The 144,179-nt window shown below is 32.2% G+C and overlaps 5 protein-coding genes across 6 annotated transcripts; 1 reads left to right on the top strand and 4 right to left on the bottom strand.

Moving 5' to 3' along the window:
* The first annotated feature begins 58,740 nt into the window (after positions 1-58,740).
* Positions 58,741-73,186, top strand: LOC123205582 (DNA polymerase delta catalytic subunit-like). Of its 2 annotated transcripts, XM_044622569.1 has the most exons (30): positions 58,741-59,095; positions 59,182-59,292; positions 61,127-61,233; positions 61,310-61,469; positions 61,755-61,950; positions 62,085-62,220; positions 62,328-62,465; positions 63,261-63,338; positions 63,543-63,634; positions 64,266-64,332; positions 64,441-64,512; positions 65,926-66,012; positions 66,884-67,003; positions 67,090-67,188; positions 68,097-68,204; positions 68,307-68,402; positions 68,524-68,589; positions 68,730-68,786; positions 68,911-68,998; positions 69,099-69,178; positions 69,958-70,071; positions 71,025-71,139; positions 71,217-71,389; positions 71,483-71,554; positions 71,748-71,822; positions 71,923-72,012; positions 72,083-72,243; positions 72,450-72,517; positions 72,619-72,706; positions 72,941-73,186. In XM_044622569.1, exons 1-30 carry the CDS (start codon positions 58,816-58,818, stop codon positions 73,026-73,028), a joined length of 3,282 nt encoding a protein of 1,093 aa, XP_044478504.1. In that variant the 5' UTR covers positions 58,741-58,815; the 3' UTR covers positions 73,029-73,186. The 2 variants fall into 2 exon arrangements, with proteins under 2 accessions (XP_044478504.1, XP_044478505.1); XM_044622570.1 differs by lacking the exon at positions 68,097-68,204.
* Positions 73,160-78,398, bottom strand: LOC123205583 (E3 ubiquitin-protein ligase RGLG3-like). Its single transcript, XM_044622571.1, has 12 exons — positions 78,233-78,398; positions 77,536-77,862; positions 76,946-77,030; positions 76,725-76,865; positions 76,523-76,636; positions 75,505-75,602; positions 75,330-75,409; positions 75,146-75,251; positions 74,499-74,626; positions 74,280-74,415; positions 74,137-74,193; positions 73,160-73,449 (listed from the first exon to the last, which is right to left on the bottom strand). Exons 2-12 carry the CDS (start codon positions 77,842-77,844, stop codon positions 73,366-73,368), a joined length of 1,338 nt encoding a protein of 445 aa, XP_044478506.1. The 5' UTR covers positions 77,845-77,862; positions 78,233-78,398; the 3' UTR covers positions 73,160-73,365.
* A 35,496-nt stretch (positions 78,399-113,894) lies between these two features.
* On the bottom strand, positions 113,895-117,687 carry LOC123205597. The gene is made up of 3 exons (XM_044622586.1): positions 117,500-117,687; positions 114,831-114,864; positions 113,895-114,717 (listed from the first exon to the last, which is right to left on the bottom strand). The coding sequence occupies exons 1-3, from the start codon at positions 117,522-117,524 to the stop codon at positions 114,459-114,461; spliced, it is 318 nt and encodes a 105-aa protein (XP_044478521.1). The 5' UTR covers positions 117,525-117,687; the 3' UTR covers positions 113,895-114,458.
* Positions 117,688-118,573: 886 nt separating this feature from the next.
* On the bottom strand, positions 118,574-119,681 carry LOC123205594 (nuclear transcription factor Y subunit B-1-like). The gene has a single exon (XM_044622584.1). The coding sequence runs from the start codon at positions 119,508-119,510 to the stop codon at positions 118,866-118,868; it is 645 nt and encodes a 214-aa protein (XP_044478519.1). The 5' UTR covers positions 119,511-119,681; the 3' UTR covers positions 118,574-118,865.
* A 303-nt stretch (positions 119,682-119,984) lies between these two features.
* Positions 119,985-124,913, bottom strand: LOC123205592 (probable methyltransferase PMT26). The gene is made up of 9 exons (XM_044622582.1): positions 124,784-124,913; positions 123,415-124,417; positions 123,180-123,329; positions 122,272-122,542; positions 121,940-122,050; positions 121,677-121,851; positions 121,214-121,486; positions 120,663-120,857; positions 119,985-120,539 (listed from the first exon to the last, which is right to left on the bottom strand). Exons 2-9 carry the CDS (start codon positions 124,384-124,386, stop codon positions 120,311-120,313), a joined length of 2,376 nt encoding a protein of 791 aa, XP_044478517.1. The 5' UTR covers positions 124,387-124,417; positions 124,784-124,913; the 3' UTR covers positions 119,985-120,310.
* Between the last annotated feature and the right edge of the window lie 19,266 nt (positions 124,914-144,179).

The raw sequence follows: 144,179 nt of genomic DNA, 5'->3' as shown, positions 1-144,179 counted from the left end.
AACTCATTCTCTAAAAAGTGCATATTTCTGCTAATTGAAATTCTTTTATCAGTTAAAAAGTAAAAGTAATATCCTAAACAATCTTTAGGATGTCCTATGAATCAAGTGTTTTCAGACTTGATGTCTAGCTCATTGGTTTTAATTAATTTAATATAAACTAGATATTCCCAAATTTTAAGATAATTGACACTGGGAGGCTTACCATACCATATCTCATATGGTGTTTTCTGAACTGATTTGGATGGTGCTCTATTTAGAATATAAGCAGTTGTAAGCAATGCATATTCCTATAATAACACCGGTAGGTTTATAAAACTTACCATGGACTGTACCATATCTAATAAGGTGCGATTCCTTCTTTTTGATATACTATTGTTTTGTGGTGTATATAGAGGAGTCATCTAGGATATGATTCCATTTTCCTTCAAGTAATCTCGAAATTTCATACTCAAATATTTACCTCTATGATATGATCGTAAGGCTTTGATATTCTTTTCAAATTGTTTCTTTACTTCATTCTTAAATTCTCTGAACTTTCTAAAGAATTCATAGTTGTATTTCATTAAATACTCATACCCATACCTTGAATAATCGTCGGTAAAGGTGATGAAGTATTAAAAACCACCTTTTGCCATTTCACCAAATGGTCCGCATACATCAAAATGTATTAGTTCTAATAGTTCTTTAGATCTTTTCACTTTATTTTTAATAGGTAATTTGGTCAATTTTCCTTGACGATAGGATTTACAAGTTGGATAAGGTTTAGAACCTGATGAATTTAAAATTTCACTTGTTTTTAATCTCATTATCTTATTGTCCCTTATATGACCAAAATGATAATGCCAAAGTAACCTTGGATTAATTTCTTCTTGAGATCTTTATTCATGACAAAATTTATAATATTTAGATCATTTAGTTTCAAAACATACAAACCATTTGTATTTATTGCTTTGCTAGCTAGAGAATTTCCAAAATGAATTAGACGCTCATTATATTGAACTGTACATTGTAACCATTTTACATAAGAGAAATATATAAAATATATTTCCAATAGCTTTAGCAAAACACAAAACTCCGTGCAATCTCAAAAGATGATCTGATGAAAGCTTTAGAGAATGATCCCCTATGACTTCAATTGCATCTCTTGCTTCATTAGCTATCTTTAAAAGGATTTCATTCTTAGACAGTGTAGAACTATTCTATAGGTCTTGTAATGACACACATATGTAAGATGCAACTGGTGAATCTAATATCTAAATTTGATTATTTGAATTAACATTTAACTCAATTTTTGTCACAAATGAAGGAAATATACTTGTTTTTTTCTTTCAAACTCTTAAGGTATAAAGGACAATTCCTTTTCCAGTGTTCATCCTTGTTGTAGTGGAAACACTACCCATTTGCCTTAGCCTTGTCTGTATTGGGTTAGTCTTTCTTAAAGTTCTTTTTCTTTGGTCCAACTTTTGGACCTTTCTAAGGTCGTTCATTTTTTTCTTTGCTCTACTTATGGAGGCAATGCCTTTTTCCTTGCTTATAAAATTTGTGAATATCTTTCTTTGTGAGAATTGTGAAAGGTCTAGTCAACTTGGCGAATCCTTTAACAAATAGCTGATAATATCTTACTAATCACAGAAAATTACGAACCTCTTTAACTATCTTTGGCTTCTACTAGTCTATTATTGCTTTGATCTTACTCGAGTTCATTGATATCCCCTCTATTGATACTATATGCCATAAAAAGGTTACTTGATCTAGCCAAAATTCACACTTATTGAATTTAACATACAGTTGTTTCTCTCTTAACCTCTGTTGAGTAAGTCTCAAATGTTGGTCATGTCCTTGTGACTTCTAGAATATACCAAGATGCCATATATAAAGATTATTTTAAACTTATTTAAATCGTCATGGAATACTTTATTCATCAAATCTATAAACACTATAGGAGTATTTGTCAGTTCAAACAACATTATTACAAAACTGAAATGTTCATACCTCATTTGAAAGGTTATTTTGGGAAGATCTTGCTTAGCTATCTTTACTTAGTGGTAGTGGATCTTAAGTCTATCTTTAAGGATACCACTGAATCCCTTAGTTAGTCAAACAAAGTCATCAATTTGAGGCAATGGATACTTGTTCTTAATGTTACCTTGTTAAGCTCTCAGTAGTCGATGCACATTCTTGTATACCTATAATTCTTTTTAACAAATAAAAGGGGAACTTTCCAAGGAGAGTGACTCAATTGAATGAACCTATTCTCTGACAATTAATAGAGTTGTTTCTTTAACTCTTGTAGTTCTTTTGGGGCCATTTTATAAGGTATCTTAGAAATGGGTGTTGTGTCTAATGCTAGTTCAATACTAAATTCAACCTTTTATTCAAGAGCTAGACTAGGTAACTCCTTTAGGAAAATATCTAGGAACTCTCAAACCACTATTGTCCACTCTATACTTGGGCTTGATTTTGCTTTACTAATTACATGCGGTTGAAAGCCTATGCACCCCTTAGTATCTTTCTTGCTTTTGTGGCACTAACTAACAAGCTTTTGACATGTCTTTCACTAAACTTAAATTGATCTCTATTTCTTAGACTAAACCAAACCTTCTTACATTGACAATCTATTTCAGCTTTATTCCTCCTTAAAAAGTCCATCCCAAGAATCATGTCAAAGTCTCACATCTCGAACACTATCAAGTCCATAAGGAGTTTTCTACCTTGGATGTCGATGGTTTACACTAACATCATTTCCTTACTAATTATTATCTCTTCATTTGGTAACTTTATTTTAAACCTTTTAGTTACCTTAACTGGTTGTACTCCTAGTTTGTTTACCAAACTCTTGGCTACGAAACAATATGTAGTACCACAATCAATTAAAATGTAAATAAGAGTATTATAGAAAGAAATCTGACTAGTGACTACTGTTGGGTTAGCTTCTGTTAACCGCGAGGTGATGGTAAAGACTCTAGTAATGGCTTCACCTATTGGCTAATCCACTCAGGGTTGGGCCATTAGACACGATTTAACCATGTGTCTTGGTTGACGGTAGTGATAATAAACTATCTGTCTTGTCAAGCATTCCCTCATATGATGTTTGTCGCACCTCTAACAAGTTGGAATCTTTAGACCTCTCTATTTTTTATTACTTTTCTAGCACTTCTTGTTACCTCTAGCCTAAAAGGGTTATTTCCTTTTTTTCTCTAAGGAAGGTCTATTCTAGATAGAGGCACTACTATTGCTCACCTGTTACATTAGCAGTAGCACTAGAATTAGATATGATGGAGGCACTATCTGTCTAGAACTCTGACTATACATCATCTTGATAAAGATCTCTACCCTCAATACTCTACTTAGAGCCTCACCATATGTCTAGGGTGGCTATGCTCCTACTATGACATATCAGGCTATAACTAGATCAAGCCTATAAATGAATTTCTCTATTCGTCCCCTCTCGGTACTTGCTATATTTGGGTTATACCTCACCAAATGATTAAAATTGGTTGAGTACTCCTTTACTATGTCTATGTCTGGGTCAATGTAAGGAACTCTTGACCTTTAATCTAGGTCATATGTATTCTACCTTAAATCTACTCCTAAACTTAGACCATGACATCTCTAAGGTCTAGGTTGTCTTTCTAATCAGGTTCTTCCAAATCCTAGTACTGGACTTTAGGAAGTAGATGGAATATCTAACCCTCTTTTAATCAGTCATATCTAACAAGGCCATAAAACTCTCTACTAACTCAAGCCACTCCTCAGTTGTGATTGGATATTTGGCATTATCAAATTTATAAGGCTGGTGCATATTGGGCAGGTTAAAAATAGGTTGTAATTGGGTCTTGGATATGGTTACTGTTGTTGGTACTGTTCGTGCTAAAGTCACATTTACTTATCTTTGTGCCTATGATTGGGGCACTAGTGTTGGCTCACTAACTTTGGCTGGAACACCTCATTGTTCCTTAAACATCTTATTAAAGATGTTTCTGACATCTTAAGCATTCAAAACGGGATGAGGAGCTAAAGGTGTTGGCCTCTCACCCTAGCTCCTATAGGGGTTCTCAATCAGTGTATTTTTGGTATTTGTTCGGGTTCTCCTCATTTTCCTGAAAACTTACTTGTTAGTCCCCATAATAACTTAACAGGTATATATATAAACTACACTTACAACTTCGATTATAGGCACAGTCAGCATGACATAAAGGTTTACATTCCTGCTTACTAGACTATACTATTGTTTTAAGAAAATATCATTTAGGGTTCCCAAAATCATGTTTTGATACCAACTTGTAACCCTCGTCCAAAAGTATTGCCCTTAGAATGAAAATGTTACTAAATTGATTACTAGAGCACTTCATTTAAACAAAAACATAGAGTATAATAATAATAATTAGCTAAATAAAATTCTTTTATTAAAATACCAAAATATCCTTGTAAAACCATATCTAGAAGCATTACAAAAAATGTTTATTCACTCGGAACTACTAAAATAAGAAGTCTTTCATAAAACTATAAAAAAAATAAATATGAAATAAAATCTATGAAATGACAAAAATACCCTTTAACTATACACCTTTTAATTACCATTCGTCTTATAATTGTCACGATCACTTATACTTGCATACATAAAAGTGAAGGGATGAATGATAAACACCCAATAAGTAGGAAACTTGACCTTTATGTAAACTTTGAATTCCCTAAAATGTCTTTGATTGTAAACTCTATCATCTGGAGTTGGTATTGAAGTTCTTACTAAACGATGACGAGTCCTGATTTCTAAACTAGGTCTTACATTTTATTTCTGGAACTAATAAGGCTATTTATCTTACTTTCAGGTCAAATTATGTCCTAGCTTGGTCATCAAGGAACCATTCCCCTAGATTCTAATCTGATATGACAATACTAATTATGGTGGAAACATTTGAATCAGATGCTAACCGTAAATGAGTTGATTGGTCTGAATCAATTATAGGAATTCGACACCTTGGCTCTACTATGAGCATTACCCTACTATAGGTTCGACATTGGGAATAATTCCTCATGGTGCCCTCTTGTAATGATCCTACTATAAGCATCGCCCTACTGTAGTGTTTCCAATGTTAGTTTTTGGACTTTCCAATGATGAAAATCTAAGAGCCATCATGTAAAGGTAAGCCAATTATCGTATGAGCAATGGTGGCACGTAAACCATGCTAATGTGACAAACCAACAATAAACCTTGAATTTAATCCTATATCAACAGTTAAACTCAAGAAAATTTTAGGAATAAGCATTTAATAAATTTAACACATATTTATATTGTTCTTGAACTCAACAACAAATCAACTTTACCAATTTTACAATTTTGATTAGTTATCAATTACATGTTATGATATATAAATATAATCAAAACTTGTAGTTATATTTTTATGAAAATATACCTAAACGGTGGCTCTGATACCACTATAGAGTTTTAGGGCACCCTTAACTAGTAGTGCAGGGAAATTAATTTTTTTTTAAATTTATCAAATATCCTAAAACCTATCCAGGATACCCATTTTAATGTATAGATTCATAAACATATTAAACACACATAAGGGTTTAAAATTTTACCTATGTTGTTGACTCCTTCAAGACTTCACATGGCTATGTAAAGATAATTATCCAACCCTCTTGAGGTAACGCCTTGGTATCCATAAAGACTATGAATAGGAGGCGATCCAAAAAGAAGGCTACTAAGACTTCTATCAACTAGATCTTGAAAATTGGATCACGACAAAGTGAGAAGAAGTTCATGACAATAGAAGCTTGCGTCAACAAGGTTTTAGGTGTGAAGATGTGTGTTTAGGATATATGTGTTGGCTTGTTGTTAAATTTTGACTCAAACTAAATACCTTTATTTATAAGGTATGCGTGAATCATAAGTTAGTTAAAATTCTAACTACTTAGGTGATAAGGTGTCCAAGGGTTCTTATTAAATTAAGACTCCTAATTTATTAAAAGTTTTAATACGTAAGAATCTTAATGAAATTATGATTACAATTCAACCTAAACTTTTTATCAAACAAGGACTCTATGAATCTTAGTTTAACTAAAACACCTTACCTATGAGTTAATTCAGCCAATTAACTTGCATTTATCACTTGGCCTTGCTTGGTTGGACCCCTAAGTAGGTCCAACTGAAACCATGCAGTGTATTTACTTGACGCCATGTGCCACCATACAAATAAAATGATTCTGGTCAAAACACCTCAATACATTTCTTTTTTAATGATCCCAATATTGTTATCAAACGATTCTTGCCTCTAGGTTTATATTAACCCCTTAATGTATATGACCTATAAGCTCTCTATCAAATAGATGGTGTTTGAATTTGGGTCAAATTTAGACATAGACTAAAATTGGCCTTTAGCAAAGCATCATAGTCACCCAGACGACATAGTGTTAGTAAATATTTGTATAAGCTTTTACAAATTCATAATTATGTGTAATTCAATGCTTTCTTCAATCGATATCTCTCGAGGCTGAGATATAAAAATATGTCATCTTAGTAGCTCATTGATATGAGCTAATATAGATTAATGACTTACACAGATTAGGTTGCGATCTCTTTCTATTATGGTCATATATCTTGGCAGTCATGAATGTCTTTCAGTATTCACATCTGAGATATTTTCTCCTATGCTTAGGAGTGACGAATCCTTTATTGATTAACTATAGCCTTCATGCAAATCGTGATATGACCAATTACCACCTTTATGATACCCCTATTACAGTGATACGTTAGATAATGTCAAACCATAACGATCTTTACATGAGACAGTCTTGCAACCTTAAGTCAAAAGATCTTATGCACTCGTGGTGTTCAGAGGATTTATTCCATAGACATTAGAGCAACCACCCATATAGTATTCTTTGATAGGGTCAGTTTGGTGAACATGTCTACAACATACACCCATGTGTTACATCAAGCCATCAACAACCAGTTTTGACACGTGAGAACTGTCACCACATTTTAGTAAAGTCACTTAACACTATGATAATCTTATCACCATTACATATGCTCTTGGTCACTGTAGTATCAAGATTATGGATATTTCTAGAATGACCACTTAATGTGTGCATAAGGTTCCCATAATCAGACATCTAATCCCCTCGTCATAGTTCTACCATTCTAAGGGCATGTTATTTGCATAATAGTATAATAGACAAACATATGAACTGAATAATTATAAATCCTTTTATTAATTAATAAGATAAATTACAATTTCAATTGTCAAATTAATTAACTTTAGGGCATCTACTCTAACAGTTATGTCAGCTAGATAAGACAAATGTCATGAAAGATTTGAATTAAGCAATACACGATTGTGTGATATGGACACACATTGGCGTATGGCATTACTTGAATTCAGTTATATTTGACACGTTACTGCATTTTAGAAATCCTTATCCCAAAAGTAAACATACACATTTTTTCTAAAAGAAAAGATAAGGTTTTGAGGCTAAGTGTCAAGTGTGATTTTGGTAGTTCCGATGTGGATTTTATGGCAAAAGTAACTGCAACAATTGTAGAGAGAAGAAGGTCCACTGTTCAAATTTAGCCTTGCAATTTTGAATAAGGTAAGTAGAAATTCTCTTTTTCCCCTTTTAAGCTATTGATAATGGTGGATTAAAGGGTCTGCCTTTGGCTAGATTCTGTGTAAATAAGATTATAATGTTGATGCTTAATGAGATATAAAGTAGTTACTACAAATTTTTATTAGCATGTTTGATAAGTAACATTGATGTTTATTTGGCTGAGGATAAACACATGCCTAAGTTTTGATGGTAAATAAGGGGAATGAATTGATTTCTTATTTATGATTTAACACTTTGAGGTATTAATGTTTGTCATGTTTATGAATCTCTTATTGTACTTCTCTAGGTTTTATTTTGCATTATGTATCAATTAGAAAAGTTTGTGATAAGAATTGGCTAGAAATGAATTTGTAAAAGCCAAATTAGGGTGTGAAATAAGTTGCTTGTTCATTTTTTGGATTTGATACACAGTCGCATTGGTATAGAACACATATCTATGTGTGAAATACCCATAATTCAAGTTGAGTTTTTTGGTGATCTAATAACTGTTGGATGTTGTTTACCACTGCATAGTCAACTAGGAAACAAGGTTCACCTGTGTATGACTTTTGCATTACCGTGTAAAGGGTGAAATGACCAAAATGCCCCTAAGAAGTAGAATAGTCCAGATGAGTTTAAGTTTGGAAATTATGCTAAGTATAGAAAAGAGAACACGCATGCATGTCTAAAGACACAACCCTTCCCTCCTACCCTGTGTATATGTAATTTTATTTACAAGAGGAGAGACTGTGAGGAAATAAGGTCATGTATGATTTATCAAGTTGACACACTCATGTTTAAGAAGCAACACGCTCATGTATATGGTGCAGTAGAGACATGCCTTTGAGGGATAGCCATATCAAATTGACACACTCATGTTTAAGAAGCAAACGCATGTCTAAAGATCCTCAGGTATGTTCTAGACGTATTTATGTCTTTTGGCCTTACTTTGAGACATTTCTAATTGTAAATATATATGTCCAAATGTATGTGGATATATATATGTATATGTAAAACAAAAAAAAAAACAAAAAAAAGAAAAGAAGAAAGCTACAAAAAAAAAAAGAAAAAAAAAAGAAAAAGACTACAAAAAAGGACAAAGGCTAAATCAAATATGTATATAGATATATAAAGGGATAAAAGACAAAAGTTAGGCATTTTCATCTTCTTCTCCTATCCTTTTCAGAAGCTCAGCCTTCTCTATGCTTTTTTCTTTGTTTTTTGAAGAAAAAGAAAGGATTTGAAAGGGTTTCAGAAGACAAGTAAGGAAAGAAAATAAGAGGAAATACTTTGGAAGCCTTGGTAACCAAAAGATCTCTTTCTTTCCCTTTACCTATGTTTATATATATATTGGATGCATGTTATATGAATATTTTAGTGTGTTTTGGTGTTGATTTAAGGTGGTTTTGGTAATAAAAGAAAGTAGACAAAGAAGAGGGAGCCAACTGAGCAAAGATTGGCTTAAAACAAGGTAAGTGGAATCATTTTTGATATGTTTCATGTTTTATGCTTTTGATTCCTTGGCTCTATGTTATAAATGATGATTTTAAAGTTGAGAAATGTTGTTGTGTCATTTGGGGTATCTATGTGTGTAATTTTGTTCACGATAGAGAGTTGGATAATATTTACAATTTTACCACTAATTTTGTCCCGCATTTTGACTACATTATTTGATGAATCATAAGTGCTATTATAGCTTGTTGGAAAGCTCTTTGAATCCTCTTTTCAATGGTATATAGCTTGTTTGAATAGAGACTATTGGACTATTGAATTGTATGAACAAAAAGACTATCTTACCAAATAAACAGTAAATACAATTTTTTGCCATTGATTTTGTCCCATGTTTTGATTGTCTTATCTGATGAATCATGAGTGCTATTATAGCTTTTTAGAAAGCTTTTTGAATCCTCGTTTCAATGATATATAGCTTATAGGAATTAGAGACCGTTTGGACTATTAAATTATAAGAACAAAAAAACTGCCTTATTAAATAAACAGTAAATTCAGTTTTTTGGCACGGATTTCATCCAACATTTTGAGTGCCTTATCTGATGAATCATGAGTGCTATTATGGATTTTTGGAAAGCTCTTTGAATCCTCTTTTCAATGATATATTGTATAAATTAAAGACTATTTGGACTGTTAAATTGCATGAACAAAAAGACTACCCTACTAAATGAACAATCTAATAAACAGTAATTTACAATTTTTGGAAGGAAAGAAAGAAAGAAAAAAAGGAGAAAAAGGAAAGGAAGAAAAGAAAAAAAGCACAGGAAATAAAGGACAGAAAAAGAAAAGCAAGAAAAGGAATTTGGGGCTCAAGATTCAAGGTCATCCTAAGAGTATGATCTACTAGGTTATAAATAGTTTTAGATGAAAGTAAGATTAGTAAGAGATAGCGCACACATGCATGCTACGAACTATGAGGGGGTACTTTACGTTACATCGCCCATAGTAGGGCATATTACAGTAGGACATAGACTCGTAGTAGGACATAGACCCACAATAGGGTCTGCTCGTTATAGAGCATACTCGTAGTATAACACAATTAGGATTTAGAAATGGTGTAGTGCGAGAAAGTAAGAGATCTCGAGTTAGAAAATTGTCAAATCTCTATAGTCAGCTTTCAGAAAGTATCAAATAGACACCAGATGGGACAAAGTGTGACCTAAATAGTAAATGATGAATTAGATTATCCCTTCGATTCCTTGAGGAGGCTATGATGTAAGACTAAGTCCTAAAGGTGATTTAGAACAAGAAATGAGATAGTTTACGTAATTCTTTCCCTTTACTGAGTGTTCTTACCTTTCGCTTCTTTTCTTCCATGATTGTAGGTACGGGTGATCAAGGTAGCTATGAGGCAGGGTTAGGTTAGCGAAGATAGATCCAGGCTAGGGCTGATTACCTATGGTTTTGTTACATGCATATGATATTATTGATTTTTGGCCCTATTCAGATAGTTGTAAAGTTGTATCTAGGGGCATGTATATGATTACTCCATGATCTCAAATGTTTTCATATGAGTTTTCATATAATGCACATACATTTTTTGTTCGCTTCTAGATTTTTAGTTTTCTCAAAATAATTTCAGAACACTTTTAAAGACGAGTTCATTTTAAAATTTGTTTTAAAATAAACACTCTAGATATTAATTTGTAACATTTTTCCTCTAAAAGGTAGCATTTTTGGGGAGGGATGTTACAAAGGATTTCTGCCTATACCCTATATATCTTTCAAAAGAGATATGTTTATTTTCACAATTTGAGAGAGACAAGATAAGTAGGATCTCATATGCCTTAGTTATAGGATCAATCATGTATGTCATGCTTTATACAAGACTTGATGTCTCATACACCTTGAACGTTTACAGTAGATATCAATTTGATCCAAGTGCAAAACATTGGATAGTCGTCAAGAACATCCTAAAGTAACTAAGAAAAAATAATGATGCATTCTTGGTTTATAGAAGGGATTTTGAACTCACTGTTAAAGGCTACAATTAGGCTAGTTTCAAAATTGATCAAAATGACTTTAAATCACAATCTAGGTTTGTGTTTTGTTTGAATAGTATTGTAGTAAGCTAGAAAAGCTCCAAGCAAAGTATAATGGACGATTTTACAACAAAGTCTGAGTATATTACCTTTTCAAAAGCGAAAAAAAGGTTGTACGGATCAAAAAGTTTGTGACAAAACTTGGAATGATATCAAACATTACTAAATCGATTGAGCTCTATTGCAACAACAATGAAGTGATTGCTCAAGCAAATGAGCCATAATCTTATCAAATTTCCAAACACATACTTAGATGATATTACCTGATTCTAGAAATTATTTAGCAAGGTTACATACAGATAAAAAGGATTAATATAGATGACAATTTGGATAACTTATTAACAAAGCCTCAATCACAACAAAAACACGAAAATTTGGCTATAGTGTAAGTGGGAGATTGTTAAGGTAGATGTCTTAAAGCCAATTAATTTGACATTTATAATTGTAATTGTAATTTATCTCATTAATTAATAAAATGATTTATAGTTATTTAGTTCATATGTTTGTCTATTATATGATTGCGCAAATAACATGCCCTTAGAATGGTAGAATTATGACGATGAGATCAGACAACTGATCGTGAAAACCCTATACACATATTACATGACTATTCTAGAAATGTCTATAATCTTGGCGTGACAATGAATAATGCCATATGTAATAGTGATGAGATGATAGTTCTCACATGTTGAAACTGTTTGTTAACGACTTGATGAAACACATAGATGGATATTACAGATGCGTTTATCAGATTGACCTCATCAGAGGATATTCATATGGATGGTTGCTCTAGTGTTTATGGAACAAATCCTTTGTACACTATGGGTGCATATGATCTTTTAACTTAAGATTGTCAGACTATCTCATATAAAGATCAGTGTGGTTTAGCATTAACCAATTTATCGTTGTAATAGCACTATCATAAAGGTAATGAACGACTATATCGTGAGATACATGGAGGCTATCGTTGATCAAATAAGATTTTGTTACTCATGAGTATTAGGGAAGATATCTCATATATGAATACTGAAAGATATTTATGACTACTAAAATCTGTGGCCACAGTGGGATAAGGTTGTCGCATAATCCATGTAAATCATTAATGTGTATTATCTTATATCGAGAAACTAATGAGATAGACATACTTCAATATCTCAATCTCAAAAGATATCGAAAGAAGAAATGATTGAATTGTAGGTAATTATGATGTTGTTAAAGCTTATAAAGATGTTTGTTGACACTCTATCATTTGGGTGGCCATGACACTTTGCTAGACGCCAATCTTGGTTTGTGTGAAAATTCAATCTGAATTTAAACACTACCGACTTGATAGAAGGCTTATAGGTCATACGTATTAAGGAGTTAATACGAACCAAGAGGTAAGAATCGTTTAACAATAATCTCAAATCATGGAAAAAGAGAAACATATAAATGTGTTTTGATTGAAATCATTTAGTGTGCATAATGCTACATGACATTATGTAAATGCACTATATGATTTCGAGTGGACCTACTTAAGAATCCAACAGAGCAAGGCCAAATGATGAATGCGAGTAAACTGGCTGAGTTAACTCGGTGGAAGGATTCTTCAAAGTCTTTGTTTAATAGAAAGTTTTAGTTGAGTTAGAATCCTAAGTTAATTAGGATTCTTATTTATTAAAAGTTTTAATAAATTCAAAGTCCTTATTTGATAGAAAGTCTAAGTTGAGTTGAAATGCTAATTTAATTAGGATTCCTATGCATTAAAACTTTCAATAAATTAAAAGTTTTAATTTAATAAGAACTTTTGGACACCTTATTACCTAAGTAATTAGAGTCCTAAATAACTTAGGATTCATGTACACTTTATTACCTAAGTAATTAGAGTCCTAAATAACTTAGGATTCATGTACACTTTATAAATAAAGGTGTTTAGTTTGGGTTAAGATTTACATAACAATCCTAAACATATATATTCATGTGTAGAATCTTATTGATGTAAGCTTCCATTATCGTGATCTAATTTCCAAGATCCAGTCGATAAATGCCCTAGCAACCTTATTTCTAGATTACCTCCTATTAGTGTTCCATATGGATACCAAGACACCACCTTAAGAGGGTTGGATAACGATCTTTATATAGCCACGTGAAGTCTTGGAAGAGTCAATAGCATAGGTATAATTTCTAAACATCTTATGTGTGTTAAACATGTTCATTAATCTATCTATTAAAACGGGTAATTTTTTAAATTTAACTATGCTGTCAGTTAATAGTGCCTTAAAATCCTACACCAATGTCATCAATATGGGAGTTTAGATGGAAACTTTGAATGATAGAGTTAATACAAGTCAAGCTAAAGGTATTTTGGAAAATAAATAAAAAGTTAACAATAGAATCCCCTACTTACTAGGTGTTTTATTACTTACTCCCTTATTTTTATGTGTATAAGTATAAGTGATCGTGATAGCTATAAGGCGAGCGGTGGTCAGAAGCCATAAAACAGTTGAAGTTATTTTTTTCATTTGTATCAGTTATCAATTCATGTATTCAAACTTGGTTTTATGTATTTGGTTACATATCTTATGACTTTATGTTTATGTCTTCATGTATGGACATCTTTTGCATGCTTTTGCAATTAGTCTAGGTTAATAATGTATGAAGCTTTTGAAATAGGTGTTGTGCCCTACATTAGCTCTATACTAGACTTTATCTCTTACTTAGGATTTAATCTTGGTAACTCTTTTGTGAATACAATACTTGCATTTAGAGGTTTTTTTAGTCTTTGTATGGCAAAATTTTCGCTTTAACCTATGATAGGGAGGTACCTTAGTATCCATATGGAGCACAAATAGAAGGAGGCTAAAAACATGTAAGAACTTCTACTAGAACATGATGCACGAGGAGAATGTGTGATACCTATAGGTATATCTCAAGGGCATAATGGTCATTTCATGTGTATTATTATGTATAAACATGTTTATAGTTAAGTTAAGATAAAAGTATGTTGATGTTAAGTTTTGAATTGATGAATAGACATTCTTCGGGTAAAGATGCCCATTCATGGCATGCCATGTCATTTTGAATGGATAATTGTCATTTCCAAAAATTTTTAAAGGTGAATAGTCATTCATGTGAAGCATGAATGCTCGTTTGTGATGTTATTGTAGGGTTTTAAAGGCGCTGATAACTTGTAAAACATTAGAATTTAAAAATTTTAAAATAGACAGACCTAAAACCTTGACCAGGATACCTATTTTAAAAATACAATCATGTATAAACAAAACACTTATAGGTTGTTTTAGGTTTATACCTGCATTGATTACTCTTTCAAATTCACGGGGCAAGAGAAAGAACATTATCCAACCCTTACAAGGCGATGTCTTGGTATCCATGCAGACCATTATCATGACAGAGAAAATCTAGGTAAAAGGTTATTAAGGCTCTTGAATGGATTTATTGTTTAGGTAGGGAGAGAAAGTAGAATAGACGGCTAGGGTTTTTCTATTTCTACTTATGTATGCATTTTTACTTATATGTTATTACATGAAAAACTATCTTTTATTTATGTACAGGTATCCAAGCATGACTAGAATTTCATGCTCACACAACTCGCATGTAAAATATGTGTGTTGATCAAAATGGCCAAAATTTGGTACGGTCGGCACACATTTGTGTGCCAATTAACATGTTTTGTTGCAAGTTGTTGACCAATATCATCACTTGCATAGCCAACAACTTCAGACTAAATGCATGGTTGGCACTTGGTCAAGACATAATCAAATCGAGTCTCCTCAACCTATTGGGTAAACTAAGTCTATTTACAGTGTCTCTCTCGACTCTAAACACTAGATTGTCAACAAATAATCCACTCTTCTAAGTTTGATTCAATTCTATATATGTGTGCCATAAGCTCTCTATCAAACGGATAGTGTCTAAATTTAGGGTGAATTTAGACATAGACCAAAATTGGCTTTTAGCAAAACATCATGGCCTTCTGATAACAGAATGTCAATGGACATTTCTTAAGCTTTTATAACCTCATAGTTAAATGCAATTCAATTCTTTCATCAACCATTATCTCCTAAGGTTAAGACAAAAAAAATGTGTCTATTTCAGTGAATCCTTAATATGAATTAATACAAATCAAAGAATAACATGGATTAGGTTACAACTTTATCCTACTGTCATAATATGCATGACTAGGCATTTTTTTTGCCTAAGCCATGATTTTTTTTTTGGTGCAAACTGTGTATAGTGGTCTTCCATCTAGCCTTTGTTGTGCCTTTTTAAGATGTTTGCATGCCCTTCGAGATTAGGAATTACTTTTGGTTCGAGTTTTATTGAATTAGAACTAAAACTGAAATTTCCTTAAGTCTTAGGGTTGAATGAGTATTTTCTAAAGTTTTAAGGATAAAAATATAATCTAACACTTGGTTAATTAATAATTAAAATTTAATTTTAATTGGACATGTATGTATAGATGTATGTATGTATAGTGCCCCATATGCAGTCAATGAACCAATATGAATGATTATTTTATTTTATTTGGGTTGTAATTTTTAAATAGGACCTGTGCACCCTACCTTATTCTTTCTTCTTTTATACTAGATTGTTATTTTTTTTTTTAGAATTATATAATTAGGAAACAAAGTTATGTAATTATTGAAGATTAGAGGCAAAAAGGACAAATGCGAGGACTTAGACCCAAAGGCAAAATATTGACCTAAGTTGACCAGTCAGACTTCTTTTGACTCAAGAGGTTGGCATTAGTTATGGGTGTGTACTAACATGTTTTAATTTTACGTTATTGACTGGATGTGAATGGTTATATTTTTCTTATATCACCTAACATGTGATATAAAATCTAATGAGACCAATTAATTAAAAACTCTCAATTTAAATATTAAGTCTAAGATTAAATTGGTGTTTGCTAATATGATGCCTTAATTAAGCCCTTGTTTGTTAGAATCTTGTTCGCCAAAGCGAAGGATAGACTTATACCAAATAGAAAATTAGGAGATGTTTATATTGGATCTGACTTTACTAGTGTACTTTGCTTCTTTGCCAAAACAAAGGTGAAGTATATTTGAAGCATGAGTAAGGAATACATTTATCGATGTATGGTGATATGTAGTATCCACCCTACTAATATCGACTGTCACATTTGAGGATGCATGATTTGTTAGGCCAAAACCTAGCTTGAGATCACAGGCTTTTGATGGTTAATTTGAAATTTACTTATTCGATTATTCAAACTTATTCGCCAAAGCAAAAGGGAGAATTAATGGGATGGTATCTCAGTCCACTAGAAAGTTTATCAGAACTTTCTGAGTATAATAGTGAGGGTTATTGGCTTGAGAAAAAATAGTGAAAGAATTTTAATTAATTAAATCCATAATTAAAATGAATTATGAAGAATTATCTTTATCTATAACTTGTAGATCAAATAATTACCATGTTAAACTCAATGTATCGATCAATTCTCGAAAAAGAAAATAGGCATGATGAAGGCAACCACACTTATTGGTATAAAAATCTTTAGGTCATTTTATGTCAAAAAAAGAGGTTGTATATCCTTGAAAGGTTGTTGCCTAAAGAACCTGTTCCCGATGCCACATAAGTAGGGAAAGAAATTTTTAACAAATATCTTAATGACTCTATAAAAGTTTAGTGCCTCATGATGACTTCTATGATACCTAACTTCAAAAACAACATAAGTAAATGGATGCTTCATTTATACTTGCTTACCTTCAAGAGTTATATGACACAAATACCAGGGTTGAATGATATCATGTGATAAGTGTTTTGTTTGATTGCAAACTCTTTGATGGAGGATAAACTAGCCCTCATGTGGTCAAAATGATTAGCCATATTGAAAGGTTGGCAAGCTTTGGGTTCATCATAGACAATAAGTTCATCAATGACCTAGTGTTGAAATCTCATGTTAAATCGTAAGCTAATTTCATTATGAATTTTAACCTACATAAGAAGGAAAAATCCTTGAAAGAGTTATTATACATGCTCAAGTAGGTTGAACAAGAGTTTAAAACAATAGCTTAACATGCTTATAGTTAAAGTCCAAACACTTAAAACCAAAGCTAAAGTCAAATGTAAGGTCAAGGCTAAAGCTAAACCTAAAGCAAAGAAGCAACCTGATGCTGCTACTAAACCAACAAGGGGTGTGGCAAAGGAAAGGTTATTGCTTCTATTGTGACAAACTAGTTATTAGAGGAGACATTACAAAGCCTTTCTAGAGAACAAAAAGAAAAAGGTAACTAAAGCCTCTACTTTAGGTATGTTTGTCATTAAGATAAACTTTTTTTTTTTGTCCATCTTAGGTTGTAGGCATAGGATATGGTTCTAATATTTTATCTGATATACAAGAACTATGTCATAATAGATTGCTTGTCAAAGAAGAGGTTAACCTACAAGTTGGAAATGGAGTATGCATTATTGTATTTGCCATAGGAATTTATTATCTTAGGTTACCTACTAAGCTTGTTTTAAAATTAAATAATTGCTATTATGTTCCATCTATTTCAAGAAATTTAAATTTTTATGTTTCTTTTAGATAAGGAAGAATATTTATTTTTTATTACTGTTGGTACTATAACTATTATAACTTTAATAATAATCTTTATAAAATGTCTGATTTGCATAATGGTTTGTATTTTCTAAAATTGGATAATGAAATTTTCAATATGTAAAATAATAAACATTTGAAAACAAACAAACTAAATACCACATATCTATGGCATTATAGGCTAGGTCATATAAGACTAAAACGCATATTAAATCTTCTTGAACAAAGAGTCATACAATCATTTAACTTCTAATCTTGTGATGAATACGAATCATGTTTAATGGGTAAGATGGTCAAAACACCCTTCAATGGACACAATGAAAAGGCGATTGAATTGTTAGGGATTATTTAAAGTGATGTGTATATGCCTATGATAGTGTATACTAGATATGGGAAACCTACTTCATCACATTTACTGATGACCTCAATAGATATAACTATGTGTTTTTATTGAAACACAAGTTTGAATGTTTGACAAGTTCAAAAAATTCAAGACCAAAGTAGAAAAACACCTTGGGAAACAAATCAAAATCTTTCAAAATGATATAATAGGTGAATACCTAAGTGTTGAATTCAGAGGATACTTGAAGAAACATAGGATAATCTATTAACTCACTCCTCCTAGTACACCACAACATAGTAGTGTATCTGAACGGAAGAATAAGACCTTAATGGAAATGGTCAGGTCCATAATGAGTTCTACTTATCAATCCATGTCTTTTTGGATACATGCCCTAGAAACTATTGCCTATACACTGAATTGTGTCTCATCTAAATCTGTGGATAAAACTCCATATGAGTTTTGGACTAGGCGAAAACCCAATCTAGATTACTTAAGGATTCAAGGTTGTAAAGTTTATGTTAAGAAATTGATTTTGAACAAGCTGAATGCTAAGTCTGAAAAGTGAATATTTGTGGTGTACCCAAAGGAAACTAAGGGATACTGTGTCTACCACCTAGAAGAGTGAAAAGTCTTTACTACTGGTACTGGCATGTTCCTTGAGAAAGAATTTATTCTTAAGACGACCAATGAGAGGATGGTGGAACTCAATGAAGTTTTTGTATCACAAGATACCATAGATGTTAGATAAGATAATGTGTCGTCACAGATGGTTGACATAAGGAAGTTCCTTAATATTAAGAAATGCAACCTCAAAGCATATAAGAGCTAAGTAGATCTACAAGAGTACATTATGAGCTAGAAAGATTTGGTTTTCTTATAACTCAGCAGAATAACGTATTAGTCATCACTGATGAAGAACCTAAGACTTACAATGATATTATCTCAAGTCCAGATTCTGATAAATGGTTAGATGTCATGAAATCCAAAATAGACTCCATGTGCCAAAACTAAGTATAAACTCTGATGAATACACTTGAAATATAAAACCACTAAGGTGCAAATGGATTTTCAAAAAGAAAACTAACATAGAAGGTAACGTGCATACTTATAAAGCATGATTAATTGCCAAAGGTTTCACACAAAAATATGGCATTGACTATCATGAAACCTTTTTGCCAGTTGTTATGTTTAACTCTATTAGGATTATGCTTGCTATTGTTATATACTATAACTATGAAATCTTTTAGATGGATATCAAAACCGTTTTCCTAAATGGTAACCTTGTAGATTAAGTATATATGGTGTAACCTAATGGTTTCATTCTTGTTGGATAGGCTAATAAAGTATATAAGCTGCAAAAGTTCATTTATGGGCTTAAATAGACTTTTAAAAGTTGAAACATTCATTTTGATGAAATTCTACAAGAGTTTAATTTTGTCAAAAATGAAAAGGAACCATGTATGTATAAGAAGGTTAGTGGGAGCATAGTTACATTTCTAGTATTGTATGTTGATGACATCTTGATTATTAGAAATGACATACCAAACTTGTAATCGATAAAGGCTTGGTTATCCAAATGTTTTTCCATGAAAGATTTAGGAAAAACAGTGTACATTCTTGGGATTAAAATTTACCAACATTTTGGCCTAAGTCAAAACACATATATAGAAAAGGTATTGAAGAGATTTTTTATGGAAGAATCCAAGAAAGGATTTTTGCCCATGTCTCATGGTGTATATCTTTTGAAAAAGTATGTCCATCTTTATAATTTGAGAAAGAAATGATAAGTACGATTTTATATGTCTTGGCTATAAGATCCATCATGTATGCCATATTATGTACAAGGGTTAATTTCTTATATGCCTTGAGTGTTCATTGTAAATATTAATCTGATCCAAGTGAAAGACATTAGATGGTTATCAAGAACATTATAAAGTACTTAAAAAGGACTAAGGATGCACTTTTGGTTTATGGAGGGGATTTTGAACTCACTATTAGAGGCTACAGTGATACCAGTTTTCAAACTCATTAAGATGACTTTAAATCACAATTTGGGTTTGTGTTTTATTTAAATGGTGGTGTAATAAGTTAGAAAAGCTCTAAGCAAAGTATAGTGGTTGATTCTATAACAGAGTCTAAATACATTGCCCTTTTAGAAACGACAAAAAAGGTTGTATGGATGAAGAAGTTTATGATAGAACTTGGAATGGTTCCAAGCATTGTTGAGCCAATTGAGCTTTATTGTGACAATAATGAAGTGATTGCTCAAGCAAAGGAGCCACAGTCTCATAAAAAGTCCAAGCATATACTCAGATGATATCACTTAATCCGAGAGATTATTCGGCGAGATGACATATAAATAAAGAGGATTAATACAGATGGTAACTGGCCTGATCCATTGACAAAGCCTATGTCACAACAAAAGCATGACAGACACATAACAAGATTGAGCATTAGATACATGACTAATTAGCTATAGTGCAAGTGGGAGATTATTAGGATAGATGTCTTAGAGCTAATTTATTTAACATTTGTAATTGTAATTTATCTCATTAATTAATAAAGAGATTTATAGTTATCTAGTTCATATGCTCATCTATTTTATGATTGTGTGAATAATATACCCTTAGAATGGTAAAATTATGACAAAGAGATCAAACGACTAATTACAGGAACCCTATAGACACATTAAGTAGACATTCTTAAAATGTCCATAATCCCGATATTACAATAACCAAAGGCACGTATAATGGTGATTGGATTATCATAATATTAAGCGACCCCATCGAAAGATGGTAACAGTTTTCATATGTTGAAACTATTTGCTAACAGCTTGGTGTCGCAAATAGATGCATATTGTAAATGTGTTCATCAGACTAACCCCACAAGAAGATATCCTTATGGATGGTTGCTCCAGTGTTTATGGAACAAATCCTCTGAACACTACAAGTGCATGTGATCCTTAGACTTAAGGTTGCTAAACCGTTGTGTAAGCATTAGTGTGGTTTGACACTATCCAACATATCACCATAACAAAGGTATCATAAAGGTAATGATTGGTCATATTGTGGATGCATAGATGTTACGGTTGATGAATAAAGGATTTGTCACTCTTGAGCATAAAAGAAGATATCTCATATACGAATATTAAAAGACATTCATGACTTGTTGAATTTGTGCCCACAGTGGGATGAGGTTGTAGCCTAATTCATATTAGTCATTAATGTGTATCAACTCATATCGAAGAACTATTAAGATGACATACTTTTACATCTTAACCTTGAAATATATCAATTGGGAAAATGATTAAATTGCACGTAATTGTGATATTGTAAAAACCTATAGAGATGTTCACTAACACTCTGTCGTTTGAATGACTATGATATTTTGCTAAAGGTCAATCTTGATTTGTGTCTAAATTTAACCTGAATTCAAATACTATTAATTCAATAAAATGTTATAAGTCACACACGTTAAAGGGTTGATATGAACCGAGAGGTAAGGATCGTTTAAAGACAATCTTGGGATTGCAAAAAGAAAGAAAACATATGGATGTGTTTTAACTGGAATCATTTGGTGTGCACAATGCCACATGGCATTGTGTAAATACACTGTATGGTTTTGGTTAAACCTATTTAGGAGTTTAATCAAGTAAGGCCAAATGATGGATATGAGTCAACTGGTTAAGGTAACTTATAGATGAGGTTTTTTAGTTAAATAAAGATTCCTTAGAGTCCTTGTTTGATATAAAGTTTAGGTTGAGTTAGAATCGTAATTTTATTATGATTCATATGCATTCAAACTTTCAATAAATTAACAGTTTTAATTTAATAAGAACTCTTGGACACCTTATCATCTATGTAGTTAGTATCCTAACTAACTTAGGATTCATGTACGCCTTATAAATAAAGGTGATTAGGTTGAGTCAAAATATTTTTACAACAAGCCAACACATACATCCTAAACACACATCATCACACTTAAAACCTTATTAATGCAAGCTTCTATTGTCGTGACTTTCTTCTCACTTTATCGTGATCTAATTTCCAAGATCCAATTGATAAAAACCCTAGTAGCCTTTTTTCTGGATCACCTTCTATTCGTGCTCCACATGGATACCAAGGTGCCACCTCGAGAGGGTTAGATATCAATCCTAACATAGCTACGTGAAGTCTTGGATAAGCCAATAATGTAGGTAGAATTTCTAAACACCCTATGTATGTTTAACATGTTCATGAGTCTATGCATTAAAACGGGTATCCTAGATGAGTTTTAGGATCTTTAATAATTTTGCTGCACTGCTAAGTAACGGTGCCTTAAAACCCTATACCATAAGTGCATACTTCCTACACCTTCTAAAGTAGGGTATGTCCACAGTAGGACATAGTACTCATAGTAAGGTACTTACTTGTACTAGAGCATAATTACAATTACAGTTGAACAATCCAATACTAGTGTAGGTGAGTGGACTACACAACAAGTGCATGTTTGACCAAGATGCTAATTCCCTATATTTGATCTAGTTTGATTGGCCTAATATATAACTTTAGCATATAACTTGCAGATGATAATACTTTCACTAAGAGATTATATGGTCACATTAGTTAAGAGAGTCAGAAGAGTGATTCCTTTGTGACCAAACAAGACAAAGTTGACTTGAGAGACATGTTACGTGGCCTAAAGGTTTCCAAGTTTAGTTATAAGGTATGAGACCCATTATCATCCTAATGAGAATTTAAGGATAAACTTCGGATGACATATATTAATGTAAAAGTAATAGTAGAGTCTTTTACTTATCGAGTGACATTTCATTCACTCCTCTACTTTTAATGTGTATAAGTATAGGTGATCGTGATGATTATGAGATGACTATTGCTGAGTTCCTCACTTGTTAGAAGATTAAAGCCAAGCACAAAAAACCATCAAGATTGCATCAACCTCTAAGTATGCCTAAGTGGAAATAGAATCATATTTTTATAGACTTCATTGTTGGGCTCTTAAGAGTTCAAAGTGGTTTTAATGCACTTTGGGTGATAGTTGATAGATTAACTAAATCAGCACATTTCCTATCTATTAAGGACATTACCTTATTAATTAGTTAAAGAGGTTGTATGTTAGAAAGAAAGACTGTCAGATTACTTGGTGTGTCTAGGATTATAGTATAATATAAGTACACACAATTTGTGTATACTTTCTAAAAGAGTATACACAAATCATTTAGACATTAATTTGGCATTCAGTATAGCTTATCACCAATAGATAAACAACCAGACTGAGATAACCAACTAGGTGTTAGAGGATATGTTAAGAGTATATTATTTGAATTATAGGGTCAATTGGGTAGAGATTTTACCTTTAATAAAGTTCACATATAATAACAGTTTTTTAGTCGATGATTCAGATAGTGCCCTCTGAGACACTCTACAATAGGAGGAGTCATTCTCATTTACACTAAGACAAGTTGGGTGAGAAAGATGCCTTATATAGTCTGTTAGACTTGAGTGGACTCAAAACATGATTGAAGATGTCTGGTTGATCAAATAAAGGATTAGACATGCCTAGGATCGATAAAAGAGCTATACAAATTAGATATTTAGAGTGGATGATAGAGTTTTCATCAAAATAACCCTTTTCAAATAATAGTTTTTAGGTGATCATTCAGATGGTGCCCTTTGAGGCATTCGACAGTATGAGGTGTCATTCTCCTTTATACTAGGATAAGTTAGGTAAAAGGGATGCCTTGGTACAGTCTCTTGGATTTGAATGGACTCAAAATATGATTGAAGATGTCTAGTTGATTAGACAGGCTTAAGATCAACAAAAGAGCTATATAGATTAGAGATATAAAAACTTGGAATTTAGTGTGGGTGATAGAATTTTCATTAGAGTAACCTCTTTCAAGCATATGATGAGGTTTTAGAGAAAGGTTAATTTAGCTCCCAAGTACACTAACTTTTATAAGATAGTAGAGCAAATCAGTAAAGTAGCTTATAGACTTGCGTTACCAGTGAACATAAATCATATTCATGATGTGTTCCATGTTTTGTTATTGTGTAAATATAATGGTGATCCCTCATATGTTTTAAGGACCAAGGAGATTCAATTGTCTGAAGACTTAAGTTATGAGGAGAAACCAATTTAGATCCTAGATAGGAAGGTCAAACAACTAAGGAATCAACAAATTCCTTTGGTTAGGGTACTTAGGAGATGGAACAAGTTATGCTGAGTTATTTTAAGTGAATTCCCAAGATGGAATTCTATTAAGAGGAAGAATTATAACACTCATATGTACATCTTAAGGGCATAATGGTTATTTTGCATTAGTATGTTTGATATATGAATGTTTTATGATGAATTTGAAGTTAAAGTGTGATTTTCGGGTGACACATGACCATGCATGGAAAGGCCACACCTATATGTCACTTTGCCATGTTAGTTGGATAAGGTGAAATCACATAAAATTTAAATTCAATGATACACGACCATGCATGGTAGACATACACCTATGTATGGCGTTACGCAAAATTAATTTATATTTTACATAATAGTTGTGTTTTAGGGATTCTAATTCTTGTCCAAACACATGAATTGACTAAAAAAAAAAGAGAGTTTGAGTATGATCATCTAGCATTCTTGTGACAACTCTGGTAACTGATTTACAATGACGTGGGTATGAGAGAGGTAGAAAGAAAGAGATTGGTAGTCATATTATGTTCTACAATCTTAGAGTAAAAGTAAGTAGAAACTCTTTATCCTCCCTAATGTTTAATATGTGAGATTGTTATGGACTAAAAGGTGTTCTCCTCTACCAAAACCTTGTTTTCATTATATTAGGAATTGATTATAATGATGGAAGAATGACCATATTTGCTTTGTGAAGTAATATAGTGTTTAACCTAGTTTATGTAATATGTAATGCTTCCTTATGTGAAGAAATTGTATACACGTATAATTTTGCATTTGATTTAGCGGTAATTGAGGAGGAAATAGGTCATAATCCAAAGCTGTGTTATAAACTTATGTGTGTTGTGACCATATTTGCTTTGTGAAGTAATATAGTGTTTAACCTAGTTTATGTAATATGTAATGCTTCCTTGTGTGAAGAAATTGTATACACGTATACTTTTGCATCTGATTTAGTGGTAACTGAGAAAGAAATAGGTCATAATCCAAAGCTATGTTATAAACTTATGTGTGTTGTGAATGATTCCTTGTAATTCTAGTGTTAATTCTACATGTTCGAACATTAACCCAAGGTAATTTGATTAAATGAATGGATGAGGAATCATCATGGTTCAAAATTGTATTTTTTTAGTGGTCAAAGTACATTAGAACATTAGCAAGCACACAAAAGCAGCTAGGATACAATTAGGCCTATTTTCCAGAATTTTGGGTTTGACACACGACCATATGGTATAGGATACACACTTGTCTGTACAAATCTTGGATTTCAAATTAAGTATTTCTAGTATTTCAATGACCAATGAATGTCATTAACCCTTGAGCGATCAACTAAGGTATAAAGGTAACTATGTATGACTACCATTTATAGGGTGAAATGACAAAAATACGCTTGAGAATAAGAGTGGTCAGATAAGTTTAAAAATAAAAAGTATGTTAAGTACCAAAAAGGCACACGCCCATGTTGATGAGATGTACCCCCGTGTAGGATGGATGATGCTTACTCAGGGAAACACCACGAGTAGAGTAAGCCATGTATGACTAAGAAGGGATACACACTTATGTGTCTTAAAGAAAATGCCCATGTAAAAAAGGCAAAAGAAAGAAAAGTGAAAAGAAACTAGGCTCAGTATTGAAGGGTCATCCCGAAAATTAGTATAGAGATTTCAGGTACATAATAGTACCCTACATGCATATGAGATGAGATTTAAAGACACACGAGATATGATTATGGTGAAAGCTAAGATGAGCCCGAGATGATCTAAGGCTTAAAATACATCTATTCTAGACATCATAGGATTATTATGAAAGACACTATGGTACACACTCCTTACACTACCTATAGTAAGGTACGTTCATAATAGGATACTTTTCTGCAATAGGGTACTCGCTTATAGTTAGGGATGATAATTTGAACCCGATTTTAGGAGCCCCAACCCTCCTCGACCCTAACGGGGAGGGGATTTCCCGATAAAAACGAGAAAAGGAGAAGGGATGGGGATGAAAAAAATCTTCGTAATCTGGGACAGGTCGAGGACGGGGATACATATATCCCCGCCCCGCCCTACCCCGCCCTGCCCTACCCGGCCCCGCCCCGCCCCTCCCCTCCCCTCCCCTCCCCTAAATCATATATATATTTACTAAAAACTATAACCTTAATAATTTTTATTACAAAATTGTCATCCATCTTTTAACCCTAAATCTAAATCTTCTTTTCCTTCCATTTTTCACTCCACAGCCGCACACTCCCTCTCCCAGCCAAAGCTTCCATTTTTCACTCCACAGCTACACACTCCCTCTCGCAGCCAAAGCTTCTTTGTCTTGTGGGGCACAAGCCTCTCTACCTTTCCTTTTCTTCTAGACGATTTCCATGATACGTTTGTGGAAAATGTTGCTTTGTAATTACTGAAACATATTGTTTCATAGTTCAATTTATGCCTTCAATACATCAAGAAATGCCTTTTCTTGTTTACCTCAGAAGTGTATACTATTATATGTAGAGCTTACATATTGTTTCATAGTTCAATTTATGCCTTTTCTTCAAGAAATGGTTGTTTGTATTATTTACTTTCTCTCTCTGTTCTTTGTAGAGTTTACAGGATTCTAATGATCACTTTATTTTCTTTGTCTTTTGCATCAATTTTGTAATAAAAAATATACATTTTATCCTTTTTTAGCTTATTGGTTATTTTGCTGAGCGAATGATAACACCAAAGACACTACAAAGGAATCATGTTATACAGAAGCGATATGGAAATGATGAGGTTTTCAAATATCTTGAGTCATAAATCATGCGCTAGGATGCCGATGATCTTTATTATCACTATGTGATAAGAAAATATTTATCTCTCAAATTGTTCTTGATATATATTGAGTTTTATGTACAAAATTTTCCCCGTGGGGACGAAGAAGGGAGGGGGAGGGGATTTTTCCCCACCAAGACGGAGAAGGGATGAAGAGGGGATTTTTCTCCGCGGGGACGAGGAGGGGATGGAGAGGAGATTTTCCTTTACGGGGAGGGGATAGAGATTATTTATTATCCCCGTAACGGGGACGGGTCGGGGACGGGGATTGATATCCCCTCCCCGCCCCTCCCCGTTGCCATCCCTACTTATAGTAGAACCCCAATTAAGATTTTGTTTTGGTGTAGTGGAACAAAAGAGATCTCATATGACCAATGTGTCAAATCCCTACATTCGATCTAGTTTATTTAGTATAATATATAACTACATACATAGTTTTCAAATAATGGTGTTTTCACCAATAGATTATATGATCATACTAATGTAGGGAATTTGCAGCCTTTAAACAGTAAATAGCATTAAAAATTTTTAATTAATAAACAAACATACCACAAAAATCCCTTTTAAATTAACCTTGTTAGATAATTAATTTACAAACATGTTATTAACACTTATAGGTTGTTTATATAATATGCTTGTGTAAAGATGGTTACTTTGACTTCCATTGATTGAGATAGATTATGAAGTCACTCTTGGAACCAAGCATAGGTCTGAACTTTGGTATCCACATAGAGCACGAATAAAAAGGGGGTTAAAACCATGGTCAAAGATTTGGTAGAATCATGAGGATGGTATGCGACTTTTATTAAAGGCACGACAACAATAATCCATTAAAAAGGTGCCCAGGCTTCTCGAGGCATATATATGTGCCATGGCTTTTCTTCCATGAGGAAAAACTCATGTGTGAAACATGTGGTGCTACCTTTTATTAACGTGAGAAAGTCATGTCCTAAAAGAATTAATGTGATTAGGGTTTTTTATTAAAATACATAAAATGCATCACTTGCTTCTTTCGCCAGAAAGAAAAACACACAATTATGTTATATTATTAGTCATGAGAAATAATTGTGTATATATATACACTTGTAAGGCCCACCATTTTAATATATTATTAATACATTAGTTAATTTAACCTTTTATTTATTTTTATGCCTACATGAATTTAAAAATTGGGCTTAGATTTATCCAATTAGATCAATCTAATCCAACCTTTTACTTTCTCACATAAAATCCTAACGATTCAAGATTATTTCACTTTAGTCCATAAGTATCATAAAATATACTTTTTCTAAGACACTAAACCTTTAAATTAGAATCCAAATTGGATCTAACGTAAGTTTAACTCGAAATATCTTATGCTTCTAGAGTTCGATTAATTCCTTTTTGTGTGTGACTCATAAACTCTCTACTAAATCGGTAGCGACTGGATTCATATCCGATTCCTAAGCCAACATCCATCTAAACACAAATCATAAGTAGCCTTGAGCAAAACATCATGGCCACCTAATTAGTGGAATGTCAGCATATGAATTCTTAACCTATCAATTATACGGTTACTTATATAATTTGATCTTTTCGTTATATGGTACCTTTTCGAGGCTAAGCTATCGATGAAATGTCTCCTTTAAGGATCTTCTATTAGGGTAGATGTCTTAAAGCCAACTGATTTGACATGTGTAATTGTAATTTATCTTATTAATTAATAAAAGGATTTATAGTTATTCAATTTATATTTTTGTCTATTATATGTTTGTGCGAATAACATACCTTTATAATAGTAAAATTATGATAAAGGGATCAGACGATTGATCTTGGGAATCTTATTCTAAAAATGTTCATAATCCTAACAATATAATGTCCAAGGGCACATGTAATGGTAATGAGATGATCATAGTGTTGAACAATCCCATTGAAAGGTGGCAACAGTTTTCACATTTCGAAGTTGTTTGCTAATAGTTTAGTATAAGATATGGGTACATATTGTATACATGTTCATCAGATTAACCCCACCAGAGGATATCCATATAGATGGTTTCTCTAATGTCTATAAAACAAATCCTTTGAACACCATAGGTGCATGTGATCATTTAACTTGAGGTTGTTAAACCATCTTATGTAAGGATCAATATGGTTTGACACTATTCAGTGTAACATCATAATAGAGGTATTATAAAGGTAGTAAACGAACATATTGTGAGATGCATGAAGGCTATGGTTGGTCAATAAAGAATTCGTCACTTTTAAGTATAAGAGAAGTTATCTCATAAGTGAATGATAAAAAACATTCATAATTGCTAGAATCTATGACCATAATGGGATAAGGTTGTAGCCTAATCCATATAAGTCATTAATGTATATCTACTTATATGAAGGAACTACTAAGATAAACATACTTCTATGTCTTAATCTCAAGCGATATTGATTGACGAAAAGATTAAATTACATGTAACTGTGATGTTATAAAAGTATATAAAGATGTTCGTTGACACTTTGTCATTCGAGTGGCCATAACACTTTGGGAGAGGTCAATCTTAGTCTGTGTTTGAATTAGGATTCCTATACATTAAAACTTTCAATAAATTAAAAGTCTTAATTTAATAAGAACTTTTGGACAGTTTTTTGCTTAAGTAGTTAGCGTCCTAACTAATTTAGGATTCATACACACCTCATAAATAAAAGTGTTTAATTTATGTCAAATTTTACACAACAATCCTAAACACACAACTTCATGCCTAGAATCTTGTTGATAGAAGCTTCTATTATCATGATCTAGTTTCCAAAATCTAGTTGACAGAAGCCCTAGCAGCCTTCTTTCCAGATCACCTCCTATTTATGATCTGTGTAGATACCAACGCACCATCTTAACAAGGTTAAATAACAATATTTAAATATCCACATGAAGTCTTGGAGGAGCTAAAATGCAGGTATAATTTCTAACTTGTTCATAAATCTATGCATTAAAATGGGTATCCTGCATAGGTTTTAGGATCTTTGATCATTTTCAAATTTTTAATTCTATTACACTATTAGTTAACGACGCCTTAAAACTCTACATCCTCAAATTACATAGACTGAGTTCTGTTAACAACCAAATAAATATCAGATTAAAATCAATTTAATTCCAATATGGTCACAAATTTAATTAATTATTGTCATCTATCACAGGGTCTTAACTAAGACATAAGTTCCTATGCTTAAAAGTGACAAATCCTTTATTGATCTACCATAACTTTCATGTAGATTTCGATATGACCAATCACAACCTTTCTGGCAATTCTCTACCTATTTATGTTATGCTGGTATCAAGTCATATCAATTTTTACACAAGATGGTTTGATGACCTCAAGTCTAAAAATCACATATACCTTTGTTCACCAAGAGGATAAATATTCCATCAACCTTGGTAGGTCAATCCAGTGAACACATTTATAATATGTACCAATGTGTTGCACCAAGTTGTTAGCAAAAAACTTTAACATATGAGAATTGTCATCATCTTTCGTTGAGGTCGTTCAACACTATGATAACTCTATCACTATTACTTGTGCTTTTGGTGATGGTAATATCAAAGTTACAAATGTTTTAAGAATAACCACTTAATAGTACATAAGATTCTCACTATTAGGTGTCAAACACTTATCCCTTTATCATGATTCAACCATTCTTAGGACATTTATCTGAGCATATATTAATATGTTTTATAAACAAAGAATGTTACAGTAAATCACAATATGACCTTTATTAATGAACTTGTATTAATATGAGGATTGGCTCTAGGGCACCAACCCTAACAATCTCCCACTTGTATTATTGTCAATCATTCATGCAAATATTATTGGATGACAATATGTGCCCATCATTGTTTCTGTTACAATGAAGCATTCATTGATACACTTTGTTCAAGCATTAAACTTGTATCATCATGACGAAAAAGAATCCTTTCAAATTCTTATTTGCTAAATCCTTCCAACGTTCATTTGTTGTAAACACTTTAACTCAAATTCAATAGTTTTTATAATTAATGACAATAAATTAAGTAAGGATATGGATTACCTAGTTTAAGTTCTTTTATGAAGGATTACTTAGTTATTCAAGTATTATACCAACTGCAAATATGACATTTAATTTCGATACATTTATCGTCGTATAAATATACAATGTCAGAATTGTTATTGTACTCCCATTAGTTTGTATATACAGATTTCGTATTTATCTCAGTAAAACCAAAAGTTTTTATCGTTTTATTCGTATGAATATTTTTAGATTTCGATTATCACATAAGTTCTTAAATAAAACTCATCTACTTGCATACCCGATCAACTTCTTTTTAAGGTTAATACTATTAGTTGTGATATAGTCACAGTTATTTTAGATTTCATCCATTAGAGCTATTCTTGATAATTAATTGTCAAATTTTTAATGGTATGCAACAACTATAAGCACATCAGTTTCACTTGTAGGCCTCAAATTTTAATGTCATAAATGACTAGTGCTTTCGTCAAGAGTTATGAGAATTTTAATTCTTATAAACTCATAAAACACCTCATCTTTCCTATATAATTATATATATTTATACTAATTACTCGTTTCCTTCTAATAATAAGTAATTTTTGTTGTGATGTTCAACCATACTTATTGGCATGTCATTTACTTTATGTTTATCTTTCTTGTGAATTAAAACTTGATTAAGTTCTTTTATTCTCCCACTTGATCTTTTAGAGAATGATGTGTTAGATAATTTTATCTTAATCTCTGGATCAAAATGAATACATACCTGAATGTTAGATGCAAAATGAATAAAACCTTCTAATAATGTAATCCATAACATTTGTTTGCCTTCAATGTGTGTATTTATAATTTTTTAGATATTGAGAAGAAGAAGGAGAAGTAGCCAAAAACCATATACGCGACCCCTCTTATTTTTCTTTTAATGCATATATATTTGGGGCAGTAGTTAGGATTTTAAAATTTAAAATCCCAACTACTGTCAACTACTAGTAATTGTCGCGGGTAATTTAGTCAAATCATCTGTAAGGGTAATTAAGACATTTCAACCCTTAATATAGGTATGGGTTAGGTTAAACCATCATAAGTGGACTAAACTCAATATCTCCCACTCATACATGATAGGTGATCCATACCAAAATTCTTATATAGAAATGTTACAAAATAGAACATTTCCATACTTACAAATGTGTCATGCGACCTTGCAAGCAACTTGTACTTAGAAGTTAATTTACTATGCATCTATTGCAAAAAATATAATTATTTCAACCTGAATAAAATGATAAAATATTAGTCTTGCAGTGCCCCAAACTTACTTGATAACGCTGGCTTTCCTTAATCTCTCATTTATCATTATATTATTTTCTTATATATCAATGATCAAGTCCATTCTCTTATAAGAGTGAGAAGATCGGTTGACCAATGAATGCATGTAATATATAAGTATTCCTCTTCTACTCAAAATTCTCAATTTGAACTTAGCTGTTTTTCTAGTTATGTTTCATATATTGAATCGTGTGTGGTTATAAGTATCAAGCTAAAATAGCAAACACTAAAGTAAACATCAAACAACAGTAAGGAGTCTAAGGATACCAAATAAGGTAATCCTTATAAAGTCTCACACAGTGAGAGAGTAAAGATTCATCATTTCATTACTTCAAATAATCGTTTTACTGATGCACATATGGTATGAATCATGTTATAGTAAGTATAATCCTAATAGATTTAAGCATAACAACTAGTGAAAAGGTTTCATCACAATCAATGCCATGTTTTTGAGTGAAACATTTGACAACTAATCATGCTTTATAGGTATGCACGTTACCTTCTATGTCTATTCTCTTTTTTAAAACCAATTTACATCCTACGGGTTTTACCTCTTCAGGTATATCCATCAAAATCCATAATTGATTTTGGTATAAAGAGTCTATTTCAGATTTCATAACTTTCAACCATTTATCAAAATTTAGACTCAAGACAATGTCATTATAAGTCTTCAACTCATTATTAGAAATAGCCAGTATGTCATTGTGCTGAGTCATAAGAAAACTAAATCTTTCCAACTCATATAGACTTACATAACTCTTATGTGCTCTAATGTTGTTCTTCTCAGGAAAAAGGATCTTCTTCATCATGATCAATCATCTGTGATGACACACGTCTTGTCTAATATCTATGATACTTGTGATATAGGAACTTTATTGTGTTCTACCCTCATCACACTATTTATTTTAAGAATAAATTTATTCTCAAGGAATACACTGATACAAGCAACAAAAACTTTTTGCTCTTCTAGGTGGTAAAAGCAATATCCCTTAGTTACTTTTGGGTAGCCCACAAAGATACACTTTTCAGACTTAGTGCTTAGTTTGTTTGAAGTCAATTTCTTGATATAAGCTTCATAGCCCTAAACCCTCAAGTAATCTAAATTGGGCTTTTGCCCATTTCATAACTCAAAAAAAGTTTATTCATAGATTTAGATGGGATATAGTTTAATTTATAGTTAGCAGTCTCTAGATCAGTAAAACTCATCATGGATGTAACTATTTTTATGAAGGTTTTATTCCTCCATATAGATACACCATTATGTTATGGTGTACTAGAAGGAATGAGTTGAGAAACTATCCCATGTTTCTTTAGATATCCTTTGAATTCAGCACTCAAGTATTCACCTCCATGACCACTGTGAAAGATTTTAATTTGTTTCCCAAGTTGTTTATCTACCTTATTCTTGAATTTTTTGAATTTATGAAAGCATTCAAACTTGTGTTTTATAAAAAATATATAACTATATCTATTAAAGTCATCAGTACATGTGACAAAGTAATAGTTTAATCATTCTTTCTCTATTTACTACGCAACCTATATTTACTATGCACTATAATGGCCCACACATATTGCTATGAATGATCCATAATAGTTTAATCATTCTTTCTCTTTGTCTAGTGAAGAATGTTTTGGCTATCTTACCCAATAGACACAATTTGTATTTATCATAAAACTGGGAATCAAATAATTGTAAGACTTTTTATTCAAAAAGTCTTGATATACATTTTGGTCTTATGTGACCTAGCTTACAATGTCATAGATATGTGGTATTCAATTCATTCGACTTTAATCATTTGTTACTTTGCACATTGAGAATGTCATTATCCAATTTTAGAATATATAAACCATTATGTAATTCAGTTGTTCCATAGAGAATATTATTCAAGCTAATGGTTATAGTACCACTAATAACAAGAAATGAATATTTCTCTCTGTCTAAAACATATACAAAAATTAAGTTTTTAGAAATAGAAGGAATATAATAACAATTAAATAATTCTAAAACTAGCCTAGTGGGCAACCTAAGATAATAAACACTTATAGCTAATGTAGCAACTCGTGCTATATTTTCAACATGTAAGTTAACCTTTCATTTGGCAAGCCATCTACTATGTCACTGTCCCTGTATATCGGAACAAATGTAAAAACCACATCCTGTGTCTATAACCTAAGATGAACATAGAGAATAGTTTATCTCAATGACAAGCATACCTGAAGTAGAGGCTTTAATTACCTTATTCTTCTTATTCTTTAGAAAGGTCTTACAATGTCTCCTCTAGTGATCAACTTTGCTATAATAGCAGTAGACAACTTTTCTCTTCCTTACACCATCTGTTGGTAGAGTAGTACTATATGGTTGTTTCTTCACTTTGGGTTTGGGCTTAGCATTGGCTTTGCCTTTGCAAATAGTCTTAGATCTAAGTGCATTAACTTCAACCATAAACACATCAGACGAAGCTACCTTTCGTACCTCTTGTTCAGCCTGTTTGAGCATATACAACAATTCCTTAACGGATTTCTCCTCTTTGTTTTGGTTAAAGTTCATGATAAAATTAGCATACGATTTAAAGAGGATTTTCAACACCAAATTAATGGCAAGCTCATTGTCTATAATGAAGCCTAAGCTTGCCAACCGCTCAATATAATTAATCATGACCATATAAGGGCTAACTTGTCCTCCTATAGAAAGTTTGCAATCAAACAATGCATTTGACACCTTATATTATTCAACCCTTGCATAAGTGTCATATAACTCTCGAAGGTGTACAAGTATGAATGACGCATCCATTTCCTCATATTGTTTTTAAAGCTCAGGTGTTATGGAACTCAACATAAAGCACTAATCTTACATAGAGTCATTAAGATATTTATTAAAAACATCTTTCTATGCTTATGTGGCATCAAGACCAAGCTCTTTAGGCAACAACCCTTCAAGGACATACATCCTCTTCTCCTAATGCAAAATAATTCAAAGATTTCTATATTAATCAGTGAAGTTGCTTTTAGTGAGCCTATTTTTCTTTTTGAGAATTGATTGATAAGTTGAGTTTGACATAATGATTATGTGATCTACAATTTACAGATAAGAGAATTAGTAATTTTATTCTTAATTAAAATTCATTTTAATTATATAATTAATTAATTAAAATGTTCTTACTATTTTTCTCAAGCCAATAACTCTCACTATTGTACTCAAAACGTTTGGGTGAACTTTCCAGTAGACCGAGATCCTATAACATTAATTCTCTCATTCGTTTTGGCAAACAAGTTCAAATTAATCAAATAGGTAAATTTCAAATTAATCAACAAAAGTCTATAATCTCAACTTAGGTTCTACCCAACAAATTATGCTACCTCAAATGTGACTATCGGTGTCAATAGAGTAGATATTACATATCACTTTGCATTGACAAATGCATTCCCTACTCATGCCTCTAATATACTTCACCTTTGTTTTGACAAACAAGCAAAGTACATTAGTTAAGTCGAACCCAATATAAACATATCCTAATTCTCCACTTGGTAAAAGTGTACCTTTCGCTTTAGCGAATAAGGTTCCAATGAACAAGAACTTAATTAGGGTATTATATAGGAAGACACTAATATAATCTTAGACTTAACATTTAATTCAAGGGTTTTTAATTAATTAGTCTCATCAAATTAAAGCCACATGTTAGGTGATATTTGCAAAAATATAACAATCCGCATACATAAAACAACATAAAAATAAACGTGCCAACACAATCATAACTAATGTCAAATCCCTCGAGCCAAGAAGAGTTTGACTAGTTAACGTAAGTGAATCTTTATCTTTGGGTCTTCACATTTGTCTTTAATAATTATATGGTCTTATTTTCTAGTTACATAATTCTAAAAAAATAAAATAACAATCTAAACTAAAAAAGAAGGGGGATTAAAGCAGGGTGCGGTGCACATGCCCTATTTTAGAATCACAACCTAAAAACAATAAATAAAATAATAAAACAACATTCACATCATTTCTTTGACTATGTACTAGGTACCATGCATAGATACATCTGTACATGTACATACAATTAAAAATTAAAAATTAATTATTATTTAACCAGGTGTAAAATTACATTCTAGTCCCTAAAATTTTGTAAAATTATTATTCAACCCCAAAGATCAAGACAATTTTAATTAGACCCAAATTCGACAAAAAATGACCAAATTGTAATTTTTAACTTTGTCCAACGTGTGGGCCAGACATGTAGTCATGCCTCTAGAATTCAATAAAATTCTAGAAAGATGCACAGCTACAGGGACGATTGGAATCAACGTGGGCGGACTTCACTGTGCATTATATGCACAATCATGCAAAACTCAGGATTGGAGCAATCTTCTTTTAGTCATGATTGCTTTGGTACTTCTGCCTGACACCTCCATGCACAGTTGAGAATATATCGTGCATGGATGGTTTCTAGATGTGTCTTTTAGATTTTCCAGTGATGGGAAATCCAAAAAACTCTTGTTCTCGACAAGCCTCCTTCTGACTAAGGAAATACGATAGGTAAACTATACTCACACTGCTGGCAACAACTTTCAACCAGAATAAAATCTGAACAAATAATAAAACTCAAAAAAAAAAAGTCAAAAATCATGACTTCATAATTTAATACACATTCACATTATTATGAAAGTCTATAAATCATGTGACAATACAATTGCAAATAATTTTTACTAATTTTAATATTTTGATAAATTCAATTAAATGCAACAACAAGTAAAATAATCAAAACAAATAAGTATAATTTTCATGAAAAAATGCCTAAATGATAGCTCTGAAACCACTATAGGGTTTTAGGGCATCGATAATAAACAACATAGTGGAATTAAAAATTTATAAAATCATACAATCCTAAAACGTTTACCAAGATACTCATTTTAAAACATATTTATCATGAACATATAAAACACTTATAGGGTGTTTTAGGGTTTATACCTGTGTTGGTAGCTCCTCTAAGTCTTCACATGGCAAAAAAACAAACGTTATCTAACCCTTATTAGACAGCTCCACCAAGTTTTCTGTTTTTCTCTCCTCTTCCTGTGAACACAAATAATCTAGTAAAGAAGCTTAATAGCCTTTTACTTGGATTACCTCTTATGTGTTCATGCTTTATGTTGATACCAAGGTGTTGCCTCTCGAGGTTGGATAACATTCATTCTCAGACCATGTGAAGATTTAAAGGAACCACTAGCGGAGGTATAAAATCTAAAACACCATATGTGTGTTTTGTATGTTTATGATTATATATCTAAAACGGGTATCCTGTTTACAGTTTTTGAGATTGCATATAATTAAAATTTTTAAATTCTATTGCACTGTCAGTTATCAGTGTCCTAAAAACTATACATACTGATCTCTTCATCACTATTCAACCATTCTTGGGATATTTGTCTGAGCATATATTAATTTGTTTTATAGACAAATAATGTCACAATAAATTACAATATAACCTTTATTAATAAACTTGTATTGTCATAAGGATTGGCTTTGGGGCACCAACCCCAATAGCTAGTTAGGAATTTAAGGAGTGTTTCCTTAGTGATCAAATAAGATGTAGTTGACTTTAGAGTTTATGTGATCATACTAGTTAAGAATCCAAATAGTGGTTCCATAGTGATCGAGTGGGTTATAGTTCGATTCAAGAGTTAAAACATATAATTAGATGTTTTCAAGTTTAGCCTGAGCATAGAGATAAAATATAAGACCCATTGTCATCCAAATGAGAGTGTAATGTCTGACTCCAGATGATAAAGACAGTATGGGTGGAGCTAAATGCATTTTAGGGATTATGTAAAAGTTTATACTAAAGTCTCCTACTTACTTTGTGTTTTATTATTCACTCCCTTACTTTGATGTGTATAAGTACAAGTGATTGTAAAAGCTGCAGGACAAGTAGTGGTCCACAAGCATTGCAGTGGGAAAGGATTTTATGTCATTTTAAGATGTCATTAATTCTTATATTATAGTTTATTTGTATGCATTTGGCTATTCAATTTTTTTATGACCTTATGGTTATGTTTATGTATTATGGACATCTTTTGTGCGCTTCTAAAAGTTTTCATTTTGAAAGGTATTTTTATAGTTTCCTTGAATTTTATAAATAATATTTCCTTTTAAGGAATTTATAAGTTTTTTAAATAAATGCATGCTCAAATGGTTTAATTGGTGACATCTCCCTCCAACGAGTAGTACTTCTGGAAGGAGTGTTACATGCATACATGAAAGTAGGAGAATGAATGATAAAACACTTAGTATGTAGGAGACTTTACTGCTAATTTTTATTTATATCACAAACAACCCTTATCTTGACCCATATTATCTTTATCATCTAAAGTCTGCCACTAAACTCCCATTTAAAGAGTGAGTGATAACTTTTATATGTACTTATACTAACTTTTTGGTTAAATTGTGACTCGCTCAATCATTAATAAACCGTTGCCCATATTCTTAACTAATGTGACCATATCATTTCTAAGATCAGTTGTTTTCTATTCAATCACTAAAAAACCACTTTCAGAATTCCTATTTGTATGATTATATCATTATCGATAAAAGGGTTACCATTTGGAACAATGTCTTATAGTTGTATACTAGGTCAATTAAATTGGATCAAAAACAGGGATTTGACACCTTGGCTTTGTAAGCACTCTTTAATCCACTACACTTGATTATAATCTTAATTAGGCTCTATTGTGAGGAAGTACCCTAATACAAGTATAGTGTCCTACTACAGGCAATATAGGGAATATATACTTATAGTGTCCTTTCGTAATGATCCTAAGACGTTTAGCATGCATGCATCTCGAGTCTTATGTCATTTTTAACTCAACTTAGTTTTCACCCTAACCATATCCCATACCCCTTTAAAGTCTCATCTCTTGGGCATATTAGATACTACTATGCACCTATGATCTGTATATTGTCCCTCGGGACAACCTATAAACCTTTAGCCTATTTCCCTTTTTCCTTTTTTTATTCTACCCTTAATACATGGGCGTGGTGTTTTTTAAACACGAAGATGTTAACTTGGTTAGTCATACACAACCTTCTTTCCTAATAGCTTATCTTCGTGTAAACAAAGTCGTTCACACATGAGTGTGTGTGTTTCTAAAAATGGGCCTGTGTTCTCTTTTATATACTTAGCAAAATTTTCAAACTTAAATTTATCTCAAGCATTTTAGTACTCAAGGATATTTTAGTCATTTCACATAAACATGGTCATGTAAATGTCATACATAAGTTAACTTCAAGCTCTAGTTGACCACATAATAGTTAACAATGTCTAACAATTGTTAGATCATTGGAAAAATTAATCCAAAATTTAGAGTTTGCACACATGGGTGTATGTCCTATACCATCTAGTCATGTGTTAAACCAAGAAAGTAGATTGAGGAACCTAATTTTGCAATTTATTTGATCTCTATACATTCAAGTAGTATTTATTCATACTTTGGCATAAAAATAAGATCAAAACCTTGTCATAATACTAAAGCAAACACATGTCTAAATGGCAATTCAGCAACAACTTCTTTTAAACACAAAGTTCAACTTTGTTAAACCTAAAGGACATAATCGCTTATAGATAACCATACATTTTCCCTTTCAACATAATCCAGTGCCACCACTAAGCAATATATCTAATTAGGGTATCATTCATCAACAAACAATCTCAATAACACTAAATTCATCATAAGAGCAAATCAAAATAACAATGTTATCACATAAACTTTCCTATCATAAAGATCTTATCTTTCTCATCACATAATCACATCACCATAAGTTAGTTTGCAGATCAAGGGTTGGAATTTTATTCTAAGTTGGATTTTTGTTCCTTTGGTGTAAGATGCAGGGGTTACAATGGTGGCATCATATTCTAAAATCCTAATGGTGATAGCTTACAGTTCTGGCTACTATTAGTTTAAACTAGTTAGTTGTTCTATGAAAATTTTGGTTGATTTCTCTAGGCAGGATTATAAGTATTTGAATATAGATTCCTATAAAATGTCTTAAACTTTCTATCAAACAAGGACTCTGAAGAATCCTAGTTTAACTAAAGATACCTTACCTACAAGTTAACTCAGCCAATTGACTTGCATCCATCAATTGACCTTGCTCGGTTGGCCTCTTAAATGGGTTTAGCTGAAACCGTGTAGTGTATTTGCATAATGCCATATGACACCATGTACACCAAATGATTCCAATTGAAAAACATCAATACGTTTCTCTTTTTCCATGATTCTTACTTATTGGTTCGTATCGACCCTTTAATGCTTATGACCTATAAGCTCTTTATAGAACTAACAATGTTTAAATTCAGATTGAGCCATAAGATTAGTCTCTAGCAAAATGTCATGGCCACCCAAACGACAGAGTGTTATTGAACATCTCTATAAACTTTTACAATATCACAATTATATGCAATTTAATCATTTTTACAACCGATATCTCTCGAGGTTGAAACATAGAAATGCGTCATCTTAGTAGTTCCTTGATCTGAGCTGATACACATTAATGACTTACATGGATTAAACTACACCTCATCCTATTGTAGCCACATATTCAAACAGTAATGAATGTCTTTTAACATTTGCATATGAGTTATCCTCCTATGCACAGGAGTGACAAATCCTTTATTGATCAACTATAGACTCCATGCATCTAACGATATGTCTAATCACTATATTTATGATTCCCCTATTATGATGATATGTTAGATAGTGTCAAACCATACCGATCATTACATGAGACGATTTGACAACCTCAAGTCAACTGATCGCATGCATTCATGGTGTTTAGAAGATTTGTTCTATAGACACTAGAGCAACCATCCATATGGATATCCTCTGTTAGGGTCAATTCGATGAACACATCTACAATGTACACCTATGTGTTGCACAAGTCATCAACAATTAGCTTCAACACATAAGAACTGTCTTTACCTTTTGGTAAGGTTACTCAAAATGATAATCTCATCACTATTACATGCGCCCTTAGTTATTGTAATATCATGATTACGGACATTTCTAAAATGACAACTTAATGTGTGCATAGGCTTCCCATAGTTAGTTCTCCGATCCCTTCGTCATTGTTTTACCATTCTAAGGGTATATTTGGCTCTAGGGCATCTACCCTAACACTTTAGCCTTTGTAAAATTTTAATTCAACCTATCTCTCCCTTTTTTAGCATTAATTAAAAAAAATGGAAAAATAAATTAAATTTTAATTTTGCATTTGAATACCAAATCAATGTTAAATAGCAACAATTTAAAAAAAGGTTCACCTTTACTTAATGACCATATGCTCCTTCTTTAACACATTTTAACAAATATATTTGTCAAGTTTTGGTGTTAAAGTAAATTCATTTGATAAGGTTTTGGAAAAAATTTCGCATGGGATCCCCTATATTTTTAGGAAATCTTTTTTTCTAGACAACAATAAATATAAAAAATACACTTCAATATATGCATTTAAAACATCTAAACTTCTTTCCAAACACCAAACTACAATTTCCCTTAAGCAATCAACTCAATTTCAAACTATAATTATAGCACATAAAATGTTATCCAATTAATCAGTTTAACTCCAAAGGCCAAAACCATTCAACATAAAGCATTGAACTATTAAATTTTAAAATCAACCTAAAATGATGCAATTCTCTAATAATATATCCAAGCATATGTGTATGTGTGTATTTCTGAAAACCATTCAATCAGTTCATGATAACTCAATATCCTTCATCATCAAACAACTCAATATAAAAAAAAATATAAAGCATTAAACCGATTTTTATCTTCAAACAAAATGCATTAAAATCAATTGCTCAAGAAGAAATATTATCCATTCAACCTTAAATCCATTCATCAAACATTCAATTCACATAAACATATACTAAAAGGATATCATATATTCAAAGGTCATTCAATCAACCATCATCATCGAATATAAAATATTAAACAAATATATCATCCTATGTCAATGATGTTCAAAGTATATAATCTAAACTCAAAATATCAACAAGATAATCAATAATGATATTCAAGGAAAATATCAAATGCATCATCAATATATTAATTCAACTACGTCAACTAGGTATCTATACATAATTTCAAAATTGATATCTGGTCATCAACATATCATGATAAAAGCAAGGTAATATAAATAAGATAAATATAATACCCAACAAAATAAACATGATATCAAGTTTAAGTACTAAAATAAGCATGTCCCTTAACATTGTTATGATACGCAATATGAGAAAAAATAATGAAATGCATGAGAAAGAGTTTACAGTTAAGGTGGGGGAAAGTCATCTCTCTATTTGGATACCAAATAATTATAGAAATCCTCTCTTAGACTAGTAAGTTGACCCTAAATATTATTGATTATAGAATTCATAGTAAGCCCTAAATATGTTTGTAATTTGGAGCATTTGTTTTGATTAGAATATTTGTTTGCATATGATAGCTCACTTGAAAACTTATTCTCATATTTTTTATATTTTGAGTTAAAATGTAGTTTTTCAAACTTATTGGGTTAAGCCAATTTTTTATCAAAGTTTATTAACTCATTTAAAATGATGAAGTTTTGTGAACTACATTTTCATATTTCAAAGTTGGTTTTGAAAGAATTTGAAAATATGGGTTAAATTGTCACTTTTCAAAGGTTTAAGGGGTAAATTACAAGTTCTCAAAAATTCAAAAGGTAAAATATAATAAAATTTGGTTGACCGAATTTGACCAGCTGAATTCTTCTTTAACAGCTTTCAAATTATCTAAAAACCATGTATTTTGGCTTTCAGAAATTTGGTTGATCGAATTAAATCTAGTCGACTGAATTTTACTTTGAATTTTCTAATGGCTAGTGCCACATAGACTCCACGAAAGTGTCACGTCACATCCATTTGATCGAATTACATCTGATCGATTGAATTTTACATTTTTTGGAAAATCAAAACGACAAGTTTTTAATCACAATGATAACTTTTCTCATTTTGCCCTATATAAACCCAATTAAATTCACTTGTAAAAGACTTTTGCCACCAATAACTTTCATATATTTGAGAGCAAATTGATTTTTGAGCTATTCACTTACAAATTTTCTTCTCTATTCAAAACCCTTCTCATATACTTTGTAATTTCATTTGCATTTGATTGTACTAAGGTTAAACTTTCATATACACTCTTTGAGAAAGATTATATTTCGAATTCATACTAAAATTTGCGATATAAAAGAGTGAGATTCACTCTTGGAGATATTAAAAAATTTTTTAGTAAGAGAAATTGAGCTCTATCATTTGTAAAGGTTAATAGTATCTTGTAAATTATTTTTGTTGTGAAGAAAAATTTGGTTGTGTTTTTATCAACCAAAGATTAGTGGAATACTCTAAGGGAGATAGCTTGGAGGAGTGGACATAGGTCGGATTGTGCCGAACCATTATATATCGCGTATTTGATTTTTTCTTCCCTTAAACTTATACGTTGTGTTATGTTCTTTTGATTGTATTGATTATTTGAAATATTCTTGTCATTCTCATAAATTGCATTAAAAATGGGCAATATTCATTGATTTGAATAAACTGATTTAAATTCTTTAATTTGGTAAAGATTGTTTTAAATTGTCTAATTCACCCCCCTTAGCCCATTCGATCCTTCAATTGGTATCAAAGCAAGGTTGCTCATTTTCGTAAACTTAACCGTTTAGAGCAATGGTCATAAACCTAGGAAAATCTCATACTGTTAGTGAAAGACTTGTTTCTAATAGACCGTCATTATTTGATGACACCGGATATGCCCATTGGAAAAATTATATGTTGATTTTCATTCAAAATGATTATAAATTGTGGGACGTAGTGCAAGATGGACCTTTTGTTCCTATGAAAGAAGTAGATAGAAAACAAATGCCCTAAACTAAGGAAGAAATTACCCCTCAAGATAAGAAAAATATTGTCATTAATGTTAGAGCTATAAATATGTTATATTATGCGTTAAATGAATATAATTTTAATAAAGTACAAGCCTGTACCTCGGCTAAAGAAATTTAGGAATTATTGATGGTGTCAAATGAGGGAACTCCATAAGTCAAAGAGACTAAAATTAGTATGCTCACACATTGATATGAGTTATTTAAAATGAATGAAGATGAGACTATTAGTGACACGTTTGATAGATTTATTACTATTGTGAATGAATTGAAAAATTTTGGTAAAGTTTATACTAACCAAGAAAATGTTAAGAAACTTCTTAGGTGTTTGCCTCCTCTTTGGGATCCTAAAGTAATGGTAATCGAAGAAGCAAAAGATGTCAAGACTTTACCTCTTGAAGAGCTTTTAAGTTCATTTCTCACTTATGAGCTTACTATGAAGCAACGACAAATTGAAAAAGTAGAGAAGAAGAAAAAGAGCATCGCCTTCAAATCATCCATCAAAGAGAGTGAAAAGTTCCTAAAAGAAGAAAAGGAGACGTCAAATAATGAAGATGAAGACATTGCACTCTTGACTAGAAAGATTAGAAAGCTTCTAAGAAATAGAAAACTAAGAAGAAATGGAAACTTCACAAAAAAGAAGGTTACTAAAGGTGAAAGAGGAGAAAGACAAAGGAGAGAACACGTTGTGTGTTATGAATGCAAGAAGTCAGGACACATCAAATATGATTGTTCTCTCCTCAAAATTGGTAGATCGAAAAAGAAAGCAATGAAGGCCACATGAGATGATAGTGATGAAAATGAATCTGAAAAGGAGGATAATAAAGTAGCTAACATGTGTTTCATGGCAATTATAAATAATGAGGTAATTAACTCTAGTTCATCTAATACTTGTGATGATTTAGATAATATAAATGATGAGATAGATGAAAACCCTTTATATGAAGAGTTATATGATACACTTGAAGAGATGAATGTAAAACTTATTTTTTGTATGTCTAAAAATGCAACTCTTAGAAAGAAAAATTTTAACTTGACAAAAGAAAATGAGTCTTTAAAGAAAGAAAATGAAATTCTTAACCAAAAAATCTTTAAGCTTAAAGGAAAGGAAAATGAAGAAAACAAGTATTCCATTTTTTAAAAAGAAAAATAAAAGTTTGAAAATGACCTTTGCATAGCTAAAAAGGAAAAATAAATTATAGAAAGTGAAATTGAAGTTTTAAAAAGGGGAGCAAAGGATTTAAGTGAAATAGTTTTAAAATTTAAAAATAGAAAGGACATTCTTGATAAAATGCTTGGTGTACAAAAAAAAGTTTTAAACAAAAGAGGACTTGGTTATAAACTTTTTATCAAAGCAAAATATTTAAAAAATTATTTTGTTAAAGTCTCAACTTCATGTGAATCATATATAACTTGCAATTATTGTGGAAATAAATGTCATATCTTATCATCTTGCCCAATTCAAAAGAAATATCATATAGGCACTAAGAAAAGTGTGGGTTCCTAAAGGAATAAAAACTAACCCCCAAGGACCCAACGTGATTTGGGTACCTAAGACAAATTCTTGAATATCACACTGTGTTTAGTAACCAAAAAACAAAAGGAAGAAAAGCAAATGGTTCTTCGATAGTGCTTGCTCAAGACACATGACCGAAGATATTTCACAATTCTCGACAATAAGCAAGAAAGATGGAGGACATGCCACCTTTGAAGACAACGCAAAAGGTAAAATTATTGACATTGGAGATATTGGTAACAACTCTCACATTATCATTGAAAATGTTCTTTTGGTGGATAGTTTTAAACATAATCTCCTTAGCGTTAGTCAACTATGTGATGAAGGATTTAAAGTTATTTTTTAGCCAAATACTTGTATTATAGAAAATATGAATGATAGAAAACCAATTTGTGCAGGAAATAGAGATGGAAATGTTTACACTATAAATGTAGAAAATGCATCTCATGAAAATTTATTTTTTTCTGCATTATATGAAAATAGTTGGTTGTGGCATAGAAAATTAGGTCATGCTAGCATGGACTTGATTTCAAAAACCTCCAAAAAAGAGCTTGTCAAGGGTTTTCCTACAATAGATTTTGTTAAAGATAAAATTTATGATGTATGTCAATTTAGCAAACAAACAAAAAACTCATTTAAAAGCAAAACTCATATTTTCACATCCAGACCTTTATAACTTCTTCATATTGATCTTTTTGGTCCTTTAAGAACTGCAAGCCCAAATGGAAACCATTATGCATTTGTTATCGTTAATGATTTTTCAAGATTCACTTGAGTAATTTTTCTTGCATCAAAAGATGAATCCTTTCATGCATTTTCAAAATTTGTCAAGAGAATACAAAAAGAAAAAGAAATGCATATTTCTTGCATTAGGCGTGATCATGGAGGAAAATTTGAAAATCATTTATTTGAAAATTTTTATGGTAAGCATAGTATTCAACATCAATTCTCTTGCCTAGAACTCCTTAACAAAATGGTGTTGTTGAAAAAAAGAATAGGACAATTCAAGAGATGGTTAGAACCATGCTAAATGAAAATGTTTTACCTCAATATTTTTAGGTGGAAGCCATAAACACTGTATGTTATGTTTTAAATTGTGTTTTAATATGACTATCATTGGATAAAACTTCATATGAACTTTGGAAAAGCAGAAAACCCAATATTGGTTATTTTAAAGTTTTTGGATATAAATGTTTTATTTTGAATACAAAAGAAAATTTAGGAAAATTTGATTCAAAATCGGACATTGACATCTTTCTTGGATATTCATCATTTAGCAAAGCATATAGGGTGTTTAACAAAAGAACACTAGTAGTCAAGGAATCAATGCATGTTATTTTTTATGAATCTAATCCTTCAACTAGTATATAAGTTGATATTGATGATAATCAAATTAAGAATAAAGACCAAACGGAAACACATGATTTACCAAATGATGTTAAGGATGAGACAAAACAAGAGCCAAAATATGAAGAAGATAAAGATAAAGATCTTCCTAAGGCTTTGAGGTATGCAAATGCTCATCCTAAAGAATTAATTATTGGTGAGGAAAATCAATGTGTTAAAACTAGATCATCCTTCAATCTTAGTAATAATTTTGCATTTCTTTCATAATTGGAACCAAAAACATTTCGTGCTGCATTAAATGATGAGTTTTGAATGTTAATCATGCAAGAGGAACTAAATCAATTTGAAAGAAATAATGTTTGGGAACTAGTTCGTCGTTCAGATAATTAATCTCTTATTAGTACAAAATGGGTTTTTAGAAACAAAATGGATGAATCCGGAATGGTTATTAGAAATAAAGTTAGATTAGTGGCTTAAGACTACAACCAAGAAGAAGAAATAGATTTTAAAAAAACTTTTGCATGGGTAGCTAGACTAGAATCCATTAGGATGCTTTTGGCATTTGCATGTTCTAAAAATTTTACTTTATATCAAATAGATATCAGGAATGCTTTCTTAAATGGATTTATCATGGAGGAAGTTTATATTGAACAACCTCCCGGGTTTGAAAGTCATGATTTTCCAAACCATGTTTTTAAACTTCAAAAAGCTCTTTATGATTTAAAATAAACACCTCAAGCATGGTATAAACGTTTAAGTAAATTCTTGCTTAAAAAAAAACTTTTGCATTAGAAAAGTAGATATTACATTGTTTATTAAGCGAAAAAAAATAATATACTTTTGGTTCAAATTTATGTTGATGATATCATTTTTGGCTCTACTAATGTCTCTTTGTGTGAAGAATTTTCTAATCTTATGAGTAAAAAATTTGAAATGAGCATGATGGGAGAACTCAAGTATTTTCTCAGACTTAACATCAAGCAAAGCAAAGAGGGTATCTTCATCAACCAACCTTAATACATCAAGGACTTATTAAAAAAGTCTGGCATCGAAAGACTAAAAGCCTCAGGTACACCAATAAGTTCAACTATCAAGCTCACCAAAGATCAAAGTAGGTCAAACGTTGATATTAAGATGTATAGAGGTATGATTGGCTCTCTTTTATATTTAACCACTAGTAAACCCGATATTATTGTTAGTGTATGCTTATGTGCTCGTTTCCATTATTTCTCAAGGAATCTCATTTAAAAGCCCTTAAAAGAATATTCAAATATTTATATAGCACTAGATTTTTAGGCTTGTGGTATCCTAGAGAAACTTCTTTTGACCTAGTGAGCTATTCGGATACCGACTTTGCCAGGAATCAAGTCGATAAAAAAAGTACTAATAGTACTTGTCATTTTCTAGGTCATGCATTAGTTTCATGGTTTTCAAGAAAACAAAACTCTGTAGCTTTATCGACTGCACAAGCGAATATATTGTCGTCAGTAGTTGTTGTGCCCAAGCCTTATGGATGCCACAAACCCTTAGGGATTATGGAGTTAGCCTATCTAAAACTCCAATCTTGTTTGACAACATAAGTGCTATTAGCTTATCCAAAATTCCTATTCAACACTCTTGAACCAAACATATAAAAATTAGATATCATTTTATTCAAGACCACGTTCAAAAGGGTAATATTTGTCTTGACTTTGTATTCACCGAAAATCAACTTGCGGACATTTTTACAAAACCTCTTGGGGAAGAACATTTTTGCAAAATTAGAAGTGAGCTTGAGATCATGAAATCACCATATTAGCATTTGCATTGAAATATTATTGTGATTGTTATGATTTGGTTGAATTGCAAGTTTCCATATATGTTTTATGCATCATTTTATGTTTGATTATATTTGATAACATTTCTTGTATCCATTATTTTTGCATTGTTTTCTAATGCATTTGATTTAATTTTCATCATATTTTGCATCAAATTACTTTGCATTTCATTTTTTTAATCAATAATGCATAATTGAATCATTTGGACCCATTTATGTTCAAATTGAAATAAAACAATGCATAAAAAGATTGACCTAGATTTTGCCAAATTCAGATGCTGAATTGCAAAATTTGATTGACTAAATTTATTGCAAAATTCGGTCGACCAAATTCTATAAAATTCGATCGACTGAATTAGCTGAATACCAGCGTATAAGGGCAGCAAATCATTCATTTTTTTCTTACAAACCTTTAAGCCCTCTTCTATTTTCTCTCAACTGATTGCTTCAAGCTTGCCTTAATCTACTTCAACTCCAAGTTTTTTTGCATTAAGTCAACTAAAACCCTTGTTTCTACTTGTTTTAAGCAAAAACCTTCTTCCAAAAACACCCAATTTTGCCACAAATCCTTCTAAATCTCATTAAACCCTAAACCTTAGCTTTTTAAATTTCATCCAAAATCACCCTAAATTTATTGAATTTTCATCAAATTGACCACAAAATCATCATTCCCAGCATCATTCTTACAAGTTCCAATCATCAATTTTTCAATTTTGGCCTCACACTAAAAACCCCCAAATTATATAACCCATTTTTAGTTTTGTTAGCAAAAATCCTCTGTACAGTTGATTGATTAGCCTTTCGATTATACTACTATCCTTTTTGTCATCATTTTCAATCGAGGTGTGCCTTTTGTTTTCAAATTCATGTTCGTGTGAAATTATGATTCTACCCTTATACGTACATTTGACGTAGCTTTTCATTTCATTGCATTTTGTGTGGTATTTCCTCTTTTGCTCTTTGTTTTATCTTTTAAAAATTTTTAGTTTGTAAGTTGTTAGTATAGTTGTTAAATTTCGTAGTATATTCTTATATTTTTCAATTATGGTTAACACTAATCGTAGTAGTTCTAGGCATGCTTCTAGATCATCTAGAAATGTTAGTACTAGATCTTTAGCACCTATCGATCAAGCCGAGCCTTCAGAGGCTCTCTTTGATCAAACTCTTTTTCATTCCGCCTGAGCCATTGTGACTTATGCTGATCGCTATAATCATTATGCTTTGTGTAAAACTCTTCAAGTTGATTTCAATTTATTAGTGCAATTCAATCTTAAAACTCTTTTTGATAGATTCAAATGGAGTCATTTTGCCACCTTAGATGGTTATGTTTATCCTGCCCTTGTTTGTGAATTTTATGCGAACATGAAGTTTGATCGGCTTTATAACGAGGCCACCTTTTTTGTCTGAGGCCATAATATTTATTTCTCTCCTGCTAGTTATATGTCACCTTGGGTCACCTTGTTTTGATAGATTCAGATGGACTCGTTCTGCCACCTTAGATGGTTATATGTCACCTTGGGTCTTCTCGTTGTTCGTGGCCCTTTTCTTCCCTTTCGTGGGTGGCATTTCACTAATCCATTATATCTTAATGCCCTTCGAGCTATGATGAGTAATCCTAACCATAATGTCGTTATTCATCCACTATATAGATATCTCACTTTATCTGCTCGTCTTCTTCATAACATTATCGATTACACTCTTACTCTAAAATCAGGTCACTCAATGAAGTCAGCACGGTTGACTTCTATCTCCTCTCGCATCTCATCCAAAGGTCTCTTATAGACCTTTGTCATGTCATTTTTGATCTGATGGTCTCTATTCTCTCTCATCGCACCCATCTTTTACTTTATGCACTATCATCATATTAATTTTTTTAGAGGCGAGAGCTTCCTTCCTTGAGGAATCGAATGTTGAACCAGTTGTTGATCCATATACTGCTTCCAACCTCTGTGTTATGGGTTTTTGTTAGCATAATGGTTATAACGTCACATTTCTGAGATAGTACCTGGTAGAGGTGAGGTTGTCAATGATATGGGCTCTGATATTGATATTAAACCCTAAACACCTGATGCTCTAACTGATGTTGTTGACACTGATATTGATAACAATGATGATGAGGCAGATGAGAATTGAGATTCATTTGAGTTACAGGCTCATACTTCTGGCAAGAGATCTAGAATGGTTACTGGAGCGAGTTCATCTGTTGAGTAGACCACTACCTCTACTATTGATCCTATCTCTCTTTTATCTGTTAAGCTTGTTGATCTTTGTGTTGAGGTTCGCTCTGATTTTGCTATTGTTTATGCTAATATTGTTGATCTTCAAGCTGAGCTCAAGAATGGCATAGATGAGCTTCTTCGTCGTTTTCTTCCACCTCCTTCTTAGTTTATCTATGTTTTTCATTATATTTTTACTATGCATGGATTTTCCTTATATACTATTATTTTGCTAATCATCTTTATTTAGACATTGTATTCATGTATTGTACCTTATGCTTATATTTGGTCATTTTGGTACTCATTTCTATACATTGTTCATGCATATTAGTCTTATTTTATCTCATTGATTATATCATTTTTATCCATTGCCTCATTACTTTTTATAATGACAAAGGGGAAGAAAAGTTTGATTGACGATTGATGTTGTGGATACTTTAATGTGTTTATGGAAGATTATGAGGATATATATTTGGTTAAGATTATAGATGCAATATTTTATTGGTGTTGTAGATATTTTAATGAAGATATTTTATTGATATTGTGGACATTTTGATGAGGATATATTTGATTGATGTTGTGGATATTTGCATATATTCAAGGGGAGGAAACTTGATTTTTTAATGTGAACTTTTGCAAAATTTTCTTAAAAATCAAGTGTTTCTTAATTTCAAGGAAATACATTCATCAATATATTTTATAAAATTTCTTGAACTGCATATATGTTTGTCTTCATAAAAAATGGGGAGATTGTTGACTCAAAGAGTCATTATACTCTTATTTTAATGATAACAAACTAATGTATCCCTAAACATATTGACTAATGACTTTACTTTATGTGAGTTTAGATTGCAAGAACTTACCTAATGTACTTGAAGGAGTTTTAAGATAGAAATGAAAGACAAAACTCAAGTGAAGAATTCTTGAAGATTTGAAGTAAAACTTAAGTTTAGGTAGATATGTTTGTAATTTGGAACATTTGTTTTGATTAGAATATTTGTTTACATGTAATAACTCATTTGAAAACTTATTTTCATATCTTTCACATTTTGGGTTAAAATATTGTTTTTCAAACTTATTGGGTTAAACCAATTTTTCATCAAAGTTTATTAACTTATTTAAAATAATAAAGTTTTGTGAACTACATTTTCATATCTCAAAGTTGGTTTGAAAGAATTTTAAAATATAGGTTAAATTATCACTTTTCAAAGGTTTAAGGGGCAAATAAAGTTCTCAAAAATTTAGGAGGTAAAAAAAATAAAATTTGTTGACCGAATTAAATCTAGTCGACCGAATTTTGTTTTGAACTTTTTAACGGCTAGTGCCATGTAGACTCAACGGCAATGCCACATCACATCTGGTTGACCGAATTATATCTAGTCGATTGAATTTTACGTTTTCTAGAAAATTAAAACGTCTAGTTTTTATACACAACAGTAACTTTCCTTGTTTTCCCTTATATAAACCTAATCAAATTCATTTGTAAGGGACTTTTGCCACCAAGAACTTTCATATAATTGAGAGCAAATTAATTTTTGAGCTATTTACTTGCAAATTTTCTTCTCTATTCAAAATCCTTGCTCATATACTTTGTAATTTCATTTGCATTGGGTTGTACTAAGCTTAAACTTTCATATACACTCTTTGAGAAAAATTATATTTCGAATTCATACTAAAATTCGCACTATAAAAGAGTGAAGTTCACTCTTGGAGAGATTAGAAAATTTTTTAGAGAGAGAAATTGAGCTCTAACATTTGTAAAGGTTAATAACACCTTGGAAGCTATTTTTGTTGTGAAGAAAAGCTTGGTTATGTTTTTGTCAACCAAGAATTAGTGGAATACCCCAAGGGAGATAGCTTGGAGGAGTGGACATAGGTCGCGTTATGCCAAACCACTATATATCGCGTGTTTAATTTTCTCTTCCCTTAAACTTATACTTTATGTTATGTTCTTTTGATTGTATTGATTATTTGAAATATTCTTGTAATTCTCATAAATTGCATTAAAAATAGACAACATTTATTGATTTGAATAAATTGGTTTAAATTCTTTAATTTGGTAAAGATTATTTTAAATTACCTAATTCACCCCTTCTTAGGCTATTCGATCTTTCAATGTCCAGCCAAACAGAGTGTTCAAAATATCCTCATTGTCACAATTTAACCATTCAGCAAACTTTCTGGGCTTAACCTCATAATCATCTCCCCTTATTCTAAAGCTTATAGTACATCCAACAATATTTTCATGTTCATCCATAAGAAGTGATAACAAACTATACAACTAATTCTAAATCTTCATAAACATCCAAATGCATAAAGAATAAAGTTTCCCATCTCATCCTCCTAATTATTTCTAATTATTCATGTCCAATACCAATTTCATTCATGATACCCATATCAATACAGTCACCATTAAAAGTACCTTTTAATTGGACTTCCTAAAGCTTGTTCCATTGAGCCATATTTTTTGTTTCAATCTTGAAATTGTTATATGTTCATTATGTGGCCATTTTTTTCCTTGGAGGCATTTCTAATTTTCAGATTCAAGGCAAAATTAAGCACTAGAGGACTAAAAATGACAAGCTGAAGCTTATAGAGCAATTATTGGTGACTGCTAATAGTCATGGCTACTAGAAACTAGAAGGTGGTTTGACTAGAGAGAAGCTTAGGCTGATTTTGAAGACCTGAGATTGTTGAAGGCGATTTTTGGTGGCGGTTGAAGCTCTTGGTGGTTGGAGATGTGACAAAAGGCACTAATTTGGTCGAAAATTTGTTACTTAAGGTGAGAAGAGGCAGAGAGCACAATAGTTAGGGTTTTGTGTGCATTTGAGACGAAATTGAAAAACCTAGGTTTTCATATAAAACTGAGGCATACGAGACATGTGTATTAATACACATGGGCGTGTGTTTGTGGAGATTTAAAATTCAATTTTCCCAAAAGCATACAGTTGTGTGCTCTAATTTGAAAGTTTTTGAGCAAAAAACAACAAGGTTGTACATGTAGAAACTTAAATTTGAGAAACCTTTAACATTTTGCATTAAATGATTGACTAGAAATCATGAATGGGCATGTGTTTCAAAATAAGATTGAGTACCTAAATGTGTTTATTGCAAAATCAAGTTGAATCATGATTTATCTATCAAATCAAAATGCCTCAAGATATAGATCTTGGTTATTTTGACCTATTTTGAAGAGAATTTATGTAAATCAAGTCATGATCAATTTCGAACAAACATTCAGATTGATTCAACTTGATTTTGCAATAAACACGCTTAGTCACTCAAACTTATATCCAATAATCATGATTTATGTATCGAATCAAAATGCCTCAAGATACATATCTGGGTTATTTTAACCTATTTTGAAGAGAATTTATGTAAATCAAGTCATGATCAATTTCAAACAAACATTCAGATTGATTCAACTTGATTTTGCAATAAACACACTTAGTCACTCATACTTATATCCAATATCATGTATTTATATTCCTTTGAAACATGTCAATCATGAAATATGCAAACATGCAAAATATATCCATATCATCACAAATTAATTAAAATGCACAAGAAATCATTCAACTAAACCAAATGCATCATCAAAATATTATCACAATCATGTTGAAATGTCATCATCCAAAAATATATCAAAGAATATTTATTCATACAAACAATTCACGCATATTTGAAATAACCTAATCATATATCAATTTTGGCATTTCCAGAAAATGTCTATGAAACACATTAACAAATATCAAGAGAGTGAATCAAGAATCACACTTAAGAGCAATATCCATTCAAACATTTAATTTCAGTCAATCAACCAACTCAATAATCAAAATCATATGGTTATTGAATTTAAAGAAAAAGTTTAGGTACTTACTTGATATCCCAAGCTTTCAACTTGAAAAAATTTTAGCTTTCAAGGTACCTTAGTGTTCCTATCTTCATTACCCAGATATATGTCTTGCATGGCTATACATTTCAACATTTTGATTCTAATGCTACAAGACACACTTACAAAGAAATTTAAAGATTACTTAGGTACCCAAATGGTTTGGGTCTATCAAGGTTAGTCTTCAATGTTCCTTTAGAAAACCAAACCTTCTTTATTTTGAATGGTTTGTCATTCCCAATTGGACACTTTTCAATATAATAACTAACAAAAGCACAAAATTTGCATTTTAAATGCAATGAATGATAATTCTTTGATGACTTATATGATTTAGTAAAAGGATTACTTCCATTATGGCTTAAGCCTTCGTTGTTTAATGCACATATTTGAGATGCAAGTATCTTGTCTAATTTTTTTGTGTCTATCTTGAATTTTTCCAAAATCTAATTTTAGTTAATCACTTTCACAAGTAATATATCATTTTTACGTCAAAACTTTTCATGCTAAAATCTTTTCATTACTAATTGTTTCAAGTTATTTCTTGATTTTAGCATGTTTATTCATAAGATTTTCATAAGCATTTTTAATGTATGTCAGTTGCTTTCTCAAAGACTTTTTTAACACACATGCATTATATTCATCTATTAGACAATCTAATCTTTCTTGCAATTTATCAAAAGAATAAGAGTTAAAGTTGTTACCCTCTTCCTTCTATTCGTTTATGGCCATGAAGCATAAATTGACTTTTTCATGCTCTAACTTACTTTCTTCACTTGAATTGTCACTTTCACTTCAAGTGGATGCAAACACATTCTTTTTAAACTTTTTTTTCCTTTTTCCTTTTCTTAAGTTGAGGACATTCTTGTCGAATATGACTGGGTTTTTTGCATTCATAACATATTACCTCATTGTCATTATCCTCCTTGTACTTTGCTCTTATGAAGTTCTTGTCTTTACTTCTTGAAAGGAATTTATTGAATTTCCTTGCAGGAAGACTCATTTTCAATCTTCAAAGCAATATTCTTTTTTGGTTTGGCTTCCTTCTCCTTAGGCTTTCTCTTCATCTCAAAAGTCAAAAGACTTCAAATAAGCTCATTCATGCCCATTTTACTCAAATTCTTTGATTCTTCAATAATAGTCACTTTCATGCTTTATGATTTCAACAACAATCAAAGAATCTTTTTCATTAGCTCCATGGTCTCAAAATTTTTCCCAAGTCTTTTAAGATTGTTAATAAAGTTTGAGAGTCTTTTATACATATCGGTTATATTTTCTTTCAACTTTATTTCAAATAACTCATATTCTTGGAAAAGAAGCTCGATTTTAGACTCTTTTACTTGATTGGTTCCTTCATGAATGGTTTGAAGGCTAGTCCATATTTCTTAAGTTGAATCACATGAGGAAACACGATTAAATTCGGTTAAGTCTAAGGCACAAAACAACATATTCATAGCCCTTGTATTTAAACTCATTAATTTTTCATCTTCCTAATCAAAATTTTCTTTATTTTTTGGCAAGTTTGTTCCAGGGCCCCCTAATACAAAGTAATAATTTTCAATGATTTTCCACAACTTATAATCTACCTACTAAATGTGAAGTTTCATCCTAATTCTCTATTGATAGTAGTTTGAATCGTAAAACACTGGTGGTCTAGTAATGTTTTACTAAAAATAGGGGTAATGTACTAATCATTCTAAATTCGATTTTAAACTTTAAAAAATTTTAGATTTTACAACCTAGAGTCTAAGCTCTGATGGCTAATAATCCTAATGGCGGTGAATAAGATTATTTAAAAACTTTAAACCAGACAAATTCTTTCAAACAAATTTCTAATCAACCATAATCTCACAAACAACAATATATCCAAACAATTAAGCACAAACTATATTCAAGAACTTATTAAAACATACAACACATATGTAAAACATAAAGTAAAGGGAGAGGGATATAAATGCTCAAGAGTTTATAGTGGTTTGAAACTCTCTTTTCCAAGTCTTGTATATCCATTTCTTCAAGTAACCTACTTGAAGTTTCACTAAAAAATATAATGTCTCTTTACAATAGCTTTTTAGGATTTTGCCCATGTACATTAGTTTTCAGGGATTGCACCGCCACAATAGTTTTATCTGCGATTTTGTGCAAAAGTTTGAATATAGAAAAAGTGATTGTAAATTGCCTCTATAAGGCTGATACAAAGAATAAGTGCAAGTGTTTCTCTCAAATGAGTGAGTTATAAGCTTTTGGAAAGAAATTTGGAGAAGAAAATAGTATAAGATTTTACATTAATAATCTCTAACCTATTCCACATCAAAGAGTCTTCAATTTATAGTCTTAAATGGTTGAAATGACTTGTATAATCATTGGTTGGGATAATATATCTGTTGAGCTTCGAAAGCAACAATTTCTTCATGAATCTACACAACACATGGGCATGTGCCTGAGATACACAAGCGTGTGTCATTTAAATATCCTTTATTTTTACGCTTGGTCAAATCTTGATCAAAACACACATGGGTATGCATAGTCATTCCATGATGAAGCACAGTGGTTCTACCTTCATATATGATTTTCTCCCAAAATTCCAAAAGCTTGAATGGGAAATCAAACGGGAAAGGAACGACAAGTGAATGACTAAATTTTTGCATATACACAAATGTGTGTTAGAAGCTACACGAGCATATGTCTTGTTGACTTTGCCCAAAATTACACGTAGAGGCTACAAGGTCATTTTTTCCTTGTGTTTGGCATGACACACGGGCATGTAGGCATGGAACATGAGCATGTATGTTCTGTTTTTGCATATTTGAATTTGTGTCTATTTGATAATATTTTTCACACATTCCTTAGACAATGTTAAACATTCAAACTTGTGTTTTTAACATCATTAAAATATTTAAGGGTCCAATGATAGTAAATCAAAATAACCATGTCATAATATAAACTTTCATATCACAAAGATTTTATCTCTCCATGAATGGTCATGTGTCACCCAAAAATTATACTCAAACATGAAATTCACTTTAAATTCATTCATACTTCAATCATACTTATACAAAATGACTACTATACCTTTAAAACGTATTTGTGGGTGTTACAGAAGATGACACACAATCGTTCATCTATCATAGATAGTAGTACATGTGATCTTTATCATATTGCCCAAAATATGCGATTATTTATATTTTCGGATATATTTTGTCTATTTAGCCAAATTTGGCCTAAATCTTGTGATTTGGCCAACATCCCCCTTTGGGCCAAAATTTTTCTTCTTCCCTCCCTGTTCTAATTGAAACTTTGAAGTTCCATTGAATCTATGGGTGCAAGTTTTTTTTTTTTTTTGGGTTGCTTAAATGGGTGCAAGTTCAACATAGAGTTTCACACCTATATTTCGAATCAACTACACCCAAATTCACATAATGACACAATAATCAGGCCTATTATTAGATATTAGCCAAAAATCAATAAAAAAAAATTTGTGTTGAAGAATTTTACACACCTTAGATCCAAAAACACAATTTGATTTCTGACAAATTTGTTAATAATAATAAGAAAGATAAAAAGATATTTCCCATTTATATTAAATTCAAGTCAGGCGCATTTCACGTGACAAAACCTGCCTATAAAAACCTAACTGGCGGGAATTTCACTTCTAACTACACCAAATCCCTCCAAAAAACCAAAACACTCTCGACCTCGGTCCTAACTGAACCATCTATGAACGGCAACAACAACAACCGCCGTAAGCGGCCGCCGTCGACCCCGGCGCCACACCAACCGCCGTCTTCCAAACAGCAAACCGTAACGCCGGCAACGTCAAACGTAGATGAAGAATTTGTCGACGAGGACGTTTTTCTCGACGAAACCCTCCTGCCGGAGGATGAGGAATCTCTCATCCTCCGCGATATCAAGCAGCGCCAGGCCTTTGCTTCTCGGCTTTCCAAATGGGCCCGCCCACCACTTTCCCCTTTCTATGTGTCACAGTCACAAAACATTAGTGAGTCACTGTCAGTTTGATGTTTCTTTATTTGGTACTGATTGTTAGGGTTTCTGGAATATTAAAATTGTTTTTCTTATGTTTAGTTTTTCAGCAATTGGATATTGATTATGTGATTGGTGAAAGTCATAAAGAATTGTTGCCCCATTCATCTGGGCCTGCGGCTATTATACGGATATTTGGAGTAACAAGGGAAGGTTAGTTATTGAAATTTCTATTTCGATTTGAGTGATTTTTATTTAGTAGAATTGTAGTGCGGTTTAGATGGTTTATGCTTTAATGTTGCTGGAAAATTGTTTAGAAATTATGTTTATTGTACTGAATAGTAATGTGGTGGTTTTCTGCGGAAGGAAAGGATTCATTTAGTCTTGGGTTGTTTAAAAATTCCTCACCATTAATTTTCAGCAGTGAACACTAAATAGTTTTGTGATTGAACTTTTAATGGATGATATTGACATAAGGGGAGGTTTGTTATAAAATTTTAATCCTATTTGTTTTATCATATTGATGTGAGTTATTTGTTAAACTTTGGTTTGTATGAAATAATAATAATAATAAAAAAATTAATGATATAAATATTTAAATTAAGATAGTATATTTGATTTAATTATAGGATACTTGGTTTGATTAATTTGAATATTGGATTTAATTGGATATTTATGATAGGATATTTGATTTGATTAGGTTGAATATTAGATTTAATTAGGATAAATATTTGATTTGATTAAGATAATATTTGGATTTGAACTTTAAAATATTGGAATTATAAATATGAGTGATTGACATTGAGGTAGGGGAGAAAAATATTTGTTATTTGGGTATTTAGGCAACCATTGGCTAATTGGGAGGTTATGGAGAGCTGACACCTCTTATTTGTCAATATTATTTATTTAGTATAATTTATCTATTGGGGTTTCTATCAAAGTGGTATTAGAGCAGTATGATTATGAGAATGGGGATAGTTGATATGATGCAAGATGAAAATGGAAGATGGAGGTTTATCTGACAATTGATGCAATTGGAGATCCAAACAATGTGGGTGAATGAAATTTGTCTTTATTGTGAAAGAATAGAAAAACCTAATTACAACTGTGAATGTAAATCATGGGTGGTTCTTATGGTGAAAGAGGACGAATTGGATGAAGATGACATCATAATTGTATTTGATGAGAAGCAAGAAAGAGAAACCCATTTGGTTGAAATGGAAGATTCTGACAAGGAAATTGAGGAAGACAATAAGATTGAAGTTTAATCACCATTGCCACTGTCTAAGGAGGAAGGTGAGGAAGTCATAAAAGAATTTGTTCAACCACCATTGCTGCTATCGGAGGAGGAAGTCATAAAAAATCCTGTGATTGACAACGAAGACAACAAGATTAATGCTGGACTAGGAGTTCTTGTGGTGGATGATATTGAATTTGGCGAGAAAGAGATTCTAAGGTTGGGATTTGAAACATATATGATCATAATTAAGACGGGTAATGTTAACATATATCAAAGTAGTGTTTTTGGCAATGGTAAACAACATGGAGTTGATGTTTCTGACCAATGGCAAAATAGGAGGGGTTTTTTCAAGTTGGGTAGGTAGAAATGTTAGAAAAATAATCTCAAAATAATCCCCACTTTGAGGATAAGGTGGTTTTCAAATGGACGGGTAATGTTAAGATCAAATAAATAATAATAATAATAAAATTAATGATATATATTTAAATTAGGATAGTATATTTGATTTAATTATAAGATATTTATGATAGGATATTTGATTTGATTAGGTTGAATATTAGATTTAATAAGGATAAATATTTGATTTGAACTTTAAAATATTGGAATTATAAATGAGTGATTGACATTGAGGTAGAGGAGGAAAATATTTATTATTTGGTATTTGGGCAACCATTGGTTGATAGAGAGGTTATGGCATTAGGGGAGGAGCTGACATCTCTTATTTATTGTCAGTATTATTTATTTAATATAATATTTCTATTGGGGTCTCTATCAGAAACTAATCATTATACTATTTGTATTTGTTAGGACATAGTGTTTGCTGCAATGTTCATGGATTTGAGCCATATTTCTACATTAGCTGCCCTCTAGGAATGGGCCCAGATGATATCTCCCGTTTCCACAAGACCCTTGAGGTATATGGTTTAACCACATTAATATTTTGATTTATTGTTGGGTTAATGTAATTATTCTTGTTTCGTTGTCCATCAGGAGAGGATGAGGGATGCCAACAAGAACAATAAGGCACCCCAGTTTGTTCGACGCATTGAAATGGTGCAAAAAAGAAGTATTATGTATTACCAACAACAGCAGTCCCAACCTTTTCTCAAGATTGTGGTTGCTCTGCCTACCATGGTTGCGAGTTGTCGTGGTAGAGTATTGAAGTTCTTTTATTTCTTTTTGTATTATTCTTTCATTGTGGTTGGCCATATAATTTCTGTTACCACTGAATTCATTCTGGCTTATTCCCTCATTGAAATCTCAGGCCTTTTAAATGTCTTGACATTGAGTTACATGTAGACATCCATATAAGAATTGATGCACACACAGACATAACTGATCCTTGCACCTTACATGTGTGCTTGTTTTAACTCCTGGTTCACGAATCTTTTCTTATTATTATTTTTAAATACAGTGAATTGTTGAAAATATGTAGGAATTCTTGATAGAGGCATACAAATTGATGGCTTCGGTATGAAGAGCTTCATGACATATGAAAGCAATGTTCTATTTGCCCTTCGTTTCATGGTTGATTGCAACATTGTTGGTGGCAATTGGATTGAAGTGCCTGCTGGAAAATATAAGAAGTCAGCAAAGATTTTCTCCTATTGCCAACTGGAGTTTGATTGCCTGTATCTTTGTGCATGGTGAAATCTATATCTGAGATTCATTATATGCACGCATTTGTGTTGTCTCTCTCTATATATATATATATTTACTTGTTTATATTTCATGTCGTGGTAGTTTTTTCCTTAACTGTTCTTAGATATTCAGAATTAATTAGCCATCGCCCTGAAGGTGAATACTTAAAAATGGCTCCTTTCCGTATATTGAGTTTTGACATTGAATGTGCTGGTCGTAAAGGTCATTTTCCCGAGCCTTCCCATGACCCTGTTATCCAGGTTCTCTATTTAATTTATGGACACCAATTTGATTCATAGAGTATCATCTAACTTTTTTATGATAGTTTTTTTCCCAGTATTTCTGATAAAAAATTATTTGTTTCTAGGTGGCTAATCTAGTTACCTTGCAAGGAGAAAATCAGCCATTTATCCGTAATGTCATGACCCTTAAGTCATGCTCTCCAATTGTTGGTGTAGATGTGATGTCTTTTGATTCTGAAAGAGAAGTTTTACTTTCTTGGAGGGTATTGTCTTTAAAGAATTTTTCTACATGAATCTTATTATCTAAATTTAAAAATATATAATCAAAAAAAAATCCTTAATATTATATCCATGGATTTTTTAGATTGTAAGTACACAGGAGGGAATTTTTGAATCATTGAATTGCATTTCTTCTTCTTTTTTATTAATTGCAATCCTTAATATGAATTTAGATGGAGTCCTTTTATAAAGCTAAAAATTTGAAGAAATTGAAATAATGGAGCATTAGATTCTACTCAATATCATCTTTTTCTCAGTCTTCCTCTTCTTCTTCTTCTTCTTTTTCTGACCAGCAACTATTAGCGGTCCTTCAGTGAGGAAATCTAAAGGATTCATGCTAAGAACACCTACAGACATCCAAACAGATACCTTTAAACACCTTATTCTAGAAAACTAGACCTATATTAACATATACTAGAATATCTTAGGAATCCATGCCTACTAAAATGAATATAAAAGGGAAAAAAATTCATGAAAACCCGTTTGATGCTTAAACCTAAAGGTATGATTAATGGGTACTCTATTCCATAAATAGTGGATGATTTCCTATCTTTTATCTTTAAAAGTCTTAAATGTCTCTCTCTTTTAAACCACCCAAAATATTGCCATAAGAACTCTGTAGATAGGGATTTCAGGAGGCTGGAATAGCTATCATATATTTTAAGTCTTCTTTGAACTATCTGTTTCCAATGCATGAAGAATATAATTCACTGTCATATAGGAATAGCATCACATTTCTATAGGTGTTTCATGGTTTAATGAGAAGGTTTTACTTGCAGGATTTTATCCGTGAAGTGGACCCTGATGTTATAATTGGTTATAATATTTGCAAGTTTGATTTGCCATATCTTATTGAGGTAACTGAAGTATTCCAACCCCGCCCCCCTCCCTCCTCTTTTGAATCCATTAATATCGCTGTAAAACTTTTCCTGTTTTGCTTGTAAAATCTTATATTTACTATTTTCTTCTCTCTTTCCATATCTATATTGGTTATGAGTAGTTTTCTTGCTTGTGGATATATTTCCAAGTGATCCAACTTAATGCACTTTCTGTTCTAATAGAGAGCTCAAACTTTGGGAATAGTTGAGTTTCCTATGCTGGGCCGCATCAGGAACAGCAGAGTCCGTGTTAAAGATACAACTTTTTCTTCACGGTTCGTAATCATAACACATTATTTTTATTCTTATTATGAACAAAATACTTGTAGTAGTAAAATGTAGGATTTTCGAAAGGTGAGCACTCTGTCTGGGAAAAAGAAAATACTTCAGAACTAGAAACTAGCAAAAACAATGTTACCTAACTATGCTAGAGCAAAACTGGACCAAAATCTACACAAGTAACGAAGTAGGCCCTCACAGTTTAAGTTTGAAGAGGAAAGAGTTGCCATGAAACTCTCTTGTTGCTGAAGTTCATAGGGAGCTAGGATACTGACTATCCACGAATTTCCCATTATATAGCGCAAATATTCATCAAATTTGGATGAACATGGCTACATTTCCTCCACTGTGAACCATTTTGACTTCTAGAATGAGGTCCAATATGCTTTGATCAGCATTATCATAAGCTTTCTAAAAATTAATTGTTTGTACTTCTGTTTGCTTGCTGTAAGTTGAATTCATAATGGAGCGATGTTTTCCTCAATGTGATTGGTCCAAATGCTATTCTTCAGATAGGATGTACAATGTTTAATAGGCATATTTATCTCATGATTATTATATGAATGAACTGTCCTGTTGATTTGTTCATTAATTCGTTTGGCTTATCAATGCTTTTTGGTATTACAGACAATTAGGAACAAGGGAAAGTAAAGAAGTTACTGTAGAAGGGAGAGTTCAATTTGATTTGCTTCAGGTTTTTTAAGATTGTGTTTGCTTAAATGATCCTGTACTTTTTCAGTGAGATATAAATGGATCTATCCAAGTGACAGACAATACATTCTGCTTTGCTTTATCGCTGTAGGTAGTGCAACGAGATTATAAACTGAGTTCTTACTCTCTGAATTCTGTTTCAGCTCACTTTCTCTCTGAGCAGGTATGCTTCAGGATTCCTTTTTGACATTGCAAAATATTTGTGTAAACAATAAACAAAGTGAAACACATTGATGCATCCATTGGCTCCAATGATTGTGTTTTTTCTTTTCTCCATAATCTGCATTCACTTCTGCCCCATAGACATTTGTTTGTTTTCTACCTTATGAACACAGCCTGCCTGTTGGTCTTTTCCCTTTTTTTTAAAATTTTTGTTTTAGCCTTTCTAGTCCTTGTTCTCAGCTAGATATTCTGTGTTAGTGTTATATATGTGAGATTGTTGCTGTGAAGGCATGGTCGTTATGGGAAGAAACATATGAATCTAAATTGTTAAGCCCTAAATAGCATGGAAACGGAAACGTCAAAACGCGGAAACTTCGAAACGGAAACATCGAAACGTATTTTTTCAAAAATATAGGAAACGGAAACGTGGAGAAACGTATAAATATTAAAAATATTGGGATTATTTATAAATAAAAAAGTTTTATAACTTTGTATCTAAAAAAAAAACACAACAATTGGACATTTTTCCAACTCTTCCTGGAAGTATTTACAATCCAATACTAATATAATTAAAATCTAAACCAGACAATATTAATTTCTGAATGAATATTTTACTGTTCAGTCTCTTACTTTTTTCCCTCTGCATATTTCAAACTTCTCTCTAGGTTTTTCTCATGTTCTTCTATCCTTCTGATCTTCAAAATTCTGACAAGAAAATGCTTCACATGTTCCTTTAATAACTATCTAAGAAAGTCTTTTTACCAAAGACTAATTTATATCTCTATAGTTTAATTGCCAAATTGAATATTGAAGAGAAATATGAAGATTGCAGAAGAATATGAAGAATAACGTAATAGATTCGCCCGAACTTTGAGCCGCTGGAGACAGTGAGGAGTTGAGATGCCGCACCAGAGTTGGAGTCAGAGACGGTGAGGAGCCGAGACGTATGCCTGGGATGGAGAGATGCTAGGTTACTGGAAATTGAATGAAATTGGGAATAAGGAAGAAGCATATTGCTTTGGGACGTTTCCTATTCTTAGGGATATGTCAAGAAACATGTTTTGTATTTTTGCAAAATAACCGAAACAGCCCCGAAACGTTTCATATCGGTTTTGAGCCGTTTCAGAAATTGAAACGTGTCAAAAATGCAGGAACGCACTGTGCAGTACGTTTCCGTGCTTCCTTGGTTAAGCCCCATTAAGTACATAGTTATGTGATGGGTCTGTGACGGTTTTCACTTTATGTTAATATCCCTTTAGGTCCTTCTCTATCATGAATTTGTCATCAAAGTCACCATACCATAGGTTTATTTGCTTTGTTTAGTTGTTTCTTAGTCTTCTGTTTTTTAATATTCATTTAATCTTGTATGTTGTATTTGTTGTTGATATGCTTGACATCATTTTATGGTATGCAGAAAGAGGATGTCCACCATTCAATAATATCCGACCTTCAGAATGGGAATGCTGAAACAAGGAGGCGGCTTGCTGTTTATTGTTTAAAGGTCTGTTTTTTAACTTCCAGTGTACTTTGGATTGATCTTTTTTCCTACCTTGTTTGTTATTAAGTCTTCTCTTTCTCTAGTAGGAATGACCTACTTAGTGGCATCACCATTATCTTATGTGAAGTCATCACTATTATTATCTTCTTAGCTTTTTATATGCTGCCATTGCCATTATCTCCTCAGCACCCATCAGTGCCACCATCTCATCTCCAGATTTGAACTTATATTTTTAACTAAAATTTTAACACCAATATTTTAGGAATTGACATAAACATAGTTATCTTGAAATCTTTTTCACAAAATCTTTGTATAAAAATGGATCAATAACCAAAGATTTGTTTTTCATGGGCTCTATGTTTTATTATTTTTTATGTTGTTGAAGTGTGTGGGAGGAAGTAATAACTCCTATTTGACAATGAATCTTAAGGATTATATTAGATTTCTTCCAGCATAGACAAGTGATTGAGCATGAGATTTCCATGAAACACTCATTCAAGTTACCAAAATTGTTGGTTTATAATGTGGATTTATTTCAAGATTCCTTTTCTTTATGTAAAATTTATTGAAGTTCTTAATTTAAATTTCTTTGAATCTTTAAATGAAAGAAGAGATTTTTCCTTTACTTGGGGTTTTAAAAGAACCAATTATTCATGATACTAAATTTAGAAAGAGATCTTTTCTTATTAAGACATTCCTGTCACTCTTTCAGCCCTTTTACATGTGAGATCTACGGCGGTCTATACTGTCAACAGTTTTATACAACATTTGTCTTTACCATAAATGCATTATGCATTACTTTAATAAGCTCAATGTAAGGAGTGAATTAGAAATCATACTCAGTTCAATCAAAAATCTTTTTGTTGAGAGGCAGGATGCTTATCTCCCACAGAGACTTTTGGATAAATTGATGTTCATTTTCAACTATGTTGAGATGGCTCGTGTCACAGGTGTTCCTATATCTTTTCTACTTTCCAGAGGGCAAAGCATCAAGGTTACTGTAATGAGTTATTCGGTTAGTTTAGATGTTCTAAGTCATTTGATATGCTAAAGTCTATTATTTTAATCAATTTTCTTCAGGTGCTTTCTCAACTTCTTAGGAAGGCTAAGCAGAAGGATCTTGTGATTCCAAATGTTAAACAGGCAGGATCTGAACAAGGAACATATGAAGGTGCAACCGTAAGTTTGACTCATACCTATGATTGTGGTATATAACAATAGTTGGATTTCATTTAGAAGAAGCACTATTTTATTCAACGGGATTATTCATCACTTGGATATATTATTACTTTCAAAATCAACAGATCGTAAATATTTATGTTGCTCTTAACAAGGTTGAAATTAATATTTGGTTCTATTTTTCATGAATCATTTTTTATAATAAAAATGGTTTATTGCCTTCACGTTTTCTGGCCTAACTAGCTTGGCATATACTAGAAGCTTCCTGGTTAGAATGTATTTTGTGTCATTTTTTTATTAGCATAATTGTTTTGATTGTGTATTTTGATGCCATTGCTCATACTAGCATGTTTTGTTGATCATAAACAAACTTTGGGAAGGAATAGAAACCTATTCCTATGATGGTTAGAAAAAATTCCTAATGCATGCGTAGTTGAAATAGCCAAGTTACTATTTTTGCCCTTATGAAACACCTCATCCACTTATTTTGCCATCTCCATCTGTTTTTTTTTTTTTTTTCATAATTAAGTAGTAACAATGTTATATATGTTGTTTTATTTTACTATTATAAATAAAAATTTAACTTACATTTAATTGTTGAATAATTTATAAGTGAAATGTAAACCTATTTTCTATGTACAAGCCTATGATCTAATTTGCTCCAGACAAGATATTCATAATACAATCCAATCCCATGTATGAAACACATTACAAAGCTATTGTTAAACATTCAATCAGAAGTCTTTTCAGAGTTCTGCTACTAAAAAGAACAAAGGTATGTCAAAGATTGTTTACATGTGACTTCTAATATGTACTGAAGCTCTTTCACTTAACTTTCTTGATGAATTGTATAGGCTACAATTATCATATCGTACATCCTTAGGCATTTTGGGTGTTTCAAAATTTAGGTCTTGGAGGCGAGGGCAGGATTCTACGAGAAGCCAATTGCAACATTAGATTTTGCTTCTTTGTATCCATCAATTATGATGGCTTATAATTTATGTTACAGCACTCTGGTGATTGTCCTGACAACTATATCATGTGCTCTCTTTCTCACATTGGTTTCAACTGAGAAGCTTTTTGTTCTAATTTTTTTATGTATATTAATATCTGTGAAGGTGATGCCTGAAGATGCTCGCAAACTCAATCTTCCACCTGAGTGTGTCAATAAAACTCCCTCTGGTGAAATATTTGTTAAAGCAAATTTGCAAAAGGTCAAATTGTTTGTTTTGCATATTTATTTATTTTTTTACATTCTTTCCCTTACATACATACATACAGATATATATTATAACATGTCCTAATTGGTAACTATATATAACCATATACTTTCAGGGAATACTTCCTGAGATTCTTGAAGAATTATTAGGTGCTCGTAAAAGAGCAAAGGCAGATTTGAAGGTACTTTGTTTTCTTGAGTTTCTCTTGCATTTATTAGATCTGCATTGAGTTGTAATGTATTATAAATCCATTTTCTATTTAATTTACTTTATTACCACTGGCCCCTTTGTTATAGTACATTATTCTGTTATTTGTTTTAGGAAGCAACGGATCCATTTGAGAAGGCTGTTCTAGATGGTCGACAACTGGCTTTGAAGGTAAGTGCCACTGTTATCCTTCACTGTGGTTTTGCTAACTGATCAATAATGTAATTTACGTGGTCTCTCATATGCATTCTTCATCGGGGTGATCTCTGTGATGCATGCTGGTTAATTCTTCCAGATAAGTGCAAATTCTGTATATGGATTTACGGGAGCTACTGTCGGTCAGTTACCATGTATAGAGATATCTTCAAGTGTCACAAGCTATGGTACTATTATTCATGCATCCCCAATGATTGCTTAGTCCATGCTAAAATAAGTTTTCAGCTGTAGTCCCGCATGGTCTAATGAATTGGTTGTCTTGTAAAGGCCGACAAATGATTGAACACACCAAGAAACTTGTGGAGGATAAATTTACGATGCTAGGAGGCTATGAACACAATGCAGAGGTGCGCCATAAAATTTTTATTTGTAATATTTCAGACAGGGAGATGCCAAGAATGGATTATATATTCAGTGGTTATTTGTGGTGTTAACCTTTTGTGTACACATTTTGAGTTTCTATGAAAGGTATCTGAATTGTAAATTTACCTCCAGAAAACGAATGCAATTTTAACTATGACTTTCTTTATTAATCATTTTTCACTAAAATGTATGGTCAATATCTATAATCTGCACAAATTTACAATGCACTTTGGGAACAGATAAATGCAAATATCTTCTAAGTAAATCGAATGTCTACCTCTTTTGACTTCACCTAGTAGTAAGGGTGCCAGACTGACATGTTCTCTTTTCAAAAGAGTATCTGTGTCATACTTGGTTGGTGCAATTAAGAGTCCATAACTTGGCGTAGATGATTGTTGGTGGTATGAAAATGTGAATCAATATTCTTGTAATGCAACTCAAGAAATCTCTCATACTTCTTTTAGAGCGTTATTATTTTTTAAATCTTGAAACATCAATAAATTCAATTTGCCTTAGGTTATATAATTTTTTGAACTTGTAGTTAAATTTTGTGTGTTTGCCTATATGTAAATATAATTTCCGTTGAGTTTTTATTTCTTGTTATATTTTAAATATTTTATATTCTTATATCCTGAAGTACACAATAAGTTGTACAATAGAAAGTATTGGATACAATTGTGTGTACTGTTTTTTCTTTTGTGTTTTGTTATAGGTTGGTAGTGTTGCCTCATGGCTTATGAACTCGATACTTTTATGTGTACAGGTTATATATGGGGATACAGACTCTGTCATGGTACAATTTGGTGTACCTACAGTAGAGGAAGCTATGAATTTAGGGAGAGAAGCTGCTGATTACATCAGTGGAACTTTTCTGAAAGTGAGTGTGTGTATATATTTTTTCTTTTACATAAGTTTCTTAACTTATTTCTCTGAGTACAAGACATTCTAACATTATTTAATATTTGTAGAATTAATTGTTAGGGCTAGTATTTGTGCTCATTGTATTTTTTTCTTTTTTTTTTTTTGACAAAAATAGATACTTTTTGGATGTTAATGTTTTGAGACTTTTTCCATTTGCTTGGTTGTGATTTTGGGGAGAGCTTCTCGAGATAAAAATTTCATTTTTGTCTACTAGTAGAAATTTAAATTTTATGCTTGAAGTGTTATATTATCTAAAATTATAGAAGTGGTTGGCAAACAAATACATAAAACTTTTTTGTTGAGACTGCTTCTTGATCGCTGCCAGTATAACCACTTCCTCTACTTACAAAGCTCTACTTGAAGAAGTGTATCAAACAAGTTAAAATCATAGTTTTTGACAGTATGATAAATAGCTATCAGTTTGAGTTGCCAAATAGGTGAATTTGTTTTGGATTAACTTTTTTTTTTTTTTTTGAAAATTCCAAAGGATGAGGATAAAAGCTTGAGATTGCAGTTTCTGATTTGTCAATTACAATTGTTTTGTCAGAATCCAAACTTCTCTGGGATGCCAAATGACAAATACGTAAATTCTCAGAATTCTGAAGCTAGGCTTACCGATATTTCAAATTATACTGTTCATGATATTATCTCATTTGTAATTTGAAATATATTTACAGAAGATATCATTTACCTTCAGTGTGTTCACTTAAAAAATAGGTGGACCTCAATTGTATCAAATATTTTATAAAACTCCTTTATATTTTGTTAGAAAAATGAAATTATGCAGGTCTACATTTAATTAATCATCCATTTGTGTACGAATCTTCAATATAAGACATTTTTTTCTTTGTAATTAATGTAGGACTAGTTTCTTATTTATTTGTCTTTGTTCTGGGATGTGTGATGAAGCCTATCAAACTAGAGTTTGAGAAGGTTTATTATCCATATCTATTGATTAGCAAGAAGAGATATGCTGGTTTGTTCTGGACAAATCCCAAAAAGTTCGACAAAATGGATACTAAAGGTAAAGAACTGTATTTGTCAACCATTTGAGATTCAGTGCATTTTTAGTCCTGCCTCTCTCATGTTTCTTATGGACAGGCATTGAAACAGTTCGAAGGGACAATTGTTTATTGGTTAAAAACCTTGTAACTGAGTGCCTTCATAAAATACTAATCAACAGAGATGTTCCTGGTGCTGTTCAATATGTCAAGAATACCATTTCAGATCTTCTCATGAACCGCATGGATTTGTCACTTTTGGTGATTACTAAGGTTGGTATATGTTTTGAATATATTCTTTACATGCTTCTTGGGTTAGTTTGTATTTTTTTCATTTGATGAAAGTGGCCTGCACAAATGTAACAGGGTCTGACAAAGACAGGAGATGATTATGAAGTGAAAACAGCTCATGTTGAACTTGCTGAAAGAATGCGTAAGGTCAGTCTGAACCCATAATAGACAAAATATTGCACACGATTATGAGATCATTTTTTTTGTTGTAAGAAGCTTTCAGGCCGTGATTAACTGACGCTACATATTTTATATCTTTGCACATGCCTTGGGTGCTGTTGATAACAATCTTGATTCATAGCATGGAATATAAATAATATTGTTAATTTTTTATTCACAGAGAGATGCTGCCACTGCTCCAAATGTTGGGGATCGTGTACCTTATGTCATTATAAAAGCTGCTAAAGGTGCCAAGGTAATTACTTTTTCCAATTTTTAAAAGTCTTACTATCGCTGAAAAATTATTAGCATTCAGTTTTCTGGTTTATCAAAGTTAATCCTTCAATGATGATCAGGCTTATGAGAGGTCAGAGGATCCCATTTATGTGCTAGAAAATAATATTCCGATAGACACTCAGTATTATCTTGATAATCAGATTGCAAAGGTTGGTCTAATAGTTTGTACTTTTTTATTTCCATTTTACTTGCTTGCTAACAATTTTCTGAAATTAACAGCCAATTTTAAGAATTTTTGAGCCCATTTTGAAGAATGCTAACCAAGAACTTCTCCAAGGAAGTCACACAAGATCTATTTCCATCACTACTCCTGCAAATTGTGGCATAATGAAATTTGCTAAGAAGAAACTAACTTGTATTGGCTGCAAAACACTTATTAGGTATGATTTATCCTCCCTCGCTTTTTTCTTTCATTGCATCCTTTAGATTCCTTTTTCCATTTGTTAGGAATTTAAATACTATTATTGGATTTTCTTATTTAAAATGTTATGTGTTGTGAGGAGTTATGTAAGGTGCCGTCTAAACATACCTTTCGTTGTATTACTTTATTTAAGAATTAACGACAGACTATGTTTGTTTTTGCCAGTGAGGGAACCCTCTGCCCACACTGCAAAGGAAGAGAAGCTGAGCTGTACTGCAAAACTGTTTCTCATGGTAGACATCTGTTTCTGATCTTTCTGGTTTCTCATGTGAAGGAAGTTTAACTTTGACTTGTTAATCAAGTGTTGATTATCTGAAACATTGAATGGTTGCAGTATCTGAATTAGAAGAACTTTTTGGAAGGCTGTGGACGCAGTGTCAAGAATGTCAAGGTTCTCTTCATCTGGATGTGCTCTGCACTAGGTTTGTACCTTTTCCTTACTCTTTAAGTGAGAAGAGTTTGGTTGCAACTGTGAGGGCCCCCCATTTTGATTACTTAATAAGTTGATGAAATTTTTTCTTCCTCTTCGTAATTTGCAGGTTTGTGATGCGATTATTATGGTTATGGAGTGGCAATCACTTTTGTTAGTTGTATTTTTCATATCTGCTTACATGTTTCTTATAGTTCACTTATAATATGATGTGCTTTCTACACAGCCGGGACTGTCCAATATTTTACCGGAGAAAGAAAGCACAGAAAGACATGGCTGAGGCAATGCAGCAGTTGGACAGGTGGAACTTTTAAACAGATGTTGAGTCTTATGTTACTGGAGGGGGTAAAGGTACCAAAATGTGTTGGATTAGTTAAATTTACTAGTATCCCATAATTGATAATATGTAAACCCTATCATTAGTGATCAATAACATAATATTATATAACACTCACAAAAATTTCAAATCAAATTGCACATAAAATAATATGTTCTGAAAATAATACATGCTGCCAAATATTACCTCAATCAGACACGAAAAACCTTGTTAATGTACAATTTTTGCACGTTCCCTCTTCTCTAGATATGCATGACGAATGTAAAATTTGCAATGATACATTAATTTTTTAACATTGGGGAAGTGACTGGCAGTCAAGTAAACAATCTCAAGCGCGTTGTTATTGGTTGCCTGCACATCGGACATGTTGATAATGTTGCACTGCAATCTTTGCAAGTCTTCAACACAAAAACAAATGTTAGTTACTATTTGGTATATTTTGTTTTTGCGGAAAGTCAAGAAAGATTTTCAGAATGAGAATCTTTTACAAATCAGAACAGAAAAGAATTCTATAGATATTTCATATATTCTCACGGCATTTTGATGCTTTCTTTAACTTGTGGATATAACATCTATTGCATTTAGGATAACAGTTTTATTTTTCTCTTCAATCATCTCATCTGTAACCAGATTATATGCATTCTACTTTCCCTTCATGTAAACTCCCAACTAATTTCTACATATTCTAGCCTATGGCATCAGCTCTGTGAACGTTTGTGCTTAGAAATTGTAGGAGAGCTAGTTCATAGCAGCAAGAAATCTACCACGTTAGCAGGACCTTCAGTATATATAGATTCTCACAAGAAGTTTTTATGTTAAATTTCAATAGATTGTTCTATTTGTTCATATCCATTGTAGTTTTCTAACTGTTCCTAGTTTAGGAATTGTGAATGTTTTAAAAGTTTGGTTTGTTTTGCTTTTCATGTAGACTAATGCATGTACACATAACATTTCCAGCAAAGCATGAGGCATGAACTGTAATACAAGAATTTAAAGAGAATTTGATTCAGAACCCACAATAAATATACCAACATGACAACATCTTGATATAAAACCCACAAGAAAAAATGATTGAATGCACTTACCATATGACCACAACCAAAAGCCATGTCCTTCGGGTTTGTCAAGCAAATGGGGCATACCTTGAACAACACAAACTTGTTTCTCAAAACCAAATACTCATTCAAAGTGAGAACTGAAGTAAACAGGTTTTGGGGAAGCAATATACCGGTTCTGCTGGTGCCGTTGGCTCTGCTGTTTCAGGTTTAGGCATGGGAGGAACAAATTTAACTGCATTATTATGATCAATCACTTGAACTGGAGGTGGAAGTGGTGTGGTGCGTCGACCAGTAACAAAATCTTCACTGCAAGGAGGTAAATGGTTTATTTAAAGAGAGTTCATAAACTGAAATTCAAAATTAATTAAAATTGTAGCTCCTAGCCTTACTTGACAGGGGGAAGGCTTAGGGTGGCTTTGTACTGAAGTGGAATTTCCATGAGAGCAGCAAGTGCAAAGGCTGCTTCCTTCTTTGATATGTCCGTGTTCTCTGACATTATTTTTGTGAAGTTGACGAACTAAAAAGGGGAAAGTAGATAATATAAGCTGTCTTAAACATACTTTGATTAACTACATCAAATGAAAAGTAGCATAAAACCATAAAGAGTTAAGATATAAAAGTTGGAATATGTTTTGCAAAGTGCGCAATCAGCTTTTGAAAAATTCTTTTAACTGGTTTATCTTCAAAGAACACTATAACCTATTCACTCAATTACATGGTGCAGCGGATATTTCATTTTTTGATACGTTACGCTATTCACAAATTGCACAGTAGACATCAGGCAAATTACATCACTATCACCAACATGCAATGTGATTTTTCATAACCAAATTACAAGCTAATTTTTAAAAGCTTCACCCAGAAAATCAGTTTGAGTGTGCCACAGAAATTAGTGGCTTCGAAAACCTACAGAGGATAAAGATGTTTCTATATCTACAAGTATCAAAACTCATAGAATATGCAAAGCAATATATCTTAAACCTCATCAAGATGTTAACACATACACCTCAGTGCCTGGCCAGAGATTATAATGTACCTGGAAGTTGTCAAACGAGCGATGAGGAATGTTATCATCAAATTGTTGCATGGAGTCCCATGGTCCGTCTCCCACCCCAACCAAAATGATTGAGAGAGGATGGTGGCTGTTCACAAAAATATTAGTGATCAAGACGACAATAATGACATGATTGTAACTCAAGATTAGAGATGGTATTGCTTACCTGGCAGCAACAATGGAGTCTATGGTTGCTTTTTCCTGTGGACTAAAACTTCCAGGTGGTGTATCAGGATTCCTTGTAACCTATTTGGTCCCATAAACATTCAGCGATGAGAAGGCAATGGTAGAAGCAAAAACTTTAAGATATGAAACCATAGGCAGAAAAGTGTTTTATGAACCTGTCCATCAGCAATAATTACGAGTACATGATACTGCCTGTTGCTTGCCTCCACAATATCAATTGCCGCATCAATAATCGGTGCAAATGAGGTTGGACCTTGAAAAGGAAAAGAAATCATCAGCATCAACTTCAATTTATTCAACTGCAATTTATTCAACCGCAAATGCAATTAACAAGAATTAATGTGTAAAATGCAGTTATGACAACAGAAAAAAGGTAGTTACATGCATCATCCACTAAAATGCAGATAAAAAGATGTTTCCCATGTTCGTAGCAAAGCTTCAATCAGTAAAACCAATTTTAGTAATAAAAATGTCTTATTTATTTAAAAATGGTGATGCTGATAAGATAAACTCAACTACATTTCAAGTAAGATTCGGATCCAGGACTGCTTGCACAGCCACAACAGATCTTACTAACTAAATTAGCTAGTACCATATTTATAGTCATAGATAACCCATAAATAGAAAACTCTAAATTACTAATAGAAACATAACTAATGTAAAATGATTACAACACAAAACAATCATTTTTAAGACAGAGGACCTAATTAAATGACTTCCTAAATTGTTTCATTCTCAAATACAAATCACATCCTAAAATGTCTGAAAATAATTTTGCTTCTTTAGGTCAACTCATGTAAAAATATATAATTTTCTGGTCATCAGTAGTTGTAACCAGAAATTATAATATTAATTCCACTTAAATAATAACCATCAATTTACTACTAGTAATATGATCGCCAAAGCAGGAAAGTGCAACTCCAGAAGCAGGGTAAGGAAGAAAATCTTAGAGTCACAAATTTTCCTAATGATCTATAACATTATTTTTGCCTTACTGTCATGGACACAAGAGCTAATCCATGAAGGAAGAAATTTTCAATTCACAAAATCCAAGTCTAAATAAAAAGCTCATTTGCTAAGGAAGTCAACAGTAGAGGATATGCAAATGAAACACACTTTGGACAGTTTAGAGAGCTAAAGTAAAACAGTAAATAAAGATTAGACATCAAGAACCTGACAACTTCAAATGAGGAACAATCTCTCTATAACGAGCAAGAGCTTCTTCAAAACCATGACAATACTGTTGATTAGGATAAAAGCTGAATACAGACTTGTCATGTGTTGTTGCTGCAAACGAGCACATAATAGTTTAGCAAGTCCAAGAAAACATCCCTAAATAGTTTCTAACAAAAACAACGTTAAAATGGATACTAACCATCACCAAATCCGAAACAGGGAATCAAATTATCTTCATCAAAAGGAGACATTGTACGGCCAATTATAGAGATTGCTTGTTCATATGGATTAGGGGTGTTACTAATGGCGTGAAGGCTTTTCCTGTTAAATGAATACCTGCCTAGAATTGATAGATTGTATTATTTCTCCCCAATTAATGAAACTTTAAAATATATATTATATGATGGAAATAAGAATTACCTGTCCACTCATTGCTCTTTGTGAAGTCAATACCAAGTATTAAATTAGACGACTCAAGACCAGCTTCTCGTAGTGCAGATATAACCTAAAATTACAAGTAACACATGCAGTTTACAATGACAAATAGCATCAAATGTCGTCTTCAAATTGTATTCTCTGATTAAATATGGAAACTTGGTTAATGATTGATTATCATGCAACTGGTTTTAAATGTGCTGTCACCCTTTATATTAGAGTAGTTAATCATTTGTCAATATCTGCTTAGGGCAGACCTAAAGTCTTGCATTTGGGAAGGTCATGGTGTAAAATGCAATTTTCAGGAGCGTAACTGTCACAAATAAAACCAGAAGGCAATGGAAATAATCTCAACTAAGAGTGGTAAAGCACAGTTGATATCCAAGCTAATTCTTTCAGATGAAATCACTGTGTAGTACATTTGTACACAGTCAAGTTATCTAAAACCAGAAAACGTATAATACAGACTTAAGATAGCTTAAAAGGTTTTGAATATCCAAGAATTCATTCTAAAACCTATCCACCTGTAACTCAAACTTGTGTTTTGTTGTTTGGCAAGGTTTGAGTTTCACTACCTGATCCAATGAACTGAAATTGTCAGCTATACGTCTAGGATGCATAAGATGTTGGTACTTATGATCTGTCGAACTTCTCACATATGATGGCAGTGGAGGCCCATGACTTATTGAACTTCCAGTAGACGAATGTGGTTGATGACCAAGATCCATGGAACTTCCCAGGAAAGGATGTGGCTGATGATCATAATCCGTTGAACTTCCAGCATAAGAGTGAGGCTGATGATCATAATCCATTGAACCTCCAGTGTAAGACCGTGGTTGATGTATAGAATCATCTTCATCATATGCTGATTCAGTATTTCCCATGGCTGATAAGCTTTATAACTATATCAAAAATCGCCAATAAGGTACAATCAAAATGGAAGTCTAACAAATTTACTCAATTTCCCATTTGAAAACCCCATTCAAAATCCAAATCCCCGAACAATTAACACAAACCAAGCAAGCTGACAAATATTAATATCAAATAAAACATTCTTCCATTAAATCAATCCTAGGCACATGCTCAATCTCAACTGAACTCAAATAGCCTTCTTTTCAACACAACCCACCAAACCATTTTCAATTGAAGTTACAATTTCAGAAGCATATAAACAAAACCACTAAAATCACACTGAATACGAGATATCCAAAGAACGGAACTTGGATGTAAAAACATAGAATTTTCCAGAGAAAGAGAAAAGGAGTCTGTTACCTGAGAGAAAGAGGAGAGGAGATGAAAGATTCAAAGAGATACTACAGCAGGAGTTTCCAATTGATGAGAATAAAAAGACGCTTTTGTTGACGTTGTCTGGTTTGTCAAGATTTGAAGGCGTGGGTAAACTATCTAATGCGTGTACCTGTTGGAATTTGGAATTTGGAATTTGCTGGAAATCTTAATTTTTTAGTCCCTGTAATAGCAAATTTAGGTACTAGAATTATGCTAAAAGAGATTAAGACATTATTATAATGTTTTATACAATTAAAAGGATTTAAGTAAACTTTAGGGATGAAATTGTCATTATCCCTAAGTTATCTCCACAAGAAATAATATGAAATTCTAATTAGAGAGCAGCCATAAGAACAATCCTGCTCATAAGATTTTGGTATTTGAACATCACTGTATCTTTTAGTTACAATTGTGTGATACATGTGATGACATTGATATTGTGATTGTTTATCTAAAACTAATAAGAAACTAATGCATAGTGATTCTACGTGAATATCGAATTACAAGGTATGATAATATATTAAGATCTTAAGTGTAAGATCTGATATTTAAATGACATATTAAAAAATATGAGTTTTAACTAGTTTATACAATTTTAAATTTTTTAATTTTAATAACTAATTTTTTAATGTGAATTTTCTAATATTCATATAATATTTTTAATACGGTAAACTTAAACTCTAATTAAAATTAACCACTGGTTATGATATATCGTTCTCACAAACTTGAGTTTATTTAATATTTAATCAAAGGACTTGCCGGTTTTTGACCAATCTTATCCACGACTTAATTTTCACGTATGAAATATGATAAAGCAAAAGCTGGTTCCAGAATATAATGCACCGAGTCGGCCGCATTATTTGCGGAGCTGCACACGCAGTGTCATTTGAATGTCTTGTACTTTAAGTTGCAATAATTGTATGGTATCTATCTGATAAGATTTGCCCGTTCAACCTTTTATTAATTACAAATTATAAAGCAGTGGTTTCCGGAGACCTTCTTCAAAGTTGGGAAAAATATTAATCAAAGTCGAACATTTGAAAAAAAAAAAAAAATCTACCCACTTCTCCTCACATTTTTTTTCTTTTCAACCAGCAACTGGAGCAATAAATTCTTGGAATTTAATTTAATTACACCATTCAAATATTAAAATCATTTTTTTATTTTAAATTTGTTCCTTTCCCAACTTTATGATTTTATTATTCATGTGTGCATTGTTTTAATAATTAGTGGTGGTGCATGATAGTGTAATTTGCATTATATTATATTAATAAAGTGAATTTAAAGATGCATTAATGGGGAAAATAATGTAAGTTTGTAAAAAACTTGTGAGTTCCGTACAAAAATATAGAGATTTCACGCTAATACCATTTGGAAAAAAAAAAAAAAAGCTAATAACAAAGCAGGGAAACCTAAAATTTTCTCCCTTGTATGAAAATGATTAGACTTGTTAAGGTTATAAGAAAAGTCTCGATAAAACAACTCATTTATAACTCTAGTTTATACTATTTTTCACACCCATAACTTATAGGTACTTCCACTTTAGCCTCTAAACTTTTGATTTTTCTCAATTAGACCTAACAATTTGTCTTATATTTATTATGAAATATTAAGAAACATTCTTGGATATCTAAATTCACCCTGTTTGGGGAAAACTTAAGGTTATTTACTTTTTGTACATTAACCTGTAACACTCTTTTTTAAGAGCAGACCCTTAACGGTAATTGTTATTATTTTTTCTTAATTAAAAATAATAATATAATTCAATTTAATACTCATGAAGTATCCATATAAAATATTTATTAGAAATCAAGTGCGCCAAAATGTCCTAAAATAACTTCAATAATTATAGATAAAATGACAATCCTGGAATGCATAAATTTCATAAAGTAAATTATTATCATAATAATGAACTAAATAGGAATAAAATAATTTTAGCCGAAAGCATAGCATCAATGTGTTGACTCTCTCGCCTCCCCACTTGCCCTGTTGTTTTTCTTACCTGTAACACCCAAATAAATATATGAGTTTAAACTCAGTAGACTTTTATAATAATTTCGATGTTCCTTATGGGCATTTTCGACGGAGTCTCATTGTCACGCGCGTCCCTAACGCACTTAGCTGGACACCCTTCTCAGGTGTCTTTTACGCAATTGTGTCAGAGGCATCAATCTCAGATACCTCTTACATCTTATTTTTCAATTTTAAACATCCGTCCCAGATGTTGCTGACATCATAACCATATATCTAGTAAATTCTAATTTCTAATTAATTTAAACCAAAACGTCTCATCAATTGGTTCGAACATCCTCAAGACCGGGACATCTCATCCACTGGTCTTCAATTATGAGTTATATTATTTATACCCTTAATGTGATTATTTTAATTCATACACTGTATCGATTAAAAATACGAAAAATGTTCACGTAATTGTTATTTAAGATAATAAGTTAATTCATGCATACAATTACCCAAAATCTCCTAAGAACACATTTTACTCACTTAGCAAACCCAATAATCCATAACTAGTGGCTAAGATTTTGTTTTAAATGATATAGGTGCATTGTAACATGTGTTGATGCATGCACCATATCCTAGCTCCCAAAAGCAAATAAACACATGTCAAAACTTCTTTCTTTTCTCCAAACAGTGACGTAGTTCTTTTTTTTTTTTTCAACCATTATAGACTTTGGCTTTCTGGAGAAAGAAGACAACGACAATTTCGCTCATGACAAGTGAACGCATCACATGGCTTACGTACAAGCAACATAGCTAACCTATTTGGTGCTCGTTTGGCATGCACATGGCACGTCCGTCGTGCACATCGCATGTTGGCAACATAGCACTTGCCAATTAAGACACTATCAACATCTGTGGAGCGAGTCAAACCCTAGCGGTGTTGGATGGTGACCCAACCATGGTTCAGTTAAGACCTTTCAACTCTCAAGTTTTCGAATCGCACCATTATAATATCACCATATACATATAAAAATGTCATGGTTTCAAAATTTTTTCCAGAATCTCATTTTCATGCAAAGTTTCTCTCCCTCTACTCTCTCTCACTCTAGATATAGATATATGTATACACACATCAAAACAATAACACATCATGTCAACCATACTACTAAAAAGATTCAAAATAGACATTTGCAACATCCTAGACTTTATATATCAAATTCTAGTGCAAAAGAATGGGTTAATGGCCTACCTCTCCTCCGACGATTATGTCAGTATTTGCATGGCAATGATCTCCGCAGTTACTTTCTTCTCTAGCCGGTAGATAAAAGGTCCTTCTCCCTTCTTTGTTGTGTAATAGGAGAATTCTAGAAGTGTTTTCGTGGAAATTTTTTTTTTTTCTAGTAAAAAGGAAGCAAAAAGAGAGAAAAAATAATGTTTTGAAACTGCCTCTTCATTTTTATATCGTTCCTTTCCAAAACATCTTTCAATAGAGTGATACACGTCAAGCATTATCCAACCAAGAGTAACTACCAATTTTGAATGAGATACGTTGCGCAGAGTCGACTGAAAATTGGCTACTGAGATTCATATTCCCATTTATATACACTGCATTCCAAATAACTTTTCTCATAACTATATATTTTATAGTCAAATATAAATACATACATATATATAATAATAATTGGGTGGTAAATATAATATTGAATGATAACAAAATGACAAAATTGCCTTTTTTATTAATTTAAGAATATTACATTTCTCTCCCCTTAAAAAGAATTTTGGCCACGAAATTCGCTCAAATAATTGAGGAAACCTCTACCTCATATACTCCTCTATCTCCCAAGTAGACTCTTCTATCCGGTGATTTTGCCATTGAATCTTGACCAAAGGAATTTGTCGGCACCTAAGTATCTTAATCTATCGATCCACTATCAGTGCAGGGCGCTCCTTGTATACCAAATTGTCTTCTAGTTCAACATCTTCGATTCTAACCAGTTGGGATGGGTCACCAAGACATTTATGCAATAGTGATACATGAAACACATTATGAATACGTTTCATGCTTGTTGGTAATGCAAGTCGATATGCTATCTTACTAATCCTTTCAATGATTTCATATGGCCCAATATATCGCAGTGCTAACTTCCCTTTCCTACCAAACTCATCACATGTCGATAAGGGGCAACCTTGACAAATACATACTCACCGATCTTAAACTCTAAATCACGTCTCCTCTGATCGACATATCTCTTTTGTCGATCTTGGACCTGTTTTATCCTTTCCTGGAGCAACCTCACCTGATTAATCATTTTTTGAGTCATCTCAGGCCTTAAAACGCTAGTCAATTCATCTTTCTCTCCAACCTCATCCCAATGTAATGGTGATCAACATTTCCTCCTATAAAGGGCCTCATACGAGGCCATCTGAATAGTTATTTGATAGCTATTATTGTATGCGAACTCTATCAGAGGCAAAACATTAATCCAACTCGTCCCATGATCTAGACAACATGCCCTTAACATATCTTCAACCACTTGATTGACCCTTTCTATTTGACCATTTGATTGGGGGTGAAATGTCGTACCAAAAGATAACCGGGTACCTAATACCTTCTGTAAACTCTGTCAAAAAGCTGAAATAAGTTGTGTATCCTTGTCCGATATGATCCTCATTGGCACTCCATAAAGTTTGACTATCTCTCTTACATAGATTTGTCCCAGTTGATCCGTGCCCATATTATCTCTAATTGGAATAAAGTGTGCTGACTTAATCAATCGATCCACAATAACCCACAAGGCATTGAATCCACTTCTGACCTTTGGTAATCCCACCACAAAGTCCATTGAGACCTCCTCCCATTTCCACTCGAGTATGGTCAAAGGTTGCAATAATCCAGAGGACCGTTAATGCTCTACCTTAACCTGTTGACAAACCATGCACTTTGACACAAAATCTGCCAATGGCTTTTTCATACCAGACCACCAATAAGTTCTTCTTAAGTTCTGGTACATTTTCATACTCTCGAGATAGGTAGTGTAAAGTGCACTATATGCCTCTGTCAGAATCCGAGTTTTTAAGTTATCATCCTGAAGGATGCATACAAGATCATCAAAAGCTTACCTAACTTTGATTTCATCCAATAAAGTCGATTTGATATCCAATCCAGCCAATAATCCAATAACCATCTCAACTTGCTTGCGCATGATATCTCGTTATAAGTCAGGGGATATAGTCGTGTGAGACAATATTACGTTCCTATTCAAAGCATCGGTTACTACATTAGCCTTACCTGGATGGTATTGATGTCCACATCATAATCTTTAACTAATTCTAACCATCGACGTTGTCACATATTCAATTCTCTTTGAGTGAAGAAATATTTCAAGCTTTTGTGATTAGTATATACATTCGTCTTCACCCCATACAAATAATGACGCCAAATCTTAAGGGCAAATACCATTATAGCCAACTCTAAATCGTGAGTCGGATACCTATTTTCGTAATCTTTCAACTGGCAGGAGGCATATGCAATTACCTTGCCTCTTTGCATCAAGACAGCTCCAAATCCTTGATAAGATGCATCTGTATACAAGTCATATCCCTCACCATCAATCGGTAGAGTTAAGACTGAAGCTACAGTCAATCTTTGTTTTAAGGCTTGGAAACTATCTTTGCAATTCAAAAACCAATGAAAGGGAACATCTCTACAAGTCAATTTTGTCAATGGTTGGGCTAATTTGGAAAATCCCTCGATGAATTGTCGGTAATAGCCGACTAACCCTAAGAAACTCCTAACCTTCTTAGCTGATCTCGGTCTCTACCATTCTATTACAACCTTAATTTTACTTTGGTATACGAAAATACTATTAGCTGAGACCACATGTCCTAGAAAAATTAATCCTAGGTTATTTTGGTGACGTTGATTATGCCATATAAGAGACAACATGATAATAAGATTGAAGATAAATAGGATTTTAAATCTATTTGATTATGAACCTTATCCAACTTGTGAATTATGTCTTCAAGGAAAAATGACCAAATCATCGTTTAAAAATAAAGGTGAAAGATCTAAAAATTACTAAAATTGGTACAATTAGATAATGAAATGGCAAGATGAGATTTCCAATACTTCTTTACGTTTATTAATGATTTTTTTTAGGTGAGTAAATAAGTGTATTGAAATAAAAAAAGAACAACCTAAAAACAAGCTTGACAAGTCATCAACCTAAAGACAATCAAAATACAAATCCAAACTCAAAACCTCAACCCATAGGACATGTCCCTAGGTGGAGAGGGAAAAAAACCAAAAAAAAAAATGCCACTAAGAATGCAACCTTCTTGAATTTCTATCTAAATCAAAGAAATCTAGATAAAGTTTAAGAGAGGATAATGTAATACAATCAAAAACTCCAAATCAAAAAGTATCAAACAAAACAAAAACTCTAAGTTGGCATCAACTAGTATACTTGAAAATAGTTCTTGGGAGACCTTATTTGGAAGCCATATGTTGGTTTTCACGAGTACAAGCAATCTTATTAAGATCAACTGCCTTGTCTTCCACCATTCTTCTAATTCTTTTAACCAAAACCATCTTGTTAGATCTTTCATTTGAGAAAAGACAATCATTTCTCTCCCTCCACAATCAATAAATAGTAGCAGCTAGGCTTAACTTAGCCAAAATATGCCTTAAGTTCTGACTTTTCCAAGCTCTACTAATATCTTCAACGTAGTTACCCCAAGCTTTTTCTCTATAGTCTAACTCACATAACCCAACCACATTCTTCCATACTTCTAGGCTAAATTCATATTAGAAAAAAAGTTGATCTTTGGTTTAATCTTTTTTGTTACAAAGCACACAAATTACATGTTGAATCATCCCATACCACACCAATCTGTACCAATTAGTCAAATCCTTCTTTGTCTTTAAAGCCTCCTAAGTTACACACACACTAGTCTTTTTGCTCATTCTAGTATCATAAATTACACGAGAGCCATACTTTTTGATGATAGGTTCACCTTTAAGCCAATTGTCAAACCAAAAGAGAGTTTTTTCCTCATTTTCTAGCTGAAATTTTATCAAATTCCCCATTTTATCTCTTAGTTTAAGGATCTTTTTCCAAGTCCAAAGGTTGTCACTAGTAGGATTAACCTTCTAAATATTCTTCTTGCGTAATTAGAAGGCCTTGATCCACTTAACCCAAAGAGAATCTTGGTTAGGGTTTATAATATTCCAAAGATGTCATGCTATAGTTGCAATGTTCCATTCTTTGTTTCTCATAAGCCTAAGGTTTTCTTATTCTTTTGGCACATAAACCTCCTCCCAAGAGACTTTTACTTTATGCTTGTTAAACTCTGTTCCAACCCAAAGGAAGGTGATTGCTTTAATCTCCTTATGCACCTTTGAAGAGAGAATAAAAAGGGTCAACCAATACACTGGTACGCTAAACAACACCAACTTGATCAATTACACCTTTCTTATATAAGAAAGAAATTTACTCTTCCATGATGTGATTCTCCCCACAATTTTGTCAATGAGAATTTTGCAATCGATATAAGAGAGATTTGAAGACACAAATGACACACCTAAGTATTTGAAAAAAAGGGAATCCTTGACAAAGTTCAAGATTGAGAAAAGTCTTCTATTTTCTTTCGTGAAAACCTATGATAAGAAGATGTTGCTCTTGTCTTGGTTTGTTTCCAATCTTAACCAACAATGGAAAAATTGAATTACATTTCCAATGGTCATGATTTATTTCTCATTCGTTCTACAAAATAACACAAGATCATCTGTAAGACAAAGATGGGTTATACTGTTAACTTTGCACCTTTGATAGTATTCTACTCCTTTATTCTCCTTTTTATTCTTTAACTTGCATGAGAACACTTATATGGCCATTATAAACAAGTATGGGGGTATGGGATCCCTTTGTCACAAACCTCTGCTAAGCTTGAAAAAACCAACCAACTCACCATTAATACTTAAAGAAAAGGTTGGAAAGTAATACATTCATGTATCTAGCCCACAAACGAAAGGTGTAAGCCAATACATCTCAAAATTTCAAGAATGAAGTTCTAATTCATAGAATCATATGCCTTTTTCAAGTCCAGTTTGATTACACATTGTCTCTTGTTGTTCTTATCCTAATGAAATTCATGCATCAACTTATTGCACAACATAATATTATCTTTAATCTTTTTCCCCTAGACAGAGGTTGAGTGAGCTTTATCAATGAATTGTGGAAGAATCACTCTTAAGTGAATTGTAAGGATTTTCATACTACACTTACAAATGAAGTTATGACATGATATAGGCTCGAAATCTTTACAATAAGAAGGATTAAGACACTTGGTTGTAAGAGCAAGGATTATGCAATTTACTTTTCAGAGAAGAGATCTTAAACCAAAAAGCAATTGAATGGCCTCGGTAACATCCCTCTTAACTACCTCCCAAGCTCTCTTGTAGAAATAGGCACTAAAACCATTAGGTCCTAGAGTTTTATTGTTGTCCATTGAAAATGTTATTTTCTTTATTTCCTTCTTTGAAACCTCTTTAATCATTTCCAAGGCTACCTTTTCCTGCACCCAAAAATCAATAAGATTTTTGAGGCCATCTAAGTTACATAAACAACCAAAACTTCTTTAAAGTGTTTAATTAACGCCTCTTGGACTTCAGTTTTATCATTGAGAAAAGAACCATCATCCTTTATAATCTCATTAAAAGCCCTTCTATTGCATTTACTTTTGACATAATTGAAAAAAAATTTGGTATTTTGATCCCCCTCTTTAAGCCATTAAATCCTAAAATTTTGTTTCATAAGGGTTTCTTCAACCTAATATAATCTTCCAAACTCCTTTTCTATGGTATTTTCTTCTTGAATTAAGATGTCATCTAGAGAGGATAAGTCTAGGCGAGATTGGACATCTCTAAGAGAAGCTCTTATCTCCTTAACACATTTGAAAATACATCAATACTCCTTTAGCACATTCTTTGTTCTTTTTAGTTTAGTCACTAGTCAAAACTTAGGATTGCCTTTTACCTCCTGCTTCCAAGCTTCCTTCACTATTGGAATGAATTTCTCATGAGACGCCCAAAAATAGAAAAACTTGAAAAGAGACGTTCGTCGTATATCTTCCATTCTATAATCAATCACACACGGGTAATGGTCGGATATGCCATTTGTCTTGGGAAAACATCTAGCCAAACATCATTTATAAGAGTCCTATCTAGCTTGCATGCAATGCGCCTTTTACCTTCACTTTGATTATTCCAAGTAAATTACTGCCCTATGTTTCTAAGGTCTTCCAAATTGGCATCTTGGTAGCAATCATTCAAGTCATCATAATAGCTCTCCTAATTTGTGGTTCCATTAATCTTTTATTTAGGATTTCTAACTGAATTAAAGTCCTCTACAATGATTGAAGGCCAACCTTTTATTTGCCTCCTAAACTCTCTTAAATTCTCCCAAAGCTTTTTTTTTTTCATTCAAAAAATTGGAACCATAAAGGATAGAGATAAAGCTTCGTGGAAATTTCCTATTAGGATTGATTTCGTAGAGAACAACTTAGTTAGTTTTGCTAACCATATTAACATTAACTATATTTTTGTCCCAAGTAACCCAAATTTTTCCTCTAGGAGCTTTACAATTATTACTATCAAAAGACCACTCCTTAAAGGTGTTTCTCCTTATCTTATCTATGTTTTGATCCCTTACTTTAGTCTCTAAAATACCTACTATGAAAATTTTATTTTCCTCTATAAATCTAAATACCTTTTTTTGCCTAATAGGGGAACTTACACTCCTTATGTTCAATACATCTAGCTTAACCATTAGAGAATTGTAGGTGAAGTTTGTTTCTTCTTCCTTCTAGCCATTCTCCGCTTTTGGCCTCTACTCAAACTACTCATCTTTGCCTCTCTTAGATCCTTTTCATTAACTCTAATCTTACCTCTAAATGCCATCATGTTAGGGCATACACTCTAGAGCAAATTGATTTAACATTGGTAATTGTAATTTATATCATTAATTAATAAAAAGATTTATAGTTATTCAGATTATATTTTTGTCTATTATATAATTGTGAAAATAACATGCCCATAAAATGCTAGAATTATGATGAGAGAATCAAATGACTAATCGTAGGAATCTTATACATATATTAGATGGCGATTCTAGAAATTTCCATAATCTTGACATTACAATGACCAAGGGTACATGTAATGGTGATAGGATTATAATAGTGTTAAGCGACCTCATCGAAAGATGGTGACAATTCTCACATGTCAAATCTATTTGTTGACAGCTTTGTGTAACAAATGGGTGCACATTATAGACGTGTTTATTAGACTAACCCTTCTAAAAAATATCCATATGGACGGTTGCTTCAGTATCTATAAAACAAATCCCTTGAAAATTATGAGTTTATTTGATCTTTGGACTTGAGGTTGTTAGACCATCTCATATAATGATTGGTATGGTTTGACACTATCTAACGTATTATCATAATAGGGGTATCATAAAGGTAGTGAACGACCATATCATAAGATACATAGAGGTTATGGTTGATAAATAAAGGATTTGTCACTTTTGAGCACAATAGAAGATATCTCATATCCGAATGATAAAAGAAATTCATGACTGCTTGAATCTATGACTATAGTGGGATGAGGTTATAGCCTAATCTGTGTAAGTCATTAATATTCATCGACTCATATTGAGAAACTACTAGAATAGACACATTTTTATGTTTTACCCTCAAAAGATATCGATTGATGAAAGAATTTAATTGCATGTAACTGTGATCTTATAAAAGCTTATAAAGATGTGCGCTAACACTCTATCATCTAGGTGTTTATGATGTTTTGCTAGAGGTTAATCTTAGTTTATGTTTGAATTCAACATGAATTCAGATACTATTGATTCAATAGAAAACTTATGAGTCACATGTATTAAGGGGTTGATATGAACCAAGAGGCAAAGATCGTTTGACAACAATCTTGAGATCATGGAAAAAGAGAAATGTATGAATGTGTTTTGATTGAAATTATATGGTGTATGTGGTGCCACATGGCATCATGCAAATGCACTGTATGGTTTCGAGTGGACTTACTTAAGAGTCTAATCGAGCAAGGCCAAATGATAGATGCGAGTCAACTGACTGAGTTAACTTATGAATAAGGTGTTTAAGTTAAACAAAGATTCTTCAAAGTCCTTGTTTGATAGAAAGTTTAGGTTAAGTTGAAATCCTAATTTAATTTTGATTCTTATACATTAAAACTTTCAATAAATTAAGAGTCCTAATTTAATAAGAACTCCTAGATACCTTATCGCCTAAAACTTTCAATAAATTAAGAGTCCTAATTTAATAAGAACTCTTGGATATCTTATCACCTAAGTACTTAGAGTCTTAATTAACTTAGGATTCATGCACACCTTATACATAAAGGTGTTTAGTTTGAGTTAACTTTTACACAACAATCTTAAACACATATCTTCATGCCTAGAATCTTGTTGGCGCAAGCTTCCATTGTAATGATCCAATTTCTAAGATCCAATCAATAGAAGCCCTAGTAACCTTCTTTCTGGATTGCCTCCCATTCGTGGTCTCTATGGATATCAATATGCCACCTTAAGAGGGTTGGATAACGATATTTACATAGCCACATGAAGTCTTGAATAAGCTGACAATGCAAGTATACTTTCTAAATACCTTATGTGTGTTTAATATGTTCATGAATCTATACATTAAAACAAGTATCATAGATGGGTTTTAGAATATTTGATAATTTTTAAAAATTTTAATTCCGTTGTGTTGCAGGTTAATGGTGCCTTAAAACCTTACAGTGGTATTAGAGCCCCCATTTAGGCATACTTTCATGAAATTATACCTACAATTTTTTTGTTATATTTATATATTGTTGCATGTAATTGATAAATAATCAAAACCCTAAAATTGAAAAAATTGATTTGCACTCATGTTATCACACGATTTGTTGAGTTTAAGAACAATGTAAAGATGTGTTAAATTTATTGAATGATTATTCTTAAAATTTTTTTAAGTTTAACTGTTGATGTATGATTAAATTCAAGGTTGATAGCTAGTTTGTTACATGAGTGTGGTTTACGTGCTATCATTGCTCACATGATGATTGGTTTGTTGTTGCACAATGGCTCTTAGATTTCTCATCATTGGAAAGTCCAGAAACCAAGGCTAGAAACATCACTCTATGCAGTTGAAACGAAAACCAGCTGGTTTGTGGCTGGATAACACCCGTATAGACAGTTTTGTCTAGGTTACCTACTATCACTGGTGCACTCGCTGCACCTTGAACTTGTACATAGGTTGGGCATTTTTTTTGCCTACATCATGCCCTCGACATACCTCTTGAGATGCCTACATGCCCATTAAGATTAGGAATTAGATTTTGGTTTAAGTTTCGTTAAATTAGAACCAAAACTAAAATTTTCTTAAGTCTTGAGGTTAAACAATTATTTTGTAAAGTTTTAGAGATAAAAATGTAATTTAACACTTGGCTAATTAATAATTAAAATTTAATTTTAATTGAATATGTATGTATGGATGTATGTATGCATGGTGCCTAGTACATAGCCAATGAACCGATATGAATGGTTTTACTTTATTTATTTTTACTTGTTTTCCTTGGGTTGTAATTCTCAAATAGAGCCTATGCGTCTTGCCTTAGTTCACTTTCTTCTTTAGTTTAGGTTGTTTTTTATTTTCTTATAATAATGTAATTAGGAAATAAAACCATGTAATCATTAAAGATTAGAGGTGAAAAGGACAAGCAAGAAGATGAAAACCTGAAGACAAAATATTCACTTAGGTTGACTAGTTAGATCTCTCTTAGCTTGAGAGGTTTGACATCAGTTGTAGCTATGTACTGACACGTTTTAATATTATGTTGTAGGATGGATGTGAATAGTTATATTTTCCAAATATCACCTAAGATGTGACATAAAATCTGATGAGACAATTAATTAAAAACTCTCTATTTAAATATTAAGTTTAAGATTAAATTGGTGTCTTTTAATATGATGCCCTAATTAAGTCTCTGTTCATTGGAACCTTGTTAGCTAAAGCAAGAAGTACATTTTTACCAAGTGAAAAATTAGAAAATGTTCATATTGTGTTTGACTTATTTAGTATACTTTGCTTGTTCACCAAAGTGAAGGTGAAACATGTTAGAGACATGAGTAAGAAATGCATTTGTCAATACAAGGTGATATGTAGTATCCACCTTACTAATACCAAAAGTTACATTTGAGGCTACATGATTTGTTGGGCCAAAATCTAGTTTGAGATTATGAGCTTTTAGTGATTAATTTGAAATTTGCCTATTTGATTATTCAAACTTCTTTGCCAAATTAAAAAGGAGAATTAATGTAATAAGATGTCGATCCACTAGAAAAGTCATTGGAACTTTCTAAGTACAATAATGAGGGCTATTGACTAAAAAAATAGTGAGAGTATTTTAATTAATTAAATCCGTAATTAAAATAAATATTAATTATGAATAAAATTACTAATATCTTTATCTATAAATTGTTGATCACATAATCACAATGTCAAACCTAATGTATTGATCAATTGCTAAAAAGGAAAATAGGCTCATTAGAAAAACCTCGCTAGTTTGTACATAAATTTTCGGATTATTCTACATTAGAAAAAGAGGTTGTACATCCTTGAGGGGTCATTGCCCTGTGAGCTTGGTCTTGATGCCACCTGGAAGAAAACATATACTTTTCATAAGTATCTTGATGACTCCGTGGAAGTTCAGTGTCTTATGCTAACTTCCATATCACTTGAGCTTAAAAAACAACATAAGGAAATGGGTGTTCTATCAATACTTGCACACTTTCGAGAGTTATATTCCAATTGTGCAAGGGTTAAATGATATGAGGTGTCAAGTGCATTGTTTGATTGCAAACTCTCTGAGAAAGGACAAGTTAACCTTTATGTGGTTAAGATGATTGGTTATATTGAGTGGTTGGTGAACCTGGGCTTTATCATGGACAATAAGTTTGCTATTAACCTAGTGTTGAAATCTCTCCCTAATTCATGGGCTAATTTCATTATGAACTTTAATGTAAATGAAAAAGAGAAAACCCTCGAGGAATTGTTATATATGCTTAAGTAGGCTAAACAAGAGGTACGAAAGGTAACTTTAACTAACATGTTTATGGTTAAAGCCTATGCATCTAGATCCAAGGCTAAAGGCAAAGACAAAGCCATGACTAAGCCTAGCCTAAGCCCAAAGCAAAGAAGTAACCAGATATTGTTACTCAGCCAATATATGGTGTGGGGGAAAGAAAATGTTGTTTACTTCTATTATGGCAAAACTAGTCATTAGGAGAGACATTGCAAGGTCTTCTTAGAAAATAAGAAGAAAAAGGCAACTGAAGCATTTGTCATTAAGATAAACTATTCTCCTTGTTCATTTTAGGTTCTAGGCACAGGATATGATACTCATATTTGTTTTCATATGTAGGAACTACAGCATAATAGATCGTTTTTTAAAGAAGAGGTTAACCTACGAATTAAAAATGGAGCATGTGTTACTATAATAATCGTAGGAATTTATTATCTTAGGTTTCCCACTAGACTTATTTTAGAATTAAATAAATGCCGTTATGTTTCGTATTTTTATAAAAATTTAATTTCTGTGTCTTTTTTTGACAAAGAAGGATATTCATTTTGATTTCTAGTGATACTATAACCATTAGCTTTAATAATATTTTTTATAGAACGACTGATTTGCATAATGGTTTGTACATTTTAAAATTTGATAATGAAATTCTTAATGTGTAAAATAATAAATGTTTGAAAATAAAGGAAATGATAACCACATATCTATGACATTGTATTCTATGCCACATAGAACTGGAACACATGTCAAGATTTCTTAAATAAAAAGTCTTGCAATCATTTGACTTCTAATCTTATGATGAATGCGAATCATGTTTATTAGATAAGATGGGTAAAACAACTTTCATTAGACAGAATAAAAGGGTGATAGAACTATTAAGGATCATTCACAATGATATGTGTGGGCCCATAATAGTACATACTAGATATGGGGAAACCTATTTTATCACATTTATTGATGACCTCAATAAATATGACTATGTATTTTTGTTGAAACACAAGTTTAAATACTTTGATAAATTCAAAGAATTCAAGAATGAGGTAAAGAAGTAACTTGGGAAATAAATTAAAATTCTTCATTATGATCGTGAAAGTGAATACCTAAGCGTTGAATTCAGAGGATACTTAAAGGAACATGAGATAGTCTTTCAACTCACTTCTTCTACTACATCATAACATAATAGCGTATTTGAATGGAGAAATATGCCCTTGATAGAAATGATCAAGTCTATGATAAGTTTTACTGATCTACCCATGTCTTTTGGGGACATTCCCTAAAGATTGTTGCCTATATACTAAATCATATCCCATCTAAATCTGTGGACAAAACTTTATATGAGTTCTAGACTGAGTGAAAGCCCAATATAGAAAACTTGAGGATTTGGGGTAGTAAAACTTATGTCAAGAAATTGACTTCGTACAAACTGAATGCTAAGTCCAAAAAGTGTCTTTGCAGGGTACCTAAAGGAAACTAAGGGATACTGCTTTTGCTACCTAAAGGAGAGAAAAATCTTTATTGCTCATATTGGCGTGTTCCTTGAGAAATAATTTATTCTCAAGAGGAGCAATGAGAGAAGGGTGGAACTTGATAAAGTTTCTGTACCATAAGATACCACAGATATTAGACAGCACGATATGTCATTATAGATGGTTGATCATAAGTTTCTTAACCTTGAAAGAAACAACCTCAGGGCATATAAGAGTTACGTAGATCTGTATGAGTACGTTGTAAGCCAAAAAGATTTAGTTTTCTTATAACTTAGCATGATGATGTATTGGTCATCTTTGATGATAAACTTAAGACTTACGATAGCGCTATCTCAAGTCCATATTCTGATAAATTATTAGATACCATAAAATCTAAAATAGACTTTATATACTAGAACCAGGTACGAACTTTGATAAATGTATTTGAATGAGTAAAACCCGTAGGGTGCAAATGGATTTTCAAAAAGAAAACTAATATGAAAGGTAATAGAAATACCTATAAAGAGCGATTAGTTGCTAAAGGTTTCGCAAAAAAATATGGCATTCATTATGATGAAACCTTTTTGCTAGTTTTTATATTTAAGTCTATTAGGATTATGCGTGCTATTACTACATATTATGACTATGAAATTTTTCAAATGAATGTCAAAATTGCCTTCCTGAATGGTAACCTTGTAAAGAACATCTATATGATGCAACCTAATGGTTTTATTCTTACTAGATAGACTAATAAAGTATACAAGCTACAAAAGTCCATTTATAGGCTTAAGTAGATTTCCAAAAGCTACAATTTTCATTCTAATAAAGTTATACAAGATTTTGGTTTTATCAAAAATGAAGATGAGTCATGTATGAATAAAAAGGTTTATGGGAGTGTGATTGTATTTCTAGTATTGTATATCGATGATAGCTTAATTATTAGAAATGACATACCGAACTTACAAATCGATAAAGGCTTGGTTATCCAAGTGTTTCTCCATGAAAGACTTTGGAAAAACAGTTTACATTTTTGGGATTAAAATTTACCAAGATAGAGAACATAAACTGCTTAGCCTAAGTCAAAGTACGTATATAGATAATGTGTTGATGAGATCGTTATGAAGGAATCTGATAAAAGATTTATACCTATGTCCCATATGCTCGACTATAAAATCAATCATGTACATTATGCTATGTACAAGACTTGATGTCTCATGTGCCTTAAGCGTTTGTAGTTGACATTAATCTGATCTAGGTGAAAAACACTAGATGGTTGTCGAAAACATCCTAAAGTACCTGAAAAGGACTAATGATGCTTCTTGGTTTATAGAGGGGATTCTAAATTTACTATTATAAGCTATAGTAATGTCAGTTTCCAAACTGATCGAGATGACTTTAAATCATAATTTGGATTTATTTTTTGTTCAAATGGTTATACAATAAGCTAGAAAAACTCTAAGCAAAGTATAATAGTTGATTCTACAAAAGAGTCTAAGTACAATGTTCTTTTAGAAGCGACAAAAAAGATTGTATAGATAAAAAAGTTCATGACAGAACTTGAAATAGCGTTAAGCATTGTTGAGGCAATTAAGCTTTATTAAGACAATAATGAAACAATTGCTTAAGCAAAGGCACCACTATCTCATTAGAGGCCTAAGCACATTCTTAGACAATATCACTTGATCCAAGAGATTATTCAGTGAGGTGACATACAGATAAAAAGGATTGATACATATGACAATTTAACTGACCTATTAACAAAACCTTTATCATAGTAGAAGCATGACAGACATGTAACAAGATTTGAGATTATATATATGACTAATTGGCTATAGTGCAAGTGAAAGATTATTAGGACAGACGTCCTAGAGCCAATTGATTTGACATTTGTAATTGTAATTTATCTTATTAATTAATAAAATGATTTATAGTTATTCAATTCATATGTTTGTCAATTATATAATTGTGTGAATAACATACCCTTAGAATGGTAGAATTGTGACGAAGGGATCAGATGACTGATCGTGGGAACTCTATGCATATATTAGATAATCATTCTAGAAATTTCCATAATCTTAGCATTGCAATAACTAAGCGCATATATAATAGTGATGTGATTATCATAGTGTTAAGCAACCCCACTGAAAGGTGGTGATAGTTTTCACGTGTTGAAACTATTTACTAATGGCTTGGTATAACACATGAGTGAATGTTATAAGCATGTTCATCGAATTTACCTCACTAGAGGATATCTATATGGTTTAAGACTATCTGACGTATCGTTGTAATAAGGGTATCATAAAGGAAGTGAATGACCATATCATGAGATACATAAAGACTATGATTGATTAATAAATGATTCATCACTTTTGAACATAAGAGAAGATGTCTTATATGCAAATGTTAAAAGACATTAATGGTTGCTTGTATTTATAACCACAGTAAGATGAGGTTGTAGTATAATTTATGTAAGTCATTAATATGTATCAACTTATATTAAGGAACTATTGAGATAGACACACTTCTATATCTTAACCTTGAGAGATATCAGATGATGAAAGAATTGAATTGCATGTAATTATGTTGTTGTATAAGCTCATAGAGATGTTTGCTGACACTTTGTCATCCAAATGGTCATAATGCTTTGCGAAAGGCTAATCTTGGTCTATATCTAAATTCAACCAAATTCAGACATTACAAATTTGATAGAAAGCTTATGGGTCACACGTATTAAGGAGTTGATATGAATCAAGAGGCAAAGATCGTTTGATGATCATCCTATGATCATGGAAAGAGAGAAACGTATAGATATGTTTTGATTGGAATCATTTGGTATGCACTATGCCATGTGGCATCCTACAAATGCACTATATGATTTCAGTTGGACCCACTTAAGAGTCCAACAGAGTAAAGCCAAATGATGGATGCAAGTCAACTAGCTAAATCAACTCATAGGTAAGGTGTTTTAGTTAAACAAAGATTTTTCAAACTCCTTATTTGATAGAAAATTTAAGTTGAGTTGGAATTCTAATTTAATTAGGATTCCTACATATCAAAACTTTTAATAAATTAAGATTCTTAATTTAATAAAAACTTTTGGACACTTTATCACCTATGCAATTAGAGTCCTAACTAACTTAGGATTCATAGACAACTTATAAATAAAAGTGTTTAGTTTGAGTCAAAATTTACATAGCAATTTTGGATACATATATCTTAAACACACATCTCCATGCCTATAATCTTTCTAAGGCAAGCTTCCATTATTGTGATCTAATTTCCAAGATCTAGTCAATAAAAACCCTAGTAGCCTTCTTTTTGAATCGCTTCCCATTTGTGCTTTACATGGATACCAAGACACCACATCAAAAGGGTAGGATAACTATCTTTACATAGCTATCTGAAGTCTTAGGGGAGCCAACAACGCAAGTATAATTTTCAAACATTCTACGTATATTTAACATGTTCATGAATCTATGCATTAAAATAGGTGTCCTGCAAGAGGTTTTAGAATCTTTCATAATTTTTTAAATTGTTAAATCCATTATTCTATCACTTAATGGTGCTCTAAAACCCTACAAACCATTGTAGGAGAATCCACATAATCCAATGATTTTGCTAAAGTGACTTCATTATCCTTAGTTAGGTTAGACAGGGAAATTTTATAACCATTCAAACTAATTACCTTCTTCTTTACCCCATTTGGAATTCTAACATTGTCTTTATGGGTTTTTTTTTTTTTAGTGTTATGGAAAATTTCCTTTTCATTCATTATTTCAGATGAGACAGCTCCCACTTCCATAGAATTACTATTTTCTCCTTTCTCTTTTCTCAAATTCCTTGTTATTCTTGGCTAGAGTTTTAAAACCATTAGAGAGTTCTAGAGAGACACCAGTTATATATGGAACCAGGTGATCATTTTTTGATTTTGGCTCATTTGCTACTTTATCTTTCAACATTAAAATCCTAACTTGACTTATAACTCCTTTGTTTCTAACTTTCTTCTCCTTTTTTTCTACTTGAAAACTTCTTATAGGTTATTTACCCATCATTGCCTCATGATTTTGATTTCCATCACCCTTTGCTATTAATTGAGCTCTCCTATATTCCTCCCTTGTATAGCCAAAACATGAGCAAGTGGAGTATTTTATTGGTTTCCAGTTATAGTCCACTCTAAGTTTAAGTGTTTCTACACTAGGCACGTTTAGGTCAATGAAATCTATAAAACATTCACCAATCCTCATCTTAATGCAAATTCTAGTGAATTCCAATCTTGTTCCTTCCTTAGTTATTAAATTCAAGTACAATAGGCATTCGAGACCACTTGTTACATAGCTTAGTCCTTTGTTCAATCAATACTCTAAAGGAATCCCATAAATCTTCACCAACACTCATACTATCCATTTTCAAATAAAGAAAGGTTGCAACCAAAACATCTAATAGCCCTTTTCTACCACTCTTATCATACCATTTTCATCTCTAAATTTAAATGAGAATAAGCTTTGGCTGAATGAGATAATTTCTAGCAAACCAAAACCACTTTATTTTTTCATTGCTAGCTTTTTAACCATAAAAAAGTAGGTTTTCTACCAAGGATGAAACTAACTACACATTTATCTCATCTCTTAGCACCTTCATTTGCTATACTAGGAGAATGAGAGACTATCACTTTACCACTAGCAGCAAGAGCACAAAGTTTAAAATATTCCAAAGATAATACATTAGAGGATTTAGAGAATAATTTACTCCACAAGGAGGGTAGCTTTGAAGGAGGAAAAACTTGAAGACTGGATGAAATATGCTTGGAAGATACAGGTACATGGCCCTTCAAGGTGGAAAAGAAGAAATGGTCAAACTTGAAAAGGGTTCAACTCTATGCCAAAAAACATAATTTAAAAGAGAGGCTTAGAACAACAAAACCAAGACACAAATAAAGAATCATAAGATCACATGGAGGGAGAATAAAACATGTTACGTAAGGAGCAAAAATGAAACAAAGGATAAGGCACCACTCACACAATACTAGGATGCACTTTTAAATGCCAACAATAGTATAACCCAAAGAAGTAAAGACATTTTCAAATAAACAAATGCACCCAGAGGCAGGATCTTAAAGTAGAAATCAATCTAAGACAACCCCAAGAAATAGTAGACATGAGAAAATTTAAATTCAAATGAAAGATACATTATTGGAGACCAACACCTGACATCATCGAATAGCACAAACAATAACTAAATGAGAACACACTAACCACCAGAAAACAATAACTAAAGGCACCAAGGCAACTAACACACATCATCGAAAACACCTCTCTAGTAAATAATTTAAACATATTAACTAAACTTGAAGACTTCGACTAAGCTAGAACATTGGATAGGTTGAAGCTTCGGATTATTCAAGGTATGAATATGTGTATTTAATGATATACAAATCTAAATCCTTTAAAAAGTTTAGAGAATTCAAGAAAGAAGTAGAGAAACAATTCAGAAAGAACATTAAGGTCTTATGATCAGATTTTGCAGGTTAATATTTGAGTATGAATCTTCAGTTATTTAAAGGAAAATGGAATAATATCCCAATTAGCTCCTTTGTATACAATACAACATAATGGTGTATCAGAAAAAAGGAATTGTTGTACTCTATTGGATATGGTAAGACTTATGGTAAGTTTTACAAACTTACTAATTTTATTATAAGGATATGCCTTACTTTTTGCAACGTATATTCTAAATTTAGCACCATCCAAATCTATCTAAAAAACACCCTATAAGATATGGTATGACAAGCCTCCCAATTTTAATGATTTGAAATAGAGATGCCCAACTTATTTCAAGGTACTTAAAATAGATAAATTAGATGCAAAATCCAAAAATAGTTGGCTTATAAGATATCCTAATGATTATTTAAGATATTACTTCTACTTCCTAGCTAATTAAAAAATTTCAATCATCAGAAATGCATACTTCTTGGAGAAAAAGTTCTTATAAGAAAGTGGTATGGAAAGAGGAGTAGAGTTCAAAGAAGTGTCTGAAGAGTCTTAAATCAAATAGGTTAAGCCAAGAGAATCATCTTAGTAAACCTCTTCATTTGATATACCCATTCTAATTCAAAGATCTTTTCGAGTATTGAGACCTTTGGATTGAGTAGGATTTTGAATCCTTCTAGTAAGAGAAATAGATCAAAGTAATGATCCTAGAAATTATAAAAAAATTATACTGGATACTAATTTAGGCAAATTGTTGGAAGCTATAATTTTGAAATAGAATCCATGCATACTAATCAAGTTTGAACATTTGTTGATCTATTAAAAAGAATAGTTCTTATAGGTTATAAGTGGGTTTTTATGAGAAAGATTAGCAATTATGCAAAGGTAGAGACCTATAAAGTTGAGCTTGTAATGAAAAGTTATACTTTGAGACAAGGGTTGGATTATGAGTAAACCTTTTCACTTGTAGCTATGATTAAATTCATGTGTATAATGCTAGTTATTGTTGCATACCATAATTATGAGATTTGATAGATGAATGTCAAAACAGTGTTTCTCAATGGATTCATTAAGGAAAACATCTATATGAAACAACCTATAAGTTTTTTATTTGCTATTGAAAGACATAAAGAGTGCAAGTTGCTTTAATTTATTTATGAATTAAAACAAGTTTCTAAAAGTTGGAATATCTAATTCGATAATATGATCAAGTCAATTGGTTTTGTAAAGAACCTAGATGAACTTTATGTCTACAAATGGGTTAAGGATCATGTAATAACATTTCTCATATTTTATGTAGACAACATACTATTGATGGGTAATGATATTGGCAGGATGAATGAGGTTAAGATTGGTTACCCAAAACCTTTTCAATGAAAGACTAGGGGATGTGACATATGTCGCTAGAATTCGTATAATAGAGATAGAAGGAGATGGATAATTGGCTTATCCTAGAAATTGTACATAGAAAACTTGTTGAAGAGGTTCAACAAGGAAAAATCAAAGAAAGGTGGAATAGAAGAGTAAAAAGAGAAATGTAGCACTAGGTTTGCCTACTTAATAGATGAAGTTATTTTTGACGAAATAAAGGGTAGAGTTGTTCTAGTTAAGTAGGCTGCTGAAGAAAGGTCTTTGGCTAAGGGAAAAGAAGTTTTTGTCTATAAGAAAGCTAGTGACAAAAGAGTTGCTTATAAGAAGGCCACTCCTAGCATCAAATGGTAAAAACTTAAATCTAAAGGAATTGTTATCAAGGATAATGTTGAACAAGTGTAACAATCGGAAGAGGATGAAGAGGAATCTCCCCAAGTAATGTTGTTTGGTAAGTTTTTAAAATGGATGAGAAAGAGTAAAAAAAAGTTTCAAATAGCAAATGAGTAAGCATCAAAGGAAGAACATGGTTAAAAAGAGAAAGTAATCCCTATTTTCAAAATAAGTCGATGATTAATTTTGGAGCATGAAATATAAGGGGGTTCAACTCCCTCTTAAAATAGAAAGAAATAAAGCTTTTCATGGTTAGGAATAAGTTAGAAATTATGGTTGTGTTAGAGATAAAAGTAAGGGATGAGAATTGTGAGAAGATAAAAAGAACTATTTTGGTGATTGGGACTATATAAAAAATAATGACTTACATCCAAAAGGTCCAATCTAGGTGGCTTGGAATCAAAAAATGTTTCAAGTAAGAAAGAGTAAAAGATCAGTGCAAGCTTTCCATTTGAAGGGTAGAAATCTTTCTATCCAAGAGATTTTTTATGTAACTTTTGTTTATGGTCTAAATGACTATAGTGATAGAAGAAAGTTGTGGGATGAGATTGTGGCTTACTTTAAGACTATCCAAAATCATCTTTGGGTTATTTTAGGTGATTTTAATGATATAAATGAGATGAATGAAAAGAGAAGGGGATTAGATAGGTAGAAACTCACCGTGAAGACCTAAACAATTGTAGCATGCATGCTTATTTGAAGGACCGTAGGTACGTGGGATCTTACTATACTTGGAATAATAAAAGTAAGGAGGATAAAATGATAGCTTGTAAATTGGATAAAATCCTTGTCAATAAAGTTTGGCTTGATAAACAGTTGAACTCCATGGGAATATTCCAACAAAACTCCTTATCTAATCACTGATTATGTGTTTTCCTCGATGGTGACTAAAGGGAGAGAAGAAAGTCCTCCTTTAAGTTTTTTAACCATTGGGTCGATCATTGGAACTTTATGCCATTTGTGGAAAGTGTTTGGAGAGAAGATGTTTAGAGAGACCTTATCCTTAGTTCATAGTTGGGACTTCCTGCGAGGTATTTTTTATGGTGTTTAGTTATTACTGACCTCAATTTGCTTGGTCAGGTACTCTGTGGTGCTTATGTTCAAAGTTACTTTATTAGTGTACTTGTCAATGCGTTGTTAGCAGACTTAGCTTGTTTTATTTTTGTTGCCTTTTAATTGCTATCTCACCGGGGGTATGTATATATCTCCTTAAGAGAAATGTGCCTTTGTGTTGTCGTTTCGACTCCTTTCCTTAGCTTGGGTGTTTGTTCATGGCAAGGCTTTCTTTCCTTAACCTAGGGGTTTGTCTCATGGTAAGGCATTTTTGGTACTAATATATTATTTTAATTATTGAAAACACATTAATGTCTCATTAAGAGCTTTTCTTTGGGATATTCTTTTGTTTTTTTTGTTTCTTGTGGTTTGTTGGTTTTGATGCTTTATGTGTTTTGTTGGTGTCTTTGTGCTATTTTTGTTTTTGCCCTTCTTGGTTACTAACTTTCCCTCGGCTTAGTTAGCTCTCGAGTATGAGGTGTGCATGGTTGGTGTGTTTGATCTTAGCCCGAGGCTTTGTTCGTGGTAAGGCTTTGGCTTTCTTTCCTAACTCGGGGTTTGTCCCATGGTAGGCTCATTTTGGTTATAAATTTTATCTACCAAAAAAAACACACCACGTTTTCCTTTTACCTCTCAATGTTGGTGAATTAAATGGCTCTTTCGCACATTGCCTTTTTTAATAAGCTTGATCAGCTTCTCCTTGCTTGTTGTCTCTATATCGAAGCACATATTATTCTAGTCCTTACAAAATAATATTTTAATTACCAAAAAAAATATACGGTGGCTCCAAAACAAAACTTGCTAATGTTATTTCTCAAGGTGTCCTTATTCCATCTTCTTGAGCAATTAAAAACACAATTTTGTCTAGAATGGGGATATACTACTTAGAACTAAAAGAAATAACACTGTTCCAAATTTCTTAGCTTATTTCACATATGAAGATAAGGTGAACTAGGTTTTCCTTTCCATAGTTGCAAAGATAACATGTGTTTTGTTAAATGATTCCATACCTCAAAACCCCCTCTTTTATGGCCATCCATGTGATTAAAGCATGTCTAAGGTAATGCTCTAAGTTCAAGTCATGCCAAATCACCCTAGTCTTCTTTATTCTAATTTTTTCTCATTGAATATATTAAGAACTTGCCTTGGTGATGTGGGAGCCAAATTGTGGTGTCTCCTCCTTTACTAGTTAGGCGACATAGTAGATTTAATCTCCATCAGCTTCATGGAATTAGTTATAGGCCATTTCCATCTTCTATCCTCAATAATCTCTTTAAACGATCCCGAAGATTAGCAAAACTGGTAGAACATTAGAACTTCTAAGGTAAAGGCTTAGGTTTAAGCCTTTGTTACAATTATCAAACTGTAACACCTTTTCCTAAAAGTACTTCCCAACGAAGGAGAAATGTTACGAATTAATATCTAGAGCGTCTATTTTTTTCTTTTTAAAATACTTTAAAATAAACGCATCACTAAAAGTGTTTAGAAAGTATTCCAAGAAAATTGAAAATTTGGAAGCGAATAAAATATATATATACTTATTTGAAAACTCATCTGAAAGCGTCTGAAAATAGGGAGTAATCATATACAACTACACAATTATCTCAAAAAAGTCAAAAGTCAAAAGTCGATAAGAACATGCTACTGTATGCATGTAATATAAACCAGAGATAACTTGTTCTAGCCGGATCTACCTATGCTGACCTAACCCTGCCTCGCAGCTACCTCGATCACCTGTACCTGTAATCATGAAAGAAAAGGAAGTGAGAGATAAGAACACTTAGTAAGGGGAAAGAATCAAGTAAACTATTATATCAAGTAAACTATCTTCTTTCCTAATCTAACTCACTCTCGGGACTCAACCTCACACTAAGTGTTTTTATCTCTCACTTCCTTTTCTTTCATGATTACAGGTACAGGTGATCGAGGTAGCTGCGAGGCAGGGTTAGGTCAGCATAGGTAGATCCAGCTAGAACAAGTTATCTCTGGTTTATATTACATGCATACAGTAGCATGTTCTTATCGACTTTTGACTTTTGACTTTTTTGAGATAATTGTGTAGTTGTATATGATTACTCCCTATTTTCAGACGCTTTCAGATGAGTTTTCAAATAAGTATATATATATTTTATTCGCTTCCAAATTTTCAATTTTCTTGGAATACTTTCTAAACACTTTTAGTGATGCGTTTATTTTAAAGTATTTTAAAAAGAAAAAAATAGACGCTCTAGATATTAATTCGTAACATTTCTCCTTCGTTGGGAAGTACTTTTAGGAAAAGGTGTTACAGTTTGATAATTGTAACAAAGGCTTAAACCTAAGCCTTTACCTTAGAAGTTCTAATGTTCTACCAGTTTTGCTAATCTTCGGGATCGTTTAAAGAGATTATTGAGGATAGAAGATGGAAATGGCCTATAACTAATTCCATGAAGCTGATGGAGATTAAATCTACTATGTCGCCTAACTAGTAAAGGAGGAGACACCACAATTTGGCTCCCACATCACCAAGGCAAGTTCTTAATATATTCAATGAGAAAAAATTAGAATAAAGAAGACTAGGGTGATTTGGCATGACTTGAACTTAGAGCATTACCTTAGACATGCTTTAATCACATGGATGGCCATAAAAGAGGGGGTTTTGAGGTATGGAATCATTTAACAAAACACATGTTATCTTTGCAACTATGGAAAGGAAAACCTAGTTCACCTTATCTTCATATGTGAAATAAGCTAAGAAATTTGGAACAGTGTTATTTCTTTTAGTTCTAAGTAGTATATCCCCATTCTAGACAAAATTGTGTTTTTAATTGCTCAAGAAGATGGAATAAGGACACCTTGAGAAATAACATTAGCAAGTTTTGTTTTGGAGCCACCGTATATTTTTTTTGGTAATTAAAATATTATTTTGTAAGGACTAGAATAATATGTGCTTCGATATAGAGACAACAAGCAAGGAGAAGCTGATCAAGCTTATTAAAAAAGGCAGTGTGCGAAAGAGCCATTTAATTCACCAACATTGAGAGGTAAAAGGAAAACGTGGTGTGTTTTTTTTGGTAGATAAAATTTATAACCAAAATGAGCCTACCATGGGACAAACCCCGAGTTAGGAAAGAAAGCCAAAGCCTTACCACGAACAAAGCCTCGGGCTAAGATCAAACACACCAACCATGCACACCTCATACTCGAGAGCTAACTAAGCCGAGGGAAAGTTAGTAACCAAGAAGGGCAAAAACAAAAATAGCACAAAGACACCAACAAAACACATAAAGCATCAAAACCAACAAACCACAAGAAACAAAAAAAACAAGCCTAAACAAAGACGAATATTGACACATCTAAATTAAGCGCAATAATATTGTTCTTATAAGATCTTTGAATGTTTGATAAAAAAGAGACTCAAGCACTCACACAATCCCTAATGGTAATGACAATTCTTTCTTTTGAAGACCATCCTTTACTATAGAGCACATTGTTCCTCTCCTTCCAAACATAATACAAGGCAACCCTAAACAAAGCTTGCTTACCAAATGCAAGAGGGAGTCTCTATTCTAACGGACAATAATATTGTTAATTAAAGAAGGCCACGACATATTGGGGGCTGTTAAATAAGCAAAGATCGGCTTCATAGTTCTAAATGGAAGCAAAGAAATGGCATTGGAAGAAGAAATGTTCCAAAGATTCTGGGGTTGAGTTGTATAAGCCACACACATTTTGGGAAATCATGCCAAACCTGTGGAGTTTGTCTTTGGTCATAAATCCATAATGCTTAGCCCCATAAAGAAGAAGTGTTTTTTGAACCAAACAATCTTGTGCCAACTCACTCTCAGCTTGGACTCTTTAATGTTCCTCAAGCCCCTTTAATCAGAGAATTTACCATTAGCATTAGAAACCCACCAAAGGATGTCTTCACCACTTGAAAGGTCTTATATGGGGGTAATCTTGATGTCCAATAAAGCAACTGAATTTGTCACTAGCCAATGCCATCAACCACCTTTGATAATTTCTTTCATTCTAGTATAAATGTAGAGGCTTGCATCATATACCACACAAGAGCCAAACCTAGCCAATAATGAACCCAACGAGTCCATAAGTGAGTATTTTGCCCATCCCCAATCATGATCTTGATATTTTCCTTAACACACCTTTTAAAAAGAACCAATTTCCTTCATGCCCAAGAATAATTCCTATTAGGTTTAATAACCCAAAAGCTCTTATTCCCAACTCTATTATCCCTAACCTAATCTACCCATGAAAAGTTGTTATTGTCGTAAAGAATCTTCCATATGCGTTTGATCATGGCAACTTTGTTCCAAGATTTACTTTTCATGAGTTATAGGCCTTCATTCTTTTTAGGCAAGCAAATGTCATCTAATTGCTAGAGATAGTCTCATCCTCCATGTTTGTACAATACTAATTCATTGAAAAAGCTCTAACCCTTACAAGGGTCTTAATTTCCATAATCAAGGCTACAATATCTTTGGACTTTTGGAAGAAGATTATATTATTTCTTTCCCTCCAAATAAGATACGCAACAACCCCTTAACAAAGTTTGGTCATTCTATGTTTGAGTTTATCCACCTTCAATCTTTAAGCCTAATATAATCTTTCCAAGATATGACCAAATAGTTCAAATTACACCAACTAAGAACCTCCCTCCAAATCCTTCTAGATACAAGGCAAGAGAAGACATGATGATTTAAGGACTCAAGAGGCCTATTGCAAAAAAACACAATCTTGATTAGTAGAAATACCAAACCTCATGAGTTCATCTGTAGTAAGCAATCTCCTTTTCATGGCAACCTAAACAATGGTAGAGTGCTTAGGAATATGGTTCTTACACCACAATAAACTACTCCAAGAAACCGTTTAATGCTTAGTTCTAATTTTGTCCCAAGTTAAATAGGAGATAAAACTTCCAAAACTATAAGCATTCCACCTCACTACATCACTTCCTCTTATTGGAAAGAAGGGTGTTTCCTTTTTAATCTTTATCAACTCCTATGAATTGGCACTTGGCCAATACTAAGTACTTTCCCTAATAATTGTTTTCACTTTTGTCATTTTACCAAGACCAGTGTCATAGATCATTATCTCACATTATTTCTCTACGAGAATGCCAAAGGGATGCCACTTATTATAGAACAAACTTATTCTATTACCATCACCAATAAGGTAATTTATATAATCCTTGGCTATGGTCCTAAGCTTTAGAATACTTCTCTAAGCCAGTAAGTAACTTTGAAAGATATGAACTTGCCAAATAGACTTGTCTTTCAAGTAATGTCGATAAACCCAATTAGCCAATATAGAGTCTTGTTTTGTAGTAACAATGTTTTACAAATGTCTTATCATAGTAGCCTTGTTCTATTCAAAAGTCCTCATTATGTCCAATCCCCCTTCCTTCCAACAAATACACAAGTCTTCCCAAGCAACTCTTGCCTTTGCATTGATCTTTAATAGGCTTGCCCAAAAGAAAGATCTAAGAATTCTTTATATGCTTTTGTGAATGGTAGAATGAAGAATGAAGAGGCTAGCCTAATATACTTGGATGCTAAAAAGAATCGATTTGATCAACATTAAACTCCTCGTATAAGGTAAGAACTTGCTTTTCCAAGAGTTCATATAGCCAAGAATTTTATCCACAAAGGGTTTTGTAATGTACAGTTTTTGTACAAAGAGAAAAGGAAACAAGTATACTTTTTGATAAAGAAGATATGAGGAGATACTAAGATTAAATTGATATGGTGGCAAAGCAAGAATTAAGGAAATTATATATTGGAGGATTATTATCTTTGACCCAAAAAAAAAAAAGATTTTAGGGTTTGATAGATTTTTTTTTTAAATACGGATTTTTTTTTCTAAGGGTACATTATTTGCATACTCATATAATAGACAAACATACGAACTAAATAACTATAAATTTTTTTATTAATTAATTAGATAAATAACAATTAAAAATGTCAAATTAATTGACTTTAGGGCATTTACCCTAACATAAAATGCTCTTAGTCTTATCATCCATATTGTCTCTAGTAAGCTTATTGGCCATGTCTTAAGATAACAGGAATTTGATCAGCTCCCTCAAGTCTTCAAGGTTGACATTTGTTCTATAAGAGCCATTTACCACACTATTGAAAAAGTTGACAAAAGCCTCTTTGACCTTGCCCAAATCATTGGAAAATAATGCATTCTCAACTATAATGCCAGTTATGGAATTAATATTTCTTCTGTCGTTGATTTATTTGAAAAAGTAGGTTGTGTTTTGTTCTCCTTTGAGCCAATGCACCTTAGCTTTCTGTCAAGATAAGGATTATTCTACCCACAAAAGTCTCTAAAACTCATCTTTCATAGCTACTTCCTTCTAAGCAAGATCATCATTAGAAAGGGACTGTTAAATCCAGATTAGATATTGTTTAAAGCCATTCTCACCTCGGTGATCTTATCAAAGATATTACCATAGTCTTTTTTGTTGAGAGCTTTAAGATTGCCCTTTAATCTCTTTAGTTTACTGATAAGTTAGTACATAAGGCTGCCTTCACTTTCTTCTGACCAAGAATCTCTAAAATTGCTTTTGAACCTCTTATAACATGTCCACATATTGAAGAACTTGAAAGGGATTTTTCTTTGCCTCTCATTAGTTGCACTATCCATTAAATAAGAAGAGTGATTCGAGATAGATGAATTGAGAATAAGTTCCCTATGAATCTTAAGTCATCCAAGTTGGTATCTCTATAACAAGCATTTAAATCTTTATTATAAAAGTTGCCTCATTGACTTCTACCATATTTTCATTCCTACATCTCGTAACATTAAAATCACCCACCACCAGCCATGACACATCTTTGATAAAACTAGTAAGATGGATAAGTTTGTCCCACACCAACCTTTTTTCAAAAGTGAGATTAGAGTCATAGATAATAGTGAGTAAAATATTCAACCAATCTTTGTGAAGGCATATGTTATAGTTCGTAAATTAAGGGTTTATATCAATGATGATAACTCTACAAGTCTTAATTGTCCTAACTAATCCATATTCTACCATTGGAAAATATCTAAATTACTCATATTTTCCCAATCATCCTAATAAAATTTACTAACTCTTTCCAAGTTACTACTTTTGACCTTAGTTTCAAGGATGGCCATAAATTCCACTTTATTAGCTGCTACAAACTTCCTAATCTCTCTTTGCTTAATAAGGGAATTAAGACTGTTTATGTTCCAACTAGCAATTATCATTGGGGAAGAGGGATCGAAAAGCCAACCTTCTTTTGCTTAGCCAATTTCTTCCTCTGGTTCTTGCTTAATAAGCCACCTTGATCTTTTTTTAGGTCCACCTCATCTACTTTTAGCTTACTCCTAAACGGCACAATAGATGGTGAAACATTTGCATCCAACTCTTTATCCTTGGTTTGCATCTGCTTACTGCCCATTTTGAAACCTTTACTATTAGCTTGCGTAGGGAAGTCTAGCTTATCTTCAATAAAATGTTGGGTGGCTTGCTTTTCCTTTTCCAATGCTTGATTGGCCGTATGAGAATCCAAAGAAAAAGGGTTGTAGTTTCCTTATCAAGGCCAAGAATTGAAATAGAAGATGCATTCTTATCACAATTATCAATTAACACAACTTTTGGGCATTCATTAACAGTCTTAGTATCGAGAGTAGTAAACTTGTTATTAAGAATAATAGCCTTGGTCACCTAATTTTTCTTACGAGTAAAAGGTTTGCCATTCAATTTAATAATTTTTTTGACAACAACTCTAAATATATTATCATTTAGCTTAGATAATTCACCTGAACTAGTCTTTCTTTAACTTAATGAAACCTTAACGTTAGCTCGAATAACCTTATTTCTTTCTACCTCCATAGCTTCCGTTCTTTTCTTACACTCCCCACTGTTACGTCCAAATGTCATACACACATTACACTTGATTTGTCTCCAAGCATACTCTACCTGAATCTTTACCTTCTTCTCATTTAGAAGGAACAAATTGATTTAGTCCAAGAATTGCTCATTCACACTCATTTCAACAAAAATGCGCATAAATTATAGTCTATTGCCATATTCTGTGACAAAATCCATATAAATGAGACTGTCAAAGACACTAACAACATGGTTAAACCTCTTTGTGTTCTAATAATCTAAAGGAATACCATAAAATTTAACCTAAGTCACCACCCTGTTGATATTCTTTGCCACTATAGAGAGATTCTTTTTCTACCTATGCACAAACAAAGGTTGACCTCTAATTATTCATGTTTCCTTTTCCAAAATTTTCATCATACCTTCCACCTCTTTAAACAGTAGAAGATAGATGCCCATCCCCATAAAGATGACATCCTCTAAGCTAAAGTTGGACCAATTTCAAGTTGCAAGTTTCTTCACTTACAAAAACATAATCCTTCTACCCATAAAGAATTTAACTAGATGACAAAATGTCAGCGAACATCTCTTAAACTTTTATAATATTATAGTTATGTGCAATTCAATCGTTTCATCAACCAACATATCCTAAGGCTAAGACATAAAAATATGTATATCTCAGTAGTTCCTCAGTATAAACTGATACACATTATGACTTACATAGATTTAGCTACAACCTTATCCCACTATAACTATAGATTCAAGTAGTTATGAATGTTATTCATTATTCTCATGTGAGATATTTTCTCCTATGTTCAAGAGTAACAAATCTTTTATTGATCAACCATAGCCTTCATGTATCTCATGCTATAGTCGTTCACTATTTTTATGATACCCTGGTTACGGTGGTATATTGGATAGAGTCAAACCATATTGATCTTTACACGAGACAATCTACCAACCTCTAGTGGTGTTTAAAGCATTTGTTTCATAGACACTAGAGCAACCATCCATATGGATATCCTTTGGTGGGGTCAATCTAATGAGTATGTTTATAACGTGCACCCATGTATTGCACCAAGTATCTACAAATAACTTTGACACATAAAAACTATTATCACTTTCTGTAGGATCACTCAACACTATAATAATTTCATTATCATTACATGTGCCCTTGTTCATTGTAATGTAAAGATTACAGATGTTTCTAAAATGGTTACTTAACGTGTATATAGGGTTCTCACGATCAGTCATCTAATCCTTTTGTCATAGTTTTATTATTCTAATAGCATGTTATTCGCACAACCATATAAAAGGACACATATAAATTGAATAACAATTAGATCCTTTATTAATTAATGAAATGTAAAATTACAATTACAAATGCTAAATCAATTAGCTCTAAGGCATCTACCCTAATAGAAGCATGTAATAATCCTATCGCTTTCGCTAAAGAGGAAAACACAAAAAAACCAGATGGAGAGAGAAGGAAAATGATAGGAGTTTGAATTTGAATTTAGACTACCTTTTACTAGAGAACTTACAATGTAATAACAAAGAAAACATTACAACGGATAAGCAAACCACAGTGATCGAAAGCAAACCCACAACCAGAAGACACCTGAGAATACAAATGCAAATAGAACAAAGGAACCGAACTGCAACCTAATGCATTAAATCAAACCACTAAAGCAAAAATGAATAGAAACAAATATGAGCAAACCAACCAGAGAAAGAAGTAAATGGAACATAACTAAAATCAAGAATTTGTCTACTGATAACTAGTAAGGTCATCGAGGAAGAGGGTTAGCACTTAAAAGGCTATCAACTAGGGATGGTTAATAGGATGGGTCATGGCAAAGGTTGGCTTGGTTTGAGTTTAAATGTTAAAGAGAATATATAACAGTTTTCACTCTTTTAAGAATAAGATTGACTAAAGATAAACTAAGAATAAGGACAAAACTGATCAAAATAAGGTTGTTAGAAACTAATAGGGTCATCAAAGTGAGAGGTTGGTACCAAAAGTGTCACCAACCAAGAAAAAATAGGTGAGAAAGGTTTAGCAAAAAAACAAATAAGCTAGGTTAGGTTAAGTGTAACTTGCATCAACTATCTAGAGAGAAAGGAGAGGAAATTTTAGAGAACACCTTCACTTTTTTCAATTTAGTGCAACATAATATTACTCAAAAGCAATTTTTATATTGGCCAAATTCTGATCAAAATCTCTCATAAGCAACAACATGTTGCCATTATCCGCCTCCTCTTCATCCTTAGCCAAGTCTTCATTCTTATCATCATTATCATCTTTTATTTCTTGATAGGTTTCTTTAATGGCTTGTATCTCTTTAAGTGTCATCACTCTTCGATTGAGGCAATTTGCTTGGAAATGCTCATAACCATGGCACTTGAAGCACTTCCTAACATTTTGGTTTGATCTTACTGGGTGAGATTGTCTTTAGGCTGATCAAATACCTTTTTTTTCCCTTTGTTCCTTAATGATGGCTCAGGTTTAGTATAAGAAGAAGACCATTTGGAAAATAAAGTCCTTTTGGTAAATGTTCTAGTGGTCGGGAGTCTCATGGCCTTTTTTTGTTTTTTATCCTTGATAGCAACTTTACAAATATCACCAAATGAGGACTAAGGTTGTAACTCTACTATATTATTTATATCTTGCCATAAATTACCTAGAAACTGAGCAATGGTTTGCTCTTTTAATTCAGACATTTCACTTCTTATTATAAACTTCTCAAACTTCCTAATGTACTCTTTTACACTATCATCCTCTTGTTTAAATGTATAAAGCTTAAGGTATAACTCTTGCCTATGGTTCTCGGGTAAAAATCTTTTCTTAAGTAATTTTTTAAGTTTTTCCCATGATCTCACTTTATCTTTCCCCTCTTTACTTCTTTGCTTTTTAATATTCTCCCACCATAATGAAGCATAATCTTTGAATTTCAACATGGCCATATTACACTTTTTTTCATCCGAATATCCCTTATACTCAAACTCTTTTTGGATGACATAGAGCCAATTCACAAAGTCATCCAGGGTAAGAGTGGGCATTATCCATCAGTCTCATTCTCCTTCTAATCCCCTCATTGTTACTTGACTCACTAGAGATTCATATCTCCTCTTTATAAAAAGCGAGTGAAGGTGGTTCCTTAGATGGTCTTTAGTGATGGTATGATTGATAGGGAGGAGGTGATGGCGCTTAGGTTTGTTGAGGTGGGTGTCATGTTGGGTTTTGGTTTAGGTCCCTAACAAGCTGTAAGACTTGGGCTAGTTGTTCTCTAAGTTCATTGATTTCTCCTTAGACTTTTTGGTGGCCAAATTGCCAAGGATAGTGTGAGGATGATGATTCATTCCAATGAGACATTTTGTGTTTGTAAGTGTAGGATTTTGGTCTCAGGTTTAGGTGTTGTTTTTCTTTAAGGTGTTTTTAAGGCTTCTAAGGAAGAGTTAAGGTGGTGTTTAGGCCAAATGTGTCATAGTAAGGGAACAGTTGAAGGTGTTTTGGTTAGTGTTTAGATAAGGTTTGAGTACAGTAAGTGGTTTAGAAGAGATATCACACATAAACTTCAACTAATAAGCAAACTTGACCAAGTAATTTCTAGCCACAACAAGTCAAGAACTCACCTTTACAACTAAAGCTCCAATACCAAATGATGCATATATCAAGTACAGATACTTAATTAAGTTTTAAGTGAGTTAAAATGCAAAACTTCCAAGTATGCTTAGCTTAGAAGTTCAACCAACCAAAAGGGAACACATACACAAGCAATGGTTAACTTAAAAAGACCTAAAATGCTTCTGAGGCTTAAAAGATACTCCACCGACCAAGGAACCCACCACCTATCTCCCAATGAAGAGAAAGGATAAAGGCACAAGTATTTTGAAAAATACTTAAGATAACTTTCATTCATGCAAGTCAAATGAGTTACAATGAGTTTTTAGTCTTTATAAGGGCTACAAACTACAAAAAACTAAGCTAAATTTGAATTCAAACAATAATAAAGTAAGGCTCTTTGAGATCTCAACCCAAATAACATTAGATTATGTGACATGCTCAAAAAGGAAAGGGGATAAGTGGTTGCCCAAGGTGTCATCCTTAGCCCTTGCTGAATTGGGTAATTCTTAAGCTTGCTAATTGTCATCTTTGTCTCTTCCACTAAAGCCTCCTTTGACTTGATTGCAATTCCCATGATGAACTAATATGCTACAAATAGAGTTCAGTTACACAAAAATTAAAACATAATTTAATTAGACACACAATTAACTCTATTGGGCCTATGTGCAAGTTTGGATCCAAGTGATCAAATTTCACTTAAATGAAAGACTTGAGCCTATTGAAGCTTGAATGGCCAAATGGTAAAGAGGATAAGCTTGGGCTTGGATTTGCTTGTTGAAGCTTGAAGTGTTGGAACTTGATTATTGAATGTAGGTCAAGTTCTTTTCAATCTTAGGCTAATAAAAGTGTTCCTTGAGCATCTCTTAGGTCTTGTGAATACCAAAGTGACCTGGCAAACTTCCACCATGAGTCTTTCTTATCAATACATCCCATAAAAGCCATATTTGGAACACATAGCCGATTGCACTTGAACAAGAATCCTTTTTGCACCATGTAGTCTCCATGAGCTCTCTTAGAACACTTATTCATGATCTCAATCATCTCATTATTTGTACCATAATGCTCCTTCATAAGTTGAAAGCCCAAGATCCTAGCATCAAGAATGGAAAACAAAGAGTGTCTCCTTAAGAATGCATCAACAACCATATTAACAACACCTTGTTTATAAGATGAAACAAAAGACGATGATTAGAGGAATTATACCCATTTGGCATGTCATGGATTGATCTTGTGTTGTCTGTTGAGGAATCATACCCATTTTAGTATTTTTCACATATCTCTTATTAAAAATTAATATAAGAATTTAAATGTAAAATATTTAATTAACTATTAAACCTAATATAATATAATACATAATTAAAAATTTTCAATTGGAAAAAATGAAAAAAGTAATCAACTTGGATTTCAGACTTCAAATCAAAGTGAATGTTTGTATAAGCGGTAGGGGAGGGAAATCGCAAAATTAAGGTTAGGAATTAAAAAGAAAAAAATATTGTTGGGTTTCTTTTTAAATGGTAGTGATATTTTCGTAAATAATTAAAAATAGAAAGGACAATTTTGTTTTTTAAGTTTAGCCAAAAATTAAAAAATATGCAATCATAAAATACAACGTATAATTTGCGTTTAATATGGAAGGCGTAAAATACATATTTAATATGTTTTGGATTCAAAAATTATTTTGAATGTGTTTAATATGCGAATAATACTGGAACATAAATAATATACGTATTTACTAACTAGGATTATGACCACCTTAGAGGAGCATTTCACCATACTCCTTCATTTTGTTAATGTAATCACTAAAACTAAGATTGTTTTTCTTAGTGGTTTGAAATTTTTGACACGAAGAAGTTAAGATTTGGAGTCTAAAATAAGCTCATTCTCTAATGTTGACCAAATCTCATTAGCAACTTTGCACTTAGAGATTACGCTAAACATGCTCTCAGATATTGATAACACTAACCAACTAACAAGTTGTTTATCTATTTTCAGCCGCACAATATAGTCAAGATTGGTTTGCTTGGTAACAATTGTCTCTTCAGCTGTGACAAGTGTTCTAATTTGGATAAAGGGTGCAGGATAAGCTGAGAGACCTAATAGATGACTCTCTAAATTATGGGCTCTTACGACTAACAGTAGTTGGTACCTCCAAAAGCTAAAATTAGATATATTTAGCTTAGGTGTAATAGCTTGGATATTAGATGAGAAAGTAAACTTATTGATAGAAGAGGGACCAAATTGGCTACCACTAGCGTGAGGACTTAGATTACTGTTTGAAAACTCTTTCATGATTAAATTCAAAATTTAGACTTAAAAACCAACAAAATAGTAGGTTTTCTTCTTTTTTTTTTTTTTTTTTTGGGCTAAGTTAGTATTATTAACAAAGCAAAAGGACCACAAGGGTTCAAAAACAAGCAAGCCAGCTTAATAAAAGTCGGAGAAGAACAGCAAAAATAGATCATTTCTAGGACAAACCTCTAGCTCATGGCAAAAAACCCATAAAACACAGCCCCTTCTTTCCTAATCCATCCAGCTCCTAAAAACAAGATAGAAAAAAAGAGAAAAGACTCAAAAGCTACAGTAGAAGCGACTACAGCAACCTACCCACTCTTTTGTACCTATATAATTTGTACCAAGAAACTTATCAAGCAAATAACTACATCTATACAAGCTAAGTCTAAATTTATACAAGTATAAATTAACCACAGCAAGCAAAAAAAAAAAAAAAATCAGCATATTTGATAACTAAGAACACAACTTGCAGCAGAGCACCATCTGACATGCTGAGGAGAAATGCAAGAACTGTCATAGATTAGGCTTGTAGCAGAGTAACTTCTAGGATGCTAAATGGGAAAATTAAATCTTTGACTCTCTAAGTTGTGCTTGGCATAATCAACCACCAGGCAATACAGGGAGCAATAGGTGAGGCGAAACAAAATGGTAGATTTGATAAGGAAGTAGGCTAATATATCAGAATACAAATTTTTTAATGAATTACCGAATAGTCAAGTAGAAGCAACAACCTAAAAAAAATTCATTCTAACACAAACATGTTGTCAATCAACAGGCACTAACCAGATCAGCTTAATTTTGCAACTAATAAAGTCAAATTTTATCAAAACATAGTTTTTAAGTTGTCTTCTGATTAGCACTAATCAATTATACACAATATACTCTTCACACTATTTTGCACTGCAACACGTGCTACATAAGTATTCAGATCAAAGATCATGTTCAGATTTCAACCAACATGTTTTAGCAAACAATATCATCAAATCAATGTTAATTCGCATAGTTCTAACATATCCATCACACAAGAAGCAGTACCAATATTAATACATTTAAGCTAGCTAGATCAACATATTTCAGCACACATCAACATCAAATCACCTTTGACAAGTAGTTCTAACAAGGACTTAAGTCAACACAAGCAGTCTAACATACAACATCATGTTCAATTTGAAACCTATACTTGAACATAATAGATGTAGCAATTTTAGACTTGATACAAGCAAGGACATCAATCAACAACCAGATTATTAGTGATAAGCAACAAAGACTCAATGAAATACTCATGATCTACAGTTAAACAGAACAGATCTAGAAGCAGAAATAACAATCAAATGTCATATTATTATCAGTAAAGGCAAGAATAGCAATTAACAGTCATGTTATTACCAACAAAATACACATCCACAACAAGATACTCAAGATCTACGATTAAACAAGATAGATCAAGCATTTCTAGGCTCAACACAGTCAAGAACAACAAACAATCGCCAAACTATTATCAATGAAGATAAGGAAATTAACCAAATGTAAGAAAACTAACAAGATGTTTATGATCTAGAAGATTAGGAACAGAGAGTTACCTATCGCACTGCTACACTTGTTCATTTACTATGATAGTCTTACCAGGACACACAACAGTGGTCTCGACTCTGATACCATACAGAGAATCAAATAAATGATAAGAAAGCAATGTTTCAGATCAACAAATACTAGCTAGGGTTTCGAGGAACACACATAGAGAGAGAAAGAGAGCGTTTGAAGTTTTATTAATTTTGCAAAAAGTCACCCAAACAAATATTTTTCGGGTTTATATACAAAGACTTTCTAAAAATTGTAGATTGACCCTTTGACTTTTTTGACATTTATAAATTGCCTTGGGTACAATTTCACTCAAGAACAACACTCTTTGGATGTTTACAACACACTCAATGTTTACCAATAACCTTGAATGAAATTTTTTCACATCAGAGAATGAATATATATATATGAACAGCAAAATGTGAAGACATCTTCAGAAGTTTAAATAGTGCTACCTTAACAAAACATAAAAGTCAAAATTAATATTTACTCTCAAACCTTCAATTAACAAGTTAAAATTTTAAAGAAATTTTATATCATCAGGTTTATATAAAATTTATATTTAGCTTTCACTATTTCTAAAATTTGGCAGAACTTCTTTCAATCATAAAAATCGCTTAAAAACAATTTCATTGCAAAGAATTCTATATACCAAAAAAAAAAAAAAAATTACAATGAGAATCATTCATTTCCCCAATCATAAGATTTCTTACGTTTAACTAAGGATCACATTAGATATATAAACATAAAGGCACTATAATTTAAACCTTTTATTGTAAATTGATTAAACATATATTACAATCATAAATCAACATAATTAGGAACAGTCATTACATTGATAGACATGAATTCAATTACATACTACATATATAAACCTTTCTTCCATATTTTAACTTTGTAAAAAAAAAAAAAGGAATCATTTAAATAAGTTAGGAAGCAAAAGAATTAGGAATACTAATTATAATGTCTAATTCTAATGATACAATGAAACACTACTGATTTGAATCGATAAAAGAAATTGAATATTATTATATACAGTATCATGCCTATAAATGCAGACAACAAAAAGGAAAAGAAATAATTCCAAGGCAATGCTAACTATAAAAGGAAATTTAATTCTAATAATACAAAGTTGAGAACACTTAAGATTATTGATATCTCTAACAGGTACATAGCCTAGCTATATTTATACATAAATGTATTAATTCTAATCTAATTATTGTAAAGATTAAGCAACCAAATTGTTCGAAATAAGTATACTCTTACATTCCAATTTTTTATATTCAATTATGTATCATATTTATATATGTATTCAGTAACATTATAATAAAATTAAAAACGGGAAAAATGTTCTCTTTCTCTTGTTTCTCACCAGTGCCCCATAGAATCAATCTGGTCTTGTGGCTGCAACTGTTTCTGAATGGAAGTTGGGGAGAATGGTAAGGAAAGAGATTGATCAGTTGGCACAAATGGTGGTTGACACATTAGGGGTGTGGAGGAGTATACACTTGCATAAGGTACATTTTGATCTTCTTGTTCATGTTGTTGGTGATTCTGAGGTACTGATCTTTGATCCGATCTTTGTTGCTTGGGAGCATTAAGTTTATCACCTTCAATCTCTCGGTATTTGCTTAGATATAGTTTTAATGGACCGACGTAATTCTCAAACCCTAGGGTGGTGATTGCCCATATAATGTCATCACCATTGATAGTTTTTCGTTTTTCTCGTTGACATTTATCTGATGCTTCACCAGTGACGAAACTTATGAACTCAGAAACACACTCTTGCACGGTTTCTTTTGCATCTTTCGAGATTTTCCCATTTCCAGGAATCACTTTTTTCATTATCCGACCAACGTTTGCAATGGGAAGAAACCTGTCTTGTTCTTTGTTGGTGTGGTGGTGATGATTGTTGCCGTTATTGTTGATGCTACCTGTGCTTTTTACACAAGGGCTTTCTGGGCTGCCTCCACCGGGCCCATGAGACCCATTTCCATTATTGTCCTCTTCCATTAATTCTCTATTTCCCCTCTCGTTGTTTGAGAGATGGGTTTGCGTTTGGAGAGTTAGATTATGAAGGTGAAATTAATAATGAAAAAAATGCCGTATAAATAGGCAAGTGAGATGAAAAGCTAGAAGACTTGGCTCATTTGCATAAAACGACTCCCCGGGACTCGCTCCTTGTATGAAGTAGTTACTTGACTAACTACCCTTTCATATCATCTTGCCACTTGTGTCTTTCTCCTTAACTACTCTCCCTTCACCCAAAAATGGCAGCTTTCTAACATACATGTAACATCATATTGTAATCTAAATTGTCGTACTTGTAACCTCAAACATTGAACTTGCAATGTGAATTCCAATTATTATAACAAAAATGTGATGCCACAGTTGACATTTGCATACAAAAGCGATCTTATAAGCAAATGGGTTTATTTCAATTTCCCCTGAGATATTGCTTAAAATTGGAAATCAAGTACAACAGAGTTTAAAATACGTGTCCTCTACACTTTCAAGAATTCAATTGTAAATCAAAAAATAAATTTGTTTTACAATGATACCACAGCAGGCGCTCAAGTGCTTATCTTGTGATAAAAATAGCCAAATTTTTTTTTAAGTTGGACACCGAGGAATTTAACAAGAGGAAGCACTGGATATGAAAAAAAAAATTTTGAAGGCATGATTTTGACAATAATAACCTACTCAACATGATACACGAAGCCAACATAATTGCAATTAGCAACAGAAACAAAAGAATATATAGTCTCAGCATTTTGGCTCAAGAAATGAAGAGCTGAGAGAGCAGAGCGTGCTTAAGCAAGAGCAAACTTAATATCTTCCCACTGGTTGGGTCGCCACATGGACTTTTGCACACAGAGCAACCCCTCCTTGTCTTTCGAGTAGGTCATGCGAACCTCCCATTTCAGAGATTTAAACAAACTCTCCAATTCATTAATAGTCTCAACATTATCACGGACAACTAGCTTTCCTTCTGGCCTGAGGATACGATCAACCTCAGCAACTACAGCTACTAAATTGCACCTGTGCGATCATTTAACATTCCAGTATCAGAAGACAGCACACAAAAAATGATGCACTGGCGAGTTCTAGCAGTATCACCAGTAAGGAATGAAAGAAAATGTTTCTGTAAATGCTGGTACTAACCTCTTCTTAACCTTGGAGAAAAGATGATCAGCATGAAGAAGATCATATGTTCTAGGATAAGTGTTAAATGACTCACACCAATCATGATATATACCAAAAAGACCTCTTTCATAAATAATTGGGAGTGTATCTGCAGAATCTACTGAGACAACATTTAGGACCCACAAATTGACATCTTTCAGGGCGGCAGCAAATCTGAATGCACAAACACAATATCAGAACAGGGCAAAGGAGGAAAAAGGACATCATAGTTTTTTAAGAGAATCTGCTAAAAACACCCAAACCCTACTGAAAAGAGTTTATGGCTGATGTTACCGCAACATTTGATCCACAGAAGTCGATCATTATTAGTTGAACTAAACACATTACTTGACCAGGCCACTAGCCCATAACAACAAATAATCATACACAAATTATTAAAGGTCAAGTTAAACATGCATTAATCTTTTTTTTTTTTTTCAGAAAGAAAGAAAAAGTAATTAGGCAAGATTGAAGAATTATTTTTCAGAGGATTTCATATTTTCCTAGCATATAAGGCTGATTTTGCTTACCCTCCATAGACAGATCGCATGTCCATGACATTTCTCACAGATGACCAATCTATACCAAGGCCATTTAGATAAGACTTGGACACTACGCGTTTCCATTGTTCAGAATCTGCAATGAAATCTTCAGGTGCAGATTTTCCATAGACCCCAACTTGGGAACTCAGCAGCCAGTATGGGGGTTTCTCTAACCTTGCAGGCCACTGCTCTGGCCACTGTGACCCACGTTCTAATGAATCTACTGGCACCTTATGCATGCAGGCTTGCAGTGGAACATTCCTAAGAACAATAAATCAAATTAGTCTGTAGGACAGCTAAGAGCAATCAATGTCATAGCAAACAATATCACTCTGGAAAATGTAGCAACATTTTTCCAATTTGGCGTCAAGGTAACCTTCCTGTTTCCCAATCCATTGATTTTATTCGGTGTGTAACATAATTTCTTTTTCTCAGTGAAGAAGATTATTACCATGCTGCATTTGGATCATCAGTCTCTGGGCACATTGAAGGCTCTTGTTTTGATCTTTTCTCATAGCACTCATTAGTTGTGGGCTTCTTATATATTGCTATACCCACTCCATTAACTGAATCATTACTGATGGACACAAGTTCCCAGCACATAGCTTTTGTTAGCTCAGACATAGCTGCAAAAAATTTCACAATAATTTGAGTTGTTAGAATCAATGAACCTTTCAAGGAAGATTTGAATATGTTAAGGTAAGAATCATGTACCATTCCAAATCGCAACATCTTCATCAACCTTTCGATAAACAGGAGTAGCAGACCACACAAAGAAACCACCAGGTCTCAACAAACGATTGAGCTCCAAAAGAAGTTTCCCACCTGCATAATGCAACAATTAGAATTAAAAAAAAATGAATGCCAAAACCTTCGTATGAACTTATAACATAGAAATCACTACAGTTTGTAAAGGGAGTTGCTGCTTAGAGACATAAAATATCAAAAAGTGAAACATTAATGTAAATTTCCAGAAAAAGGAGTGCCTTCAGAGATAAATCACAAACTTTAAATGACCTCCATTTCATCTGATTAATACTCTATACCTTCTACATGCCATGGGACTCTGCAACGTGCACAGTGGACTATATCAAAAACTTTGCCTGGGTAGGGAAGTCTCTTTGTTCCCATAACAGCTGATATACCAGGGATTCCCCTTTCAAGTGCAAACTGAACTTGGGCTTCATGTTCATCTTTAGGAGCAAATGACATGGTCAGAACATCTCTATCAAAAAGAAAACCTCCAAAGCTGGCCACCCCACATCCGACATCCAATACAACACGAGAACGTCTTCCCCAGGCAATGTCAGGAACAGTCTGCATAGTGCACATATATTGGTATCAAATCAAACTTGTAAGACAGTGGAGTAGACAGTTTTTAAAGTAAAGAAATGATGGGTGCCCACCCATAAGTCCACATTTACTTATAATAGCCTAGCTATGCTAGTAGATAACAATTAGGAGTATAAATATCAACTGCCAAAGCATTAAGACATGAACATGCACTGGATTATAAACAAGCAACTGAATTTAAGGATCTTCATGCACAAAGCAATTCCTCCCTAACGTAATTTCCTAAAATCTGATTTGAGATTAATATTCTTCTTAGCAGGTAATACCAACACTCACATGGCTTTGCTTACAACTTTCAAATAAAATACTAGAATTATTAATTACATATACTAAAATAGAAAACATTTTTGCTGCATCTAGCTTCCAGTTTGGGTGCACATGCATTCACCAAAAGATATTGAATAGAAGTATATACATGTACCTCAATATATATATAAAAAAAAAACAAATGTAGTCCTTCAGTGAAAAAGAAATAGAAAGGAATGGTGAGAAAACAAGAAGCAATATCAAAGAATCCACCATGCAAAGCCAAATAGATTTGCAAAAGGAGCAAAACCAGCTTATAAAGTAACCAACAGTAATCATTAATTGAATTGCTCACCTCATTTATGAAGTCGATATAATGGAGAGCACCATGCGTAAACTGGGTTCCACCCCCTGGGAAAGTGAGGTACTCCCCATCAACTTTCACCCAATTTTGGTGCCCCTTCACTACCGCAAGTTTGGTATGGGGAACATTATAGTACCAGATCTGTAAAAACGCAACTTAACAATCATCTTAACAAGAAAGGAAAAACACATAAAAACAAAAGGAACATGATTTTTTACCAATATACCTTTTCCCTGCTAGTAGGCCACTTAATAGAACGTCTGTATCCTTCAGGAAGGGGAACAAGGCAGGTGGGGGGTTCTTCAGGGCAGTGCCTCTCTCGGTGTTCATAATGCTTAGTAGATCGAAGACTCTTAATCACTTGAAAGTTGTCAAGGCATGGGATGAAATCAAACCCTGCAGTAGTATTGCAGAGTTTCCAATCATATCCACTTTGATTCTTAGAAGATAACTGAGCTTCCTTTTCATTCTTTGACTCCGTTGCTTGCGTTGACCAGGACCCATTTTGTGTGGCAGTTTCTTTTGAAAGCTCCAGCTGAGCTCCAGAAGGAAATACCTCATTCGAACTCTGGTTTTTCGATTGGTCATCCTCTTTCTTATCATCAGAGATTTTCTCTGACTCCTTGTCTTCATTTTGGTCCACCTTCTCCTGTATCTGGCCATCTATACTTTCTCCATCCTTTTTATCATCAAAGTTCTCCTCTGACTTTGTCTCATTCTCATTTGAATTCTCCTCAGAATTTCTTTCACCAGTATCAGTATTTGTCTCCCCAGATTCTGAATTTTCTTCAGTCTTAGAAGCCCTATCATCCATTTTATTCTCATTATTTTGTGTCTCCATATTCAGTCCATCATCTGAATTAATTTCCTCATCAGACTTCTCTTTGTTTACTTGTGTATTTCCATTATTTTCCTTCTGAACAGAACTATCTCCTTTTGTCACATCCTCAGGCAAATCGCCGGTGTTATCTTCAAACTGCTGAGTATTACTCTCATTGCTCTCCACCACCTGTTCCTTCACCTTACTTTTCTTCTCCTGAGCGGGCACATCTACATTCTGAACTGGTGCTACAGACGAAGACGTCATCATCCAGACTCCAACCAAGCAAAGAGCCACAAACACAACAACAGTCACAGTTGGCCAGTAGCTCGACGAAGATCTCCTATTATCTATCCTACTATATTTCCCTAAAGCCATGATTTCTTTAATTCAAATAAAAAATCCACACCTAAGGATCAAAACAAACCAAAACTCAAATCATCAAACAAAGTCAACCATAAATCAAATTAAACAACATTAGATCACTCCAGTCTACATTAAATCACTAACTCACTTGATATAACAAAACACCCACTTCATTAAATGAACCAAATTCACTCAGATCCATGCTAAATCACTAACCTACTTGAGCTTAAATCAGTAACAAACATCTACTTAATTTTAAACCATTATAAAAAAAAAACCTGTTATGATTGAACGCACAAGTTAATTCTAATTCACTTCCAACATAAATTTATCAAATTGAACTTAGATCTACATCAAAATCAGGTTACTTTTTAAGAAAAAATGAAAATGTTTAAACAGGTTGTTGTACCTTATTATTGAAAGAGCACAGCAGGGGCAGATCTAAGGGGGAGTGGAGCTGAGGCTTTGCGAGGTTTCTACTTCGTGAAAGATATATAGAGGGCGATTTCAGGAAGTGATGATTTAGTTGAATTTAGAAAATAAAATATTTATATTTCTTTTTTCTTTTTTTCCCCTTTTAATTAAATTATGACAGAGACAAAATATGTAAATTATCGCATTTTGCCACGGGTGAAATTCAACAGTGAGCCAAGTTTTAAAAAAACAGCCGTCATGAGAGCAAGAGTTACAACAAATCCTTTCCAAGGTCTAAGCATAGTAAAAATATATAAAAAAAATATTATTTATCAAAATATATATCTCCTAAATTTATTAAAGTATATGCTAAAGAGAGAATAACATAAAAAAAAAAGAGAAATATAATAAAATAAACAATAGTAAATTATTTAAGCAAAGTTTTCTATTTTTACATATTTAAAATAAAATTAAAAAAATATACATATAATTGGTCAAAGGGTATTAAGATATTTATATATTAAACTAATTAATTTTTTAATATTTGTTGAGAATGATCACTTCCCATTTGAATTAATTTTTGTATATTAAACTACGATATCATTTTTTAAGCCAAAAGGTCACATAAAATTCTTTAATTTTCAGAATAAAACATATTAAATAACAAAAATATATTTTGTTATTTTTAATAATTATTAAAATTTTATAAATCTTTCCCCACCCTTGCCCCTTCCTCTCCAAACTTTATTAAACGTATTTTGAATCCTAATTTCTGAAACAAGTATATTAAAATTTAAAATAACCCTTGGCAGACATTTATCTCCAATGACCCTTTAATCACATTAAAATAGTACAATTCCAATTGAGAATCATACTAAAATGGTGTAATTCTTGTCAAAATCATATTGGTCTAATATGATTCAATCAGTTCACACTATATTTGTGTCATTCAATCAGAATTACTCCATATTGATGCTATTTTGGGTCAAAATACACAAGAATCACACCATTTTGATGAAACATTTTCACTAGTCGTTATGCTTAAGTCTATTAATATTATGGTTGTTATAGTTGCATACGATGACTATAAAATCTTTTAGATAGATGTCAAGACTGTTTTCATGAATGATAACCTTGTAGAGGATGTTTATATAGGGCAACCCTGATGGTTTCATTCTTGTTGGATAAGTAGACAAAGTATACAAGTTAGAAAGTCCATTTATAGACTTAAGCATGCTTCGTGAAATTAAAATATTCATTTTGATGAAGTTATTCATGAGTTAAGATTTATAAAAAATGAAGATAAAATGTGTCTATAAGAAGGTCAGAGGAAGTGTGACTGCATTTTTGGTATTATATGTCGATGACATCTTGATTACTAGAAATGACATAACAAACTTGCAATCAGTAAAGACTTGGTTATTTAAGTGTTTCTCCATGAAAAACTTAGAAGAAGCAGTCTACATTCTTGGGATTAAAATTTATCGAGATAAAGAGCATAAACTATTGGGCCTAAGTTAAAATACATACATAAACAAGGTTTTGACTAGATTCTGTATGAAAGAATCTAAGAAAGGATTTTTACCCATATCTCATGGTGTATCTCTTTCCAAAGATATATGTCCTAATACATAATATGAGAGAGATAAGATGAGTAGGATCTCATGTACTTCGGTAATAGGATTAATCATATACACTATATTATATACAAGGATTGATATCTCATATGCCTTGAGAGTTTATAGCAGATATCAATCTGATTCAAATGGTAAACACTTGATAGCTATCAAGAATATCCTAAAGTATCTGAGAAAGACTAAGAATACGTTCTTGGTTTATGGAAGGGAGTCTAATCTCACTGTAAGAGGCTATAATGATGTTAGTTTCCAAAATGATCGAGATGATTACAAATCCTAATCAGGGTTTGTGTTTTTGTTTGAATGTTAGAATAATTAGTTGGAAAAACTCTAAGCAAAGTGCAGTGGTTGATTCTATAATAGAGTCTAAGTATATTGCCTTCTAAGAAGCAATAAAAGAGGTTGTATAGATTAAAAAGTTTGTGACTACATTTGGAGTGATTTCATGTATCACCAAGTTGATTGAGCTCTACTACAATAACAATAAAGCGATTGCTTAGGCAAATGAGTTGCAATCTCATGAGAGATCCGAACACATATTAGACAGCACTATCTAATCTGAGATATTGTACAACAAGGTAACATACCGATAACAAAGATTGGTGCAGATGACAATTTGGTCAACTCTCTAAAAAAGCATTTGTTGTAGTAGAAGCATGAAAGACATGTAGTATGAGAGAGAGATTATTAGGGTAGGTTCCCTAGAACCAATTGAATTGGCATTTATAGGTGTAATTTTCTATTAATTATTAATAAAAGGATTTATTGTTATACAATTCATATATTATCTATTTATATTATTGTATTAATAATATACTCTTAGAATAATAGAACTATGACCAGGGGATTAGACGACTGATTATAAAAACCCTATATACATATTAAGTGTTCATTCTAGAAACATTTGTAATCTTGAAATTGTAATAAATAAAGGCACATGCAATTATGATGGGATTATCATAGTATTGAGTAACCCTATAAAAAATGATGATAGTTCTCATGTATTGAAGCTGTTGTAGACAATTTTATGTAATATATGGGTGCATGTTGTACACGCATTTATTGGACTAACCTGACCGGAGGATATTCATATGAATGGTTGCTCCAATGTCTATGGAATAAATCCTTTGAACACTGTAGGTGCATGTGACTTTTGATTTGAGGTCACTGGACAATCTTATGATTTTTATTATTTGTATTAGATGTTTTTAAATCCTTTGTATGTGTATTATTTGTATTCGATGTTTTTAACTCATGCTTATGATTTTTATTTATATATGTGCAAGAATCCGAGTGCCAATAGAATTTCATCCAAACCCAACTCTATCAACACACGTGTACAGGTGGTGTACTTGTGTGCCACCCAACACACTTTAAACCATGCACAGGTGGACACAAAAATATGCCACCTGATATGTCACATGCATTACACGGTTGGAAAAGACTTGTCTTGTTGTGCCATGTATTTTAATTTTGCATAGTGTCAAATGGCATATGACACTCTACACACTAAGTCAAACTTGGTCAAAGTGTGGTCAACCAAATTCTCTTTGTCCCTAGATACCAAGAATTTCACCAAATGATCCTTACACCTAGGTTCGCATCAAGCCCTATATACAGGTGATCTATAAGCTCTTTATTGAACAGGTAATGTATGAATTCAAATTGAATTTAGATACAAACTTAGATTAGCCTTTAACAAAGCATCATGACCACTTGAACGACAAAATTTTAGTGGACATCTCTTAAGTTTTTGCAACATCATAGTTATGTGCATTTCAATCTTTCTATCAACCAATATCTCTTGAGACTAAGACATAGAAACATGTCTATCTCAGTAGTTCCTCAATATAAGTTGATACATTCTAATAACTTACATAGGTTAGGTTACAACCTTATCCTACAGTGGCCATAGATTCAAGTAGTCTTGAATTTCATTCAATATTCTCTTGTAATATATCTTCTCTTGTGCTCAAGGGTGACGAATCCTTTATTGATCAACCATAGTCTTTATATGTCTAACGACATAGTCGTGCAATACCTTTATGATACCCTAGTTATAGTGGTATTTTGGATAGTGTAAAACCATACTGATCCTTATAAAATATAGTTAAGTGACCTCAAGTCATAAGATCATATGTATCTATGGTGTTCAGAGGATTTATTCTATAGACACTAGGACAATCATCTATACGGATATCCTTTGGTAAGATTAGTCCAATGAACACATTTACAATATGCACCCATATATTACACTAAGTTGTGTATAAATAACTTCGATACATAAGAACTATCACCACCTTCTAGTGGGGTTGTTTAACACTATGATAATCTCATCATCATTACATGTGCGCTTGTCTATTACAATGTCGAGATTACAGAAGTTTTAAGAATGGCTATTTAATATATGTCTAAGGTTCTCATAATCAGTTGTCTGATCTTTTCGTAATAGTTCTACCATTTTAAAGACATATTATTTGCACAATTATATAAAAAGACATATATGAATTGAATAACAATTAAATCCTTTATTAATTAATGAAATAGAATATTACAATTAGAAATGTTCCCTAACAATCTCTTACTTGTACTATAGTCAATCAGTTATATGTCTAATGCTTAATTCTGCTACATATTTATCATGTTTTTGTTGCAGTAGAGGTTTTATCAATGGGTCAACCAAATTGTCATCTATATGAATCCTCTTTATTTATATATCACACGATAAATAATTTCTCAAATCAAGTGATAACGTTTGAGTATATGTTGCTAGTTATCGATGCCCTAAAAACTTTACAGTGGTATCACAACCATCGTTTAGCATATTTTCATGAAAATATATACTTGTTATTAGTTTTGATTGATTTTATATGTTGATTGCATGTAATCAGATTAATTAAAACTGTTAAAATTGGTAAACATGATTTGCAATCATGTTGTTGCACGATTTATTGAGTATCACGTACAATGTAAACTATGTTAAATTGTTGAGTGATGATTCTTGAATTTTGCTTGAGTTTTGTTGATATTTCAGGTTTAAGTTTTGGTTGAAAGCTATAGGTTTTGTGTTGTTGCATAAAATTACCTTTAAATCCTTTTGATTACATGATCTGAGGGTTGCCACTGGTGCGAGTAGGGTTTCGTGTCATATTCCCTTACTTCAATGATTGGCTCATCAAGAACGAGAGTCATTTGGATTTTTCATTGTTGAAAAATCCAAAAAATTGGTTCTAGAAAACTACCATGCATGACTTTATTCTAGTCATGCACAGACGGTACTGGGTGGAATAGCCTTTTCATGAATAGTGCATGACTAAACCATTTCTAGTCCAGTCATGATTGTTTATTGGTGCATGACATGACTCTTTCATGGCTTTAAGCCATGTGTGTGCATATTGTGCATGGTTAGACCAATTTTGGTCTAACTATGCTTTTTTGTGCATGGTACCTCACCCTTGTTGCATTCCGATCATGCCTAAGCCATGACTCTAGTCATGCAACATTTTAGAATTTTGGTGAATTCTAGATGCACGACTGTACTTTACACTTGTACGTCCAATAAAGTTAAAAATTCTAGTTTAGTCTTGTTTGGTTAAATTTAGATTGAATTGAGATTTTCTTGAGCTTTGAGGTTGGATACAATTTTGCAAAACTGTAGGGACTAAAATGTAATTTGACATTAGGGATAATAATAATTAAAAATTTAATTTTTAATTGATATATATATATATATATATATATATATATATAGATGTATGTATGCAAGGTGCCTAGTACACAACCAAAGAACCTTTATGGATGTTTCTTTATTTTATTTTATTTTTGGGTTGTAATTCCTAAATAGAGTATACATGTCCTATCTTTATCTATTTTCTTCTTTTATAATAGGTTCTTTTTATTTTTTTAGAATTTTATAATTTTATAATTAGGGAGCAAACCCATGTAATAATTGAATACTAGAGACAAAAGGACAAATGCGAAGACTTAAGATGAAGATTCGCATAGGTTAACCAGTCAAACTTCTCCTGGCTCGAGAGGCTTGATATTAGATATGGTTGTATGTTAGCACCTTTTTATTTTACATTGTTGAATGTATGTGTAGGTTTTATTTTTAACATGCGACTTAAAATCTAATGAAACTAATTAATAAAACCTTCAATTTAAATATTAAGTCTAAGATTTAATTTATGTCTTCTAACATGATACCTTAATTAGGCCCTTGTTTGTTAGAACCTTGTTCACTAAAGTAAAGGTTACGCTTCTACTAGGTGAAAAATAAGGTGATGGTCATGTTGGGTTTGATTTAACTAATTTACTTTGCTTATTCACTAAAGCGAAGGTAAAGTATGTTAGAGGTATGAGTAAGGAATGCATTTGTTAATGCAAAGAGATGTATAATATCCACCATACTAATATCAAGAGTCATATTTGAGGTCACACGATTTGTTGAGATAACACTTAGTTTAAGTTCGTAGGCCTTTGGTGATTAATTTGAACTTGTCTGCCAAAACAAAAGGGAAAAATTAATGCAATTGGGTTTCGGTCCATTAGGAAGTTCACTGGAACTTCGTGAGTATAATAGTAAGGGCTATTGACTTGAGGAAAATAGTAAGAGCGTTTTAATTATTAAATATGTAAATAAAATAAATATTAATAATTAAATAAAATTGCTAATTCTTTTATCAGTAAAATGCAGATCATTAAATCACCATGTCAAACTCAATGTATAAATTTCTTCTCAAAAAAGAAAATAGGCTCACTAGAAGCAACTTTACTAATTGGTACAAAAATCTTCGAATTATTCGGTGTCAAGAGAAAAGGCTATATATCCTTAAAGGGTTATTGCCCCATGAGCTTGGCCTCAATGCCACTCAAGAGCAAAATGATACTTTTAATAAATATCTTTATGACTTTGTGGAAGTTCAGTGTCTCATGTGTCTCATGTTAACTTCCATATCACTTGAGCTTAAAAAACATGTAGAAATGGATGGGCAGTCTATACTTAAATGATATGAGGTGTCAAGTATGTTGTGTAATTGCAAACTCTCTGAGAAAGGACAAGTTAGCCTTCATGTGGTCAAGATGATTAGCTACTTTGAGCTGTTGGTGAGTTTAGGTTTCATCATAAATAGTGAGCTTGCCATTGACCTAGTATTGAAATCTTTCCCTAAATTATGGCTAATTTCATTATGAATTTTAACCTAAACGAAAAAGAGAAAACCTTTGAGGAGTTGTTCTGTATGCTCAAACAGGCTAAACAAGAAGTACGAAAGGTAGCTTCAACTAATGTACTTGTAGTTAAAGCCCAAACATCAAAAGTTAAAGCCAAAGGCAAAGGTTATGTCAAGGCTAAGCTCAAGCCTAGTATGAAAAAGTAACCTGATACTACTACTTAACCTATAGGTGGTGTGCAAAAAGGAAAGGTTATTTGTTTCTACTATGCAAGTTAGACCACTAAATGAGACATTACAAGGCCTTTCTAGAGAATAAGAAGAAGTAGGCAACTAAAGCCTCTACTTCTGGTATATTTGTCACTGAGATAAACTATTTTCTTTGTTCATCCTAGGTTGCAAACACAAGATGTGGTTTTGATGTGCAGAGATTGTGCAGAATAGATTGCTCGCCAATTGAGAAGTTGACCTATGTGTTGGAAATGGAGCATATGCTGCTCATTAGCCGTAGGAGTTTATTATCTTAGGTTGCCCACTAAGCTAATTTTGGAATTAAAACATTGTTATTATGCACATTTTATTTCTAGAAACTTCTATACCTTAGTTTTTTTTTTTAATTTTTGCATTGTAATTCATATCTCATTACTGAGTAATATTAAGAGGTTTCCTCTATCTAATAGAGTTTAAACGTAGAAGAAGGTAAACAATATATTTTATGCTACTATAGATTCATGTATATTTTTACAAATTTTTTTTATTAGTTTGAAATATTATTTTGCAAACAAGTTATACTCAGGTTGACATGAAACCAATCCGAATTGATCAAACTATCCAAAAATTTTAAACAAAATATTGCATAACATCATAACAATAAAAGAATCTCCAATGTACAATATTTTTTCGTTTGACAGAAAGAGTTTTAATTCATAAAATCTCTATTTCCTAATTTAAATCAACAAAAAAATAAGAGTCGTATCAGCAAACACTGAATCTACGTGATCTTAAGAAATGTATAAAACTATTTGTAGTTTTTTTTTTTGTGGTGTATTATAAGTACTACTAATTTAAATTTATTATGTTTGGTGTGTTATATTCATATACTTGTTAGGGTCAGTTTAGTTTGAGTAATTTTTTATTTTTAAAAATGAAATATTACCACAAAATAGGTTACCTAAAAGATTATTGGGTATAAATTATTACTATATTTGATAAAATTTGGTAAAAATTGATAAATATAAATAATTATTGTATTTGGTTGGAGATAATAAAAGAATACTAAAATATTATTTTACTTAAATGTTTTTGTGTATAATTATTCTAAAATATTTTTCATATTACTTGTTATATTAATTTAAAATGAAAGTATTCTGGTCATAAAAAATCAACAAGTGAGAATACAGTTTTAATAAAATTAAGATTACTTTGGTAATACTTTAATACCTAAGATAAATATAATAATCAGATTATTCTTTATATTATGTATCACGTAACTACTAATAATAGAAAATTATTTAAATTTATTATTACTTAAAAATCAAATAAAGTAATGTATGTAATAAAAAATAAATTATCAGAATAACTTTTGTATCCCTCCAACTAGACTCATGCTTAATAGTTTTAATATTTATGAGTCATATTCATTATATAGATTGAAAAATTAAATTTTTTAAACATTTGACAAGTTGTTAATCATGTTAGTTATCAATTACATTTTTAAAAATTGAAATTATAAACTTATTTGAGTTTTTAGATATGATTTTTTTTTTTATCCTGACAATTGATCGTATAAAAAGTCAATAAGCAAACTATTAATATTAAATTGAAATAGAGCAATTTTTAACAAAAAGTTGTTTCATGTCAAAATATTTTTTTGTGTATTATTTTATAACAAATTACGTTTTTCCTTGATATTTGACAAAATGTATTATTTCGTAACAAATCATATCAATATATGTTGTGTTTTGACACAACACATAGTTTGGATTAATAAGCATTGGGTCAAATCAACCTAAAAATATTTTGATTCAATTTAGGGTTAAAATTTTTTTACATGAATCTATTTTGGGTTAGGTTAGGTTTTTAGAGTCTTTGACCCAAAATTTAAATTGACACAATACAAACACAATCCAATGATATGAATTGTCAAGTCTACTTGAGTAGTACTGTGCAAAAGTAATGTATACAAATAATGATATGTCACCAAGTGATTAGATATTATTTTTTCTCTAATTTAAAATTATTTAATCATATGGTAATATATCATTATTTATTAAATTGTTTATGCATATAGTTTAATGTTATGGCAGTAACAATTATAATTGCTGAAATAATTAATGAAATATTAAATTAATTTCATCATTGTTGTGTTGCATTTATGTTATGTTGGATTCAATTAGAATGAAGAAATTATGTATACTTAGTATTAATTTATATTAATGGTAATGTGTTACTATATAACAAAACTATATGCACAAATAATATAAACAAATTTGAATTAAAATGATGATATATCACTATGTGATTAGATATTGTTTTATCCCTAATTCAAATCACACAATCACATAGTAACATGTCTCGTTTGTGCATAGTTTATGTTCATTGTTTATATACATAGTGCTACTGATTACTTTATGATTGAAAGATTTTAAAATAAGGATAAAATAACACACAATCATGTGATGATACATTATCATTAATGCTCAAATTGATATTTGTTAAAACTATATATAAATATATATATATATATATATATATATATATATATATATATAAAAGTTTAGTTGGGTGAATTTATATTTGATTTAAGTATAATTTATGTTAGTTTATATATTGGATAACAATAACTCACATCGTCATTAAATTGTAGTTAATAGTTTGTTGAATGATTGTATTAGTGTACAAAGTAATCATTTCACCTGAGATGTTATGGTTAGATTTGATACGAATGCGCGAGATTCATGTGATGCATAAATATAGGGCTAACCATATTTCATACAAAAAGTTATATTGGTCATGTGTTATTTGTATATGGAGATGAATGATGATCAAGATGGAATTTGTTGACTCAAAAAGTATTAGGTTCTAAATATTTACTTATTTGACTTGGATCTGAGTTCTAGAGTTAACTTTAATAAATACTAAAAATCAAAATCTTTAGCCAAAGTATAATGTAAGTCATACGAAAGGGCATTCATGATGACATGTTCCAAAAATTTCAATCTGTGATTCGTATATAATCGAAATTAGGGCTTTGATGATTCATGAGTCTAAAATCAATCTATATTGGACAACGAAATGTTATTACCTACACGAAATGTACAATTTGAGGTATTAGGTTCAATGGAGTATTTTTTCATCATAATTTAGGGGTTATGACACATTGTTAGATATTTACTATAGTCGTTGAGTTTCCATATACATTTTTAGATCGTATGAAAAGAGCCTCATAGTTATGTCACAGTTACTATAAAGTGTCACACCAATAAATCAAGTTTTTAAGATAGAGAATTAGTTATCCAGGGTTGGTTAGCACCTTTTGAAGAATAATAAAAATTGTATAAAGTACTGTATAGGTGCAAAGATAACATTTTAAAATTTATGATGTTAGTGAGATGAAATTAGGGTGGTCAGCATTCTAAATTCAAATTAAGAATTCAATGGGTTAAAATAGAATTTCAAAATTGCGTATTGGGCCAGCATTCTAAAAGATGGTTTTTAGTTCATTTTGAGCTAGCTAATATCATTTTTAAGCCTTTCTTTCTCTCATAAAAGAAAAAAAACTCTCTCCTTTCTCTTTAAACCTCTTGGCCAAGGGAGGATTTTTTGCTTGGTGGTATAATCTTTTAGAGGTCTTGCAAGTGAAAAACTTTATCCATCATCCTATATCAATATATGATGCAAAGGAAGACGTAAAATGGCTTAACCTTCTTTCATGTTCTTCCTACATGCTTTGATTCTTGGTTTTTTTCTACGTGCTTATTGGTTTTGCATCTCTTTTCTTCATCTACTCTTTCAAATGGTATCATAGATTGTATAGCTCTATGCATGTTGATTTTTAAGCCAAAAATATGTTTATTGTACATAAGAGTTTGTATATTTATCACATGTATGCATGCATGTTAAGGATTTGCCTTAGAGTCATTTTTTTAAGGCATGTTCTCTTCTTGAACCTCACGACTGGACTGTTTTAGCTAGGTTTTCATTTTTGTTTCATGTTATAGTGTCTTTAAAATGAAAAACATGTGATATATGACATCTATATGATGAAATGTTCATAGGATGTATGTGAATGTGCTTGTTTTTTAACATGCATGTGCATTTTGGCGTTGATGATCTAATAATAGACTAAACCTTGGGTGGAAATAAGTCTTTAGGAAATTGAAATTTTTACCCTCATTTGGGCTCACGTATACATTTATATCATATTTGTTACACTCTAAACATTTTTACCACTTTATATGATAGGATGTCTAAATTGCCCTTATCTTCAATCTTAAGAAACCAAAACAAAGTTTACAGTATTACTTGTTTTTAATGCATTGTAGAGAGAGAACATGTATATATTTAGTATCAATATTTGAAATAAGATTTATATATATGTGTTAGATAAGATCAAGTGAATTTAAATTTGTTGAGTTTAAATTTTATAGATTAAATGTACAAAAATTGTAAACTCAGTTGATCTTATCTGTCAAAATTTTGGTTAGCGTCAATCTCATATTAAAGCAGCACATGAAAAGATAATCTAATAGATCACCCATGAAGAGCATGCACTGAAGTACTTGGTGTTAAATATGTAAAGAATACATCAATATATATATCCCAAGAATCAAAACAAAAATGAATTGAATATTCACGTGAGCTTGGAGGGAATAATTTTAAAATTTTTAGAAGCTTACAAGGAATAACTTGACTTGCAGAGGAGAGATAATGCAATGATTTGTACAATAGTTTCACGTGAAGTAAAATTTCATTTTTAGCACACACACACACACACACACACACACACACACACACACACACACACACACACACATATATATATATATATATATATATATATATATATATATATATATATATATATATTCATTCATCTTTTGCACAACTATTTTAAACATACCATAAAAGAGAGATCTATATTTAGCACAGATTTGTATGAAAAAAATTCGGTGAACAATCAGCCGACGAAACTTGTTAGATTTGTAGAGGCAAAATAATGACAGGATAATAGGTGAGATTTTCTTATAAAACATAAGTATAAATATATTGTATCGTATCAAAATTAATTTAATTTGAATTCCGCGTAAATCAGTTTAATTTAATTCTATCGGAATTTAATTAAGTAAATCAAAATATTGCAATTTTAACAATATTGTTAATTAGCCAATTGTTGTAATTTTAAAAATAAAAAAAATGTCAGAAAACTGATTTTAACTGGGAAGGTTAATTTGGGGGGGCGGGTTGGCGATGCAAATTTGGGGGTTGGCTTAATGCTTCAACCCCTTTAGTCAGCTTTACATAAAGAGGTTGGTGTCAACCTCTTTATTTTGGCTTTATGGGAGTTGGCGACAGCAACCCCCAAATTAAATTTTTTATTTAAATAAAGTCTATACCTTTTTTTTTTTGCTTTATTTAATTTTTATTTAAATAAATATATATATTTTGTTAGAAATATTTTTTTGTTAAAATAAATAATATTTTGTTAAATAATAAATTTTTCTTGTTAGTTATTCAATATCTACTTTGCGTATGAACTGTGATATATAAATAAATATATATTTTTTTATTTGGTTAGAGTAAATATTATTTTTTAAAAATAAATATTATTTCGTTAAATAATAAATTTATTTAAGTATCCAGCATGTAAAGAAATACAGACAATAGTTTTATTCGAATGTTATATTAGTTAATGTTAACCATGTTATTATAATAATGATAATCGAGTTTGATTGATTTTTGATTGATAATGATTGTCTTTAATTAATCTTTCATTAATTACATTAATGAATTAATATATTTTTTAGGCATTTACAACCAACTACCAAGAGGGGGCATACAAATTCCATGATGTGTATAGATTCCGAGTGCATATGTCGCTTCGGACAACGATGGACATTGTGACTATACTTAGGAATAAACTAACATTTACTTAGAGAGCTATTTTTCGGATAACCTGTTTTGGACACTTTTTAGATTTGGCGGAGCCACGGTTTAATGTTGTTTTCATACAATTAATGTTACTTCAGATGATTAACTGCAGAAACCCAGAAAAAGAAATGTGGTTTAGAATAAATGGTGTTGAGTTTTGCTTCAGCCCTGTAGAGTTTATGCTAGTCAATGGTTTGATTTTCAAGGAGGACATCGATGTGTCCAATTATGTTGATTGCCTAGGGACACCTTGACTGAGAGAGGAATACTTTCCTCGTATTCATAGGTTGTTGTCCCATGAGGAGATCAAGCAAGTAGTCGACAATCAAATATGGGGAGGCAATGACAATGATGCAGTGAAGTTCACAGTACTGTACTTTGTGTTCATAGGATTATTAGGGGTGGACAATAGAACAAGAATACCTGATAATTTTTTGTATTTAGCGGACAATTTAGATACATTTAGTCGGTACCTATGGGGGACGATTACATGAAATAAAACAATTGAATCGATGCAGAAAGATATCCATAACAAATATCAATATTATGTTGAACACTACTCGCCCTACAAAAGTCCGCTTCCACTTGTTAGTTATAATATTTTGGGATACCCGATTGTTTTCTAAGTAAGTATCGTATAATGAATAAAGTTAACATTCATCTTGGCAATTGTTAATACTACCCATAAATATTGTACATTTTACAATATTAGATTTACGAGACGATTCATAATTTATCACCTCATATTTGTCTGAAAGCAAATGATCAAATCCCTCGTATCCTGAAGTGGAAGACAAATGCAATATCGACTTAGGATAACATATCGAAACTTTGGAACGCTCCTCCAATAAGTTGCTCGTTAGTTGATTTATGTTTTATTATTCACTCCATCATTTCATTTATTTTTATAAATTTTCTTCATGTTTTAGGAAGGGATTATAGCTACATTGCATCTGATTGAGACTGAATGTAACTCTGAGTGGTACATCCAAGCTCTAGAGTTTATGGGAGAACAGGTTTCATCGACATCATTAGATGATGAGTCCACAGATTTTGACGATGATGATAATACCTAGTTGATTCATCTTGTTCCCTTTTAGACAGCATCTCAAGGATCTTCACGGTCTTCAACTGCTAGGCCACAAGTCCCTTTTGTCCCTATGGCATCCTTACCAGTACAAGATTTCCCTCCTCAAGTTTCTAGGACATCTCGTGTTAGATAAACATCTCCTCTACGGGGTTCATCCTCTTGTACTGTATACTCACGAGAGTCATATAGGTCATCTGCTAGTATACACATATCCCCTTCACAGATGTTTATCTCTTATGCTTCCCATCCTTGAGAGTACTAGAGGGACGAGCCCATAAGACACTCAGTTCATCGGACATCATACAGTAGTGTCTCGTATGATCATCTTCAATAGATTTTAATGGAACATGGAAGAGGCATCAGTTCTTAGATGCAGTAACAGTTAAACTAACACGCTGTCGTGATACACAGGGAATGGGAGCAACAAGCATTAGTGTTTCATAGGGAGCTACAAGAGTAGTGACAACATTGATGTTCCATGGAAAGATACAAGACCAATGGCAACAACAAATATCAATGTTTCGTAGGGAGATACAAGAGCAATGACAATAGCAAACATCAATGTTTCAAAGGGAGATGCAGGAACTCCAATCCTCATTAAATAATTGAATGACAAGACTTGAGGATTCCTATGTTCAAACATCGGGATTAGTAGAAGTTACTATCAACTATACTTTTTTTTTTCTCAATTAGTTATTTTATGAAATAATGATAACCATAAATTTTTTTTCAGTTAGATAACTCATCAAACGATGATGTTCAGTAAGAAGAATAGAACCAATCGACAACTACTCAAAAGCTAATGAAAACAAAAAAAACGTCAGCATTTGGTCGTGTGCTACGAAAAGGAAAATAGTTGGTCAGTCCATTCACATATCCAATGTAGACCAAAAAGAACAAACAACCCATACTTAATAATTATCTTATTGACTCACAATTGGCTGGGGACTACAATGAGTTCTTACTATGGTATCGCTATGCATCAGATACTGATAATCGTCATGTCTTCCTTAGGTGACTAACTGGAACGACATCCTATGTAAGCAAACCCTTGTAAGCCCAAATTGTTAATCAGGGTCAATGGTTAGAAAACACGGTGTGCACCATTCCTTTGTATTTGTTCATATTGGGTAACACTGTCAACTTATAGTTTTGCTTATTTGTATATACAGCACATCGAAGCCTTCATAGTAATATTTCGCAAATCTTTTCCAGATAGTAACTAGACGACTGTTTAGACCTATTTGGTAGCATTTCCCCCACAGTGCTATAATGAGTTCAAAAGGTTGGGTGCAAATATAAAGTGGTCGTCATTTTTCCTAGATCAAATTAATAACATCTCACGTCTACAATCCGTCGAATTCTTTTAGCTATGGAGCAGTGTTAACAAGGTTGTTTATAACTGTAAGTCGTTTATAGTATACAGTTATTGGTAACTATACTTATTTCTCTTCATTGGTTGGCAGGTATTCATTTCCTTGAACATCGACAACCAACAGTGGGTGTGTGGCATATTGGATATTAACGATTGGAAGTTGTATGTATACGACTCTATTCAATATACCACTAGCTTAGAGAGGATGAAAACATTGATGATGCCATATAGGACACTGATACACCTAATAAAGGTGAGTAATTATTATGCATCAAAGGGAATTCAACCGCCAGATACTCTACCAAAGTTACAATATAGGTGTGTTCCTGACGTCCCAAAACAAGATGTAGCAAATGAGGACTGTGGCATTTTTTCACTTATGTTTATGCAATACCTTACATGAGAGCATCCATTCAATTTCACATTGAAACATTTTAAAAGACTAAAAATGCGCATAACCACTACCATATTCCATGAGAAGGCCCTCAGTAAGTATCTAGGGTTTATGTTTTGTTTATATGTTATCAAACCTTACTTAATTCGTCATACTTATTAAATTCAATTGGCTGGTGAAAATGTAGGTTTCGAGGATTTCAATTAAGGCATGGCACATGAATTGGATTTCATTTTGTTATTGCTTCAATGGTGTATTTTATTATTGTTTCAGTGATGTCTTTGCATTTATTAATCATAATTCCTTTTGAATGATTTATTAACGCTTATTCATGAAATGAAACAAATTAATAAAACATGTTAATATAAAATACATAATATGATATAATAAACAGGCCAAAGGATTATTTCCTACCCAAGGATTGTTGTTTTTCTAAGTATCCCCATTTAACTTTGAAAATCCTAAATACCCACCCATGAGTAGTTAAATTTAACGGAACTTTAACCCCTTAAAATTTTATCACTTTTCCCCCCCTAAACCTTAAAAACTAAAAGTTTTTTTCCTAATCTAAGTTTTAAAAAATGATAGTTTTCCCCTACGGTTTGGTTTTCAGATCTCCGACGTCAAATCTGACGTCGTTATCAGCCGTTTATCCCTCCCAAAGCTTTCTCTCCCTCTGACGGTCTCTTTCGACCTATTAGATATCCGATCAATGTCGAATGAGGCTTAGACTTCTTTTCCCTTTGGCAATCTCTCTCTACCCATTTAGACGTCTATTCGACATCAATCTTCTTTTGAAAGACGGCAGGAGACAAAAAGTTTCATCCGGGAAAACGAAACTCTTTGTTTTTCAGAAGAAGATTGACACCGAACGGACGTCCAAATGGATGGAGAAAGACCACCAAAGGGAGATGAAGCTTCAAAAGGGATAGACGACTAGCAATGTTGTTGAATTTGGCACCGGAGATTTGGAAACCAAACCCTAGGGGGAAACTGCCATTTTTTAAAACTTTGGTTGGGTGAAAACTTTTAGTTTTCAAAGTTTAGGGGAGGAAAAGGAGATTATATTTTAGTTTATTTTTAATATTATAGATAAAATGATAATTTCACTCTTACTACCGTTAAATTTAACTACTCATAGGTGAGTATTTGTGATTTTCAAAGTTAAAAGGGGGATACTTAGGGAAACAACAATCCTTGGGTGGGAAATAGTCCTTTAGCCTAATAAAAAATCAAATATATACATAAAATGAACATCAACAAATAACTGTCGTGGTAATTCTATTATGCTGATTTGATCCATCGTCATTGTGTACATGCAAGATCCTAAACATAAAAAATTAATACATTAAAATCTATTGAAAAATCCAATAAATAAATTATGAAAAATTAAACATGCAATATATACACAATTAAAATTACAATATCAGATGCAATCATAAAATTAATCATGATTACCTATTCAGTCGTATAGGTTACACTGTGAGTTTGACGACCTCATCGTTGTCTCCTAATTGATGTGCAAGACGAGCCAACCATGGGCATTGGAGCTGGACTTGGACACTTTAAGCTAGTATGGTTAGGTTGATGACATTTGTTGTAGTTTGGTTATCAAACTTCTTCTTCTTGTGAAGGTATTCTTGCATGGTTGGAAGGATGACTAGACCTTTGTTGTTCTATCATTGGAGGATAAATCGCAGGCATATTTGATGGTGCCCAAGTCGATTAATCCCCTAATGGATTAATATCTTCTTCATACACCCTACGTAAATATTTAGTAGAGTAATATGTATGACCTAACTGACATAATCTAATAGGTTATTATATCTTGCAATAGCTGCAGCATGTGCACATAGAATTTAGAAAAGTTAGAATTTCCCACAATCACACGTTCGATATAGAAGATTCATAATGAACACCTGTTGTTGTGAATCATGAACTTCATATTGTTAGAGGTTGATTTAACAACCATATTGGCAGATTTGAACACATATCAAGCAAGTTTGTCTTCAACCCATGGTGTTAATGGGTGAGATCTCTCACCTGTAAAAAACAACTAATAAATGAAATGAAAACAAAAACATCATTAAAATTTAAGTCATATGTACTAGTCATGTTTCGCCTATTAAAAACTAATGTTATATCGTGCTCCGAAGAAACTCAACTAATATGGTGATAGGCAAAGCACGAGCTGTTTGTGTCAAGCCATTGAAAGACTTAGTAATATTGGTCATCATAATATTGTACCGCCATCCTCCAAAGTGGGCATGCACCCATTTTTCATACCTAATGTCAGTCAAATAGGCTGTTGTAGCAGGATTTACTTAGGTAATTCTACTTATAGCAGCTTGAAAGTCCCTTACCCAATATGCCTTAGTAGCTTTCCAAAATAATCTTTCAATATGTTTAGTTTTTTTAAACTGCGAATGTATGTTACCCTTTTATATGATAATTACAAAACTAATGGTTGACATAAGGCATTATGTTCGCGACTGATGTAATTATTGAATGATGGCAATTAGAAATAATGGCCAAAGCCGGCAAATCACCAATGCACATGTGAAAGTATGTCAAAAAATGTGTCCATGTATCTATTCCCTCTTTGTGCCCAATACCGAATGTGAGAGGATAAATTTGATTATTACCATCCTTCGCAACAACAATGAAAAGAGACCAAAGATACTTTTTCTTTAAGTGTGAAGTATCAATGCATATCACTGGGTGACAAAATTGTTGGAACCCTCTTATTGAATAACCCATACACATGAAGAAAATCTTGAACCTATTTTTTGGGTTGATATCAATACATGTCATGGTTCTTAGGTTCTTAAGTTTCAAATTATGACAATACTCATATAATAGACCAAAAGACTTTTCCAGAGATCCTCGTAATGCATTTATTGCATATGTTTTGGTATGTCATGCTTACGTGTAGGATATGTCAATTTTGTACCTATTTGTCATATCTGAAATAATTTTCTTCGATCAATAAATGCGATCAACTACAAACATTGACTTAAGTATATTCCTTAACGATTTTGCACCAATTTGTTTATAGTGCGACAATATTTGATCCCAAGAACAAGTGTGTGTCTCGTCCATATGTCGTAAGACCCAATAGTCTCCATCTTGCTTTCTTATTGCTCGTGTCTGCCATTTACATTGTGGGTGTACACATATAAGCTCATAGCGTGTATTATCAGAGTGACTAACCTTCTATTGAATTCTTGTCTCTAAGGCATATGTTCAAAAAAATGCTTTTAATTCTGCCTTCGAATTATAAAAACCCATCACTTGTAAATGGTTAGCCCTTTGTATTGCTCGATTACTAATACTTGTATTTTCAATATCAACTATAGGCTTAAGAACCCATTAAAATGGATTTGGAATATGGATGTGACTTGGATATGCTCTAATATTTATAAAGTCATGACTTCTCCTGCTACATTCAACCCCCTAATTACAAGCATCACTTTGACTTTTGCTAATGTCTTGGCTCGAAATACCATACATGTCCTTATCAAACCCTGAGAATTCATCATCATCATCATCATTCTCATTATCTTCTACTTCA

The sequence above is a fragment of the Mangifera indica genome, unplaced genomic scaffold (genome assembly GCF_011075055.1).
Source record: "Mangifera indica cultivar Alphonso unplaced genomic scaffold, CATAS_Mindica_2.1 Un_0009, whole genome shotgun sequence".
Lineage (NCBI taxonomy): Eukaryota > Viridiplantae > Streptophyta > Magnoliopsida > Sapindales > Anacardiaceae > Mangifera > Mangifera indica.
This window is presented reverse-complemented; position numbering and strand designations above follow the sequence as displayed.

What these genes read in the sequence shown, in the direction of transcription:
- LOC123205597 (XM_044622586.1), bottom strand. Translation starts at nt 117,524, where the DNA reads ATGAACAAGTGTAGCAGTGCGATAG. An exon ending in CAAGTGTAGCAGTGCGATAG is followed by an intron (nt 114,865 to 117,499) that starts GTAACTCTCTGT and finishes ATTCCTCAACAG; the next exon opens with ACAACACAAGATCAATCCAT. An exon ending in ATCCATGACATGCCAAATGG is followed by an intron (nt 114,718 to 114,830) that starts GTATAATTCCTC and finishes TCTTGATGCTAG; the next exon opens with GATCTTGGGCTTTCAACTTA.
- LOC123205592 (XM_044622582.1), bottom strand. Translation starts at nt 124,386, where the DNA reads ATGGCTTTAGGGAAATATAGTAGGATAGATAATAGGAGATCTTCGTCG. An exon ending in ATGCGATCTGTCTATGGAGG is followed by an intron (nt 120,858 to 121,213) that starts GTAAGCAAAATC and finishes TTGTGCATTCAG; the next exon opens with ATTTGCTGCCGCCCTGAAAG. An exon ending in TTCTCCAAGGTTAAGAAGAG is followed by an intron (nt 120,540 to 120,662) that starts GTTAGTACCAGC and finishes ATGATCGCACAG; the next exon opens with GTGCAATTTAGTAGCTGTAG.
- LOC123205582 (XM_044622569.1), top strand. Translation starts at nt 58,816, where the DNA reads ATGAACGGCAACAACAACAACCGCCGTAAGCGGCCGCCGTCGACCCCG. An exon ending in TTGCTGTTTATTGTTTAAAG is followed by an intron (nt 66,013 to 66,883) that starts GTCTGTTTTTTA and finishes GTTGAGAGGCAG; the next exon opens with GATGCTTATCTCCCACAGAG. An exon ending in TTAAAGCAAATTTGCAAAAG is followed by an intron (nt 68,403 to 68,523) that starts GTCAAATTGTTT and finishes ATATACTTTCAG; the next exon opens with GGAATACTTCCTGAGATTCT.
- LOC123205594 (XM_044622584.1), bottom strand. Translation starts at nt 119,510, where the DNA reads ATGGAAGAGGACAATAATGGAAATGGGTCTCATGGGCCCGGTGGAGGC.
- LOC123205583 (XM_044622571.1), bottom strand. Translation starts at nt 77,844, where the DNA reads ATGGGAAATACTGAATCAGCATATGATGAAGATGATTCTATACATCAA. An exon ending in CTGTTTCGGATTTGGTGATG is followed by an intron (nt 76,637 to 76,724) that starts GTTAGTATCCAT and finishes GCTCGTTTGCAG; the next exon opens with CAACAACACATGACAAGTCT. An exon ending in TAATTATTGCTGATGGACAG is followed by an intron (nt 75,410 to 75,504) that starts GTTCATAAAACA and finishes GGGACCAAATAG; the next exon opens with GTTACAAGGAATCCTGATAC.